We start from the raw sequence: 141,229 nt of genomic DNA, 5'->3' as shown, positions 1-141,229 counted from the left end.
GATTCTAACATGCAACCAAGGCTGGCTTCCTGGGTACCATGTTTTCTGGGTCATTGGCTATAAAAGTCACCTGCCTGACCCTCCCAGAACTAAGAAAGGGCAAGAGAAGTCCAGGTCAAGAGCCTAAGCTCAGAGTCAGGGCTGGCCCAGAGCCTAAATGGGCAATTGCTATGTTGCTGTTGCTAAGTCGCTTCAGTTGTGTCCGACTCTGTGCAACCCCATAGACGGCAGCCCACCAGGCTCCCCCGTCCCTGGGATTCTCCAGGCAAGAACACTGGAGTGGGTCAAGATGACAAGAACAACAGCAATGACTAGAACAAAATTTTGATAGTTTATTGTGCTGCTCCAGTCTCTCTACATGCTTTATCTCAGAGCAACGCTCCTCATAGAAATGACATAGTGCCATTTTACAGTCTCCATTCTATAAACAAGGATGCAAAAATCCCTGGCGGTCCAGTGGTTAGGACTCCATGCTCTCATTGCCAAGGACCTAGCCATCCTTGATCCAGGAACTAAAATCTCACAAGCCACGAAGGGCAGCCCCAAAATAAAATATATAACTAGATGAGGATGCTGAGACACAGACAGGCTGAGTCCAGGGTCATTCAGCTAATCTGGGTTGGGCTATTTGCTCCTGGCTTCTCTGTTTTTGTTGTTGTTCAGTCACTAAGTCATGTCTGACTCTTTGAGACCCCATGGATCATAGCACACCAGGCTCCCCTGAGGTGTCCCTGGTGGCTCAGATAGTAAACAATCTGCCTGTAATGCAGGAGACCTGGGTTCAATCCCTGGGTCGGGAAGATGCCCTGGAGAAGGGAATACTACCCACTCTAGTATTCTTGCCTGGAGAATTCCATGGACAGAGAAGCTTGGTGGGCTATAGTTCCATGGGGTTCAAAGAGTTGGACATGACTTAGTGACAGAACAACAGGCTCCTTTGTCCTTTACCATCTCCCAGAGTTTGCTTAGATTCATGTCCATTGAGTCCATGATGCTATCTAACTATCTTATGCTCTGCCGCCCCCTTCTCCTCCTGCCCTCAATCTTTCTCATCATCAAGGTCTTTTCCAATGTCAGCTCTTCACATCAGGTGGCCAAAGTATTGGAGCTTCAGCTTCAGCATCAGTCCTTCCAATGAATATTCAGGGTTGATTTTCTTTACGATTGACTGGTTTGATCGCCTTGCTATCCAATGGACTCTTAAGAGTCTTCTCCAGCACCACAGTTTGAAAGCGTCAATTCTTCAGCACTCAGCCTTCTTTATGGTCCAACCCTCACATCCATACACGACTACTGGAAAAACCATAGCTTTGACTATATGGACCTTTGCCGGGGACCAGCCCCGGCTGATCCAGGGTATTCGAAGGAGAGACGGCTAGGCGAGGGTCAGGGAACAACTGCTTAATTACACTTTAATTAAGGATACAAAGAGTAATAGAATAAGGATAGCTCAGTGAGGAAATTCAGTGGAGAAAAGCGGCTGAAATAAGGATAGCTCAGTAGGAAAATTCAGTGGAGAAAAGAAGCTGAGTGGCTTGGTTTACGCGGAAAATCAATATAACCCGTGACACCAGGTTAGCTCTGACCACGGAGGCCGCAGGCGCCCTCTCGAATAGCGGAAGGTGCCCCACCTTAGACACCTTCTCGAGTGGGTCTTAGAAGCCCAGGCAAATAAATGGTCGCAGAGGACATCCGCGCTCCAGATGGACACTCAGCTGGAATTTGGGAGAGAGAGTGACATGGGGAGACCAAGTTTCAGTGAACAAGGCCCGCAGTTTATTTTCCAAAGTAGTTTTTATACCTTAAGTTATGCATAGAGGATAATGGGGGAAGGGGTGGAGTCATGCAAGGACAGCAGTTCCTGGTTCTAATCTAAGCCAGGCTTTCAAACTTATCATCTGCAAAAGTTCAGGTGATTGACATCATCTTCTGGCCAGGAGGCCTGTTAACATTTTAAGAAACTTATTTTTCTCTAAAGGTGATTATTCCAAAGTCAGGCACCAGCCTTCCAAAAAGCACTGGACAAAGCTGCATTTTACATTTCTATACACCCATTATATCAATCAATACACTGCCAAAGACACAGTAGGTAAGGAGTATGGAGACTTAGCAGCAAACATTGGCCCAACAAGTGAAAAACCCTTCACCAATACATTTTCTAATCAATCTTTTAACTACTCAAAGGAATCTGTGTTTAGGCAGTTTAGAACATCTCCTGCCTCTCACAGTTGGGAGGCTCTGAACAATCACATGTGGCCGGAAAAACCTATTCAGGCAGGCTAGAGGATTTCCAAAGGAGTTTGTAGGTTAAACACTGTCACACCCAGGAATTATTAACTGGAGCTGTAAGCTAACTCTTTTTTCAGAGAGAGGTAGTGGGAGACAGCCCCCCGTAAAGTCAGAGGTGTAGGTGAAAGCACAAAGCAGAAAGTAGGCAGACTCTGGTTTTGGGGGTAGATGCTCGAGAATTTCCAGGGGGACTCCTGAGGCTCGATCCCGCCTTTGCGTATGCCGAGCCTCCTTCCTCATGACCTTTGTCATGGGCGGAGTTCCTCACGCTGGCTCCCGGCAGTGATAGAATTCCAGTTGAGCTATTACAGATCCTCACTCAATATGCAATATGCCGGCTCCCAGCAGACCTTTGTTGGCAAAGTGAAGTCTCTGCTTTTTAATATGCTGTCTAGGTTTGTCATAGCTTTTCTTCCAAAGAGCAAGCATCTTTTAATTTCATGGCTACAGTCACCATCAGCAGTGATTTTGGAGCCCAAGAAAAGAAAATCTGTCACTGCTTCCACTTTTTCCCCATCTATTTGCCATGAAGTGATGGGGCTGGATGCCAAGATCTTAGTCTTTTTAATGGTGAGTTTTAAGCCAGCTTTTTCACTTTCTTCTTTCACCCTTATCAAGAGGTTCTTTAGTTCCTCTTCACTTTATGCCTTTAGAGTGGTATCATCTGCATATCTGAGGTTATTGACATTTCTCTCAGCAATCTTGATTCCAGCTTGTGATTCATTTAGCCTGGCATATCACATGATGTGCTCTGAATAGAAGTTAAATAAGCAGGTGACAATATACAGGCTTGACATACTCCTTCCCCAATTTTGAACCAGTTGGTTTTTCCATGTCCAGTTCTAACTGTTGCTTCTTGACCTGCATACAGGTTTCTCAAGAGATAGATAAGGTGATCTGGTATTCCCATCTCTTTAAGAACTGTCCACAGTTTGTTAGGATCCACACTGCCAAAGCCTTTCTATACCACCCCTCCAATAAGGGCCCACCTCCAACTGTGAGTCCCCAGGCCCCCTCAGAACTCCCGCACCACCAACAGCTCTCTGGTGCCTGATGTGGTGGGGCTTGCTCTGCACTGGGGATGTGCAATAAAGTGCATAGGGGGGATCCTGTCCCCTACTCCCATCAGGTCTCAAAGTCTGGTAGGGGAGGTAAGCCAGAGCACCCAGGCTCTTAGAGCAGGTAGAGAGCAAGGGTCTTAGGTGGATAGGAGGGCACATGGACCCAGAGAATTTGTTGGGGTGGGGAGTTCTCCCCCTCAACCCCCAGATGATGGAGGGATTCTAATTCCTGGGTAGCAAGTATCCAAGGCCTCCTGAGCCCTCAAGGGGCTCCCTGGGCCCTGTTTCTGCACCTATATAGCTCTTAAATGGAGACAGTATAGTACTTAAGATTTGGGTTCAAGGCCAGACACTCCAGCTCTGTGAGCCTCACTTCCTTACCTGTAACAAGCCTTACTGGTAGGTTTGCCAGGAAGACTGAACCAGCCTGACACAGTCAGCTCCAGAGCTGGCCTGGTTCTGGGTAATGCCCCTCATCAGCAGCCACTTCCTGCCTTTCATCACCAGAGCCCAGCATGAGGCAGAGGGAGGTGAGAGAGGAGGGGTGATTGGAAGAACTGAGTGTTTTGCTTGGAAGGAAGACTTTTTTTTTTTTAATTGAAGCAAAATTGCTTTACAGAATTTTTTTGTTTTCTGTCAAACCTCAACATAATCATACCTAATATTAGGTATACATATATCCCCTCCCTCTCATCACCCTCCCCATCCCATCTCTCTAGATTGATACAGAGCCCTGTTTGAGTTTCCTGAGCCATACAGCAAATTCCCATTGGCTATCTATTTACATATGGTAATGTAAGCTTCCATGTTACTCTTCCATACATCTCACTCTCTCCTTCCCTCTCCCCATGTCTGTAAGTCTATTCTCTATGTCTGTTTCTCCATTGCTTCCCTGTAAATAAATTCTTCAGTACCATTTTTCTAGATTCCATATATATATGTTAGAATATGATATTTATCTTTCTCTTTCTGACTCACTGCACTCTGTGTTATAGGTTCTAGGTTCATCCACCTCATCAGAACTGACTCAAATGCATTCCTTTTTATGGCTGAGTAATATTCCACTGTGTATATGTACCACAACTTCTTAATCCATTCATCTGTCATTGGGCATCTAGGTTTCTTCCATGTTGTAGCTATTGTAGATGGTGCTGCAGTGAACAATCGGATACATGTGTCTTTTTCCATTTTGGTTTCCTCAGGGTATATGCCGAGGAGTGGGATTGCTGGATCATATGGTGGTTTTATTCCTAGTTTTTTAAGGAATCTCCATATCGTCTTCCACAGTGGCTATATCAATTTACATTCCCACCAACAGTGCAAGAGCACTCCCTTTCTCCACACCCTCTCCAGCATTTATTGCTTGTAGACCTTTTGATGCTGGCCATTCTGACCAGTGTGAGGTGATAGCTCATTGTGGTTTTGATTTGCATTTCTCTGATAATGAGCGATGTTGCACATCTTTTCGTGTGTTTGTTAGCCATATGTGTGTCTTCTTTGGAGAAATGTCTGTTTAGGTCTTTTCCCCACTTTTGGATTGGGTTGTTTGCTTTTCTGGCATTGAGTTGTATGAGCTGTTTGTATATTTTGGAAATTAATCTTTTGTCAGTTGTTTCATTTGCTATTATTTTCTCCCATTCTGAGGGTTGTCTTTTCACCTTGCTTATAGTTTCCTTTGCTGTGCAAAAGCTTTTAAGTTGAATTAGGTCCCACTTGTTTACTCTTGTTTTTATTTCCATTACTCTAGGAGGTGGGTCGTAGAGGATCTTGCTTTGATTTATGTCATCGAGTGTTCTGCCTATGTTTTCCTCTAAGAGTTTTATAGTTTCTGGTCTTACATTTAGGTCTTTAATCCATTTTGAGTTTATCTTTGTGTGTGGTGTTCTAATTTCATTCTTCTACATGGAGCTGTCCAGTTTTCCTAGCACCGTTTATTGAAGAGGCTGTCTTTGCCCCACTGTATATTCTTGCCTTCTTTGTCGAAAATAAGGTACCCATAGATGCATGGTTTATTTCTGGGCTTTGTATCTTGTTCCATTGGTCTATATTTCGGTTTTTGTGCCAGTACCATACTGTCTTGATGACTGCAGTTTTGTGGTATAATCTGAAGTCAGGAAGGTTGATTCCTCCAGCTCCATTTTTCTTTCTCAGGGCTGCTTTGGCTATTCAGGGTCTTTTGTGTTTCCCTATGAATTATGACATTTTTTGTTCTGTGAGAAATGCCACTGGTAATCTGATAGGCGCCACATTGAATCTGTAGATTGCATTTGGCACTATAGTCATTTTCACAATATTGATTCTTCCTACCCAGGAACTGGAATATCTCTCCATCTGTTTATGTTATCTTTGATTTCTTTCAGTAGTGTCTTATAATTTTCTGTGTACAGTTCTTTTGTCTCCTTAGAAAAGTTTATTCCTAGACATTTAATTCTTTTTGTTGCAATGGTGAATGGGATTCATTCCTTAATTTCTTTTTCTGATTTTTCATTGTTAACACATAGAAATGCAAGGGATTTCTGTGTATTGATTTTGTATCCTGACACTTTGCTAAATTCACTGATTAGCTCTAGTAATTTTCTGATACTATCTTTAGGGTTTTCTGTGTACAGTATCATGTTGTCTGTGAACAGTGAGAGCTTTACTTCTTCTTTTCTGATCTGGATTCCTTTTATTTCTTTTTCTTCTCTGATTGCTGTAGCTAGGACTTCCAGAACTATGTTGAATAATAGTGGTGAAAGTGGACACACTTGTCCTGTTCCTAATCTTAGGGGGAATGCTTTCAGGTTTTCACCATTGAGATTAATGTTTACTATAGGCTTAACATATATGGCCTTTACTATGCTGAGGTAGGTTCCTTCTATGCCCATTTTTTGAAGCATTTTAATCATAAATGGGTGCTGAATTTTGTCAAAGGCTTTTCCTGCATTTATTGAGATCATCATATGGTTTTTATCTTTCAATCTGTTAATGTGGTGTATCACATTGATTGATTTGCATATATTGAAGAATCCTTGCATTCCTGGGATAAACCCAACTTGATCATGGTTTATGAACTTTTAGATGTGTTGCTGAATTCTGTTTGCTAAAATTTTGTTGAAGATTTTGGCATCTATGTTCATCAGTAATATTGGTCTGTAGTTTTCTTTTTTTGTGTTGTCTTTGTCTGGTTTTGGTATCAGGGTGATGGTGGCCTCATAGAATGAGTTTGGAAGTGCTCTTTCCTCTGCAATTTTTTGGAAAGAGTTTTAGAAGGATAGGCATTAGCCTTTCTCTAAATGTTTGATAGAATTCTCCTGTGAAGCTATCTGGTCCTGGGCTTTTGTTTTTTGGGGAGAGATTTTGGATCACAGCTTCAATTTCAGTGCTTGTAATTGGGTTGCTCATAATTTCTATTTCCTCTTGGTTCAGTTTTGGACGATTGAACTTTTCTAAGAATCTGTCCATCCTTGCAGGTTATCTGTTTTATTGTCATATATTTGTTCATAATAGTCTCTCACAATCCTTTGTATTTCTGCATTGTCTGTTGTAACCTCTCTTTTTTCATTTCTAATTTTGTTCATTTGATTCTTCTCTCTTTTTTTCTTGATGAGTCCGGCTAAAGGTTTGTCAATTTTGTTTATCTTCTCAAAGAAACAGCTTTCAGTTTTACTAATCTTTACTATTGTTTCTTTAATTTCTTTTTCATTTATTTCCACTCAGATCTTTATGATTTCTTTCCTTCTACTAATTTTGGGGTTTTTTGTTCTTCTTTTTCCAGTTGTTTTAGGTGTGAAGTCAGGTTGTCTATTCAATGTTTTCTTGTTTCTTGAGGTAGGATTGTACTGCTGTAAACTTCCCTCTTAGAACTGCTTTTGCTGCATCCCATAGGTCTTGAGTTGTCGTGTTTTCACTGTCATTTGTTTCTATAAATGTTTTGATTTCCCTTCTGATTTCTTCAGTAACCTGTTTGTTATTTAGACACGTGTTGTTTAATCTCCGTGTGTTTGTGTTTCTTACAGTTTTTTTTTTTTTCTTGTAATTGATCTCTAGTCTCACAGCGTTGTGGTCAGAGAAGATGCTTGATACGATTTCAATTTTCTTAAATTTACTGAGGTTTGATTTGTGACCCAAGATGTGGTCTATCCTGGAGAGTATTCCATGTGCACTTGAGAAGAAGGTGTATTCTTCTGCATTTGGATGGAATGTCCTAAGCATATCAATGAGATCCATCTCATCTAATGTATCATTTAAGTCTTGTGCTTCCTTAATTTTCTGTTTGATGATCTGGCCATTGGTGTGAATGCGGTGTTAAAGTCTCTTACTATTATTGTGTTACTGTCCATTTCTCCTTTTATGTCTATTAATGTTTGTCTTATGTATTGAGGTGCTCCTATGTTGGGTCATAGGTATTTACAATTATTATGTCTTCCTCTTGGATTGATCCCTTGATCATTATGTAGTGTTCTTCCTTATCTCTTGTAATAGTCCTTATTTTAAGGTCTATTTTGTCTGGTATAAGGATTGCTACTTCAGCTTTCTTTTGCTTCCCGTTTGCATGGGATATATTTTTCCATCCTCTCACTTTCAGTCTATATGTGTCTTGAGGTCTGAAGTGGGCTTCTTGTAGATAGTATATATATATATATATCTTGTTTTTATATATATATATATGTCTTGTTTTTGTATCCATTCAACTACTCTGTGTCTTTGTTGAAGCATTTAATCCATTTACATTTAAAGTAATTATTGATATATATGTTCCTATTGCCATTTTCTTAATTGTTTGGGGTTGATTTTGTAGATCTTTTTTCTTCTCTTGTATTTCTTGACTATGTAAGTCCCTTTAACATTTGTTGTAAAGCTGGTTTGATGGTACTAAATTCTCTTAACTTTTGTTTGTCTGAAAAGTTTTTATTTCTCCACCAATTTTGAATGAGATCCTTGCCAGGTACAGTATTCTTGGTTGTAGATTTTTTTTTCAGTATTTTAAATATATCCTGCCATTCCCTTCTGGCCCACAGAGTTTCTGCTGAAAGATCAGCTGTTAAGCCTATGGGGTTTCCCTTGTATATCACTTGTTGTTTCTCCATTGCTGCTTTTAGTATTCTTTCTTTGTGTTTAGTCTTTGTTAGTTTGATTAGTACGTGTCTTTGGTGTGTTTCTCCTTGGGTTTATCCTATATGGGACTCTTTGCACCTCTTGGACTTGACTGACTATTTCCTTTTCTTGTTGGGGAAATTTTCAACTATAATCTCTTCAATTATTTTCTCATACCCTTTCTTTTTTTCTTCCTCTTCTGGGACCCCTATAATTTGAATGTTGGTGTGTTTGATATTGTCCCAGAGATCCTCTGGGACAATATCAAACACACCAACATTCAAATTTCCTGGCAGTCTACAGGGTCGCAAAGAGTCAGACAATACTGAAGCGACCCTGCATGCATAGATGCAAGACTATTTTTGCTTGTGGCAGCTCTGCTCCAGTGAGAGTTGAACATAAAGGTGGCTCAAGCTGCTTGGCTTGAGGGGACTCTGGTGGCGCCTGGTGTGCAGGGACACGGACTGCCTCCGCCGCAGGAGTTATGGCCCTATCAGAGTCTTTTTATGAGCCTCTTGTAGCTGGTGATCAGAAGGCCTCTTTGGCCAGCCTTTCTCCGTAGCTCTGCCCATTCAGGCAATTAGACGGCTCCCTGGCCTGGACGGAGAAGGCAATGGCACCCCACTCCAGTACTCTTGCCTGGAGAATCCCATGGACGGAGGAGCCTGGTGGGCTACAGTCCATGGGGTCGCGAAGAGTCGGACACGACTGAGCGACTTCACTTTGACTTTTCACTTTCATGCACTGGAGAAGGAAATGGCAACCCACTCCAGTGTTCTTGCCTGGAGAATCCCAGGGACGGGGGAGCCTGTTGGGCTGCCGTCTATGGGGTCGCACAGAGTCGGATACAACTGTTGCGACTTAGCAGCAGCAGCAGCTTGCCTGGAGTCCTTCTCTGTTGTTCCGCACATCAGGCACATAGAGGGGGCCCCCTGGCTGGGGTCCTACTCTGTAAATTGGCAGGTCAGGCACTTAAAGGGGCACCCTGGGTGGGGTCCTGCTCTGTAATTCAGTGCATCAGGTGTTTGATGGGCCTTCCTCTCTACTGTTCAGCTGCTGATGCTGGCAGTGATGGGAGAGAGAGACTATGGTGGTGGGTTCACCCCCAACACGTGACTCAGCTGTATCGCCTTGCTTCCATGGCTGCTGGACTTTTCTCCACAGATATTTCCCACCACCATCTCCTCCCTCACATCCCCTAGATCCGTCTCTCTGCAGTCAACAGCAGCCCTTGCCCTGGGATCGCTCCACAATTCCTAAACTCCAGCTCCCAGCCACTGAACCTTCCAGGGGACCAGCGTCCCTGTCTGGGGTATGTATGGCTGCGGCAAGGACTGTCTGATTCTCATTCCATTTAGGCTGCTACAGATCAACCATTTCACTCTCAGCCGTAAATGTTTCTCCTCTAACTCAGACAATTGCCCCCATGTGGGGATCGGACCCCTGCTTCAGTTCCTCCACCCTCTGAGGGCAGGTCCAGTCTTACTAACACTCCTGTTTTTCCCCCTAGTTCCTTCATCCTACCGAGTTTTGCATGGTTCTGTATGTGCTTTTCCACTAGTCAGATACTCCTGTCCGCTGTCAGCTAGTGTTCTGCATGCACTTCTGTGTCTGAAGGTGTATTTCTGATATATCGTGAAGAGAGATGTACTCCACGTCCACCTACTTCTCCGCTATCTTGTTATCCAAGCCTGTGGAGGAAGACTTTTAAAGTAGGGGAGGGGACTTCTCCGGTGGTCCAGAGGTTAGGACTCAGCGCTTTCACTACCATGGCCCTGGGTTTAGTCTCTGGTTGGGGATCTAAGATTCCACAAGCTGCATGGTGTGGCCTAAAATAAAATAAAGACAGTGAGCAGAAGCCTGAGGGAAAGAAGTGGGCCATGCGGATCCGGGGAAGGTGTGGAGGTTCTGCCAACAGAAGGAATTCGGCATGTCTGAGGCATAATGAGGAGGCCAGGATGGCTCCAGCGGAGGGAAGCAGAGTGTGGTAGCCCATGGGGGTGGAGAGATAGGCAGGGCTGCGTCACTGGGCATCTGGAGCCTGACCTTTTTCTGTGTGTCTGTCCAGAGGTTCTGGACAGAGGAGTGCCAAGAGCTGGCTTAGGTTTGCAAAGATAATTCTGGCTGCCATTTAGAGAACAGACGACTGGCAGGTACACCCTGCCAGGAGGCCACTGTTGCAGGTCAGGGATAGAGAGGTTAGAGTAGGGAATTCAATTAGGTCGTGCTAGTAAGAATGCATTGGAAAGTTGCTGATGTATTTTGAAAGTTGAGCTAACAGGATTTGATAGTAAAATGGAGGTGAGCAAGAACAAAGGGTCCCATCACTTCATGGCAAATAGATCGGGGAAAAATGGAAACAGTGACAGACTTTATATTCTTGGGCTCCAAAATCACTGAGGACAGTGACTGCAGCCATGAAATTAAGACACTTGCTCCTTGGAAGAACAGCTCTGACAAACCTAGACAGCGTATTAAAAAGCAGAGATATAACTTTGCCAACAAGGATCTGTCTAGTCAAAGCTATTGGAGAAGGAAATGGCAACCCACTCCAGTATTCTTGCCTGGAGAATCCTGTGGACAGTGGAGCCTGGTGGGCTGCTGTCCATAGGGTCACACAGAGTCGGACACGACTAAATCGACTTAGTATGCATGCATGGATTGGAGAAGGAAATGGCAACCCACTCCAGTATTCTTGCCTAGAGAATCTTAGGGACAGAGGAGCCTGGTGGGCTGCCGTCTATGGGTCGCACAGAGTTGGACACGACTTCATGGGAAATAGATGGGGAAACAGTGGAAACAGTGTCAGACTTTATTTTTTTGGGCTCCAAAATCACAGTAGATGGTAATTGCAGCCATGAAATTAAAGACGCTTACTCCTTGGAAGGAAAGTTATGACCAACCTAGATAGCATATTCAAAAGCAGAGACATTACTTTGCCAACAAAGGTCCGTCTAGTCAAGGCTATGGTTTTTCCAGTGGTCATGTATGGATGTGAGAGTTGGACTGTGAAGAAAGCTGAGCGCTGAAGAATTGATGCTTTTGAACTGTGGTGTTGGAGAAGACTCTTCAGTGTCCCTTGGAATGCAAAGAGATCCAACCAGTCCATTCTAAAGGAGATCAGTCCTGGGTGTTCTTTGGAAGGACTGATGCTAAAGCTGAAACTCCAATACTTTGGCCACCTAATGCGAACAGTTGACTCATTGGAAAAGACTCTGATGCTGGGAGGGATTGGGGGCAGGAGGAGAAGGGGTCGACAGAGGATGAGATGGCTGGATGGCATCACTGACCCGATGGACATGAGTTTGAGTGAACTCCGGGAGTTGATGATGGACAGGGAGGCCTGGCGTGCTGCGATTCATGGGGTCGCAAAGAGTCAGACATGACTGAGCAACTGAACTGAACTGAAGCGCCTTAGCAGCAGCAGCAGCAGCAGTCAAAGCTATGGGTTTTCCAGCAGTCATGTATGGATGTGAGAGCTGGACCATAAAGAAGGCTGAGTGCCAAAGAATAGACGCTTTCGAACTGTGGTGTTGGAGAAGACTCTTGAGAGTCCCTTGGACAACAAGAACATCAAACCAGTCAATCCTAAAGGAAATCAATCCTGAATATTCAATGGAAGGGCTGATACTGAAGCTGGACCTCCAATACCTTGGCCACCTGATGAGAAGAGCCGACTCATTGGAAAAGACCCAGATGCTGAGAAAGATTGAAGGCAAAAGAAGTCGGTGGTAGAGGATGAGAGAGTTGGATAGCATCACGGATACAATGGATACGAGTTTGAGCAAATTCCAGGAGAGAGTGAATGACAGGGAAGCTTGGCATGCTGCAGTTCATGGGGTTGCAAAGAGTCAGACACAACTAAGCTACTGAATGATAGCAAATGAACAAAGAGAAGGCAATGTGATTCCTAGGTCTGCCACGTGAGCTTTTAAGTCAATGGTGCAGGTGAGGGGAAGTTAAAAATTCTGTTTGGGGGGTTTCTGTGGCAGTCCGGAGGTTAAAACTTCACCTTTCAATGCAGGAGATCTGGGAGCTAAGATCCCACATGCCTCATGGCCAAAAAATCAAAAACAAAAAACAGAAGCAACAAATTCAATAAAGACTTTAAAAATGGTCCACATTAAAAAAAAAAATAATTAAAACAAAAAAGAACTCTGTTTGGCACACATGAAGTTTGAGGTGCCCATTAGCTAGCTACCCCAGTGGAGATGTCGAGTGGGCCATTGAAGATAAAAGGCTATGAGTCTGGACCAGGGGCGGGAGGTAAGGCTGGAGATAAATTTCATCAGCTGTAGATGGAACTGACAGCCATGGGAGAGGTGGGATCCTGGAGAAACTTAGAAGGGAGGGAAGGGGAGTGAGGACCAGGGCCCGGGCTTCTCATGGAGAGGTCTCTAGGAAGAGGAGGCTGAACCAGCCTGGGAGACTGTAAAAGAGGAGCCAGTGAGTAAAGGTGAAATCTGGTAAATGAGGTGTGCTGATGTGAGTAAGCTCAGACAGGCAGGAAAGAGGGAGGGCTTAACTGCGCCACAAACTGTGATGATTGGCCGGTAAGATAGGGACCAACCTAAAATTCTTAGATTGCTAAATTGCAGGTCACGGGCAACCTTGGCAAGAGAGCTGAGAGGAGTGATGGGGGCTTAGGCCTCACGAAAGTGAGCTGGGAAGGAGATGGAGGTGCAAGGGTAGGCCAATATACCTAGGGATTTTGCTGTAGAAGGGAATAGAGAAACAGGATGACAAACTAGCCCACTGGACCCGCAGGGAGAAGAATTGGAACGGTCACAGATGACCTTGCCGAGAGGTTTCAGCGCAGCAGAGGTGACAGATTGGGGACTGCTGTGTCAGGCAGGAGGCTGGCATGTCTTCCCTGAGATTGGAAGGAAAGGGTAAACACGTAGATAACCTGCAGGAGATGGAGGGCTTCTGCCAGCATTCTTTCTCTGTGGCCTTGACTTTCACCATCACTGTTTTCAGAAGCCTGACTTTAACAACCAAAGACAAAGATGTTACCTGAACAGCAGAGCCACGATGGCAGCAGGTTGAGGAAGGTCCGGAAAGAAAGGGTGAGCTCTAGTTACAGCCCCTCTTTCTAAGGCTGAATCTGTCTAGGTGGGTCAGTCAGAAAAGCCTGTTTGACCAGGACAGCAAGTGCAAGACAGCACATCTGAAAACAGTCCACAGCTTCAGGTCTCAGGACTTCACTCCTGGATGTTGCATTAATTTAGGAACCCTCCAGTCCTGACTGAGAAGCTTCAGAGGGGCTGAGGTGATTCAGAGGGGCTAATGGACCCTCAGCAGGAAAGAATTCTTCCTTCCATTTCATTGTTTCCAAAGTCAGACCTGTGAAATAATGAGGGTAATCTTTGAACCCAGAAAAAGGATGTACCAATTAAGAAGCCTCATGTCAATAAAATGGTGATGCTGTGCTACTCAAAGTGTGGTCCCTGAACCAGCAGCATCAGTATCAACTGGGATCTTGATAAAAATACAGAATCTCAAACCTATGGACTCAGTCTTACTTTAACAAAATTCCCAACTGATTCTGATGTGCTAATCTAACCACTAATGTTGAGAACCATTAACTTAAGCCAATTATATCAGGGAGGCTGTTGAATATACCCTAGATTTAACTAGATTTAATTGGAGAGTTAAATCTAGGGTATATTCAACAGCCTCCCTGATATAATTGAGGACCAACCATTATTAGAGTTTTTTTTTTTTAATTCTGATGCTATTTGCCTCATGGTTATAAAATGGCTGCCGCAGCTCCTAGAGTCTTATGCACCAACATGACAATATTCAACAACTGGGAATGGGGTTCAGGGCCAAGGTGATAAGAGCTTGTTTCGTGAACTCTCTCCTTTTGTCAAACAAGGGAAAAACTTTCCCAGATCCCTGCAGGAGATGTCTCTTTGGTTCTTACTGGGCAAAAATTTGTCACCTTATCCTGCTACGGAGTCTGGGATGTTTTAGCTTTTTCATTGTCCATAGTAGGAAGCAGAAAATAAGAAGGAGGTTGGAAAGAGCTACTGGGCAACCAGTCATCAGCGATGCCATAAAAGGCAAACATGAAACATAAATGCACATATGGCAAAGTTAACACATTAATTAAGTAATTAGTTAAGTAATGAGAGAAAACAAGGAAGATTAGGGCCTCCCATTAATTTTCTGTCTTTAATTTATCTGATCAATTAATAAATCCTTTTTTTCTGTTTAATTGATTTGCTTCATGTTTGTCCAGGTCAAAAACGAAAAGGTTTTCTTTAAAATATAAGTTCCTTTGAAGACAGAAATTCCCATCTGAATGTAAACTTTGTGTACTGTTCCTAGCTCACTGTCACTACATTCTGTAAAAATAGAGGTGAAGAGACCAAAAATAAGGCAGTCAACCACATTTATTAATGCTCTTCAACATATAAATGTACTGTCCACAGCAGTTGTGTATAAAAACTCTTAGAATTTTACATACCCTTTAACACAGAAATCCCACTTCTGGGAATTAGTCCTAAGGAAATAATCAAGGATGCATTTCAAAAACAGCCATTAACAAGCCTCCTATAAAAACAGGGGACAACCTAAATCTCCAATGACAGGGTGCTGGTTGATGATACAGTCATACAACGAGATACTAAATAGCTGTAAAAAAAAACAAACAAACAGTGTTGAGTAGTATTGGATGTCATGGGAAAATGTTCACAATATATTATTAAGTGAAAAAAGCAGTTTATAAGGCAGTAAGTATATAGCATAACCACATGTAAGTTTTTTAAAATATAATTATGCTAAAGAAAAAAAAAAACAAACACCGCACACTACAAAATATTGCCTTTCTGGATGGCCCAATTATGTGAGGTTTGATTTTTCTTTTGACTCCTCTATAGTAAATATGTTTTACTTTGCTGTGAGAAAAAAAGAGGGTTTGTGGTACTAGATTAAGACCTAGGCTTCCCTTTCTCACCTCTTCTCCCTACCTCCCTACCCCCAGGCTAAGCAAGACATTCCACCCCCCACCCCCAACTCAGAATGCTGTGGAGGCTTCTGGGGCTCCGTCCCACTTGGCCAACTTTCTGTTTTTGTGGAAACTCTTAATGTTTCCATTGTCTGATTTGAGAGTGTTCAAATTATTCATCTTAATTAAGTAGGACTAGGTGTTGTTTTGACAGAGACTCTCACCCTGCAGATTTTCTTTACAACTTGTTTGTTTTAGAAGCCAAGAATGAACAGGATTGAGAGGGAGGGCAGATGGCCCACCATGCACTATCTACATCTGAAAGGCAGCCTTTCTGATGCTGGAAGAAAGGACAGGATGGCCCCTGGCTGGTGCTTCCCACACTGCTAGTAACTTAAGAGTCTTGAAACCCCCTGCAAGGACTGTTTCTTTGCAGAAGTGGCTTGCTGGGTTCCAAAGTGAGTCAGGTAATACTCCCTACCTAAGTAGTCTGGTGGTGGCTTCATGACTGCACATTTCTCCTCTCAACTCAAAATGTACGTTCCTACTCTGTGCCACTTGATTCTGCGGAGTGATGGAGCCAGTCTAGAGAGTGACCACCAGCAACCTGTCAGAGGCGTTGACATAAGCGGAGACTTGAAGGGCTTCCAACCATGAGCAAGTCTGGAGGGACCGGCTTCCAGACAGAAAATAACAAGGGCAAGGACTTGTGTGGGAATGAGCTTGGCTGTTTCTAGGAAAGAAGGGCATCCTGAGAGGTCTTTTCCTGAGATAAGTGCCTACAGTGGGGTGATGGGACCAAAAGTTAGACATTTTTATGACTCTTGATATATATATATGGATTGTTTCCAGAATGAATGTAATTAAGATTTTGTGTCCAATTGTTGACAGCAGTTATCCTTGGAGAGTGGGATTCAGAGGTTGACAGGATGAGAAAAGAAACTTAAAAATTTCCATCTTCTGGGTGATTTAAATTTTGAGCCAAGAGTATGTCATTTTTATAGCTTGAAGCGACCTATTGTTTTAGAACACTGGACATAAGCAGGGTGGTAGATACAGTGTTTTATTATTCTAAATATCATATATGTGTATTTAAGCTCCATTATATGTATGAAGTATGTCATACTAAAAACCTGATTTTTATAAAATATATTAATTTATAGACTGCCAGCTAGCTCTAAATGTGATAGTTTCACCACCGTTGCACAAATATCAACCATTATTCCTCTTTAACATTTTTGCCTCTTTGAGTTCAGGCTCTGGCCTGCTCTGATGTTTTACAAGTCACTTCATCTTCTGTAGGTTTCAGTTTTTTGTCCAATGAGAAGGAAGATCTGACTAAGTTCTCAATTCCCTAATAGAATTGTTCAGGAAGTTAAATGAAATAGTACATGGAAAGGCACTTAGCAAATTTTGTAATGTAATAGACTAGTGAATTCCCTGGTGGTCCAGTGGTTAACACTTCATGGTTTCACTGCTGAAGGCCTGTGTTCGATCTCTGGTCCGGGAACCAAGATCCCACAAGCTGTGCAACTCGGCCAGAAAACAAAACAAACAAAAGTGAAATGGATTAGAACAAAGGAATGAGAACTAAAAGAAAGAATTTCCATCTGAAATGAATTCCCTCTTTATCCACATCTCAAACAAGCTACTGGCTTCTCAAGACAGATTTTCTAGACTCTCTCATTCACCCTGCTCTGCCTGTTATCTATATTTTGTCTCAAATGTTGCTCGCTTCGGCAGCACATATACTAAAATTGGAATAACATAGAGAAGATTAGCATGGCCCCTGGACAAGGGTAACGTGCAAGTCTGTCAAGCGTTCCATGATTTTAATGGGCATCAAGAGGGAAGAGGGGCCCTGTAAGCGAGACAGCAAAAGAGACACAGATATATAGAAGAGTCTTTTGGACCCTGTGGGAGAAGGCAAGGGTGGGATGATTTGAGAGAATAGCAGTGAAATATGTATATTATCATATGTGAAACAGATCGGCAGTCCAGGTTTGACGCATGAAACAGGGTGCTCAAGGCTGGGGCACTGGGATGACTCTGAGCGATGGGATGGGGATGGAGGTGGAAGGGGGGTTCAGGATGGGGAACACATGCACGCCCGTGGCGGATTCATGTCAATGTATGGCAAAAACCACTATAATATTGTAAAGTAATTAGCCTCCAATTTAAATAAATTAAATTTTGTTTTAAAAAGAGGGAAGAGGGGAGTGGGAGGAATTGGGCGATTGGGATTGACATACATACACTGTTGATACTATGTATAAAATAGATAATTAATGAGAACCCGCTGTATAGCACAGGGCACTCTACTTAATGCTCTGTAATGACCTAATGGGAAGGGAGTCCAAAAAAGAGGGGACATGTGTATACATACAGTTGATTCACCTTGCTGTACAGCAGAAACTAACACAACATTCTAAAGCAACTATACTCCAATGAAAATTGAAAAGTTAATTCTGTCTCAAATGCTCTTAACCCTAAGTCTGCACAGTGTGACACATTCATTGTCTCGCATGCATTAATGACGAAATCCCCCAGAGGAGGGTCCAGTGAGGGTGTGGTGTCCTGAGAGCGGCATTTTAGAGGAGAGGAGACAGTCTGGATGGAGAGGAGGCATCTTTCCAGACTGAGGTTACAGAGAGCAGGATGGGTTGGGAAGAGCTTCAAATGAGCTTGTATATAAGCTCTAGTCTGGGTTTTTCAATGACTAGCTCTGAGTATGTCCAGTTTCTTTCTGGTTTCAGTTTCTTGAGCAGTGGGGATACAAAATTTTCCCTTTTTGTTTGGTTATGTTGTTTTAAGGATTTGGTGAACCAACATACTTTAAGAAGGCTTGAAAACCAGGGAGGCTTTGTACAAATACAAGGACCTATTACTGCTATTTAAGGCTATGGTTTTTCCAGTAGTCATGTATGGATGTGAGAGTTGGACTGTGAAGAAAGCTGAGCACCGAAGAATTGATGCTTTTGAACTGTGGTGTTGGAGAAGACTCTTGAGAGTCCCTTGGACTGCAAGAAGATCCAACCAGTCCATTCTGAAGGAGATCAGTCCTGGGTGTTCTTTGGAAGGAGTGATGCTAAAACTGAAACTCCAGTACTTTGGCCACCTCATGTGAAGAGTTGACTCATTGGAAAAGACTGATGCTGGGAGGGATTGGGGGCAGGAGGAGAAGGGGACGACAGAGGATGAGATGGCTGGATGGCATCATTGACTCGATAGACGTGAGTTTGAGTGAACTCTGGGAGTTGGTGATGGACAGGCAGGCCTGGCGTGCTGCAATTCATGGGGTCACAGAGTTGGACACGACTGAGCAACTGAACTGAACTGAACTGAATAACTGCCTTTGGGCATCCCTTGTGGCTCAGCTGGTAAAGAATCTGCCTGCAATGCGGGAGACCTGGGTTTGATCCCTGAGTTGGGAAGAAAATCCCTGAGTTGGGAGAAGAAGGGAAAGGCTTCCACTCCAGTATTCTGGCCTGGAGAATTCCATGGCCTATACAGTCCATTGGGTCACAAAGAGCTGGACACAACTGAGTGACTTTCACTTTCACTTTTGTCCCCAGCAGGTTATGCAAGGGTGCTCACACAGGCCTGCTTGCTAACTGGGCCTGGAGGGAAGGAGTTCTCTTACTGGCTCCAAGTGTCATGGACAGAGTTTGAGCTCACTTGATACCTGAGTTCTGCCAGCTGCCACCCTGTGCTTGGTTGCTCAGTTGTGTCCAACTCTTTGTGACCCTTTTGACTGCAGCCACCAGGCTCTTCTGTTCATAGGATTTCCCAGGCAAGAATACTGGAGTGGGTTTGCCATTTCCTCCTCCAGGGGATCTTTCTGACCCAGGGATCAAACCTGCATCTCCTGTGTCTCCTGCATTGCAGGCAAATTCTTCATCTGTTGAGACATCAGGGAAGCCTCACTACTTCCTGCTAGGTATTAAACCTCTCTGTGGTTAGTATCGCCTACGCTCACCACTATCCTGTGCGCCTCCCCTTCTTGGCACATGGAAGACTCAGTAGGCGCATGGGGACAAGGTACTAGTTCTGGCAAATGAACTGACAGCAGAAGTTCACTTCTGGGCTGAAGGGGAAACTCATGCACAATCTTCCGGTCTCTCTCTTCCCCTGCCATGGCAATTGCAGTGGAGGCCTTGAGTTACATGGTGGGCCAAAAGATCAAAGCAGTCAGCGTTTTGGAGCAACTGCATGGAAGGCTTCTGTGAGTGGCAAATACACTCTAATTGCATAGAACACTGAGACTCTTGGATTGCTTGTTACTACTGCGCAGCCTCGCCTCTCCTGACCGACACGCAACGCGAGTCTCGGTTCCCCTCCCCTGTCTCACATGGCTGTGGCGAAGATTTAATAAGAGAACTTGTGTCAAGTCGTTAGCTCAATGTTGGCTCCTGGAAGGGACACTCTAAATGTTTGATTCTTGCCCACCCCTAGCAAGATGGTTATTCTTGGCAAAATCACACAAGGCTACCTGACTAGGCCTTCCCATGGACCTCTGGAGCATAGCCGTGATGTCAGTAGTTTCGCATGGAAGCACACAATCCTTATTAAGCAGCAGGTATTATGTATTTTGAGTTCTATCTCTCCGCACTTCCCAGTTCTTTCCATGGCAATCCTAGGGCGGTAACGTGGGTTTGTTGGGAGATACGGCACCGACAGCCCCTGGCATCCACCTTCCGCTTACAAGCTGTGAACTCCACTCTCCCTGAGCCATTGCCACCAGCAGCCCATCCACGGCAGAGAAGGGGAGAGCTGGGGCTTGGGGTGGGGGTGCTGGGAGGAAACTACCCTTGCCTCTCAGTGCCAAGCGGCACGAAAGAAACCTTTGGGAATATCAACATGCAGTAGCACCTCTGAACCTCACTTGGTCTGTGCTTTGACTCTAACACAGCAAAATAAGAAAACAGATTCCAAACAAAATTCTGAGCTGTGGGTGCCCCCCCCCCTTTTTTTTGAGTGAATTTTAAGGAAATGATGGTGGTTCTAGAAGCAAAACATGAATCTGAATGCTGAAGGAGGAGAAACAAAACACCTGTGGAAAATCACCTTTCCCTTCTCAGTGTTGGCTGGGTGTGTTTGGGGGGTGGTTCTGTGTGGGGGTTTCTGCAACTAGGCTGATACTTTTAGCTCCATCAGGAAAGCAGTTTCTTGAATCCCACGATGAGAGAGAAGAGCCTTTAGAAAGTTATATCCGGGCTCTGGTTGTATTTTCCAGAGCCAATGACTCAGGATTGCTCACCTGGACACCTTCCCCAGCAGTATTTCCCCTACACACATACTGTGTTTCACATATACACACACACGCACGCACGCACTCATCCAGTTATGAAGAAGAAGATGGGAGCATGCAACTTGGAAATGTTTTTAGCCTAACCTTGGAAAACACAAAAGATATGCAAGTCCATTTTCAAAATCTAGGCCTGGTTGTGGAGGGCCCTGGTCCTCCCTCCGCCCCTCTCTTGACCCACAGGAGCTGTGCAAGAAAGTTGAGGAAAATGGACTCTGCTTCACCACTTCATCTTATGAGAAACTAATGACTCCTTCCTCGGAAATGGTGAGTGCCTCCAGAAACCCATCCTTGTTCCTTCTTTGTTCCAAAGCAAACACTTGCCTTGGCTTCTGTTCTCGCGCTCAGACAAGATATACAGGAGTAGAGCTCCTGAGCCAAAGGCCTGGGACTTAAATGGAAATCAACACACTTTCTGGAAGCTGTGACCACAGAGAGGTGGGGCAGGTTTTCTAACAAACCTTCCAAGACTTACACATCCACGTAAGCCTGGTCCCCTTCAAAACAGTCAAAATGTAGGGATTTACTTCAAGGGTGATAATGATTAACAAGGTATCAATGTGTACGGAGCATTTGCCAAATGTCAGACTTTGTGCTAAGATCTGTGTAAGTATTTCCTGGTTGATCCTCCCAATTCCATTAATAGATGAGGAAACTGCGATGCAGGGAGGTCAAGTCAGGTCAGTATTGGGCGATGATGCTGGAGTCCAACCCAGGCCCAGAGCTCTCCAGTCCAGGCTTAGAACTACTTTCAGAACCAGGAATGAATGCCATTTTTCAGATCCTCACCGATGGCATGAGGATTCACCTTCATTTAGTTTCAATCAGCAGAATCTGGAGCATTCACATTCCTTTCTTATTTCACTGAAATCTCACCCAGGTGAGGCAAGTGGGTGAGCCTCCCAGTCCTCTTAGGGCGGGGAGCCCCGGACACTCGGAGTTAAGGAACTTGTGGGAAGTGACTCTGTGATCGCTCTTGGGGATGGGTTTGATTTTTTGGAAACAATCAAAAGCTATTTGGAGTAAAGTCTGCTAAGCTAGCTAATTTATCTCTGCAAAATCAGGCATGTTCAATATAAATTTACACACGGTGGATCATCTTATGTGGTTCATAGACTAATCATTATGAAGCCAATTCCAGAAAAGGCATTTCATGAATGGTCAGAAATTTCTTCTGAGTCTCATCCTAAATCTGCCTCCTTGTAATCTGCTCCTGTGACTCCAATCTGAATTCTGGAGCCACGTAAATCCGTCTCATCACTACCCATCTCCATGCCACTCCATCCTAGAAGCTTGGCAATCTGATTGCCAAACCAGTGGATTAGAAACTGGGAAAGAGAAAAGTTGGGCGTGCACATTAGAATCACCTGGAATGTTTCTAACTTACTGGTTCATGGGTTCTACCCCCAGGGAGTCTAATTTCATCCATCTGGCTTGGGGTCCAGGTGTGGTTGTCTTTTTGAAGTTCATCAAGTGAATTTAGCCAAGGATGAGAAGGGTTGTCTTCAGAATAGAGGATAAATTAGACCCTGAGAGGCTGGGGAACTAGCCCAGGGTGGCACAGGAACCATACTCTAGAGCTGAGCGTTAAGCCCCTGCCCACCTGCCCCTTGCTTCCTCTGGTCATGCTCACCCGACCTCACCCAGATGGCTTTCCTGAGCGTGGGGTCCCAGCAGGGACAGCAGGGGAATGACAGTGTTTGCCTTCCGCCCAGTTCTCGAGCGTTTTTGTTTTTTTGGCTGCACTGGGTCTTTGTTGCAGCATGCCGGGGCTTTTCTCTAGCTGAAGTGTACGGGAGCTTTTCTAGTTATGGTGCACAGGCTCACTTGCCCCGGGGCATGTGGGGTCCTAGTTTCTGATCAGGGATCCATCCTGTGTGCCCCCTGCAGCCCCCTGCACTGCAGGCGGATTCTTAACCACTGGACCACCAGGGAAGTCTCCACCCACAATAGTGTATGATTTCTTGTGACAAAGGAATGCTGGCAAGCCAGGCACAGGTGAAGCCTGGGAACTCCTGGGTGTTGACTCTGCTCAGCTCCACATGAGGATGTGGCCTTGGGGCTGTGGAGTCTGGTCCAGAACCAGGAGAGGCCCGTCCATGTTTGTGAATATTTCTCTTGACTTGCACTTACATTGTCAGAAGTACATGCTTCTGGAACCATGACCCCAGCCCTACTATAATGGAGTGAGAAATCCAACCTTATAGGGGATCCTGCCTCCCAGGGATTGAGGCAGGTGCCCTGTGCATCTCCTCCAGAATTTTGAGGAAGCTTGTAGAGTGAGGCTGCCTCTGTGGCTGGCTAGCTTCTGATAAGAAAGACTTTGTATCCTCATCTAATTTAATTTACTCTAAACTAAACTTATAATCTAATCTCACAGGGACTGTGTAAGTATGATGATGACGTTTTATGGAGAACGTGTGGAGGTTCCTTAAAATAACTGAAAATAGAGCTATCATATGACTCTGAAATCCCACTCCTGGATATATCCAGAGAAAAATATGGCCTGAAAAGATACATGCATCCCAGTATTCATTGCAATACCATTTACAATAGCCAAGACATGGAAGCAACCTAGATGTCCATTGACAGATGAATGGGTGAAGATGGGTGCATACATCACACATCTCCTTTACCCATTCACACACACACACACATATATATACACGCACACACACATATGAATATTACTCAGCCATTAAAAAGAATGTGATAAGGCCATTTGCAGCAATGTGGATGGACCTAGACAGTGTCATACTGAGCGAAATCAGTCAGAGGAGAAAGATCATATGACATCCCTTATATGTGGAATCTAAAAAGAAAAGATATAAATGAATTTGCAAAACAGAAAGAGACTCACAGACTTAGAAAATGAACTCATGGTTGCTGGGGGGCAGTGGTGGTGGGGAAGGGATAGTTAAGGACTTTGGGAACGTCATATACACGCTATATTTCAGTTCAGTTCAGTTCAGTCGCTCAGTCGTGTCCGACTCTTCGTGACCCCATGAATTGTAGCACACTATATTTAGTACATGCTATGTTTAAAAGGATAACCAACAAAAACCTATTGTATAGCACATGAAACTCTGCTCAATGTTATGTGCCAGCCTGAATTGGAGGGGGGTCTGGGGGAATAGACACATGTATATGCATGACTCAGCTCCTTCTCTGTTCACCTGAACTATCACTACATTGTTAATGGGCTATACCCCAATACAAAATGTTTTTGGTGTTAAAAAATTTTAAATTAAATATATATATATATATAAAACCTTATAGAACTGTGTGTGTATGATGCTGATGTTTTATATAATGTTAAAGGTACTGTGTACGTATGATGCTGATGTTTTATATAACCTTAGGGGGACTGTGTATATATGATACTGATGCTTTGTATAACCTATAGCTGGGGATATGAGCAGAGGTTGCCCTCCTGGCTGGCCCTGGCACGGAGACGGATAGAACAAGCAGGCCTCAAGGAACCAAGGCAGGGGTTGTCGCCACTGGGACTTCCTGGGGGAGAGTCCACCAACTTGCCAAGGCCTGATCTCAGTCCCCCTCCCTAGGAGCCCTGTATTTCAGCTTCTCTAGTTGTCTCTTTTTCTGTTTAAATATTTATTTGGTTGCACTGGGTCTTAGTTGCAGCATGTGGGATCTTTAGTTGCGGCACGCGAAATCTTAGTTGTGCCATGCGAGATCTAGTTCTTTGATCAGGGATTGAAACCCAGCCCCTTACATTGGGAGCACAGAGTGTTAGCCACTAGATCGCCAGGCAAGTCTCAAGTTGTCTCCCAGATGCTGTGGTCCCAGATCTGTTACCCTCTGCCACTAACAGAAACACTTCCCTGGTTGCTATTCCCCTTACCTTTCCCTTCCATGACTGTTTCCACCCACGTCCCTCAGTTCCAGGATGTACTTTACTTAGGAAACAACAGAGAATTTCAGGTCAAAGAACAAGGCACAGTTGTAGTGATTAACTCAATTGGGTACCATCTATGCACCTGAATACAAATATATTGATTCACAGATGCAAGTTCATTTGGTTCAGCCTCAAGGTAACCTTGTATGATGGTTAATTTTATGGGTTGACTTGAGTGGGCCACAAGTGCCCAGACATTTTGTCAAGAATTGTTCTGGAGATGTCCGTAAAAGTGTTTTTCAGATGAGATTAACATCTAAATGACTTGACGAAGTGAAGCAGCTTGCCCTCTTTAATGTGAGTAGGCCTCTTCCAGTCAATTGAAGGCCAAATAGAGTAGAAAAACCTGACCTCCTCTGCATGAGAATTCTTCCTTCCTGATGGCCTTCAAACAGCAATGTTGGCCCTCTTTTTCTGCCCTTAGACTCACGCCGAAGCATCGGCCCTTCCTGGATCTTCACCTGCTGGCCTTCAGACTGGAACTACACCATCATCTCTCCAGCTTGCCAACTCACTCTGTAGATCTTGGGACTTGCTCTCTTCCTTAATCACGTGAACCAATTCCTTGTAACAAGTCTCTTTCTCTCTATATATACATCTTACCGGTTCTGTTTCCCTGGAGAACCTTGACTCATCACCACCTTGCCTCAGAGATATTGCCAATATCCCCATTTTGCAGATGGAGAACGTGTGTGAGAGTCAGGGCCACCACCAGCCCTCTCTGAATCTTGATCATACTAGCTCTGCTCACCTCCTTTCTCCCTTTCTCCCCATGTCATGCTCTCTTCTGGCTCATTCTAGTTCTGCTCACTTCTTTTTCTCCCTTCCTCCCCGTGTCATTCTCCCTTCTGCAGCTTACCTTGTCCAGGTGGCAGCTCTGTCTTTAATCCCTTCCCCATCTGGGCCAGCAGGTACCTCAATCTCGGAGCTGTGATTCTTTTTCTGGTTCTTTCACAGGGAGTTGAGCAAATCGATATTTATGGGGGAGTTAAACACACATGCTGGTCTTCCCTGATTCTGCAGTCACTTCTTTTTTTAAACACTTGAAAATATCTCAGAACCCACATTATTCCATTTGGTTGTCAAGCCACACCATGGTTTTGTAGAGAAGGCTGTATTTCCTGGAGACTCTAATCTTCATTTCTTTTCCTACCACTTTGCCCTTTCCTTTCTCACTTCAGATAATATTCTCCTGCAGGTTTATTTTCAAGATAATTCAGGGAAAGGTGTTTGGCTCATGCATTTTGACCTGCTGTAGTTTCCAAAATATTTTGGAGAGATCTAGGGGGTAGGTCGGAGAAGGCAATGGCACCCCACTCCAGTACTCTTGCCTGGAAAATCCCATGGATGGAGGAGCCTGGTAGGCTGCTGTCCATGGGGTCATGAAGAGTCGGCCATGACTGAGCGACTTCACTTTCACTTTTCACTTTCATGCATTGGAGAAGGAAATGGCAACCCACTCCAGTGTTCTTGCCTGGAGAATCCCAGGGATGGGGGAGCCTGGTGGGCTGCTGTGTATGGGGTCGCACAGAGTCGGACATGACTGAAGCTACTTAGCAGCAGCAGCAGCAGCGGAGGGTAAGTTAACTTCTTTTTGGCCTAGTCTGAGTAGTTTTGATGTGACAGTGAATGTATTCTGACTTGCAGATGGTAGAAAGAAAGGAAGGAAGAATAAAAGAAATGAAAGAAAATAAAGATATCAATAGCAGTGCCCAACAGCTAAATTTATATGAATAATTCTCTAAGGATAACTTGTACTTTACCTTGGGCCCCTGATAGCTCAGTTGGTAAAGAATCCACATGCAATGAAGGAGACCCCAGTTTGATTCCTGGGTCAGGAAGATCCCCTGGAGAAGGGATGGGCTACCCACTCCAGTATTCTTGGGCTTCCCTTGTGGCTTAGCTGGTAAAGAATCCACCTGCAATGCAGGAGACCTGGGATCAATCCCTGGGTTGGGAAGATCCTCTAGAGAAGGGAAAGGCTACCCACTCCAGTATTCTGGCCTGGAGATTTCCATGGACTGTATGGTCCATGGGGTCTCAAATAGACATGTCTGAATGACTTTCACTTTCAGCCAGAAGCAGGGGGAACCAACAGCCACAGGGAGGAATATACTAGCTTCAAGATTACATTCACCCTAGGTTCTTTTTCCATCCTTCATTTGCCCCCCACCTACTCACCCTTGAGCGGCTTGTGGGATCGATCTTAGTTCCCCAACCAGGGATTGAACCTGTGCTTCCTGCAGAGGAAGTATGGAATCTTAACCATTGGACCACGTTGGAAGTCTCTATTTTTAGTTTGAAAACACTTCAACACATTCACTATTAATAATTCTTCTTTCTTCCGAGCATCTAGAGAAACAGGTCAGTAAGAGATTTATGTGGGATGATGAGGCAAATGGGAGCCCGGAAGATCTTTGAGTCCTGGATAGTGTCCTTGATGAGGCTTCTCCTCCAGACTGGAACCTGGGAACATGGTATTAAGCTAGAGCCAAAATAGAGTGAGAGGGAATGTGGAGAAGGGCTTCCCAGAAGACAGAATGTGGAAGAGAGACTTGAAGAAAAGGCTGGTGGGAAGGTGCCAGGAGGGCCATGAGGTCATGGTTTCAGAGTCCTCCAGCCCTCTGGCTAAAGAACCATTTCACTGTGAATTGTTATCCCTATTTGTTTGTGTCTTTAATAATAGCCATAACAATGGATGCCACAAAGGTCAACCCTGGGGCTCCTGCTGAGCTAATGCATTTAGTAAGGGTTGGAGACAGAGAAATAAATTGATGAAATTGTTGTTGATCCAAACACAGTTTGGCTGGCCAAGGCGGCGGAAGCCTGTGAGAAACTCCAGATGGACTTCATTTCCTCTGGGGTCCTAGGCAAGGACAAGAATGGCAGCTAGAATTTAACTTGAACACATTTAAGGTGAGGCATATGGGATGAAAGCTTACCTCAGCTTCTTATATGAGATGGAGGACTCTGAGTGGTGCCCTGAGAAGCTGGGCTGGCCCACAGGCGGTGGATACTCACTCAGTCCAGGGCAGAGGCCCACCTTGGTAGCCAGAGCAAGCATCATGCCAGTTGTAGAGGAGTCCTGGGCCCCACAGGAGTCTGGACTGCCCCTTGCTGTGTGGGGTCATCTCAAATCCCACCTGGCATGGCTTGCTGGGATCTTACCACTTTCCCTTCAAACGACATTAGGAAAGGAGGCCCCATGGGGTGGAAAGACCCACCCAAGGTCACTTGGTTGGATGGAAGCTGAGTCAGCACCAGAATCTGGCCCTTGGCTTCCTGTTGGAGTATATCCACTTTTCGTGTCTGTAAGCCCCCGACTCCTTCAACCCCAGCTCAACCAGAGGCAGGTAAACAGCAGCCTCCCAGGCCCTAGCTGGAGATGGTGGGGGATGGGGTGCCTGGGGGCTGGCCAGTTTTCAGTCATGCCCTCCGATGAATGCACACCAGAAGCTTTGCCTCATGCACTGTTATCTGTAAGGGCATGAATCCTAGAGTCAGACCTTGATCATTTAATTCCTCTGAGGCTTTCTTTCCTTATCTGGAAAATGGACAACATTAATAAGTGTGTCTAACACATAAAGTGAAATGCTCCATGAAGGATCACTGTACAAGATGAGGGACCCATGACCCCAAAGAAGTTCATGGTGTCTCAGGAGAGCCAGAGTCACCTATAACTGTACTCAGGGTATATGAACATGGTGGTTTAGGAGCAGGGGAAGGAATAACTAACTAACTAGAGTGTACCAGGAGAAGGCAATGGCAACTCATTCCAGTACTCTTGCCTGGAAAATCCCATGGACAGAGAAGCCTGGTAGGCTGCAGTCCATGGGATCGCTAAGAGTCGGACACTGAGCGACTTGACTTGCACTTTTCACTTTCATGCATTGGAGAAGGAAATGGCAACCAACTCCAGTGTCCTTGCCTGGAGAATCCCAGGGACGGGGGAGCCTGGTTGGCTGCCGTCTATGGGGTCGCACAGAGTCGGACACGACTGAAGCGACTTAGCAGCAGCAGCAGCAGCAGGGTGTACCAATGTCTGTCCTACTACTTATCAGCTAGATGACCATAAACACATTTCTCAACCTCTCTGGAGGTGACTGAACTTCTTATGCATAATACGGGAAGATTGAAACAGCACATACATTCAGGGTTATGGATTTAAGAACTGGATATAACAAATACGAAGCACCTGACACTTGCCTGGAGAACTCCATGGACAGAGGAATCTGGTGGGCTACAGTCCACGGGATCACAAAGAGTTGTAAATGACTGAGCGACTAACACTGACATCATTTAAGTAATACTATCCTTTTGGGGAATAAAGCCAAAGAAATCTTCACAGAGGAGGTGATGTTTGAGTTGGGTTTGAGAGATGAGCAGAGTTCTACAGGAAGAACTTAGAGCAGCATGGACAAGGGCATAGAGACATGGAAATATGGCTTATTCAAAAGAGAGCAAGCAGCCTGGAGATTCTGCGGCAGGGAGTTTGTGGGCGTGAGGACACAGGGACAGGTTTTTGTGGACTTTATGCCTGATGTAAAGAAATTTAGACTTTAGGACAATGAGGGCCTTTGGAGATTTTTGAGCCTAGGTAGGACAGGATCAAATTGGCATTTATAAAGATATGCTTAGCTGCCACTTTCTTAGATACTGGTTTCTTGTTCGTTTGTTTTGCCACAAGCCGTGTTACAACAGCAATAATACAATAGTGTTAAACTCCTGAATATCTATCAGAAGCCTATTGGTTGTAAGGGACAGAAAACCAAACTCAAACTAGGTGTGGTGGTTTTAAAATAGGTCCACAAATTCTTTGGTGGTCCTCCTCCCTTCCAAGAGGTAAAGACTGATACCCTCCCTTTGAGTGGGAGGGAATCAGTAACTTAGTAATGATTCTAACTGGACCGGACTTAGTAACTCACCGCTAACAAAGAGAATAAGTGGAAGTGACAATGTGCAGTTCAGAATTGAGGTAATAAAAAGCCCTTCTCACTTGCTCTTTTGAGTAACTCATTCTGGAGGAAGTCAGCTACCATGTTGTAAGGACAAGCAATCAGCCTATGGAGAGCTCAATGACAAGGAACTGAGGCCTCCTGCCAACAGCCACATGGGTGAAAGTCCAGTCAGGCCTTCAGTCTTTGCTAACATCCAGACTGAAATCCAGCGAGAGACCCTGAGCCAGAATCATTCAGCTTATACCACTCCCAACCCTCGACCTATAGAAACTGTGAGGCAGTTAATGTTTACTGTTTTCATCCAGTTTCGCAGTTCTTTATTATGCATCAATAAATAATCCGATAGGCCAACTCAAGCCAAAAAAAGGAAATTAATTAGTAAACACAACTGAGAAATCGGGAAGTAGTACAACTTCATACAGGGAATCAAGAGATGTCACCAGGACTCAGTTTTTCTTCACTCCTTAGAGCTGCCATCCTCTGCACTGGCTTTTTCGCTTAGGTTCCATGTAGCTCCCGAAAGCTCCAGGATGCAGTTATCCTCACTGCTGGGATCTCCAGGGGAAAAGACTGTGTGCCTCTCTCCCGGCAGTGCCAGCAACAGGCTCATTGACAGTCATGCATTCTGATTGGCTCTCATGTCCAGCCCAAACCAATCGTTGTGCTCTGATTGGCCCTTTGTTGCTCAGCCTTGGTGGTTAGGGGTGTGGTCAACTCTACCTGCAGAACAGGGCCTGCTGTAGAGGAGGTATCTCCCTAGAGGAAAGTCAAGGTACAGTTGCCAGGAGAGGAAATGGTTTCTGGGCAGTGAAATAATGAATATCTATTGTGCCCACACTTGCCCTGTACTTTTCCTCATGTGTCTCACACGCATTATTCCATGCCAGCCTCCTGGCTGTTCCTCAAATGCTTTCCCTTTTTCATGTTGTTTAGGTCTTAAATATTCCCTACTCAGTTTCCTTCCCCAAACACCCCATTTAAAAGAGTAACTGCCCTCTATGTCTCCCCTGTGATGTTGTGATTTATAATAAGAAATATATATTTGCTCTTTGTCCTGTTTTTGGCACAGAGCTCCTAAACCCCTCAAAATTTCCTAAGTGGTAAGAGCAATAAAGATGTCTTTATATTCATAACAAACCCCTTTCAACCACACTAGAGTTTATGTTAATTGTATGGCTTTTGGAAAGCACCTAAGGATGGGGGCTGGTTGCCAGGGGAACCAACTGTGTTATTGCAGGGTTGGAACTTTCAGCCCCATTCCCGTGACCTCCAGGGAAGTGGGAGCTGTTGGAGGTTGAATCAATCACCAGTGGCCAATGATCTAATCAATCATGTCTGTGTAATGAAGCCTCCACAAAATCCCAATAAGGACAGGGTGTCGGGGTGTGTTTCTGAATGGCTTCTGGGTTGGCGGACACATGGAGATTTGGGGAGAACGACGTGCCCCAAAGAGGACTTTAAAAACTCTGTACCCGTTCCTGCATACCTTGCCCTATGCACCTCTTCCATCTAGTTATTCCTGAATTATATCCATAGGGTCGCAGAGTCAGACATGACCTAGTGACTAAACAGCAAAACTGGTAATCTAGTAAGTAAAATGTTTTCTCTGAGCCACTCTAGCTCAGAGCGGGTTGTGACAATCTCAGAATTCATAGCCAGTGTGTCAGAAACACAGGTGGCAACCCAGACTTCTGTTTGGCATCCGAAGTCACGTAGGATTGAGCCTTGACCTGTGGGATACGATGCTGTTTCCAGGTAGGTAGTGTCAGAATTGAGGTAAATTATGTGGAGGACATCCAGCTGGTGTTGAAGAATTGTCTGGTAGTGTTGGAAAACCCATGTATCAGATCCCTACACTCTCTATTCCCCTTCCCTGCTTAATTTTTTTCCCCTGAATAATATCATATTATTTTCCTCATTTATCTTAGTATCTCCCTTTGGAATGTGAGTTTCATAGGGCAGAGATACTGTCCATTCTAGTTCCTGCTATATCCTCTGTGTCTAGAACAGTATCTGGCCCAGAGTGGGTACTCAGTACATAATGGTTGGATAAATGAATGAATGGGGTTCCCTGGTAGCTCAGCTGGTAAAGAATCCACCTGCAATGCAGGAGTGCAGGAGACCCAGGTTCGATTCCTGAGTTGAGAAGTTCCCCTGGAGCAGGGATTCTTGGGCTTCCCCTGTGGCTCAGATGGTAAAGAATTTGTCTGTAATGTGGGAGACCTGGGTTCGATCCCTGGGTTGGGAAGATCCCCTGGAGGAGGGCATGGTAACCTACTCCAGTATACTTGCCTGGAAAATCCCATGTCCAGAAGAGCCTGGTGGGCTACAGTCCATGGGGTCGCAAAGTCAGACATGACTGAGTGATTAAGCACAGCAAATGGATGTTCACAGCCATCCTGGGAAATAGGTGGGATGAAGGTGATTCTTCTTCTGTTAGAGGTAAGGACATTGAAACTCGAGAGATGGCTCCTGTTGGCAAAAAGATTAAAAAGAATTTTTTGGAAACGTTAATTGCAGAGTGCTAATGAGAAAACAGCAGAGGGGAACTTAGTGGATTACAGTGTGTTCCCACCAAATGAAGGTTAAATGATGCCCTGATCAGTGGTTCAAGTAGAGAAACTAGTAGAACTGAGTCATCCTCTGGCACTGTGGCGATACAGGCCTCCTGAAAGCAAAAGAAACACCTGCTCTATCACAGTCAGAACTTACATCATGCTGGGAGTCGCAGTTTAATTTCAGTAAATAGCAACAGTCACATTTAAATGAAAATGGTTCGTTTAAATCTTATTGGTTTTGCCATTTCCGTTAAACAGAATCTGTAACCTTGTTTTGATTTTATCTTGGTGGTAAACCTTAAGAAGATTGTGCCTAGTTTTATATTTGTGCACATTTAAGGACCATTAAAACAAAAATTAAGTAACTTTGTGAAAATTTGTATCCTTTATAAAGGGACTTACTTTGTATTTCAGATTGTGAAACACTGTTTCCCAAGGCTCAAACCCTCTTGTCATTGAAGATCTGAAGGAGGAGCCTAAGGATGTTCTTAGCACAGTTCTTAGCACTTCAAGACCATCTGGCAAAGTCCAGCTCTCTCAGTTTGCAGGCGAATAAACTGAGGAGCTTGGAGAAGGAAATAGCAACCCACTTCAGTGTTCTTGCCTGGAGAATCCCAGGGACGGAGGAGCCTGGTGGGCTGCCGTCTCTGGGGTCGCACAGAGTCGGAAACGACTGAAGTGACTTAGCAGCAGCAGCAAACTGAGGAGCTCAGGTCTTTTGACACCCCACCCCCACCCTTGGGGCTCTTCCTCTGATGTTATCCTGTGCTCAGTTAAGGACACCTGCTCCCCAAAAGCTATACCATTATTTCCACGGAGTGACCTGAGCAGGCCTCTAAGGATGAGCTTCTATGGAAGACCAGTGGGGTAAGCTGGGATTGATAAGACCCCTGAGGAATTCACTCCCCTAGCCTGGGGTCTGCCTGTCCCTCCCAAGGGGGTGGGGGTGGGAGGGTACTAGTCACCAGGAATTTCCCACTTGTGACTTGGGTGTTTCGCTCTGGTAGTTGCTGGGAACTAGAGGCAGCTGGGGAGAGACCCCCACCCTCCTCAGAGGGCTCAGGTTGGGGAACCCACCAGGCACAACTGTCCCCGGATTGGAGCTGACCTCAGGGTGATTCTCTGAGATTTCTGAGGTTTCTATTTGGATTGACCCCTGGACTTTGGGGTAGCTCCCATGTAGCTCAGTTGGTAAAGAATCCACCTGCAATGCAGGAGACCTGGGTTCGATTCCTGGGTCGGGAAGATTCCCTGGAGAAGGAAATGGCAACCCACTCTGGTATTCTTGCCTGGAGAATCCCATGGGTAGAGTAGAGGAGCCTGGTGGGCTATAGTCCATGGTATCGCAAGGGTCGGACATGACTTAGCAACTAAAACACCACCACCTGGACTTTGGGGGAGAGATATATGCAAAAAAAGGTGAAAACAAGGGCACCAAACCAGCTAGATGTTCCATCACCTAAGATCTAAAACCTGAGAGCTGGGCAGAGCATGAGAACCAAAGAAACATTTCTGCCTGCTCCAGGTCAGTCTTTTAGTAAAGATTCTGCAAGAGGGACCCTGCCCATCATCTTCTTTCCTCCCCTGATGAGCCTGTGGTGGGAGGGCCAGGAACTGGGTGCGGGTGGCTGAGGACTTGGGCCTGAGGGCTGAGAGCTGCCTGCAGGGATGAGAAGGATGATGACCTGGTCAGTTTCTCCAGCGCTGGTTTCTGGGGGAGGTCCAGGACTGACGAAATGCTTCTGTGGATGATGATGGCAAAGCCTCCCACAGGTTGAAGGGGGAAAGGGAGGCCCAGAGATGAAATTTGACTCAGGTCATTTTTCATTCAACAAAGACTGTGTTGGATCTTTTGTGTTCTAGGTGCTGTGGTAGGCTGGGGGTGGGGGCGGAGTAGAAGGGTAAGACTGTATAAGGGCTGTAGGAGATGAAATGTGGGCAAAGGACTACAATAAAGCAAAGCAAAGCAAAAAAGAAAAAAGGCTCTTTTCAGTTACAAATGATGTGCTGTAGAAGCTCAGGGGAGAGTGACTTAATGCATTCAATTGCTGATGAGTGATTTCCCCTCTCTAGCCTTCTACAAATACAATCATTCCTTATGAGAAGCCCATAAGGAACCTTAGTCTGTAAGTCAGAGGTTCAGGACACAGTGAAGGAAACCCCCAGATCTCTGGGATTGTGAAATCCGTGGTGCTTTTGGTTTCCAGAATCTTACAGATCCTACTTGCGTGTTTCCCCACAGGGCCTTGTGTGGTCATTTCCAGACTCAGGAGAAGATGGGCCTAAGGAGCACTGGAGTGGTTGTGGCAGCAGGACAGGCTCCCGGCTAGAACTCTGCATTCTTTACATTCCTGGCATATGTCAATCCAGTTCATTTTTATCCGAAGACTGTGTTATTGGTAACTATCTGTTGGATGGATGCATTTTAGGGGAGAAAGCCTATGGTTTGGTCCCAGCTAGACCAAGAGGCTTGGGAATGCCAGGACTCTTCTTGAGTCTCTTAGTGTGCTGCCTGGCACAAAGTGGGGGCTTGGTAAGTACTCCCAGAACTCATAGACATACCATTCCTCCCTCTTTCCAAAGGTTCTTTCAGCTACAAAGCACTTGTGGCTTTCTGGGTGACTCATCACTGGCTGGAGTGGGGCTGCCTGCAGCGCTGGTAATGGACTAAACTAGCCTCTCAGAGCTGGTACTGAGCCAGGAGTTCCATTCCTCGAGGAGCTGGGGAGAGAAAGCCCCAACTGGTGGAAAGGACCTGAGTGTTTTCCTGACCACTGACCTGAGACTCCTTCAGTCTCGATTCACACCCACTGGCCTATAGAATGGCAAGACCTCTGCCCACAAGCACAGTTCCTTTGTCATCGCATCCAGAGAAATCCAAAAGGACGGAAAAGGGGCTGGAAAGGCTGAGCCTCTGGGGAGAAAGGAATCAGTGCTGTTCCAGATGAACCCTCCCATTTTCCTTCATGATCTTCCCTTACTCTAACTGGGTTGCTGATGTGACCCCAGGGATTATTTCTTTTTCATTATTAAAAAAATATTTATTTATTTGGCTGTGCTAGGTCTTCTTTGATCTTTGTTGCAGCATGTGAATTTTTTTTTTTTTTTCAGTTGTGGCATGTGAATTCTTAATTGCAGCTTGTGGAATCTATTTCCTTGGCCAGGGATCAAATCTGGGTTCCCTGAATTGGGAACATGGAGTCTTATCTGCTGGACCAATGGGAAGTCCCTATTTCTTTTTAAAGGAGCTGCTTTTCTTAAACATTTTTATTGAAAAGTCATAATGGACCTGCTCCAATGCAAAACAAAACAGCTCCCACAAGGGGCCAAACAGTCTCCCCAAACAAGCATTTCTGGAATATTTGCTAAACATCTTATACTGCCTCTAAGAGAGGACCACATCTTTCTTCTTTGCTTTTATATCTTCATAGAGCAATTGCTTGATAAATATTTGTTGAATGAACTAATTAATTAAATTTGGGGAAATTAATAAAATATGCATGTCATCATCTGTTATCTCAAGCAGCTAAAAAATAAATTGCTGGGACTTCCCTGGCAGTCCAGTGGTTAAAACTTCACCTTCCAATGCAGGGGGTGTATGTTCGATTCAGGGCCAGGGAGCTAAGATCCCACATGCCTTGCAACCAAAAAACCAAAACATAAAACAGAAACAATATTGTAACATATTCCATAAAGCCTTTACAAATGATGCACATCAAAATCTTTAAAAAATATAAATAAATTGCTATTATCAATGGCAGTGGGAATGAGAGTTATTGATTCAAATGGTCAATAGGTATATGACAGATTAAACCCATAAAAACAGACCACTACTCACCAATCTTCATGACTAAAATTTAAAAAAATAACACTGAGTGGTGGGAGAACATGGAGCAACTGAAATTCTCACATTCTGCTGCTTGGAGAGTAAATTCTTAGTTTGTTTGAAAAATTAGCAATATCCACTAAAATGAAACATATCTCTACAATAGGATGACATAATTCTCTTCCTAGGTATATATGTATAATTTCTCTTGGATGTGATATATATGTAATATCTCCAAGAGAAATTATTTTTCCAAGAGAAATGTGTTCACCAAAAACACACATAAAAATATAAAACTGTTTATAGCAGTTTTATTCAAGTTTCAAACTGTAAACAATACAAATGACAGGAGAGTAGGTAAATTACTTAGCATGTACTTATACAATGGAATACTGCACAGGAAGAAAACAAACAAACAAAAATCAACTGCTGATACAAGCCACGACATAAACAAGTCTCACAGACATTAAACTTAGTGAAAAATCCAGAAACCAAAGTATGCATACTGCTTGATTTCAGAGACAACTTTTCAGGCCTTACTTTCCAGGCCTTTCGGCCACGTCTGATGTTGCTGATGCCCCTCACTTTGATGTTTCATTCTGGATTTTCAGGACGCCATGTTGTCCAGGCTCCCTGCGCTTCTTCGGACCATTTCCTCTCTGTCTCCCCCAGGGGTCCTTGTTCTTTACAGTTCCTTTCTGAGTCCTGCTCCTCTGGGCGCTCTTAGCTCCACCGAGGCATTCTCCCTGGAGTTCCTCATGGTGTCCATGCTATCCGTAGGCAGATGACTCTCAGATTCTGTTTCCCCTCAAGTCAGGGCTGTGCCATCACCTGCTTACTGGACAGCTGACTCTGGACAGAGCACTTCTGGTTCCAGCACTACCTGGATTATTCCAACTCCTTTTTTTTTTTTTTAATTTCATTTTATTTAATTTTTGGCCACACCACACAGCATGTGGGATCTTAGTTCCCTAAGGACTGAACCCACGTCCCCTGCATTGAAAGTGCAGAGTGTTAACCACTGGACCACCAGGGAAGTTCCCTCCAACTCCTTTGCAACTGGTTGTCACAGCTTCCAACCAGCCTTGCTCCCCTCAGAGAGGCATGTGGCAGAGAAGGCCTTCACTGCCTGGCTGCTGTCCACCTCTCCAGCCCTGTCTCTGGTCCCTCCTGGCCTTGAATTTCTAGTCTGGCCATGTTGAAAGCTAGCATTCCGTTTATACCATGCAGCTTCCTGCCCCCATGTATCAGCTCACACTGCTCCTTCTGCCTGGAATAATCTCCCACTCTCCTCTTTGTCTGGCTGGCTCTTGTTCTTTAAGGCTCACTTGAATTCCCCCTCCTCCAAAAAGTGATACCTGGAGCTTCCTTTCCTACACTGGGCTCAAAGTCCACCCTCTCTACCTACCCTGCTACAGTCCCCTGGCTGGGGAAGTATCTATCTCCTTGTAGTATATTTTTCTGTGTGTCTCTGCTGGACTGCCAGAGGCAAGGAGTGTCTATACATAACATCTAGCACATCCCCTGACACATGGATGCGGCTCCACAAATATTTATTGAGAGAATGAATGGCTGCCGCACCATCATTACCCTCGATATCAGGTTTAGAGCCAGAGTTTAGAAGCGGATATAAAATAGTCTATAAATCTGCTGTCTCCGTGGCTCAGAAGCAGTGCTTCCTCAGCCAGGGACTTGTAGAGGGCACACTGCTGACCAGTGACACTTGTATAAATGTGCGAGATGGACTAATGGTGCAGGCAGTGACACATCCCCCGTATCTGCTGACGACAGCAGCGGCTGGCTCTCCTGGGAGTCACAGGCACTTTTTTCAACTTTCCCATCTGTTGGCCTTTCAGGTAACCTAATTCATGGCCCTTTCTTACTCCTTCAGTCACCTCTGAACTGACGGTTGTTTTCACAGTAAACCCAGCCATCCTTCAGGAGCATACATGGATTAAGCACTACTCTGTGCAGACGCTACTGGAGGCCTCTGGCTCCCGTTCTTGAGTCCCCGAGCTCTAAGAGGAGCCCACCAGGGTGTGAGCCCACTGGGGCGATCCGCCACTTACTAGGACAGGCGTAGAGCAGGCAGGCTCCACGAACTTAAAGGTGTTTCTTCGCTCTTGCCCTCCTTCCTCCAATAACAATAAGGCTTTGTTTGTCAGGCATAGGGTTACCGGGTTGGCTTGTGGAGCTCTGAGAACCCGATAAATCCCCGTTTTAAGCTCATCTTTGGGAAATTCAGTTTCTCCGTCGGGTCAGGGGTGTGTATTGAGGGGGCGTGGAGTAGGTAGATCGCTCAGAGCTATTAGGTGCTGCCCAGGTGTGTATAAGGATAGTTCGGCCCTGCCAGCCCGCGGGAACCCGCAGCGGAACCCGGGAAGCTGGGCGACTTAGACCCTGAGCCCAAGGGAGGGCAGCAAAGGAGCCCGCGGCGAGGCGGGAAAGCTGTGTGGCTTCGGAGGCTGATGGCTGGTCAGAAACCTGGCTCCGGCAGGGCAGGGGTCCGCCGGGTCGCGCCGCGCGGGGCGGGGCCGGGGGCGGAATCAGGAAATTCCCAGGAAATTCCTTTCCATTCTGGCACTCCCCGCCCCCCTTCCCCGGGTGCCGATCTCTCCGGACCCTGGGAAACAGAAAATGAAATGCTTTTCGGGTTTCTTCGCGTCGGTCCTCCAGCCCCTGGCAGTTATGGGCTTTGGAGCGCGTGGGAGCGCAGGACGCCGCAGCAACGGAGTACTGGGCCTTCCTGCGGGATGGGAGCGTGTCCAATGCCCCGGCGGTTCCTCCTGGGGCTCCCGAGCGCGCGGCCGCTCGGTCCCCGAGCTCGGGGAGGCGTCCGCCGGCTTCGGTCCCGTTCAGCTTAAGCTGGTGTCACATGAGCCGCGCGGGGGAGTGGGAACCCGGGGAGTGGGCGGGGGCGTGCGCGCCGGGAGGGGGCCGCCCAGTCCACCTATATGCGCCGCGGCCCGGCTGACGGATGCCAGGAATTCCCAATGAGAGGCGAAGGGGGGAAGTTTGGGCAACTCGGCCTGGCCAATGGAGAGCCTCCGGAGGGCTCTGCCCCTGCCCCTCGCCCCCGCCCGCCTCTGCGCCCGCAGCGCGAGTGTGTCCGCCTCGCTCAGTGTGCGTGGAGATTAGGTCTGAGCGCCGGCGCTAGGTAGGCAGTCCGCGAGCTCCAGCCGCCGCCGCCGACGCCCCCAGCAGCCGCCTTCGCCAGCAGCGCCGCGGCGGAACCGGGCGCAGGGGAGCTAGCCCTGCCCCGCCAGCCCAGCCCAGCCCAGCCCAGCCCCAGCCCCAGCTCAGATCGTCCCGACTCCCTCCCCACGCCGGGGCAGCAAGCCGCAGCCGCCGCCGCCCGGAGAGAAGGTGGAGGAAGAAATCCAGCCCCTAGCACGCGCGCACCATCCATCATGGACCATTATGATTCCCAGCAAACCAATGACTACATGCAGCCCGAAGAGGACTGGGATCGAGACCTGCTCCTGGACCCAGCGTGGGAGAAGCAGCAGAGAAAGGTAAGCAACCTCCCCGGCCCGTCGCAGCCCCGCCCGGGGCAGCTCGGCTCGCGGGGCTCTGGGGTTCTGGGCTGCGAACCGGTTCCAGGCGCGCACGAGCGGGGGCGGGGGATGCGCGGCCGCAGCTAGGTGGGGTGTTGGGTTACAGGCGCGGGGCGGAAGGGGGAGAGCCCCGGCCCCAGAGCCCGCGAACGCCGAGGCTGAGCGCTGGGAGGTGGGGCCGCCCGCGGGCAGGTCGCCTTGGGGCGGGCTACCCAGGCCGCCCGGCTGTAGTCGCCGCGGCCCCGCGAGGGCAAGGCGCGGGGGCGGTGCTCCGGAGGCTGGGGCTGAGCCCCGGGCTCGGTGGCAGTTAGCTCCGGATCGATTTTCCCTTTCCTTCCCCGCCCCTTGACCGCCTTTCCATATGGCGTGCGGTGGCAGCGCGCTTCCTGGGTCGCCTTGGTACCTGAAGGGGACAAGCTGCATGGGTCCTCCCAGCCTCAGTCCGCCGGCCGAGGAGGCAGCGGGCGTGGCGGGATTGGCACCCACCTCCGGGTCTGTGTGGATGTGGACCTGCCGGAGTGGGGTTAGGGCCGAGAGAACCCGGGACCAAAGCGGGCTCCCCAACGGGCCCTGTGGAGGCGGGGTCAGGGCGGCAAACCGTTTTATTGCTTAACTCGGTGCTTGGTAGCTGCAAACCGAGATGAGCTTGCGTCTGCGTCCTGCCTCTCCGATCCCCGCTCATTCCTGGCAGATGGCGAATTTGGGCAACTTGATCTGAGTTGAGGGGCTCGGTAGGGCAAGGCATTGTCTCTGGGGATATTTGGGGTCAGTCCTTGGGGTTCCATGCTTAGCCACCGAGGCGCGTCCCAGTGCCGGGTGCGCGCTCTCCCACGGGCGCCGGGCTCAAAGCTGGCGAGGGGACCCGGGCACAGCGGCCGGTGGCAGGAAGAGGTCAGAAACCACTCTTGTTGGGGGGGGAGGGCGCCCCAACCGTGCCTTTGCTTCCTGCCTGCGCGGTAAGCTCTTGCCCCAGGCGGCCACGTACCCTGAACACCCTTTTCCCTCCTCCCCCGCGGCCCGCTCCCATCCGGTCCCTTCTTAACCCCCACCCCCACCTCCACCCCTCCGCTGATCTGGGAATGGGGTGGGGGGGACACACAGGATGGCGCGTCCCCCTGGATAGTGCGGTTAGGGCTGGGCTGGAGGGAGAACGCTTATGTCCAAAAATGGTAACATTCATTCCCTTTTTTAAACTTAAAAGGGGGGGGAGTTTAGGGAGCCGACTGAAGTTTTTTTTTCAGCCAAAGGCATCCTGTATTAGCTCACTCAGGAATCCTAAGCCCTGAAACTGGCGCCCTTTTACTCACTTCATCAGACAAGCAGAGGTAATTTAAAACAGCGCACAAAGGGCTTCCCAAAGCAGGGCGACCTGAGCCCCAGGGTCTTGGCTTCTGCTGGGCCCAGCCCTCTGCAGCCGCGCCAGAAGGTTGCCCTGCTTCTAGCCGACTTCTTTGCCTTGCGGCCGTTACTTAAACACCCCTCCCCCTCTACCTGTCGGGCCCCTCCGGGAGGGCTGGGGGAGAGGTGAGTCCCTCCCTCACCTGGTTTATCTCCTGGGTCAGTTGTACTGTTGGGGAGTTGAGAATGGAATAATCTGGAGATTCTCATGGGGGTAAAGGTTGGGGAGTTTCAAGGTGCACCTTCCTTGAGAATAGATTTTAAATTGGACAGGAGGAGTGGGATTAGTGTGTGGTGGATATTTGGGGGTCTTCTGTGGCGGGGTGGGTAGAAGAGTAGAAATTTCTGTTTGCCTAGCACCTACTGTGTGCCTGGTGGGGTGGAGTGACAGGACTGCCCAAGAATTAGGAATTAGGTCCTTTTAAGGACTGTGGGACTAAGCATTGGACCTGCACATGGTATTCAATATTATCAAATGAATGAATGAGTATATTAAAAGCAGTGGGGGAGAAAAATTAGTGTCTCTCTTTCCCTACACACACACTCAGAACTCTGACCTGGGTAGTAATGGGTGTGTACCAGGCTTTTGGGCAGCCAGGTGGGAACAGGGTCACCTGGGAAGGTTGGTTACCCAGGGACAAACCCCACAGTTCCAAGAGCTTGGGATTGGCTGATGTATGCTGGGCACTGTTCTAATCGTATATATTGTTTCAGTTGTTACTCCCAGCAGCTCTGGGAGCTGGGCAACAGGAGGATGAGGAAATGAGGGGCAGAGGTGGAAGTAACCAGCCTAGCGTCCAGACAGCTGCATGGTGGGGCTGGGTTGCAGCCGTGCTCCAGCAGACAGCTTCCCCTCACTTGTCCTTAGTTGGTGAAGGAGGCCGGAAAGCTGGGTCTGGCACCTAGAGCCTGCAAAGATCTTGGACCAAGGGGAGCCAACCCCTGCTTTGGTGGGGTTGATGGAGAAGACCCACAAGCTCTGGGCCTTGATTGAATCTGGTCCACAGCTTTTTTTTTTTTTCTGGGCCATTAAGTCTCTGTAACCTCAGTTTCTGCATATTTCCCCTGGTTCTCAGCAGGCTGGTGGGGATCTAAATTGGTATTATAACGGGAAGATCAGATTTAAAGTAACTTGGTGCTTTTGACAGTCTCCCTGCTGACCCTGGGAGGTGAGGGTTGAGTGGGACAGAGCCGACAGTTCCAGATGGAGGCTGAAGAGTGAGGGTGGGGTGAGGAGGGGCAGAAGGAGGTCACGGTGCTATGAGATACAAAGGCCACTGGGCAGGAGGCTGAAGACCCCCGTGTTCTGTCCTAGACTAGACAACCTGGACTGTGGGTGAGACTTCGGGCCAGTCATTTCGCTTCTCTGAGCTTTTATTAGTTAGTTCAGCAAGTACTTTTGGAGCCCCTACTCTGGGCCAGGCTGGGATCCTGGTGCAGAGGGTGGAGCGTGAACTAGGCAGGCCAGGTCTCTGTCCCCGAGGCCCTTCCATTCTGTTTCCTCCTCCGGCCTGCCCTGCCCACCCCTCAGGGCTCCTTACAAGCATCAGATTAAATGACTTCTTGGGTGAGGCCAAGGCTGATGCAGATGCTGGTAGAAGTCTGTGCAGGTAGCAGGCATGACTCAAGAGCCTGCCTTGGGTTGGCCACGGCTTGTCCCTTCAAAGAGTGCTTCAGTGCAGAGTTCATCATGCTGGGCGCCTTGCCTCAAGACACAAAATGCTGTGGCTTGGGGGAGTTTACTGGATTTCACAGTCTTTCCGATGTTGGAGGCTGAGAACTGAAGCTGTCTTTTCTAGGGGCCCCAGCTCTGAACGCCCATCTTTGGGGAATGGCCAGAGTCCTCAGTTTATTCCCTTACATGACTCTCACACACATCCTCGTGTGTGCTCATGTGTGCCTGGAGTCAGCTTGGCTAGATTTTGAGTAAAATCCTGGCTCTACACTTGTATGCTTGCAGCCCTGGGCAAGTTACTTATCCTTTCTCAGCCTCCAATTTCTTATTTATAAAAAGACGCTAATACACACTCCCCCCCTCCCCCCCCCGACCCTCTTTACCGCTGGGTCGACAGCAGAAGATATGTAAAAGGGCCTCTTCTGCTGTTCAGTTTTATTCTCTCTCTTCCCTCTAAATCTGGGAGGCTCTGGTGTACTGTGTATTCCCACAGGTGCCAGCCCTGCGTTTTTGTTCTGTTTTTCACATGAAGGACCTTAATTAATATTTGTTGAGCTGATGGATGTTCAAACAGAGAGACGGCCCTGGCAGGTGAAAGAAGGTAGTTGTAAATAAGCCCAGATCCTGATTCCATGTCTACGTCAAGCCAGGTTGTCAAGCTATGTGGCAGGAAGAGAGGCTGCTTTATTTACATTTGCTTCTGGACTTTGAGGGGCTTCCTGGTGGCTCAGCGGTAAAGTGTCTGCCTGCAATGCAGGAGCCACCGGAGACATGGGAGGAGAGCATGGCAACCCACTCCAATATTCTTGCCTGGAGAATCCCCATGGACAGAGGGAGCCTGGCAGGCCATGGTCCATGGGGTCACAAAGAGTCGGACTGAGCATGCATGCATCCATGTCCTGGACTGTGAGATCATCATCAGAGGAGCTACCAAGGTTACCCACCAAGGTGGAGGATTGCAAAAGGGGAGAGTCTGCCATAGGTGGGTTTATCTGGGGAGGATCAGGATGTCTGCCTACCTGAAGGCAGGAGGTTAGGAGTGAGTGATGCCTGGTAGCGATAAAGCCTGAGAGAGGAGAGAATTGGCCCTCATCACCATCCTCATACCTCTAGGGTTCTTCGCGATTCACTCCTTGTCAGTGTCCATGGGGGCAGGACCCAATCTGTCCTGTGCTCTGCAGAATCCCTAGTGCCTAGTACAGAGTCAGACCTGTTGCATGTGGTCCAGAAATGATGATGAAATAATTGGATAAACATCATGCATGGCTCCTAACTCCAAGCCAGGGCAGTAGAGATTGGGATGAAATGCTTTACATTCCAGATAAACCATCCCTTTCTGGGACTGGATTCTGGCTCCAGTCTCTGCAGGTGGACATGCTCTGGGGACCCTGGTTCAAGTCCTCACCCCTCCACTGGCTAGCAGTGTGATCCAGGGTGAGTCACTTACCTGCTCTGTGCCTGATGATGCCAAGAGGGAAATGGGGATAATAATTGTTCCTGCCTGAAATAGCTGAGTAGAAGCTTAAAAACCAAGTAAGGTATATAGGGAATTTAGCATAGCACATGGGGTATAGCGAGTGCTCAGTAAATGTTAACTATTTTGAGGAACCAGAGCTGCTATGGCCTTTTTAACAGGATGCTTTGAGATAAGATGCAGTATATAAATCTGCTTCCGAAGGAGGCCAGGAGTGTGTTGGAGTTGTGTTGTCCTTGACCTTTGACCCCAAATTCAGCGCTGGCTGATTGAGTGTATCCCAACCTTTCCGTTTGCTCAATCCCTTGACCTATAGAATGGTATAGAATCCTTTGCCTACCCTTTTCCTATTTCCTGGGAATCCACGATGAAGAGGTGAATGCCGAAGTGCTTAAAAACATTGTCGGCTGGTTGTAATACAGGTAAAATGACCTCAGTGTCTTTAGGCCCCTCTGATAATTAACTGATGAATGCCAAAGTGCTTAAAAACATTGTCGGCTGGTGGTAATACAGGTAAAATGACCTCGGAGTGTCTTCAGGCCCCTCTGATAATTAACTGAGCGCGTTCTGCAGGCCCTGCTCACACTCCCAGCAGCTCACCCAGCCCTGCTTGGCTCCAGATTGCAGCTGCCTCCTCTCTGAAACCCGGCCCACGTGGGTGCTCTGAGTGCAGGTGCTCCGCTAGTTGGTGAAGTGGTGGACAGAACCTGGAAGAGAGATGGGAGAGATGGACGGGCTGGGAGCCTCAGGGCTGCCCTGGAGAGATAGATATGAGAGGGCCTGGGGCACAGGGCGGGCCAGACTTTCCAGTTCTGAGCAATGATGAGACCTTGAGGGGCTGCTGAGATGGGCTTTAGGATTCAGCCTCTTCAAAAGGAGGAATCTCGCTTCCTGAAGTCTGACTTCTTGAGGACGGCTGCCAAGGCCTCCTTGCTCAGTGGGATGGGGCCTGGGAGAGGCCCTGACCCCTGGGACCGTCCCTGGGGACGGTGGGCGGTTCTGTGCGAGGAGGTCACACCAAATGGGCGTCCTGTCACCTGGGATTTGTGGTTGGGATTTGGGGCTCCTCTTTCCAGCTTCTCGAGGAAGGCCTGGGGCTGGGCGCCTGGCCAGTGGCCACAAACCATAAACTTGGCTTGAGGACTTGTCACATGAGACCTGGCGCCTCCTGCCCTGCCAGGGTGGGGCAGCCTGAGACGTGGCCCGGCCACAGACCTGCTACTGTGTGCCTGCTTCTCACCTTCTAGCCCCTGCACAGTGTGGGAGCAGCGGCAATGTCTGCTTGTGGAGGCAGCCTGAGCGCTGGTTGAACCCCCCGTTAGGTGGCAGATGCTCCATCCAGGTGGGGCTGTGACAATGACAGGTTAGATGCAGAAAGACAGAAAATCACCCCAGGCCATACCAGTCCCAGCCAGGGGCATGGCACTGGCCACTGCGGGGCAGGACGTGACAGGGAAGGTTCTGCTGGGAAGCCTTCCTTTCCCTGGCAAATATCAGGGGTGATGGTGGTGGGGTGTGTGTGTTTGTGTGTACAGGAGGGTAGGGCTTCCCCTACAGGAGGGGAAAGACTGGGAGGAGCAGGGGTGCCAGTGAGTCCACCTGCCATTGTTTCCCTCCTTGTCCTCCTTCCCCATTCCCTCTGCCCCTCCCAGAGCTGAGCTCTGACCTTGCTAAGAGGCCAGGCTGTTTGTACAGCTCATAGGTTGGACTCTGGAGCCCCACACCTCTGCACAGGTGTTGTCATGCAGGTGTTGGGACTGTCCAGCACCTGAGCTGCCGCCATGTGTGACCCACCCCCACTTTTCCTGGGGCCTGGTGTGCAGCTCAGGGTTGAAGTGTCAGGGCATGTTTCTGGGACCCTGCTTTTATCCCCTGAGTGTGGTCAAAGGGCCCATGTTGCTGCAGGATCTGGGGAGCCAGGCTGAGTTACTCACCTGGGGTACTGAAAGGGTCCCAGAGCCCACCAGCAGCTGGATATGGTTTGGACAGTCCAGTCAGCAGCTCCCCAGAGGGGTCACAGCTAAGAGGCGGCAGGCAGAAGGACCCTGTAACCTGGGTTCCGTAGTCCTGGTCACACTGGGTCACCCTGCTGGGACTGGGGATTTAGCCCAGGGTGTGCTGGCTCCTTTGGCGATGGCACAGTATCCTAAGTCCTGATTGCCCAATCTGAGGCAAGACACCTGGGGAGTGGCCAGGGCAGGGGGTCCAGCAAGGCAGGGCTCAGCCATCCTGGGAGCCCCTAACACAGGGCCAGGATTCCTGCTGGTTCTTGGGCTGAGCATCAGGTCGGGGAACCCTCCCTCCTCAGTGGGTAGAGGGTAACCTTGGGGAGAGGGCTAGTCCTTCGCTCTCCTGCTTGTCCCTCCTGGTCTTCCTTCACCCACATCACCCCCATCCTGGCTGGGGGTTACTGGCAGGATCTTGCCGTGCAAGGCACCTTGTGAGTCTGGAGTAGTCACACTTGGCTGCAAAGATACGTAGACGACAGTCACAACCTCACCCTGCCCCCTCCTCATGCTTGTTCGGCCACCCCAGGTGGTGCCATTGCTTGCAAAGGGGTTGGGTGGGTGTAGCAGGGCCTCCAACCCTTCCCAGACAGAAACTGGCTGTCCCAGCTGCCTGCTAGCAGAGCTAGGAATGGGACTGGATTTTTTTTTTTAAGTTGAAGAAATTCTTTTTCTTATGATAATCACAGTGGCTCACCCTTTCTGAGCATGTGCTCAGCATTCCGCCCTGTGCTAAGGACTCCACATGCATTAACACATCTAATCCTGCGAGAGGGATACTCTGACCCTGTTGCACAGAGGAGAGAACCGGCTCAGAGCAGTCACATAACTTATCCAAGAACCCACAGCCTGCAGAGGTGGAGCTGGGGTCTGAAGCCGTTGCCTCCTCAGATTTTGCTCTGCTGCTTATAAAGCAAATGCTTGCATTTCTAGCAACATTTAACCAAAGCCAAAACATATACAAAACAAAACCCGGTGATGAAAGCGTTCTGGAATTAGATAGCGGTGGCGGTTGCACAACCTTGTGAATATACTAAAAACCGCTGAACTGTAGGCTTTAAACTGGGTGACTGACAGTTTAAGAATTATATCTCAACTTTAAAAAACCCTCAGCTAATGCTAATTTAGGAAGAGAATGACAGTCGCCTGTCAGCCCACCTCCCAGAGGTGAGCTCTCTCCATCCTCGCCCCTCTTTCTCTCACTTGGGAGTCCACCTTTTCTCTCTCACTCACTGTTTATGAAAAGGTCAGGGATCCTGGTTCATTGCGAATGAATGGGAGAACAGAAGAGAAAAATAATCAAGAAGGATAACTTTCATAAAAAGCCTGATGTGGCCCTTTTCTTGGGAACTGCTTAAGACTAGAGCCCAGATAAGCACAGGCAAACAGAAGCCTGGGCTGGGGGTGGAGGTGTGTCCTTCCTCATTGATCAAAGGCTGAGCCAGTCCCATGGGACCTGCCTGCTTGGCCTGGGATTACTTCCCACCTTCTGCCATCCCATGGTTAACAGGGAGGGTCTAAGTGGGGCAAATTTCCCTAAGTCCTGAGGCATGAAGAGGGGAGGGTAAGGCCAGGGTCCTCCCCCAGGAGACAGCTGCCCATTCTCAGAGGTTGCCTAGCAATAGTGGGAACAGGTGACTTAGCCCACTACAGAGGTGGGAGGAGAATAAAAGGCAGCTGGGATGGAAATCGGGAGTAGATGCAGAGGATGCTGTTACCCTGGAAACCGCCTGCTTGGTCCTTGGCTGCAGTGGGCTACTTCTGGGCTGGGATCCATTCTTCATTGAGAGATTGCGGGGACCTCTCCAGGCCTGTCACGCACAGGGTTGGGGAGGGGGAAGGATATGTAGAGAAACCTCTTGCACATGGCCTCTGTGGGGGATATGTTCTCTGCAGCCTCGTTTAACATTCACAAGAGCCTTGTAAGGCATGTCGGATGATCGCACTTGATAGATGAAGATGCTGAGCTTAGAAATATAGAATAACAGGCTCACACCCAAAGGCTCACAGTGAGAAGGGGCTGGTACCCTTGGTCCTTAAAACAAACATTTCATTTTGGCTTAAAGCATTTCACGTGCCCAAGATCTGGGAAGGAATGTAAACACTATCCACCTTCAGGGAAGGGAAGAGAAGAAGATGAGAGAAGCGAAGGCTAGAAAGATGAGTTGTCTGTTTTATATCCAATGATCAACCAATAATATTTATTAAGATGTCTTGGTTCTCCAAATAAGTAAAAAAGACTGTAGTTTACACTGATTGAAGTTTGCATGGTTTAGATTATCTCAATCTTAAAAAAAACCCTTTGAGAAAGATACTGTTAACTTCCCTTGTTACTATAGATGGGGAGATTGAAGCTCAGGGGGTTTAGGTAGGTTTCCAAAGATTGACCAGCTAATAAACCAGTTTATGAATGAACCCAGGCAGACTGACCTTGAAATGCCATCCTTCACCAGAAGTACAGATGCACCCATTGCTATCTTGGAGTTTATGTTTTAATTGAGACAAGGCTTACATATATAAAATAATATGGAATAGCTTAAGATGGAATATAGTGATTCCCTAGTGGCTCAGACCATAAAGAGTCTGCCTGCAATGCGGGAAACCCAGGTTTGATCTCTGGGTTGGGAAGATCCCCTGGAGAAGGAAAGGGCAACCCACTCCAGTATTCTTGCCTGCAAAATCCCATGGATGGAGGAGCCTGGTGGGCTGCAGTCCATAGGGTTGCAAAGAGTTGGACATGACTGAGCGACTTCACTTTAAGATGGAATATAACCGAATACTCATTAGATGGTTCATGATTTTTAACATTTATGCTTTCACATGTGTCCTCTCCTTTCACTGTGATAAAAAGACTTGTGAGGTCTTATTCCCACTTTATAGACAGAGAATGTAAGGCTCAGAAAGGGGGAGTGGTTTAACCAGGGTCTCTTGAAGTCCAAATGGGGCAGAGTTGGTTTTGAATCCAGGTCTTTGACTAGAGGGTCTGTGACACTAAAGGGGGTGGGTGTAGGCCTTTCTGAAGTTCCTTTTCTGGGTTGAAAGGTCACGGAGGATTCTAGTTGTATTTCTCCCCACTTTTCAGTAGAAGGAGTAACTGCAGGGAATAGACTCCTGAGCCTGGTGGCCTCTCCTGGAGCTGACCCTAGCTGTGGGGGGCTGGCTTCCCTGCGATGAGAGTCATCCATGCCCCCTCCTTCTCTCCTCCTTGGGAGCCTTCAGCTTCAGCGGCTCCTGCGGGTCCCTCTGTTTGGTCTCCAGGGACACCTAGCACCTTTGAACCAGGTAGCTGATGCTCAGTGTTTATTTTGACTTTAGAAGCCTGTGCCTGTAAATACAAAGTTGCAGGTTCTGATTTGAGCCTTGAGGCTGTTAAGAAAGGGGGTGCGGGTGAGTCTGAGAGCTTAGGTTGGGGTGAGCTGTTTTGGTTTTCAGTGCTGCAGGCCCGGCCAGGGGACAGCATTGAGGGTGGGGGAAGACCCTGCCCTTTCTGTCCCATCCCATCACCTTGCAGCTGAGGCTCTAAATCAAAGGCCATGATGAGGGCCTAAATCAAAGCCATGATGGTGGAAAAGTGATGGGGGTGGGGAGGGTAAGGAGCCTGGTCTCTACCTTGTTTTTCCTGTTCTGTGGTGGTTGGTACTTGGGGGCTGCGGAGTGTGGTTGCAGGCCTGTGATTTGAGGCCAGGGCTTACAGGGGAGCATTTTTATGGGCCTGAAGATTTATTTTTTAAAAGTCATCTGCAAAGCTGATTATAACCAAGGGGAATAGAACAGAGTGGTGCCGGGCTCCGTTTTCAAATCGTCTGTAGGTGAAGTGACCAGAGGGGAGGGTGTGGCAACGTGGGTGGCCCCCTTCAGGCAGGTCTCCTAATGGAACTTGGCTTTCGATCTTGGAAGAGAGGCGGCAAGTCCTGCCTGTGGGTGGGAGGGGGCTTGTTACTGTCAGGCTCTGTCTTTCTCCTTATGTCCCATGTGGAAATGTGCACATGTCACAGCCTGTGGTTTGAGGATGGAGAGAGAAGTGGCACTTTTAATTCTTCTAAGTCCCCAAACCAGAAAATGGGATCCATGCCTCCCCAGTGTGGGGCTGTACTGGGGGCAGGGCCGGTAGCTCTGAGGTCCCGGGTCTGTTTTGACCTCCAGGTCTGTGAGCGAGGATGTGTGTGTTGGTGTGAATGGAGGTGTGTGTACGTGGGTGTGTGTGTATATATATATGTGTGTGTGTGTCTGTGTATGTTTGTGTATGTGTGTATGTGAGTGTGTGTATGTATACGTGTGAGTGGGTATGTGTATTTGTATGTCTGTGTATGTTTGTGTATATGTGTGTATAACAAGTGTGAGTGTGTGTATATATGTATATTTGTTCATGTGTGTACACATGTGTGTTTGTATGTGTGTATGTCTGTGTGTGTGTGTGTGTGTGTGTGTGTGTGTGTGTGTGTGTGTACATGTGTGTGGTGTGTGTCTGGCTCTGAGGAACCCCTCTGTTGTTTTTGGCCACTGCCTTGACTTCGGCAGGGGAGTGGCTCCCTTTCAAACACCACAGACATCCTCCAGATAATGTCTAATGGCACTTTCCAGTAGAGTTCCCGATATTCGGAAAGGCCTTTCCAGGAACCCAGAGTGCTTTTCCAGACTTGGCCCTGGGAGCTGGGAGCTGGAGGAGGTGGAGCAGGGGAAGCGGGGGTGGGGGTGGGGGCCCAGACCCCTGGTTTCCTGCCCTTCATCCTGGATGCTGTGCTAGCTGGGCTCTTTGGAGGTGTCTTTCATGAGTCCTGAGGACTCACTTTAGAAATCTGGATAATTTTCCAAACTCTAGCCACCTAGCTTTTCTTTTTTTTTTTTTTTTGATAAGTTAAGCAGTGGTAAACTTAGAGATTCATTGTATATAATCAGCTTTCAGCTTTTTTACAATGAAAGAATTCCACATTGGGATTTTAATTCCCTGGGCCTGTCTGGATAACTGCCACCCCCCCCCCCCCACACCTTTCCCTTTCCCTCTTAATGGTCTGCTTGGTGCAGGCAGCAAGGCCATATTGGGGCCCAGGGGTGTCCAGTTAGGGCACCTGCTCCCAGTCCCTTTCCATGGAAGCTGCTGGCTCAGGACAAGGCCAGCTTAGGTCCACCTTATGGCCCAGGGAGTGTGTTTGGAGTTACGGAGCTGAGCACCCACCCCCTCCCCTGAGCAGGAGCCAAGCCCGGGCTATGCTGTGGACCAGGCACATCTCTGAGTGTTTCACAGATATTAATTCATTTAATCCTCAGAACACCCGTGTGAAATGATTTGGCTGGGAGAGTAAGGAAATTTAGACCTGCAAAGGCTCAGGCGGTTACAGCTGTTATTTCTATATTTTCTGCTCTGAGGCCCGTTTGCAAAGAAGATGAACATAGCAGATTGGAGACCCTGGCCTTCTTCTCCCCAGTCCCGTTCCTGTCCCCCAGTGGAACTGATCACTATCGAGCTTGGTGGTTTTCATTCCTAAGCATCCATTTATACAGTTCCTACCTGTCTGGCTGTGTGCATGGCAGATGGTGTCACCCCCAGCGTATCACCGTGCACACCGCTGTTTCTGTGCTTGTCTGTCCCACACCCCACTTGGCAGGAGCTCTGACCCCATTCCATGGATGAGACGGCTGAGGCCTGGAGGGGCTGGAGGACTTGGGGGATGTTTACAGGTGGCAGGTGGGGCCAGAAGCCGGGCTTCCTGCCTTTGCGGGTGGCTCTTTGTGTTCACCTGCTGCTCCTGCCACATCGGAGTTCAAAGACTGACTGGTATTTGGTGAGGGAGGGCAGGGGCAGAGAGTCTGTTTTTTATTTTCTTTCCTCCCACGTGTGTTTTTGACACCTGGTTCTCATGCCCTGGGGCATGTGCTCCTTTGCCCGCTGCCCTGGACTCACAGTACTTTGCCATTTTTTTCTCTTCCCGGGAGGGAGCCCTTCTGCTTTTATTGTTCCTGGATGAAGTAAATATGCAATGACAGAAAAGCTACTGTGAATTAAGGCATGCTTCTAAATGAATTTGTATTGTATGTCTCACAGTGGCTTCTTGCAACATTTGGAAGTTAGTTGTTCTTTGCACATAGTTTTGGAAGAGGCGGGAGGTGGGAAGCCGTGGCTGGCTGAGTCCATCTTGGCTGGGTCCCAGGGGCAGCCAGTGGGATTCCAGTTATGTCTGTCTGTGCATGCTTGGTTTCCTGGCTCTGGCCCTTTCTTCCTTCTGCCCTGGCTCTGGGCCACTCAGCCCCTTGCCTTGCTCACTTAGCGCCTGGGTAGAAGATGGGTTGGAGAGAGCTGGAGAGGACAGACATGTTGGCAGCCTCTTGGCAGCCTTTGCCGCACTTGCTTAGGGCACTGTTGTGAGACTCTTAGCTCTGAAGACATTTGGAAGGTTCTCAGGGGGTGTCACTCATCTATGACTGAATGGGGACTCCTTGGATGAGTGAAGGTGAGTCTGTAGGGTCTCCTGGGGCTTCCTAGTAAGGAGTCCATTGCCTGGGGCTCCTGAAGCCTGCGGCACTGGCATCTGGACACTCATGCCACCTCATCCCAGAGCCTTGAAGCCTAGAAGGATAGGAGTGGTTTAACAGTGGTTCTCACTTAACGTGCATCAGAGTCACCTGGAGGATTTGTTAGCACTGGTTGCGGAGCCTCATCCTCAGGGTTGGTCATTCACTGGGTCTGGGGTGGGGCCTGAGAAATTGCATTTTTAGCAAATGAGATGACACTTTAAGATGACTTGCAGAGGGGGGTAGATGTAGGCAGGGGTGAGGAACTGGGGCTCCTTTTGCAGTCTGCTACGGAGATCTTGAACCAGACTGTGACTTTGCTGGTAATTTCTGCCTAGTACCTCCTGACTCTCCCCCAGAATAAAGACCACGTTCTTTCTCTCTTTGGGAGGTCCAAGTTTGGGGAGGGAGGTGTGCTCTTGCACCCCCAGAAAAGGGGACTCCTCAGGGAGCTCCGGTGGGCACGTGGTAGTCGGTGGTCACCAAATGTTGGACGGACAGTGACAGTGGATGCCTTTCGAGGGGGTGTGGGAGCCACAGTCCAGCAAGAGACGTCTGCAGATGAGAAGGTACTGGGGGTGATGACCCTTTGAGTCACCAAGGTTCACTCCAGTGATGGGGCTGAATCCGGGGCACAGAGCAGGGCTGGGGAGGCTCCTGGGATTCAGAGGGGTGCCCTGGGGTCAGAGGAGGCCAGAGGCTGGGGAAGCAGGCCTGTAGCTCGGGATGGGCTCTGAGCCTGCCACGCCGCCTGGCACCCTTCCCTGCATGTCCTGTTGCGGGCTGGTGGGAGCCAGCACAGGCCTCCAGCTCCCTATTAGGTAGTCCAGCTGCGTTTCTTCCTCTTTTGGCCAGCGGCCCACTTCACATTCCTCTCCCGAGGTGCTGGCCCAGCTGACACGTCTCTCCATTCCCTGCCCTATTGCATTTGGCGGAGGCCTCTACTTCAGAAATTCTTAGGGAGTTTCTGGTCCTCTTGTGAGGGTTTGGGACCTCAAAGGAAGTCAACTTGGCCCTCAGTTTTCCTTCTCTTTCCAGTCCCAGGGCCGAGGATTCTCTCAAGTATGGACATGGGTGGCCTGCTCGGCTGTCTTTAGGCTCAGCCTCCTGAGGGTGTGGAACCAGACAGAACCTGCGGCTCTGCATCTCACCAGGATGTGGGTCCAGTAGGACCTTGGTCTGCTTGCCTTCTCCTCCCTTTCAGCTTGGACCTTGGAGGGGTGTCATTTAGGAGAAGAATCGGTATGGAGATACTCTCCTTTTTTTGCATTGTTAAGCCAGAGAGCTGCTTTGGGAGACCCTGTCCTCTTTCCTCGGAGCAGAGAGAACAGTTGTGCGTTAGGTTCCGGGGCTGTGGGAGACCCGAGGTCTCTTAGAGCTTCCTGTGGCCACTGTGTGACACTGGACAAGTCACAGCGGATTGTTACCTATAAAATGAGTTGTGTTAGTCGCTCAGTTGTGTCCGACTCTTTGCAGCCCCATGAATTGTAGCCCACGAGGCTCCTCCGTCCATGGAATTTTCCAGGCAAGAATAGGAGTGGGTTGCCATTTCCTTCTCCAGGGGATCTTCCCGACCCAGGGATCATAAAATGAGGGGACTGGGTTATAGGGTGACAGTGGGGCTCTGTTGTAAGTGTCCTGCTTGGATTATCACATGGAGATGATCTTGAGGGTCTGGGTCAACGCCAGTATCCTGTGTTCTTGTCCTCTTTGTGGGGACGGGTTACTCTGCAGTCTAATACTTCTTGAGGTGACCTTGAGGTCGATCCCTGGGCTTGCAGTCTGGCCCTGAAATAACCTGCTAAAACACTGTCTCATATCTGTAGGAGTCTTCTGTGTCCTCACCCTTCAGGAATTTGTTCCCACCCTCTAGGGAGGGTATGGGTGGGGCCAGGTGAATGAACTTCCCTTAGGGACCCGCAGTGCTCTGTGTCTTGGGCCCTGCATGGAATCTCTTGCTCTGGAAATGCCTGCTTGGGGTGTGGCCGAGTGGGAAGCCCAGGTGTCTGGGGAGGGGAGAGTGGAGAGCCTTGTTTAGGGTGGAGATGGGTTTCTTAGCTTTGCCTAAGGATGCGCCAGGTGTGGTCGGGGGTGGGGGGGTGGTGGGGGTGGGAATGCTGGGGGTGGCTCTGGAGGGGTGGGAGGGCATCTGTGCCCTCTGCAAGGTGGGCCACTCATAATCATCCCTTTGTGTGGCTTGGCTGACCCACGGCCTGGTGGGAGGGAGGCGGCCTGCCCGTGGGTTCTGTGGGTAGAAGAAACTCCAAACTCCTGCCGGAGCCAGGGAACAAGGGTTTCAGCCTGGAATCTGCCCAAGGGACTGGTGTCAATGGGCAGCCTTGTGTTTCACTTTGTTTACTCCCAGAACCCAGCTCTATGCTTTCCCTTGTAGCAGTCTGAAGAAATCAAATCACAGGAGGCCCAACCAGAAGGGAACCCGTACTGTCACCTGACCTTCTGCACGTCAGATAAAGAGACTGAGGCCCATGGTGGTGATCTGTCTTGTCCAAGGACACACTGCTTTGAGTTCATTCCTTGTGGGGCTGGTTTAAGTAAAAAAATGATTCTGGGGACATAGAAATCAACAACTGAAGTCATCCTCGCCAGTGGGCTCCAGAACACCTGCCAACAGATAGGCGAGGTGAGCCTCTGTGCTCTGAAGGCAGGTGGGGCTGCTGGGGGTCTGTGTGGGTGGTCAAGTTCAGGTGGATTTCACACATGCTGCCAGCTGTGCTCTACTGGGTGGAGGTGGTGATGGACAGGCAGCTGGGCCCTTTGCATGGCTGCCCTTTCGCTCAGATGTTCCTGGCACCGGCTTCTGATTTTGCAGTTGAGGAGGGAGCCAGAAATGGTCAGAGGGACCAGTGCTGGTGATGCTAGTGGTCCTGATAGTAGCACTTAGCCCTGAATCGTCATAACCACCCGTAAAATCTAGGTGCTAATACATTTTCATCTCCACTTTACAGAAGCACTTAAGCATTATTGAGATTAAATAATTTGCCCAGGCCATAGACAGAGAGGGGCTTGGCGGGCTACAGTTCATGGGGTCGCAAAGAAGCACACATGACTGAGCACACAGCATGCACACCCAAGTTCTTGAGTGGCATTCTGGCCCGTGAAGCCACAGTTGCCCAGCCACAGCCTGCAGTCCTAACCACCACTTTGACCATCTCCTTTCCTCTCTGCCAGGGCACACTGCTTGGTGGCAAGTCGGCCTGATTGGAGAAGGGGAACCCCTCGCTAGAGAAGGAGCTGGGTCTCCACCCTCCCTAGGCCCCAAATACCTCTCTCCTGACACACACATTCCTGCGCATTCCTGAGGAGCCAGGAAGTGACTGTCTCTGGTCCCTGCAGGTCCCAGCGCTGAGGCAGCAGTGGAGGTGGGGCGGCTCAGCCCAGATGGGGGCTTTTTATGAACCCCTCCATGCTTCTCTCTGCCTCCCTCTTTTCTTCTCCTCGTCTGTTGTCTCTCCCTCCTGCCCCGCAGTGGCACCCCAGGCACTGGCCACTCCTGAGATTGGCCTTGGGAGGTAGGCTTTGCCAGAGGGATGGCTTTCTTTGCCTTTCTTGGGGTGCAAGGTGCTGGCTACCTTTGCGGGCTGCCCTGGAGCAGGGCTCTGTCAGGGTTGGGCTGCTCCTGTGTCTGCAGGGGGCTCCAGGCTCCCACCCTCTGAAACAGCCACGGTCGTGTTTCCCTGGCTCTGTTGCAGCTACCGTGCTGGCTGTTACACATCCTGAATCTTATGTCATCCCAACAACAAGGTAGGAGGTATCAGCCCTGTTTACAGGGGAGGGAATCAAAACCCTGCAAAGTCAGAGACTGCACTGAGGCTAGTTTATGGCAGATAGGGGTTAATGCCCAGGTCTGTGGACCCAAGTGCCCACGTCCACTGAAGCCCAGCATGAGCAGAGAGTGGCAGCAGAACAGAACCCCTGTCGGACAACAACAACAGTAAAAAGCTTCCCAGCCAGGCTAGAGTATCCTGGGTCCGGGTGGGCTGGGTGTCTCCCTCATGAAGGCGCCTTGCTGGTCTTCTCTGAGAGAAGAGGCCAGATGGAAAGCATTTACAGGCTCATGGGCACCTCTTACTCATGAGTCTGTGGCTGGGGCATTGCTCAGAAAAACTCAGGCAGGAGAACACGTGATGCACAGGCAGCCAGAAGCCGGTCGGAGCCTGTCCCTCGCATCTGGCCTGGCTCTGTGATTCCTTCTTTTCAGAGAGTTTCAGTGCCCATTGTCATTGGAACTTGTTAATAGCAGCTGTGGGAGCCTGGTGAATAATAATAATAATGATATGATAATACTGTGAGAGCTATATGCACTAACTCTTCTAATGCTCTGCCTCGCACTGTCCTTAGCTTTTTACTTGTAAGCACTGGAATAAGGACTTTCCATGTATTAACCCATATATTCCTCACAACAACTTTGTGAGGTGGGCACTAATACCCCCATTTTACAGATGGGAAAACGGAGGCTCAGTGAGGTTTAGTTGTTCATCCAGGGTCCTACAGCTAGCAAGGGGCAGAGCTGGGACTTCAATCCAAGGATTTCCAGTCAGTAAGACTATACATGATTCCCTTGAGGTCAGGGACCTTCCCATGGCTTTTATTTCTGTCCTTTGGCCTAGTACCTGATACCAAGTGGACTCTAGGAAAGAGTCGTAATGATAGAATGAAGGGTGTTGGCATCCTGCCCTTTGAGGGGAAGTTGCCTTTAAGTTGCAGGGATCCCGGCATGGCTGGCATGACTTTCTGTTGAGGAGTGAGACCCTGAGCCCCACCCTTGGTCTCCTGAAGCCACTTACTTAATGAGGGGAGCCCCTTGTATGGGGAAGACTTCAAGTGCAGATGGAGTTGGCAGGGCTGGGAAGATAAGCCCAGGAGACACAGGGCCCAGAAAGCCCCTCATTAGCTACTTGTTCCTGTGGGGAGGTCTCCCCTGTCTTCATGTTATAAGTGCCATTAGGCCTTTAACTACCAGGGAGGGATAGCAAATAATTTAGAATTTAATAAAGCTATCCTCAATTCATAGGGGCAGGGGTGGTTTCTTCTTTCTCTCTTTATCCATGTTTCCTGGCATGTGGTGGGCACTTAAGGAATGTTAGTTGTGTGAATGAATGAATTAAAATAGAATCTTCATATGGAAAATTCAAGCACAGGAGTAGAGAAGAGTATAATGAATCCCTGTGTACCCATTACCCAGCTTCAGCAATTAGCAGTGGAACCTGCTGGTCATATGTGGCCACCTGGGACACTTTACAGTGAGATTAGCACGCTAGGATGGACGGCTAAGAGCTTCTCGAGAGGAAAAGGACACACAGATGAGATGCTGCTATAGGACTAGTAAGAACTCGCTTTCATGTCACTGCCATGAGACATGTGCCAGGCACGCTGGAGGTGCTTATTTGAAGGTTTGACCTGACTGCACTGGACCATGTGGCATTGGGCTCCAGCCCCAGAGTGGGAAGAAAGTTCCTGAGGGATGAGTTCAGCAGATCCATGAGATGTTCAGACACATACGCTGTGGCTAAAGGCCGTGCAGCCAACAATAGTTCATCCACTCAGTTCATATTTATTATGAGGTCTCTCTTTTTTTAAATGGTGTTCAAATACTTTCAAAGTACAGAATAGTAAAACACATAGCCAGGTGCTTGCCACCTGGATTTAAGAGATATTAAGCACCCGCTCTTTTCAGATCACGGCCAGATGATGCAGGACGTGTGTCTCTGAAGAGGCCAGTTGAGTGAGAGACCCACCACCTAGCATTTCCCTGTCATGTTCAAGGATGTCACAGCCTCTACAGTGAAGGGCACGCAAGGAAGGCCCCAGGCTGCCTTTGAGGAAACCAGTAAGACCTCCCACAGGAGGTGATACTGTGAGCTAAAATTTAAATCTAGAATATATAAGAGTGAGTCAGGCGAGGGGCGTGGTGGCAGAGAATGGGGGAGGTGGACCAGGCAGAGTGTGACCAAAAACATGAGACAGTGAGTGTCAAGTTCTGGGAAGGGAAGGGCAGGGAATGAGTGTGAGGTGGGGCGGGGAGCAGCTGGAGGGGAAGAGGCCTGGGGGCAGGTGATGGTGAGCCCAGAGGGTCTGTGGGGGCAGTAGCGGGCTCCGGGCCTGTCTGAACTGGACAGTGTGTGCTGAGAGGGTTAGAGACCAGTGTAATCTCCAGTGGAGGTTTGGGAGGCAGGGGAGGTGGGGGAACCACGTCAGAGGAGTATTTGAAGGAAGCTGGCTGTTTAGAGCAGTCACCAGGCTGGAAGAGGCTCTGCTGGACTTGGCATGTTGAGTGGGCCCCAGGGCTTGGAGGAGCAGGACTTGGGAGAAGTTGAGTGGAAATGGAGTCAAGCTCAGAATTTCTAGTAGTCATACTTTCCAAAGAAGGAATGAACTGTTAGGTTGGGAGTTACCTGGTCTTAAATGTATTTAGGTCTGCTGAAATGGAATTCCCTGGTGGTCCAGTGATTAGGACTTCGTGCTTTCGCTGTTGAGGGCTGGGGTTCAGTCCCTGGTTGGGGAACGAATCCCACAAGCCATGTGGCATGGCCAAAAAACAATACAAAACAAAAACCTTCTAATTGAGGTATTCAACTAACTCTAAGAGAAATGAGATGGGAAGGACATGGAGGAAGGAGGGCACTGGCCCTTCAAGGTCTTTTCTTACTCTGTGTTCTAAGAATATAAGCTGGGAGAGAGTTGGTTAAGTGACCCGTGGGCACAGACAAGTGGTGCTCCAAGGAAGGCGGCTATGGAGGAGGTGCTGGCCTGTTGCCATGGGAACCATCTCTGCTGTGGGTTTCCAGTTCCAAGGATGCCCTGGAAGGAATGAGCTCACTCCACCTGCAAGGTGATGAGTCAGCCTGCTCCGAAGTCCTGCTTGCCATCCAGGGCTGAGCAGGACCCTGCTTCTGCCCTCATGGACCACTGATACTTCTCTGCCTGATGTGGGCCGTTGTCATTAGACAGGAGATGGAGGCAGAAGAGGCAGCCACATGCCATTCTGGTAGCCCTCGGGATCCTGACTTCAGTAGAGGCAGGAGAAAGCCTCTATTCCACTTGGCCAAACCATGGTGCTCAGCAGGGCTGAACTATCCTATCTGCAGGCTGCTCACCTCACATTGACAGGGCACCAGCTACACCTGGGACCTTGTAGTCCCAGCACGTAGGCTAGACGGATGCTGTGTGCTGAGGGCGTTGAGGAAGTTCAGGCTGTTCATGGATGTCTATTGGTCAGGTGTAGGGGTGGTTTCCGAGGGTGGATGAGGAAGCCTTCTGGGATTTGATTGCACACTGGAAGGATTAGGGGTCACTAGTTTGCCGATGGAGTCCTAGATATATTTTTGGAGGTCTGGGCTTGTGACTCATGGCCCTTGCCTCCCAACCACCCATGGGTGCAATTCGTTGTTCTTATGGGGGAGTGTGCAGAACTTGTCCACTGACTGCCAGGTGAGGACTAGCATCTCAAACAGCTGTGATTTCAGAGCACGAGGCATCTTCCTCAAGACCCTACTAAATGCAGACCATCATCTACTGGGTTCTAGTCCCTCAGAAACCAGATGGGCGCTGGAGCCTGTTCCCTCCCTCCTTGGGGCAGCCTGGGGATAACATTGAAAAGGCCAGGGGAGCTTGGCTTTTCTAGTTTCTCACTGCCTGCTTGCTTCACCTCCATGGACCTCTGTTTCCATCTGAGAAGATAAATGACTTTGGGGGAGTGGTGAATGACCACTTTAACCCTTTCACCCAAACACAACTACTTAAATTTCGAGAAGCCATTTTTGTTTTTATCCTCATGCTTAACGGTGGTCGCAGTGGATCCACCAGTGGATCTACTTTAGTTTACTTTTATATTTCCCCACTTGGCATTTTTATCAAAGATACCTTTTCTTATATAGCCACACAGCCTTTATCTTCCTTCCCTGGAGCAAGTGAGATCCGAGTATACAGACTGTTTCATGAATATGTATTTATTTGTACTTTCCTGCCTCTTTTTCCAAAAAGCATTTGAGGAAAGCATGAAAGTGAGGAAAGTACTCTGTGACATCCTAGAGGGGTAGGCGTGGAGTGGGAGATGGGAGGGAGGTTCAAGAGGGAGGGGATATATGTATGCCTGTGGCTGATCCATGAAGATGGATGGCAGAAACCAGCACAATATTGTAAAGTAATTCTCCTCCAATTAAAAAAAAACAAAACAACTTAATGCAAGTGTAGCGCAGGGAACTATACTCTGTATTCTGTAATGACCTATATGGGAAAAGAAGCTAAGAAAGAGTAGATATATGTGCATGTATAACTGATTCACTTTGCTGTATACCTGAAATTAACACAACATTTAAAATCAACCATACTGCAAAAAAAAAAAGAAAGATCCAGAGCTTTGTCAGGGTGGTGGTAGGTGGGTGAGGTAATTGAGAAAATAATGTTAAAAGAACTTAGTTTTTGTAAGCACTGACCCTAGTTTTGAGCTGCCCAGTAGCTAAAACAAAAGGAGAAATTGGAATTAGCATCTACTTCTTAATAAAGGGAAGTGCGCTGGTTCGTGAGAAAGAGACACCTTGTCTCTTAGCGTGAGCACCGAACACCAAGGGCTTTTCCATTTTAGGAGAGCAGTATGCTGATGATGCCGTCAGTGTTGGTTTCATGGAGCTCACAGAGACCTTTTTGTATATTGGTTCTTAAATCAACCTGTGGTAGAGTCAAAGGCATGGTGTTAAATCACACTGGTGTGAAGGCACTTCTGTGGGGAGCCAAGGAATGAAAGCTGGTTCCACTGTTTCTAGAGCTGCAGCCTGAGCGAGGCCCCGGTCCTTGGAGACGCTCGTCAGCGTTTCCTGGAAACTCACTTGCACTTGTCTGACAGGGGCTAGAGGGCGGTCAGTGTGGACTCCTGGGCTGTGTTCAGAGGTTTTCGGAGGTTTTTCTGAGATGAGAACTTGTGCTTGCAAGTGCTGGGCGTCTGAGGCCAAAACTGCTATTTCATCAGGAAAACAAAGAGTTTGGCTCACACCACCTCTTTAGAAGGAGAGCCATTGAGGCCAAAGCTGTCTTCTGGAAGCACTTGGTGGTCTGCTCAACAAGGTGTTCCTGGCCCCTGGCTCTTGGCTGCAGAGCGGGGATGAGGCTGTCCAGTCAGGCCTGGGCCTGGACCACCACTGGCTGCCCGACTGTTCCGCCAGGTGACAAACTGCTCCTCTTAATTCTCCCATCCCTGGGCATTTTCATAGTGTCCAGCTTTGAGCGCTCATAGATAATTCCTCTATAAATACTCCTTTCACCGTGGACCTTTTCCTGCATTTTAGGATAATATCTAGGAGCTGAGTAAATTGGTCAAAAGAGATGATCATTTCTATAAGTGCTTTTACATACTAATCAGTTGCCTTTAAAAGGCAGACTAATAAAAAATAAAATGGTGCTCGCTTTGGCAGCACATATACTAAAATTAGAATGATACAGAGTAGATTAGTGTGGCCCCTGTGCAAGGGTGACGTGCAGATTTGTGACGCAGTCTGTATTTCTGTGCTCTGACAAACTAGAGGGGTGGGATGGGGCGGGAGGTGGGAGGGAGGTTCAAGAAGGAGGAGATATATGTATACCTATGGCTAATTCATGTTGATGTTTGGCAGAAACCAACACGATATTGAAAAGCAATGATCCTTCAGTTAAAAATAAATAAAATTTAAAAAATAATAAGAGAAATAGAAAGGGCAGGCTAGCTTAATGTGCCATCCGTAATATACAAGCTATTTTTTGTTGAAGTACAGTTTCAGGTGTACAACAAAGTGGTTTAGTACTTTTATAGGTTATACTCAGCCTGTTTTTTTAAACTAATTGAGATGAAAAGTAGTATTTACTGCAGCAAATTTAAAAAATACAGCAAAATACAAAGAAGAAAATAAGGATCACCTAGAATTCCCTCCGGAGAAGGCAATGGCACCCCACTCCAGTACTCTTGCCTGGAAAATCCCATGGACAGAGGAGCCTGGTAGGCTGCAATCCATGGGGTTGCTAAGAGTCGGACACAACTGAGCGACTTCATTTTCACTTTTCACTTCCATGCATTGGAGAAGGAAATGGCAACGCACTCCAGTGTTCTTGCCTGGAGAATCCCAGGGACAGAGGAGCCTGGTGGGCTGCTATCTATGGGTCGCACAGAGTCGGACACGACTGAAGCAACTTAGCAGCAACAGCAGAATTCCCTCACCCAAGAGCATGGAGGTGTGTGGTTTGATGGGCTGCTGCAGTGAATCTGTTACCTCTTATCAGATCTTCGACAGTCCCTCCTTAATGGCCATCCTTAGGGGACCCCTACCTGGCAGAGGTGGGGGTGCCTGGTTTTCCTTGGACCCAAAGTATCTTCTCAGGCATTAGCCCGTCCCTGACTGTAGACTTACATTTCTAAGGTTCTCAAGGGCTCGCTAACAATTTTTTCTAGTGCTAGATACATAAGAAGGTGACTGGGAAACTCTCAGGATTTAAACATTTGAGAGGAACATGTGAAATATTATCGCCTATTGGCAACTTAGCAGTAGCTGCCCCTTGCCAGGTGAGACCTAAGGGCCAGGGGTATGGCTGCTGAATGCTGAGGGGACAAGCAATCAAGAAGTGGAATCTGTGTCTGTGAAGATTCTGCCCGGTCCTGGCTCCTGACCGCATTCCCCAAGTTCCTGTGAGGCTTGTCAGAAGAGCCAGGGTGTTTGGTGAAACTGAAGGGAAGTAGGACGAGTTGTAAATGAGAACCTGTGCCTGCCGTCTCCGTGCGGGTTCTCACTTCCCTGTTCGCTTCTCTGAACCGAGTATCCTGTGGTCCAGGTGACCCTCTCCTCTACAGCCCCTCCTTAGGAGGCGGCCTCCTGGCGGCAGGAGAGACCGCTTCCTGATCTGGACTGGCCCTTGTTGACCTCTTGGCTGGGGTGCCGGTGTTGGGCTGAGGGTGGCTGACACCTCCAACCCACAGTGAGATGTCTGTGACCCGAGCAGTTACGCGTCCGCTCTGAATACTGGGGTGGGAGGAAGAAGAAGGTCTGTCCATGGAATGACTTAACCTCAAATTGGGATGGAGGCCTCAGTCCCCAGGAATTCCAAGAACTAACAGTTTCTTATGCGAAGTCTCTTCAGTCGTGTCTGACTCTGTTCAGTGTCTTAGGTGGCTTCAGATGCCAAAATGGGTGAATATACTGGGAGCGCTTGGTACTGTGGCCACAGTAGGGCTCACCTGGATGGTTGTGTTATTTTCGGTATGGGGGAGGTGGTGCACAGAAGCTTCCTTTTTCCTGCAACTTTGGCCTTGCCTTTGAGTTGGGTGGGATTTGGGCAGGACCGTAGCTGCCCTTCTTATGGGAAGAAGAGGTGATGCTGAAATGATGGCTGCTTAGAGCTGCCCATCTGTGGAATTGTCAGGTCCTTGAGGAGGTGCACTTAGAGGAGGCTTGATGTTCCTAGTGCTGTTTTTCCTATGGTCAGCTCATCTGACACAGTTGGGGAGAGTTTTCCGATGTCTGGGGGCTGTGGATGATCAGAACTTTGGAACCATGAGATCCACCACAGAGAGTCTTGGTGTTGGGACATTTCCTTGGGGGCGCCCTGAAGGGGGACACCACCAGAATGTCTCAGCTGCTGTTCTAGTTGTTTGGGTAAAGAGCTCCCTGCTGGAGCCTTGTAAGGCTCTAGCTTGTGGCCACGTGGAGAGGCTGGGATTGATTTATTCTGTCTGGTTGGTTAGATACTCTACCCTCTGCTTCCCCCCACCCAGAAAACCACAGTGAACTGTCAAGGCTGGTCCAGTTACAATTCATGGTAATTGGGAGGGGGAGAGGGACTCCTGAGGAGACCATGGCTTGTGATTTGCTCTGTGAAGAGAGAGGATCTATGCTCTGAGGAGTGGAGGCAGGTAGCAATTAAGGGCCTCCTGCTGCTGCTGCTGCTAAGTCGCTTCAGTTGTGTCTGACTCTGTGCGACCCCAGAGATGGCAGCCCACCAGGCTCCCCTGTCCCTGGGATTCTCCAGGCAAGAACACTGGAGTGGGTTGCCATTTCCTTCTCCAATGCATGAAAGTGAAAAGTGAAAGTGAAGTCACTCAGTAGTGGCCGACTCCTAGCGACCCCGTGGACTGCAGCCCACCAGGCTCCTCTGTCCATGGGATTTTCCAGGCAAGAGTACTGGAGTGGGGTGCTATTGCCTTCTCCGAAGAGCCTACTACTTACACGTTATTAAATGATCATCTACTACTCCAGGTGGCCATGACTTCCCTGTAGAATTCTGGTTCCTGCAGGCACGTCCACCCTCTGCCATCCAAGTGGAGAGTTTCACGCCAAGGCTGTATTCCCTAAAGGGTGGTCTGTGGGCCACCTAGCATTCATATAAAAATTATAGCTTCCTGGGCCTTGCCTAGACTTGCTGAACCAAATACTCTAGGCTCAGAGCCGTGGAATCTGCATTTCTAGCAAGCTCCTGCCTCAAGTTTTAGACAACACTAGAACCCACTCCAGTACTCTTGCCTGGAAAATCCCATGGGCGGAGGAGCCTGGTAGGCTGCAGTCCATGGGGTCGCGAAGAGTCGGACACAACTGAGTGACTTCACTTTCACTTTTCACTTTCATGCATTGGAGAAGTAAATGGCAACCCACTCCAGTGTTCTTGCCTGGAGAATCCCAGGGATGGGGGAGCCTGGTGGGCTGCTGTGTATGGGGTCGCACAGAGTCTGACACGACTGAAGTGACTTAGCAGCAGCAGCAGAGACCTCTGTGAAGGATGACCTGGGAATGTTGTTGCTTCAGGCTGAACGATAGGTGTTCAGCTAAACGAGCTCAACTCTTTCACTTCCCCTGGGACATCTTGGTGATGCTTTGTCTCCTCATAGACTGCAAATTCACTAGCTGTGCCCTGCCCCCGCCGCAAATGTGAGTCGGGTATCTCTTCTGGACCCCAAGCCCAGAGGGGAAGTATTGATAGGGGACAGGAGGGAAGATCTCCTCGTGTTTCCTCTTGTGACGGTTTTGGCTTTGGAGCAGGTGGACTGGTGGGCTATCTGCAAGGCTGCGTGCAAGCACTGTTGGGGTGACCATGGTGGGTGGAAGCCGCTTTTCTCATCCTGGACTTGCAGAGGGGGTGTCTGTACCAGACAGGCGGCCCACCCTGTCCTGGCCACTAAGCACAAACATCTGTGTCCTGCAGTGACCTGCCAGCCCTGTTGTTTGGTTTCCTGCGGAGGGAGGGCTTTTCAGCGCTGTGTATCCTGCTCTGCCCGCCTCCCCTCCCTGTCCACCTTAGTGACCTCTGGTCCTCTACTCTCAGTTGAGCCAGATTCTGACTGTGGGCTGTTGTCTGGGTTCTAGCTTTCCTCCAGACAGCGTGACAGGAGGGGTTTGGGTTGGCCCTAGACCGTGTAAACGCCTCCTCATTGTTAGGGCCCTGGATCATTTCAGCCTGGGGGACTGCCAGCAGCAGTGTGTTTGCTGGCCCAGACTCAAACTGTCCCCTCGAGATAGGGGCCCAGGCAGCAGGAAGCTCGAAGGCCTGTAGGACTCAGCTTAACAGGCAATTCCCTAATGACTCCACACCTTTAGGGGGTCATCTTGGAGGCTCTAGGTCAAAAAACCCTCTGGCAGCCTTCTGCCTAGCAGAGGGGCTGAGAGTTTTGCAGGGGAGATGTGGCACTGTGGGGGCCACAGTGTAGAAGGGGATCAGGTAGGGAAAGCTTTAGGGGAGCTACAAGGTCTACTGATGTCAGAGTGGACTGGGGTTACAAGAAGGACGGGTATAGAGGAGGTGGGACTCAGAGGTCGGATTTAAGAAAAAGGATGTCCAGAGCACTGAGCCTGGAGGCCCAGAAAAGATGAACTCTTCCAGTCAGAACAACTCAACTTTAAAAAGTAAGAAGAGAATCTGATCAGGGCAGGCTTCTAGTCCAGTGCGTGCTTGTGGTCTTTTCTGAAGTCCTTGAGGATTGGTGCAGCCTGTGGGTTAGTATCTGGGGCTTGTTTACGTAGCAGAACTATGGAAATGTTCTTCCCCTTGGGCCGGGTAATTCCACCCCCAGGATTGTGTCCTGAGGAAAGCGTCCAACTAAAACAAAGAAAGGCTTCAGAATAGTCTCTGTGCTGTCCATAGGAGCAGAAGGGAAGGCTCCTGTGTCTCAGTCACGTCAGGGGAGGAATTTAACAAACCGTCCTGACACATGATCGTGGTGGAACATTTTTCCAGCCTTTAAGTGACATTTAGGATGATCACACAGGGATAAAATGCTCAACAGAATGTTGAAAGCAGGAGAACTTCATCTAGTATGTACATTGTAATCGGTTGCAACTGTAAAAATCTGTGTAAACAGGAAGATAGCATACAAAAGTGAAAATGACTGTGTTGAAGTTGTAGGATTAAATACGTAAAAAAAGATAGTACTCTTTTTTTTTGCAAGTCAGAGAATTGCTGTCTGCAGCAACATCTCTCTGCCCTTTTTCTTGAGGAATGGCAGCTCAGTGAGATTTAACTGTCTGTTCTGAGCACTTTGCTGAGTGCTGTGCACTGTTGGGTTCCATGAAGCACACAGAGTGGGTAAGACACGGCACCCTGAGCTTGAGAACAGGGTGTGTGTCCGCTTGCTGGGGAGACTGGATGTGCTGAGCAAGCTGATTAGTGCTGATTGCTGGGGCGTGGTCCTAGCATGGCCAGGGGTCATGGGGAGGAGAGGAGGCAGGTAGATGGACGGTCTGGGCCTTCAGCCAGAATTGGACATACATACAGGACCAGAGGACGAGCTGGTTGGATGGCATCACTGATTCAATGGATGTGATCTTGCAAACTCCAGGAGATGGTGAAGGACAGGGAAGCCTGGCGTGCTGCAATCCATGGGGTCGCAGAGTCGGACATGACTGAGCAACTGAGAAAGAACAACAAGTAGGACCAGGAGAACTTTCATGACCAGGGAGTCACCTGCCTGGCAGCTGGGAAGCCCGCAAAGCCCAGGAAGAGTCCAGTTCTCCTAAGATGGGGTTTATCCAAGTCATCACTGCTTTGAATGAGATCAGAGTTAAATAAATGCCTGTGATTCACTCCATTTTCTCGAGAGACTGGAAACTGAAGGCCAGGAAATGAACTCTTCCAGGAATCTCCAACATGCCCCCCGGGACCAGGCTGCTGCTCAGGCCTGCCCCTTTGGGATGGCTGTGCTCGTCTGCCAGCTCCGGCCGTGCCCTCCCCGGGGGCAAATCCCCTGTTCATGATCCCTGCCTGTGAGGCTGCACTTTGGTCCTGTTGGGCTAGTGGAGGTGGGTGGGGTGTCAGCGTTCCTTCCCCAGTGATCTCTCCTTTTAAATCTGTCCCTGGCCTGCAGGGCTGCTGGGCACTCCTGGGAGGCCGCCCATCCACACTTTCCATTTGGGGACCTTGACATTTTGTTTAAGAGAGGATGTGATTGAGAGTGTGTGAGAGTGAGAACCGGAGGTGCTGGCTCTTTAAGGCTTGGCCTTCAAGTGAATTTTGGCAGAGGGGACACTGAACGTTTAATTTGAGGGCCAGGAGAGGGTGGGGGAAAGTCCCTGCTGCATCTGGTTTGTGTTAAGTCCTTCCCTTCAGAAAAGGGCTGTGTTTGTGGTTCAAATCCGGCAGAGATGGGGCGAGCAGGGCTCCACTTCCCCGTGCTAGACAGTGGGGCACAGGGAATGCACAGAGCTTCCTTCTGGTCCTCTGACCCCATCCCAAGATAAAAGGTTCCAACGCCAAGACAACTTGGACATCCATTTTATCCCGGAGGTTGAAGCAGGCGTTTGCCTCCAGCAGCTGGGCTTTGCACGCCGAGCAGCGGAGCGCCCAGAGTTGGCCAGCTGTCAGCTCAGCTTGTCTGGATCTGAGGGTCCTGCAGGGGTCAGCAGTGCTCCTGGTTCCTGCAGGCATCCCGGCTGTGATCCCGGGTTTGAGGGCTTGTGTCCAGGAGGCCCAGGCTGTCAGAGCTGGAAGGTCCTGCACAGACCAGATCCGAGATTGGATCTGGTCTCATTCTTGACAGATGAGGAAACTGAGGCCCATAGGGCCAAAGAAGCTTGTCCAAGGTCACATAGTGAATCAGTGGCGGACTCAGGATTTGAACCAGACTTTCCTGACTCTCAAGTTTGGTTTGGTACTCTCTTGGGGGTGCCATCGGGTTTCCCTTTCTGCCTGCTGTTTGTGTGACTCTTCCAGGTTCTGCTTCCTCAAAGGGCTGGCCTTGGGGATATGGGTTGTGATGGCAAGTCTTGAAACTTGGTGGCAACATTCACGAGGCTGTGAGCACCTCCAAGGCTGGCTGACTCACTGCCGTTTTCCAGCACTGTCTCTGTCCCTGGCACAGGGTAAGAGCTCAGAAAAAATGAAATGAATGGATGAATGGGTGGCTTGGCCTGAGGGTGGAGATGCTGGTGTTCCAGTTAGAAGCATTGTGTTTCCTTCTGAGCATCTGCCCTGAAGCTGTCCTGTTCCAAGGCTGGATCTTGTCTTCCCAGCCCTTTCTTGGTTCTGGCCCATCACCCAGCTTCCAGGGAAGTCTAGGGTTTCAGAGCTAAAAGGAGCCTTTGATAGCAAAGGGTCCATCCCCTTCGAGTTACAGATAAGGACACGGAGGCAAGGCCAGTTGTCTGGGGTCTGCAGGTCCTGGATGGATCAGCAGGGACTAGTCAGTGGGAACACAGGACTGAAGGCAGAGCCTGGTGTGTTATGGAGGGAGCTGTGGGTTTTCTGTGCCTCCCTCATCCCATGTCTTCCTCAGTTGGGCAGATGAGCCATTTCCTCTGCCTCCCTCTTCAGCCTAGCTTCCTCCCCACTGTGGAGGAGGATGGTGGGGGGGTTTCACCAGTGCCATCTCGGGAGAGGCTAGGGCATGCAGGGATGGGCCAAGTCATTCCCTTGTGCCGTCCTAGAAGGGGAAAAGGGTGCCCGGGCTCGTTTCCTCCCGGGGAAACCATAACTGGAGTCATCCTGGAGTCAGAGCCCAGGGAGGGGCCCTCCAACCCCTCCATCACCTCTGGCTTGGGGGGGTACTTCCCTCCTGCTGGTTTCATGGGAGCAGAGGAGGGCCAGGGGACACATGTGGTACACCTGGCCAGCACCCAAAGCCTGACTTACTGCTTTTGGAGGGGTATTTCTCATGGTCCACTGCAGACCAGGCTGGTGGTGGTAGCCAGAGGAGTCAGGCAACATCATTGTGCCATTCTAAGAACTGGGAGCTCTTAAATCCCATCGTGGGTTGCAATTTGAAATGTGTTTGCCTTATAAGGCTAAATGTCTTTGTTGGTTTTATTATGAAAGTATGACATGCTCATGGTAAAAACAAAACAAAACAATAAACAATTCCCCACAGGTAACAGGTTATTTTTGTATGCCACACACAATATTTCATATTTAATTTATATATAGGTATATATATGCTGCTGCTGCTGCTAAGTTGCTTCAGTCGTGTCTGACTCTATGCGACCCCATAGACGGCAGCCGACCAGGCTCCCCCGTCCCTGGGATTCTCCAGGCAAGAACACTGGAGTGGGTTGCCATTTCCTTCTCCAGTGCATGAAAGTGAAAAGTGAAAGTGAAGTTGCTCAGTTGTCTCCGACTCTTAGCGACCCCATGGACTGTAGACCACCAGGCTCCTCCATCCATGGGATTTTCCAGGCAAGAGTACTGGAGTGGGGTGCCATAGCCTTCTCCGATATATATAATTTACTTAATTGTAAATGTACGTAACTTAAATTGACCATTTTGACCGTTTTTAAAGTGGGCGTTTCAGTGGCAACAGGTACCTTCACATTGTCGTGCTGACATCACCACCTTCTCATAAACCTGAAACTGCACCCACGGAACAGAGCTCCCTTTAGTCCTCCCCCAGCCCCTGGCCGCCACCATTCGCTCTTCTCTGTGAACTTGATGGCTTTAGGAACCTCATTAAAGTGGAGTCCAGCAGCATTCGTCCTTTCATGTCTGGCTCATTTCACTCTGCATAGTGTCCCTAATGTTCATCCCCGCTGTGGTGTGCCAACATCTCCTTCCTCTTTAAGGCTGGCTGATGTTCATTGCATGCGCACGCCGCGTTTTGTTTACCTGTGCATTTGTTGATGGATATTTGGGTCATGCCACCTTTTGACTGTTGTGAATAATGCTGCTAGGAATGTGGGTGTGCAAATACCTGTTCAAGTCCTTGCTTTCCGTTCTTTTCTGTCTATACCCAGAAATGGAATTGCAGAATTGACAGTTTACTATTTGCAACTCTCAGGCACTTTGAGCCTCCATGGCAGGGGTGTTAGGTCAGCACAGCGCCCTGGGCCCTCCCCCACATCCCCTTGCTCTCCCCCCAGGGCCGGGTCCCTGGCTGGCTGGGCCTGCCGTGGTAGCTGTCAGCCGAGGTGGGTGGGCTCGCCAGCTGGGTCTCCTTGGTGTTCTGTGTCCAGGGCCAGCTGCAGCACAGCTCTGGGGAGAGCTAGTGCGAAGCTCTGGATCTCCTGATGGAGGAGAGCCTTTGGTGGCCAGATCCCCATCCCTCTTCTCTGTAAATCTGGTGAAGCGGGGTGCAGTCTGCTGGGCACCCTGGAGTGGAACAGGGACCCCAGAGCCAACTGGCCCCATTTTCCCACACTGCCTTTTTTTCCCCCAGTTCTTCCTGCCCCAGGCTGTTTGTCTCCTAGAAGGATACTGTGTGATCCCTTGTCTTCCAGGGAGTTCCAGAGACTAATGGCACACTTCCTAAATTCCTGTGGAGAAAAGGTCTATTTCTTGCTAACAGAGCGAGCTCTCCCCTCTGGCTTCCTGCTCTACTCGCGGTCCACCCCTGTCTCGAGTCTGGCCCCCAAACATGCTCACCCTGCAGAGCGAACTGGTTTCTGCCTGCTGTCTGGAGTGGACCTCCACCATGTGCTGTGTACTGGCCCCTGGCCAGGATCTGTGTTATCATTTCCTGATGCTTAGTCCATATGTCACTGGTGGGGTGTCTCTCTCGTTGTAGCAGTCACTGGCCTAGGACCCTGTACTCAGAGATGCTCAGTGAGAGAAAAGAGAAAGTAAAAAGAGTTTGGGATCTGGTTGGGAAATGCCTGGTTTGGGGCCTGCTTTTTGCTAGCTGGGTTAATTAATCTTCCAGAGTCTCAGTTTTTCTATCTCTAAAACAGGGATCAAAATCTCCCTCTTAAAACTTGTTGTGAAGAGTGAATGTGATGATCAGGACAAAGTGCTTAGTGAGTGTCACTAAATGTCAGCCGTGTCATCATTGTGCCCTCCCTCTAAGTGGGAGAAAAGTCACCTGCTGCCAGGTCTGGGTGAGGAGCCTGGGGGAAGGCGAGGTTTTAGGAGGGCCATGATGCTTTCCTCTGCTTCTCAGTTGTCTGGTCCCTGGAGAGGCTGGGAGAGGAGCAAGAAGCTGTGTGATGCCGTCTAGCTGGGTGGCAGCAGTTTCCTCTGCAGGAGGAAATTACTTCCTCTCCAGGGAGTCCGGAGTTGTGTGAAACTCTCCGTGCAGCCGGTTGCTGCTTGCCGAGCAGTGATTGTGTGTTGGGGAAAAGAGGAGTCCAGGGTACCTTGGGCTTCATTCCAGATGTAATGTCTTCTGATCTTGGCACCCTATCCTGTTAGACCTTCTGGGAGCCCTTCTCTCCAGCACCAGGAGGTCTGGCTCAGAAGTGCCCCTGCCCTGGGCTGACTGGCCCCTGTCCTGACTGTTTCTTACGTGGGTCCTATCTACCTTTGTGGACTTCCGAGGTGGTGCTATTGGTAAAGAACACGCCTGCCAATGCAGGCGATGTAAGAGATGCAGGTTTGATCCCTGAGTTGGGAAGATCCCCTGGAGGAGGGCATGACAATCCACTCTAGTATTCTTACCTGGAGAATCCCATGGACACAGGAGCCTGGCAGGCTCTGTTCCATGGGGCCACAAAGAGTTGGACATGACTGAAGCCACCTACCTTTGTAGATTGCAGGCTCCAGGATCCTGTCTCCCTCACATGTGGGCATAGGAGGCAGCAGCCTCTGTCTCATGCAGTAGAGTGCGCCTTTCTCCTGCAGGATAGGATGCTTGGGACCACCTGTGCACAGGTCATGTCCAGGCTCTGGGGAGGGAACAGTAGAGCGAGTCCAGCTTGGGGCTGCTGGCTCCTTTCTGCCCCTCCCTGCAGGAGAGTCCATCCTGCAGAGGTTTCTGGGTACTGAGAACAGCCTTTGGAGCTGCCAGTTCTGGGCTGGAGGGGAGCTCTGCTGTCTTACTAGCCGTGTCCTACAACAGGTCCTCCTTCTGAGCCTCGGTTTCCTCATCTGTAGAAGGAAGGCGATCTCTCTTGCAGGATCACTGCCAGGACTGAACGAGATGATGGCGTCCTGTACCTAGTGGGCTCCCTAAGCTGGGGCTGTTATTTTGTAAGTGTGCCCGGAGCCAAGGAGCATTTACACAAACTCTTCTTTGCCTTCTCTGCCCAGAAGGCAAGGTCATAAAGACTTCCGGTGTGTTTTCAGAGCCCAGAGTTGCCCCAACACGTCTGATTCTAGGATTTGCCTGGAGTACTTGTTACTTGTTAAAATACCGATTCTTGCCGCAGAATTCCTCAACCAGAATGGCAGTTGTTGGGGTGGGGTCTGTATTTTCATCATGTTGTATGATTCGGCCAACTTGGGAAACCTCACCTCCCTCAGATTGCTTTCCCAGAGGCTGTATCCCTTGTTCTTCACAAGAGCCCTCTGGGGCAGGTCTGAGGCAGTGTGGCCCCACGTAAGGTGAGGGGGGCTTTACAGGTGAGACGGTGGAGTGGAAGGGTCAGAGGTGGTGGTGGTCTGAACAGACGGCTGGTTCCCCGGTGGTGGAACCAGAATTAGAACTCAGATCTCCCGGTGCTGTGTGTCCATTGTGCCTGCAAACATTCTAGTAAAGCATGGAAAAGGTGGGGGATGGAGAAAAATGGGGCGACTGGAAGGAGGTGAGTAACAAGGCCGCAGTGGTGGCAGGGGGAGACCCGTGACGCCCCTCTGACCCCCTTGCGGGAAGCCTGCAGAGGCCAGCACGGGAACAGGTGGCAGGCACGCTAGGACACTTCCCCAGGTGTGCCTTCTGAAAACCCGGGCTTAGGTGAGCTTGACGAGCAAGGGCTTTGTCCCAGGGCCGCTGGGAGTCAGCAGGTGTGAGGAGTTTAGGGTGGCTGGGGCCAGGTGGCCAGGGCCCGAATAAGACGCACATACACACACCCTGGATCGAATTGTTGTTGTTTACTTGCTCAGTCGTGTCTGACTCTTGCGACCCCGTGGACTGTAGCCCACCAGGCTCCCCTGTCCCATGGCATTTCCCAGGCCAGAATACTGGAGTGGGTTGTCATTTTCTTCTCCAGGAGTTCTTCTGGGCCCAGGGATCAAACTTGTGTCTCCTGCATTGCAGTTGGATTCTTTACTGCTGAGCCACCAGGGAGGTCCCTGGACTTAGGGGCCCATTTTAGCCTCATATCTTCCATAACTTTTTCTGTATGCACTGAAGTTCAGTTTGCAAATATATATTTATTTATATGAGTCTTTGATTAACATTTGTCATCCTTCTTAGACCAAAGTCTCCTTGATTTAGGGGCTATGTCTTTACTTGGCCCAAAGTGGGACCTTCCCAGGGCCATTGGCAGAGTCCTGGGCAGGTAGGTCTACTTCTCTCCCCCTTCCCCCTTTTTATGATTAGGTCTGGAAAGCCTTCTAGAAGCACAGGCAGGGCTGGCTCCCCTTCTCAGATGGAGAAGTCAGAGTGTGCAGGAGAGAGGAATGGACTTGGCCAAGGTCAACTGGCCATGGCAGATGCAGGGGCCCACGGCTTCCCTTCTTCCTTATTCCCGAGGTTGGCCTGGTGTCCATGAAAGGGAAACTGATTTAGGTCCTCTGTGTACCGGATCCCCTTCCAGTTTCCCCCAAGAGGCTCCTGATGATGATTTCAGGTTGATTTTTCTCCCTGTGTTGGTGGGGAGGTTTGGGGAAGGGGGGTGGCGGGAGGCATTGGAATTGCTCTTTGAAGGTGTTCCAGGGTGGGATGGGCCACCCTGACTGCACAGCAGGGTTACCTCTACATGGACAGGGGGCTTCAGGAACTGCCTCTGCCTGGACCCACCCCCAAGAGCAATCCGATTGGACTGCAGTGAGGTGGTCTGTGGGCAGTGAGAGAGGAGGAGCCCTGCCCGGGCTGGTGCCTGTGACCTGCTGCTGGGCTCGAGGGAGGAGCAGGAGGGAGGAGGGCCACGCTGAGCCAGTGTGGGTTAGAAGCATGAGCTCTGCACTCCTCCAACTGGCTGTTTGATGTGACTGTGTGAGCATCTCTGTCTCAGTTTTCTCCTCTGTAGAATGGATTGAATGACAGCACCAGCCTCATAGGGTAGCAGTATTGAGGGCTGGCTGTCTCAATAGTGACAGAGCACATGGGGCAGTGGGCTGCAGAGGCAGCCTGCTCTCTGAAGTCCTCTGTGCTGACTTCAGGTTAGATTGTCAGGCTGCAGATGGTGGGCCTTCTGTAACCGTGGTGAGTGCTGTGGATATCTAGCACCTTCCGCCTTCCTCTGTTGGCTTGGATCCACAACCTTGGTGTGACCTCTGAGCCCTCCTTCCCTCCCTCGCTCTCTCCCTGAGTATCTCTCACACCCACCCGCTTCTCTGTCCCTGCCACCACCACCCTGGTCTAAGGTCACCTTTGCCTCTTGCCTGGACCTCTCTTGCCATGGTCCCCTGACTGGTCTCCTGCCATTCTGGTCCTCCTCTGATCTGTTCTTCACACTGTGATTAGGTGTCTCTTTCTAAAATGTAAGTATGTATAAACTAGCACCTGATCCCTGCACACCCACCTTACCCTACCCTTCAACCCTTAGCTGAAATCAAATAAAACCTCTCCCTTGTTCTCAGGAGACACCATCCAGCGTCCTGGGGAGCTCCATGCTCCTGTGGTCTGCTGGCTCCTGGCTCCCTGCTCCTCTCTTCCTGCATCAGCCTGAGTGTCCATTTCCCAGTGGCTTCAGCAGCCTTCGTCCCTTCCCTCGGGGCCGCTTTTATTTTCTTTCCCCTGCTTGGGTGACACCACCTTCCTGGCCATCCCTGACCCCACACGTGCTCTGGGTGCCACGCATCTCGCTTTGCACCTGTTGCCCGGATGTAATTATTAACAGCCTCTCCCTTTGTTTTCAAGTGCCCTGGTTTTGCTGATAAACTTTATGGTCCCCCTCCACACTTACAGTCTCTTCGTCTAATTAAAATTCCTCAGCTCTAAAAATTCACTTACTTCCTCAGAGCAGTGGTCAGAGACACACAAACAAATAGACAGACAGACAGACACACACACCCTGGACCAGGTTGTTGTCGTTTAGTTGCTCAGTCGTGTCTGACTCTTGCAACCCCATGGACTGTAGCCTACCAGGCTCCCCTGTCCATGGCATTTCCCAGAATACTGGAGTGGGTTGCCATTTCCTCCTCCAGGAGATCTTCCTGACCCAGGGATCAAACCCATGTCTTCTGCATTGCAGGTGGATTCTTTATTGCTGAGCCAATGGGGAGCCCCTGGACTTAGGGGCTCATTTTAGCCTCATATCTTCCATAACTTTTTCTCTATGCATTGAAGCTCGGTTTGCAAATATATATTCATTTATATGAGTCTTTGATTAACATTTGTCATCCTTCTTAGACCAGAGTCTTCTTGATTTAGGGACTATGTCTTTACTCGGTCCATAGTGGGACCCCCAGTTCCTGATCGTGCTCAGTAAGAATTTATTGAATGAACGAGTGAATGGATGGATGATGAATGAACCTGGCTCCAGCTGACTGGCAGAGGGAGCCTGGGGCCTGGATGGTTCAGGAGCATCTGCAAGGGCCTGCCTTGAGGGAGGCTGCTGACATTGGGCCAATCCAAGCCTAAACAAGCCGGTTGTCCACACCCTGGCATACACATCCCCTGACTTGGCTGCCCCTATAATTATTCATGGCCTTTCTCAATGGGCTTTGTGTTCAGGAAGCCAAAAGAGACAAGAGTTCAAACCCTTTTCCCACCTCCCCAAAACTGAGACCTAGGAGAAAGAGCTGCCAGGCCCATTCTGCATCTCTAGGGAGCCACAAGATCCAGAACCTTCTCTCGTGGCTCGACGTGAGCTCTGGCGTGATTCTCATCCAGTGTCCTGGGCTGCCCTCCCCGGGACAGGCCCAGGGACTGCCTGGGGACAGCTGTATACATGCTCGTGTGGTTCTCGGCATTCCCGAGACTGGTGCTGGCCGAGTCCTCGTTGTTCTCCAGCCTGAGCGGAGAACCTGGAAGGGCCTCAGTCCCCCCGCAGAATGGAAAAGGCTCAGGCACTGGCATCCTATGGAGCCCAGTTCAGATCTCAGCTCTGCCTCTCACTAGCTGTGTGACAGGGAAGGTTGGGTTGTTGAATGCCACTGACCCTCGCTTTGCTCCCCTAGCACAGTGTTGTTGAGTAGGTTTACTGAGATAACGTGTGCCTCACTGAGTGGCAATAATAGTCCACATCTTTGAGCAACTCCGAAAGCTTATTCCGTCTCTCCTCCCCTCCTCTAGGGGCTCCCAGAGGTCCACTTTGCCTCCATTGTCCCCTCCTTAAATTTGAGGGCTTAGTGCTGTCCTTTCCTCTGGAACAAGGTTTGGGGGAGGCTGCCTCTCTCATGCCTTGCACACTTTCTGAGCTGAAGTCCGGAGCTGGGAGACAGTGGGTGTGGATCTCGCAGCTCCCTGGAGGCTATGCACACACTCACCCGCAGACCATAGCCCCGGTCCCGCCTCCTTCCAGCAGTCCGTTGGGTGGGCCTGGCCAGATCTGCCTACGGCTGCTCTTCCTCCCACCCTTCCAGAGATGTGGAAGTTTCCACAGACATTTAGGTTCCTCAGTCTCCCCTCCCCACTCCTGATCCCCCTGCTGCCCTGTCCCTTGAGCCAGGCTGGCCACACTGAGGTGTTGGCCGGCCACCTGGCCAGCAAGCCTGCTGTGCAGGGCTGCCCACGCGCTGGGTCACGGCTGGGAGGGTGGAGATGGCTTTGGGCTACGTCCACCTGGGCCTGGGTGGGGATTTTCATGGCCCAAAAGTTGCCCATGATTTCTTTTTTTTTTTTTCCCCATGATTTCTTAATAAAGGGGTTTGAGGGTTTCTGTGCTGCTTTATGGAGGGTCTTCCCAGGTGGTACTAGTGGTAAAGAGCTCTCTTGCCAATGCAAGAGACATAAGAGATACAACTTTGATTCCTGGGTCAGGAAGATCCCCCAGAGGAGGGCATGATAACCCACTCCAGTAATTTCTTGCCTGGAGAATCCCGTGGACAGAGGAGCCTGGTGGGCTATAGTCCATGGGGTTGCAAGGAGTCGGACACGACTGAAGTGACTTTGCACACACGCACTCGCGTGCTGCTTTATAATGTGCTGTGTCTGTATTTTGGGAGAAGAAACTTTATTTTCCTGGACATTGGGTGAAAAGATTGACTTCATTAGGCCCCTCGACTCATGGCCCACTTGCGGGTCCATCCATGCAAGGCCACTGCATAAAACATACCATGTTTTACCCTAAAATCTCCCTGTGATGGTCATGCCGTTGATCCCCCACCCCTCCCCTTCCAACACAGATGACAGAATGATGCATGTTCTCCCAAGGACCCCAGTGTTCACTGCGTGAGAATTTCTTTGAGAGGTTTCCTGGGTGGATTGTTGGGCAGGTACGTGTAGCAGTGACTTGCTCTCCAGTATGGCTGCACAGCCCACCCGTCAAGCCAGGCACGAGGGCTCCCGGATTCCTCAACCACAGTGGTATTTGGGGTAATCACCTCTAATTGTTTGCCGGTCTCTTGGGGGTTAAAGGCGAATTATTGTTTTATATGCAACTGAGGAGGAATTCTTAAAGTGCCAAGACTTCTGTTCCCTTCCTCCATTCAGTGTTCCTGAAACCAGAAACTTCCTCTTCGGTATGGAGTGATTGCAGAAAGCTCCGACTCCCCAGGGAGTGGCGGTTTATAGACGGTCTGTTAATGCTTCATCCTCCCCACCCCCACCCAGAGTGCACATCACTGGCGTGGTTCCTTGTGGCTTGCAATGCTTGTGCAGCTGCTGGGTTCTCAGCTTGTGCCCCCTGCCACCTGCTTTCTGCTTAGGGCATCTCTGGTACCCTGAAGACTCTGGGTTCCCTGGAGCTTTGAACTTTCTTTTGGGAGGCTGTGTTTCTACTTACATTCAGTGTGAGGGCATGTGGTAGTCCCTTGGGAGGGAGGTGTGGGCGGCATCATAGCATTGGTGTGGGTTTGTGGGCTGAGGTTGTCTTACTGATCGTATGTCCTTGATTGGGTCAGGGAGCCCAGGGCCAGGGATTACTGGGGCACAGTGCTGGCTGGTGCATGCTGGCCCAGACTCAGGCATACACCGGGCACCCGGGCAACCTCTGTAACCCTTGGATGGTCCAGGTGACCATCTAGAACACATAGGCAATTCCATGGACCCTGAGCATTTTCTATTATCTCACTCCTTTCTGTAAGTATCTGTATTTTAGTTCTTGTATTTAAATAGGGAACTCTAGATATTATTAACAACTTAGCATGTGCTAGGCTTTTTGCAAGGGCTTCCCAAGTGCACAGTGGTAAAGAACCTGCCTGCCAGTATAGAAGGCACAAGAGATACGGGTTCAGTCCCTGGGTTGGGAAGATCCCCTGGAGGGAGGGCCTGGCAACTCACTCCAGTATTCTTGCCTGGAGAATCCCATGGACAGAGGAGCCTGGTGGGCTACAGTCTATAGGGTCGCAAAGAGACAGACACGACTGAGTGACTGAGTGCACTCACACAAGCTTTTTGCAAATGTTAGCTCATGGAAACCCCTTAACAGCCCAGGGAGAAAGACTGAGGCTCAAAAAGGGCAAGAATTTGCTCAGGTCTCAGCGTTAGTAGGTGGCAGACCCAGATCAAATCCAAGTCTTCTGCCCCCAAACGCATCCTCGTAAGCATGAAGCCCATGGTCCCTAGTGTGGTCTCCAGGCCAGCAGCATCAGCCGCCAGGTGGATTGTTGTGGGAAATGCAGTTTCTCCACCTGTCCATTAACTATGGAAGCAGAAGTCTGGAGGGATGCGTACATCTGGTCTAGCGAGCCCTCCAGGTGATTCTAATGCATGTTCAAGTTTGAGAACCACTGCATGGAGCTACTCTGCTCCACGTTTTTCCTTTTATTTGTTTGCTGCCCTGCTCTTGTGTCATTGGGCCGATCAGTGTAAGCTCAGACTTTGGGCCTTGACCTCTCTTCGGGGTTTTCCTGCTCACTAGAAGAGGTTCAGTGGCTATCTCTACTGGGTCTGGGGTCTCTAGGAACCCCTCCCAAGTCCCTGAAAGCATTGGGCAGAGCTGATGCCCCTGCTGCCCCCAGCTCCAAGCCTCTGGAGGTCAGAGTTCCTGACCCTGTGCCAAAGGAGAGGGCACAGGGTCCCAGGGGTGAACTGTGGGACAGGCCAGAACAGAAGCTCCAGTCCAGCGGGTTATTCAGGGACACAGAGGAGAGACTTGGGAAATTTTTTGATCCAAGCAGTGTCTCTTTCTTTTCTGCAAATTTGTAATAAGTGGTTTGGCCTCTCCAGAGGCTCCCCCTTGAGGGGCTTGGTGCCCGGGCAGAATCTTTGTTCCCAGTCAGCAAAGCTAGCACACTCATTAGAGGTGACCCTGGCGAGAGAGGGGTCACTAACTGTACTGCATTTTACTTTTTGAGCCCCCACCCTCAGTCCAGTACTGTGCTCTTTAATTCTTATCACAACCCTAGGATGGGGTGGATTGATTATTCCCATTTCATGGATGCGACCATCAAGGCTTCAGGCTGTAAAGTTGAGAGTCACAGCTCAACCACACAGAGGAGTCAGGTTAGATGCTTGAGGTGGCCAGACCACAGATTCCCATATTTTATGAATACCAAGCAGAGCTTGAGCCTTGTCATGTGGGGAAGTTCTCTATGGAATTGAGTGGCCTGTGGCTCTCAGCCTCGTGCCAGGAAAACCAAATGACCTCACATGTGAATGGCTTTTCCTTCTTTGGGGAAGGAATGTGCAGGCCATTCCTGTGAGTTGCAGCCCACGTGGCCTGTGTGCTGTCAGACCCGCAAGGGCCAGACTCGGACTCCAGACGTGGGGGAGGTGTCACAGGCAGGCCCACCCTTGGCTTGGCAGTGGGGAGCAGGCTGTTCCCGACTTGGGCTCCCCAACTGGTGTGAAGTGTGCCCAGGAAGAGCCAACAGGCCTTTCATGGCTAAGCGGGTGTTCTGGAGCGTGACCTGCTCTTTGGAGTCACCACTCTCTGGGGAAGCAACAACAAGACCACTGGGGGCTAAAGCCCACAGCTCAGGCCTGGCCCAAGTGCTACACATGGGCCCAAGATGAGCCCAGGCCTCCCCCCTTGGGATCTTGGTCTCAGTTACTTCAGTGCCTAGAGAGGACGGGGGTCTGGGGCCTGCCTTTGAGACTGGTTCCTTGCCAATGGGCCAAATGGGTTTTTAAAAGACTTAGTGGGGTCTTGGAATATTTTCATTAAAAAAAAAAAAAAAGTTTTGTTGATATATATCATTCACATACCATACAATTCACCCATTTAAAATGTATAATTTAATTTTTTTAGCATATTCAGATATGTGCAACCATTATTGCAGTCAATTTTAGATCATTTTCATCACCTCCAAAAGAAACCCCACCCCCCTTAGCTATCACCGACCCCCAGCCCTAAGCTACCACTACTCTATGTCTGCCTCTTGTAGATACATTTTTGTTTTTTTAACATCCAGGGAGCACTTAGTCTGCGTCAGACACTGGGCTAAGCCTTCTGTGTTAGCTCACACAACCCTCTTTTAGAACAGCTGCATGGAATAAGCTTTTTTTTTTTTTGGTCTTTGTCTGAAATGGCAACCCACTCCAGTACTCTTGCCTTGAAAATCCCATGGACGGAGGAGGTTGGTGCAGGCTAATATCCATAGGGTCCCAAAGATTCGGACACAACTGAGTGACTTCACTTCACTTCTTCACTTCACTTACTGATGTGAAGACTGAGGCTCCGCGAGTCCAGGATCTCAGAGCCTGCTGATGGCTGGACCGTTGCTGAGGCTCTTTCTTCCTGGGAGAGGCCAGCTGTGGATGGTGGGGGCAGTTGACACTCGTTGGCCTGGAGCTGGGAGGGAAGCCCTTGTTGCTTCACTGGGATCACACGCCACCTGACTTAAAATGGTCCTGAAATCTCTCAGCAGCCCCAGGTTCACCTGGCACCTGCAGGAAGGCCCTGGGCTGTCTTCCAGGGGCCTCAGTGGGAAGAGGGGCCTGGAACACTTGGAGGGGCTGGGAGCTCTCCTCTCTCCAACCAGGACACGGTAATTAGGTCGCATCACCTCCTAGAATAAGCCATTTGGCCCCCTGTGCCATGGCCTTGTGGCCTTGGCCACCCTCCGGTCATCTGGTGATATCTCCCCGAGTGGGCTGGAGGTGGACATAAGTCAGAAACACGGGCCCCTGCTCCTCTGCCTCCTGTTCTCTTCACCCTGGCCAGAGGCTGGTCTTGGGGCTCCCTCATTAGCTGGAGAGATATTACAGACCTCTTTCTTCCTAACTTGTAGAGCTCTGTGAATGATTAACTTTGATCAAATAGAAAGGGAATGGGAAGCGAGAGCAGCAGGAAGCAGACACTGATGGGACTCCTGTCCCGTCCTCACGCCTGGCTGTTCTGCCTCCATGGCCCTCACCTGACAACAGCCCTGCACATCGTGATGTTCTGTATCCCCATTTGTCAGACAAAGCAACTGAGGCCACAGCCAGTTCATTAAAGCCACACAGCCACTGAGGGACAAAGGCCAGCTGGTTTAACATTGTTTAAAGCCTCTGTTGTGAACAGAGCACCAGACTGTCTTTAAGTACAGGAGATCTAATGTGGTCCTTTTTCATGCCATGCTAGGCTGTCATAGGTCTTGTTATCCCCATCTTACAGATGGGCATCCTGAGGCTGGGATTGAGAATTTTGTCTAGAGAGACACAGCTAATGAAAGATATAGGTGGAGACCCGGCTCAGTCCAGTTACAGAGTCCAGCTCCATTGGGAGCCTCCAGCCACCTGCCTCTGAATTTCTGGTTCCCCAGCATTTACCCGACTTGGGGGGAGAGCGGGTGGGGTGGTGCCCTCTCAGAGCAGAGGAAACCGCCCAGCGGTTCAGCACCACTCCCAGGTGGGTGGAGAGCAAACAAATCTGGGTGGAGATGTTCTTGGGGACTCTGCTTTTCATCGTGAGTGAAGCAGCTGACAGCTTGCTTTGAAAGGCTGGCGGCCAGCCCTTGATAAGTTAACCAGATACTCCTGTTTACTTTACCAGAACCCTGGGCATTGAGATCACTGCTGGCAGGCCTTTGCTTGGACAGCCCACCCAGTGCCCATGCCCTGGCCAGACTGGCCATGTGTGGGGGTCAGAAGGAGAGAGAACTCTCCCTGGCTGGTCCCCAGTGACCTCCCCTGGGGCCAGCAGATGTTGCAAAGACCTCGGCCCTGAGTTCTCAAGGTACCCTGGCCTGATGCTTGAACATGGGAGCCAGGAGTGGCAGAGGAGGTGGGCTCTGCCTGGCAGCCCTGGCAAGGCCCCCGCCCAGAGGGGTGCGGCGGGTTGGGAGGCTGCTGAACTGATATCTCAGGTGATGAGCCCTAGAGCCTAGACCAGGGTCCTGGTGCCCTCCTCCAGGGAGGAGAAAACTGTCTGATGAGAAGCCAGCTTGTATGGGAAGCCCTGCACCACCTTCAAGAGGCTTAGAAGCTTGTTTGGGCTTTTCTGGGCTGCTGGGCCAGGGGTTTCTCCTCTTAATTTCCTGACAGTTTGCTGTCTGACTATTGAGGTGGACATGTGGGTATGATTGCTGCTTTATCTTTATATCCTGGTCCCTAATTATGACTTTCCTTATAATATTTTACACTGATAAGGCAAGTTAGAGTTTTTCACAACCCTTTCTCCATATTTTATTCTTACTAATTCTTTTAATAGGTGGAATAATTTTTCCTTTATCAATTCTTTTTTTATTTGGAAGCATGTGTTTTCTCTCTGATCATTCAGGAGCACTGACCCCACCCCAGTGCCATTCCAAGTCCTCCTAGAGAAACTGGAAGTTCCCTCTGTCCAATCCCTGAGGTCCGACTTACCAGATAAATGTATACACTTCCAGACAGGATTTTCTTATATTTTCATAGTTTAAAAAAAACAGACAGATGACTGCACATGGTATAAAATTCAGAAGAAACAAAAGAGTATTCTGTGAAAAACAAACGCCACGCCCTCCCCTGTCAGGAGCCTCCTGCCTCCCCTCCCTGGAGGCAGCTGCTGGGGCAGGCCCTTGTGTGTCCTTCCAGGGATATTCTGGCACCAAGCTTTTAGGGACTATCCAGTGAAATAATAACAGGTGTCTTGTTGTGAGGGGTAGGCAATCTTGAGACCGAAACGCTGATCATGCATTGAGTCACTGAGATGAAACTGCCCCCGTGGACTTGACTGGTATTGGCCTCTCTGACAAGGAGCAGAGCCCATCCATTGTGATCAGCCTTACACGGGGACAGAAGACGTCTGATGTGCTGTCCTTGGTTGTGGTTTTTATGCTCGCGTGTTACGATGGGACAAGTTGCCGGGCTCCGACCTGCAGGGTCTGAGGGATGCTTTTGAGGTTACATAGGTGGAAAGGGTTGGGGTGGCTTATACCAGGATACACTCATGCCTGGCTGAACCAGGGCAGGGCGCAGGTTTCCTAACCCCTGTGCCTGGAACAGTAACTCCCCCGGAGTGAGCCGGGGGCTGGTGTTGAGTGTCGGGATCCCAGGGGAGCGGGAGGATATGCCTGGGAGAGATGTGGTCAGCACGTGAGTCTGGGGCCTGGCGGCTGGTGAGGTGGGTACTGCTGTCTCCCACTCGCTGAGCCAGTCTCGATTGGCTGCAGGGGGTGTATCTTGTTTACCCTGCTGCAGGACCAGTGGACAGGTCAGCCAGGAATGGACAGCCTGGACTAAGGGGAGTGAGTGCTGGCAGGCAGAAGGCCAGGGAGGAGATGGGGACCGTCAACCACATTTGCAGACAGATGGGCAAGGAGAAAGAAAAGGCACCAGCAATTCAGCTACAGGAACATGAGCTCTGCTGGCATTGGGATTTTGTTTCCATCATTTTCTCTCATTCATGTGATCGCACATAGTTTTAAGCCTGTGGTGCATACAGTCTTGTATCCTGCTTTTTTGTTAATTACATGTCAGCCTTTTCCCGTAATATATAGTTTCAGAACCCATCATTTTGGCCATCTAATGTTCCATTAAGTGGATGAACCATAATTTACTTAACTAATATTTTATTAATAGAATTTGGGGCTATTTCTGATTTTTTTCCTCTTAAGTAATGCTGGCAAGGATGTTTTTGTCCCCACGGCCCCCCTCTTTCTTGAGTGATACTTACCCAGGAAAGCGTCCCAGCTTTGGGCTCAGAGTCTTGCCCATTTTAGCTCCCCTTGGCAAGGTGCCTGCCACCAGAGATGTGCCCCGCATCAACCTGCCCAGTGTGACGTATTGTGGCTTTGCCACTGTACCTACCCTTTAATGGGAATTAGCAGAAAGTTCCTTTTGCAGATGTTTTAAATGAAGATTGGTACCTTGGTTTGGGTTCACACAGCATGGTAGTGTGTGTACATGAATGTGTGGGGCACACCTATTGTGGTCCCTGGTGACAGGTGTGGGTCCCTGATCAAACCCAAATGAGAAGAGCCCCTGTGGCCACTCACAGGATGGACCTTGAGTTTTTGATTGCAGATTCCCAGATGGCTGATGCCGGCAGTGGTCTGCGAGGAATGCTGACCCTGCTGGGCGCAGCTGTCTGCTGAGTGCGTGTGTTAACACACATGTTCCCGTGTGGTAACTTGGTTGTTAGGAGACCTAGAAAGGTTTCATGTTTTCCTACAGTGGAACCAGGGACCCTGTCAGTCTTCATTCAGATTTAGCCTGCCTGTATCTTTTGAGGGGGCTGTGGAATGTCTTACTTTTATATTGTCCAGATTTCTGGCTCCTCTTCATTCGAGGTCTGCCACCTGAGGACCCATGTTCCCTTGTGGAGCCAAGGAGAGAAGCCTCCTGTCTCCTTACCGCGCCTGCCCGGGTCCTGAAGCTGTGCTCTGATTGCCACTTACCAGCTTGCAACCAGGCCTTGGTGCCCATGCTGCTCTCCTGAGTAGAAACCCAACGGAGAGCCCAAGAGGGCCTTTGTTTCAAGACGAATCCTTGAGTACACATGGAGGAGGCGAGGTCTCACCAGTCCCACTTTTCTTACGCTTGCCCATTGTGCTTTTATTAAACCTCTTTGTGCCTTAGTCTCCTCATCTGTAAAATGGGGAGAGTAACAGCATCTGCCTCATAATGTTGTCATGAAGATAGAGTTAAAAGGGCTAAAGCATGCAGAAGGGGATCCAGCACAGAGCAAGTGCTCAACAGATGTTAGATGCTGCTGTTATTATTGTTATTAATGGCATATGTGTCTGTTTCCTCTAGACTAGATTCTCAGCCAAGGTGTGTTTTTTGGTTATCGCAACTTGAGGTGAGGGATGTTCCTGCATGTAGTGGGAAGGTCCAAGAATGCTGCTAAACATCTCATGATGTATGGGACAGGCCCCAAACCCTGAACAAAGGAGTAGCCGACCCAAAATATCAATGGTCTTGAGCTTGAGAAACTCCGCTCAGACATTGAAGCGTGTGGTCTTGGTCCAGTTGAACTCTTCAAACACATCCCTGAACCAACTTTTCAAGGGCTGCTTTATGAGGCAACATTATGCAGGCAGATGCTGTTACTCTCCCCATTTTACAGATGAGGAGACTAAGGCACAAAGAGGTTTAATAAAAGCACAATGGGTAAGCGTAAGAAAAGTGGGACTGGTAAGACCTCGCCTCCTCCATGTGTACTCAAGGATTCGTCTTGAAACAAAGGCCCTCTTGGGCTCTCTGTTGGGTTTCTACTCTTGAAGAATCAATATTATAAGGGACCTACTTAGCTCAGCCCTGAGGGGGTGCTTGGTTGAGTCCTCTCTCAGCACCTTCACCAAGCACATGCCTTTGTTGGGTAACACATCCAGCACTTGGTCTGTCCTTTATTACATTGAGCTCTGGTCTTCCTGTCCTTCATCCTCGTAACAATAGCTCCCATTTATCGAGCCTTATGTGTGGGTGATTGTGTTTAGCACTTGCTGCGTGTTGCTGCACTGATCTACAGCACCCTTCCAGGCGTATTCTATTATTATACCCATTTTACAGATGTGGAGGTTGAGAGCTGGAGAATTAAAGTCATTTGCCCAAGGTTACTCGGTCAGAGGTGGGATTAGAACTAGGTCAGTCTTGCTGTAGAACACACGTTCCTCACCATTGCTGCCTGCCTTGTTCTGCCCAGGGCTGCACCCAGCACTTTTATTTGCTTGTCCATAGGAGGGTCTTTCAAATATTTGGATGAGCCCCCGAGTCCACTCTTCTCTCTTCCTGGTCAGGGAGCCCCAGTTCCCAGAGTTCTCCTCAAAGACATGTTTCTGATCTGCTCACCATCCAGAATATTCTTCCATCTCTGGACAAGCAGCTGCCTGCCTCGGGACTCCCCTTTCCTCCCTCCATCATGCTACCCCCAGAGAGGCAGCCCGCCCCACGCCAGCCCTACTGATGGTCCATCAACTCAAGACGCTGTCTGCCAGCGCTGACCGGAGTCTCTCTGGGTGGTGTTTTCACTTCACAGTGATCAGTTTCCCATGACATGCCACAAGATTCGGTTCTGTCTGCCCTTGGTTCTGCTGTTCCCTTCCAGCACCCCACCCACACCTGCACCTGAAGTCCCCATGGTCCTGGTGGAGCAGAAAGCATGTGGGGCTGGGACTCAGGAGGCCAGGTTGTGAACATACCCCAGCTGTGTGGCTTAGGAAAAATCACTCACCCTATCTGGTCCACGTGCCCCAGTTGTAAAGTGAGGGTTTGGCTCTGATGTGCCAAGCATGTCTTCCAGCTCTAATGTTCTTTGATGACGTGTGTTGAATAGCATGAACTTGTAATAATTATCTCTAATTATTGTGGTAACAGTAATGAGAGGTAATTACGGAGCAGCCCCTGTGTTCCAGACCTTCTTTTCAGTGTTTCTCAGGAAATTCTCCACTAACCCCGTGCTGTCATTTCTCCATTTTACAGACAAGCGCCTTGAGGCAGAGCCACTTGAGTCACTTGCCTGAGGTTATCACGTGGCTAGAATGGATGAGCTGGGGTTTACCTTGTCGTCTTCAGAGTGATCGAATCCTTACTGTCTCTTGGATTCCTGCTCTGTGAAGTGATTTTTATTTTCAGTTAAAAAAAAAATTTTTTTTGGCCGCACTGTGTGGCTTATGGGATCTTAGTTTCCCAACCAGAGATTGATCCCATGCCCTCAGCAGTGAAAGCGCGGAGTCCCTCCAGGGATCCCCTCTGTGGAGCGATCTTAAGCAAGTCCTGTGACCTTCCTGTGCTTGGCCTCTTGTGTTTTGCTCCTTGTGTTTCCCTCCTCCCACCAAGGTCACGACCCTAAATACCGCTTGGCTTCTAAAGTTCAGCCCCTGACTCATGCTTACGGGGTAATCCTCTGTACTCCAGATCCCAGCTGGCTGTGATTATTCAGACACCTTTTAGAATCTAAAATTTAGTCAGTAATGATGGTAGTGACTACTACATCATACTTAATATATTTCAAACCACATTAGAATTAATATTATGTTATCATAATTAATAAAAATTAACAACTTAGTATGTTAATATTAGCTTTTCTTGATTTTTTTTTTTTTTGTGGTAAGATACACTGTATTGTTTAATCTTCATTGCAGTCCTGTCTGGTAGATGTTATTGTCCCCCATTTACAGATGTGAAAACTGAGGCTCAAAAAGGCCTGTGGGGCTAAAGTCACATGCTAGTGCATCTGCTGGGAGGGATTGGGGGCAGGAGGAAAAGGGGACGGCAGAGGATGGGATGGCTGGATGGCATCACCAACTCCATGAACATGAGTTTGAGTGAACTCTGGGAGTTGGTGATGGACAGGGAGGCCTGGTGTGCTGTGATTCATGGGGTTGCAAAGAGTCGGACACGACTGAGCGACTGAACTGAACTGAGCGCATCTGAGCTGGGAAGTAGGGAAAGCATGTTCTCGAAAGCCATTTGCCTTATTTTAAGGAAATGTAGGGAATGTCCTGGCAATCCAGTGGTTAGGACTCAGCGCTTTCATTGCCAGGGGCCTGGGTTTGATCCCTAATCGAGGAACTAAAATCCCACCAGCCACATGACTCGGCCCCACCCCATCACCTCAGCTGCAAAAAAAGGAGATATATGGACAGGATACTTGTTAAAGATGTAAGGGAAAGCCCCTAGAGGATCTCATGTGAAAGCAGGATTGTGAGACCCAGCAGAAAATGTAGACAGAGATGCTTCTCTCTCCATCATCTCCATGGACCTTGACCAGCTCCTGTGTCCCGTACTCCCCCACCCCCCATAGGAGCCGGGCCAGGACCATTTGCAGCCTTGAACTACAGTGCTGGATAGTTACCCTTTTTGTTTCCTAAAATCACCTTCATGCCAGATTACATGTGGGCAGATGCTTCCAGGTCAGTGAGAAGCTGAGCAGCAGTTGGGGTCCTCTGCCGGCCCCTCCCTCTCTGTCCAACGTCCTCCGAGGCTGTGCAGTGGGGCTGGAGGTGGGTGAAGGGTGAGAAGGGAGTGGGCCCCACTGTAGCTCTGGCTGCCCTTCCACCATGGAGCCCAGGCCCTTTCCCTAAGACCTGAGCTGTCTGCACACCCAAGCTCATTCTACAGCAAAGCAGGTCCCGGTAAAGTCTATCAGCTCCTATCTCCTTTGTCCGAGACAAAGCACGGACCCCCTGACAGACCTCTTGGAGCAAGGGGAAGCTCGGATGGGGCAGGGGCTGGTTGGGAGTGAGGCAGCAAGATGCCATCTGCCTTTATTTGAAGTCAGGATGGATTGTAACCCTACTAGGGCAGCCCTGCCTGCCACGCCGGGGCATCTGGGCTGGAGGCTGTGGGGCCAGGGTCTCTAGCATGGGCGTCTCCTGTGGCTGGTAGCTTTTCCTCCTGTCCAGGGGCGGGTGCCTCCCTCAGTCATAATTTGAGAGCTGGGGCTTCAGGACCAGGGCCTGCCCATGCCAGAGGAGGGTGTCTGTGCGGTGTGCAGGGAGGACCTCGCTCCTGACTCTGTTGTCTCCTCTCCCGGGGCCCTGTCAGCCTCCTCTGCTGGGGATCCATAAGGCCACGGTCAAAGTCATAGGCTTTCTGCCCCCACAGCGCGCTTTTAGCCCTCTTCCCATAACACATCGGGGCCAGTTCAATAAAAGTTCTCAGACACAAGGTGTCATCTTGGGGACACGGTGCATTGCTTGCGTGGATGGAACCCGAGCTGGGTGGCTGGAGGAGGGAGGAGGGGGTGGGCTGGGAGCACACAGGGCTGAGTCCTCCGAGGCCCGTCCCTGGGGAGGTTCTGGAAGAGCTAGTTTTCTCCTTCCTCTAATCATTTATTGAGCATGTTCTAAGTGGCAAGCACTTTGTAGATGTTTTCCAGTTAATCCGCCTGATATTTATAAAGTGCCGACGCTACCCCTATTTTGCAGCTAAGGGACCTGGACCTGAGGTTTGGGAGGCGAGCCTGCAGCTCACGCGGCTGGTGAAGAGTGGACCTGAGTGCTAAACCATATCTGGTTCCCCACAAGTGCATGTTTTTGATCACTGAGTTTCTGTTTCCTCTGTGGCCCGAGCTTCGAGCTGGGCGCTGCTTGTTGGGGAGGCACTCAGAGGCCCCTTCCTGGTACTAACCCTATTGGGGTCAGGACGGGGCCTTGGGGTCTTAGCCACGTGTGGCCCCCCGCGGCCTCAGAGGCAGGCCTTTGTGGGAGGGAGTCTGGGCAAACACAGGTGCATCTCAGCCTCCAGGGCTCTGGGACTGGCTTCTCCAGGAAATGGGGCTGGCTGCTTTCAACAGCACTTTTCCTCTTGCAAAAGCGGTATCTTTTTATCTCTTCTTCCTTCCTCTCAGCCCATCCCCTCTCCACGACTGGGTGGTAAACAGTGAGATTTCATGGTCCCCCTAACTGTGAGGGTGCTGGCGATTCCCACCAGGACCCCAGCACCACTGGACCTGAAACTCCGTCTGAGCTGCCGGGGTGATCCACTTCCTGCCAAGTTGGCAGAAAACCCCAGGCAGAAGCTGAAGGTGGGCTTGGGAGGGAGATAAGGGGAAGGTACTGTGGAAATGCAAGGTGGTGGTAAATGACTTGCCCTCGTCAACGTAGAGTGTGGTGACATCCTTTGTATATATGGACACATGGCATCTGGGAGAGAACAAGGAACCACAAACAAAATTATACTTATCGTAAAGATTTAAAAATTCTTTAATTTTTTTTGCATCAAAAAATTTACAGCAAAATGAAAAGAAAAACTAAATAGCCTCTCATCCCCAGCTAGGTTTGCAGTGTCAGCACGAGAGGAAGGGGACCCAGTGAATACTCTCTTTTTTTTCCCTTTATTAAAATTATTTATTTGGCTTTGCTAAGACTTAGTTGCAGGATCTTTGATCTTCATTGCAGCATGTGGGATCTAGTTCCCTGACCAGGGATTGAACCTGGGGCCCCCGCATCGGGAGTGTGGAATCTTAGCCGCTGGACCACCAGGAACGTCCTATAACCACTCTTTCCTGCCCTGCTGTATCTTCCTTCCTCTGGGCCAGAGGCTTCCTGGGGTCCCTGAGAGAGCTGTCAGTCCCTTGCTCTGATACCTTTCAGGTGCGGTTGCATCTTCCTGGATCCTCGCACTTTGTGTCGGTTCCTCACTTGCTCCTTCACTCACTCAGTTGTCTCATTTTTACATCCACTGAGTGTCTGTCGCACAGGGCAAGGATTTTTGTTATTTTGCTCAGTGCTGCATCTGTGACTCTGTGCGCTGAAACTCCAGGGTGAACACTTGAGTCCAGGTGTGAAGCTGACCAGCGGCCACCTTGCAGTGGGATTAGAGCAATGATGGAGGAGATGCAGGGTGTCAGGGCCTGACACATCACCCCATGTGGGGGTGGCTACTTGGAAGGCTTTCTGGAGGAGGTGATCTCTTAGCCCAGTCTTAGAAGAAGAGTGTAAGTTGGCCAAGCCTGATGTAGAGGACACTCCAGGCTGAGGAGCCAGTGTGCGTCTCTGGCCCACCTTCAGTCTATGTGTCGGGTTCCTCAAACTTTGGGACAGCCCACACATCCCTCTTGCCTATCATGGGAGTGGGCTTGCCTGTAGAGTGGAGATGTGTTTGCAGGGAGAGAAAAAGAGTATCCTGTGTTGCTAAGTGCCTAGTGAAATATGATTTAAGAATGAGGCCTGGACTTTCCTGGTGGTCCAGTGGATAAGAATCCACCTGCCAGTGCAGGAGACCTGGGTTCGATCCCTGGTCTCAGAAGATCTCACATGCCTCGAGACAACAAAGCCCATGTGCCACAGCTCCTGAGCCCACATGCTGCAACTACTGAAGCCTGTGTGCCCTAGAGCTGGCAGTGAGAAGCCCACACCCCTCAGCTAGGGAGTAGCCCCTGCTCATCACAACTAGAGAAAGCCCGTGCACAGCAGCGAAGACCTAGCAGAGCCATAAATAAATGTGGGGGAATGTTGTAACACAGCGTCCTCTCCCCTCCTTGTGTGACTGCTGTCTCTGCTTCTTGCTCCAGGCTCTTCAACTCTTGCTCATAAACCTGCTCAGGCATTTCTTCTCCCTAGTGCCCACTGGTGTGGCATCCTGCCCTCCTCCTGCCCATTTTTGCCACTTCACTTTGGAGTTCCCCAGGGCAAGAGGAAGTGGTGGTGGGGGTCATGAGTCTGGTGACCCTTCCAAAGAGGAGGAGGATTTCTAGCATGGATGCTGCTGTTTTGATGAATAGCTCACTCTCAGCATTGCCACTTGGCAGCGTGGGTGGGGAGAGACCTGGCTGGCCCTCCTGGGGGTGATTGGATGTTGGCTCTTGAGTCCCTATGTAATTGAGATTACCATTTGGTGCAGAGAAGTTTTGAGTCACCAAAGAGTAGTTTGGATCTAAAGCAGGAAAGCTCTTCTCTCTGTTTGTGAGCTGGGGAGAGGCACTTGCCCAGGTTTTGTTTGGATGGGCGAGTGAAATTGAAGCGCACACTTTTCATTTCTCATATTTGTTGAGCCACCCTCTTCCTTGAGTGAGCCACCAGGAGGTGCTTTTGGCCTGGGACAGCTTGGTTGGTGACCTGCCTGGTCATCTGCTTAAGACAGAATACAGAAGCTTCAAGGTTGCTGTTCTCTCCCCACAGATTGGAAAATTACAGTGATGATGGTCTTTCATTTCGTCTCCTTACAGTCCCTTTTTAAAATTCTTGCTCATACTTTTGCAGTTTAAGGTGCCTCCACCTCCCACCCCCAGGATACACACACACACCGTGGGGTACTTACCTTTTTCTCTCCTTATCCAGACACTATTCCTCTGGACTCTGTCCCCAGTAAACCTGATTAATGCTCTCCATTAGCAAGCTGCCAAGTGGGCAAGGATTTAATAAATTTATTTACCCTAAGGTGTTAATGAGGCTTAATATTTTACCTCTGGGATACTCCACCTTGTAACTGTGAAGATCGATACTAAGCTTTAAAATCTAAGAGGTAAACTGGTAAGAACAGAATCATACCACTTCTAAATGTAGGTGGGGATAATGGTTTTGGAAGAAGGTTGGGAGGGTGGACTTTAAAAGGAGGGTGCTCCTTTGTCCATCCCATGTGCCCACCTGTGCTGCTGGCCCTGCAGGGCGACCCCTCAGCTATTGCCCTGCGATGAGGTGAAGGAGATTGTGTGGGGAAATGATGCTGAGAGGTTTTATGGGCTCCACTGAGGGCTCTTTCTTGCCCTCTTTGACCCCGCCAGATGTCTTAACCAACAAGTATGAAAACACCAGCCCACTTGGCACCTTGCATAAAACAGCCGGAAAAACGACATGAGGCAGCCGGGTCCTGGGGACACAGGCCCTTGTGAGAGCCTCAGAGACCTTGCGGCTTGTGGGAGAGCCTGACCACCTGCTCGTCTTTCCTTCCTGCAGACGTTTACAGCATGGTGCAACTCCCACCTCCGGAAGGCAGGAACACAGATCGAGAACATCGAGGAGGACTTCCGGGACGGCCTGAAGCTGATGCTGCTGCTGGAGGTCATCTCAGGTGAGCTGGACCATAGTCTTGGGAGTGCCAGGGCAAAGGTGATGCCAGACGGGCAGGGTCACCAGGGCCTAGGATCAGACACTGCCCACTGGGCTCTGCCCCTTTGGAAATGCTGCCCCGACACCTCTGCTTCTGCTCCATCTTTGGTTGGGGCTAGCTTTGGAGCTTTTGAAAAAGTGGGAGATAGCGTGTGATTTCAGACCCCGAGACTAAGTTTGGGCTTGGCTCTGCTGCTGACCCTCTGTGTGTCCTTGGACAAGTCACTGCCTTTTTGCCTCAGCATCCTCATTTGCATACAGAGCGGTCTGAAGGTTGGTCTCTTGGGTCTCTTCTCCTCCAAGGCTAAAATTCTTTGGTCAGGAAAGCAACCGCATCTGACCGTCTCCAAATGCTGGCTCCTCTGCTGCCTGTCCACCTATATCAGGGTGATCCTAGTTCCTTATCCAGCCCCCAGTTTGGGATTTGCATGTCCAGATATCTGGAGGGACAGCTCCTCTCTCCAATGCCTGTCTCCACTTTCTTATAAATACCTTTCCTCCACCATCCCTTAAGGGTTGAAGGTCCTTGAGATTCTAGCCTTGGCTTACACACTGGGCAATCTTAGCTGCTTTCTTCACTTTATCTTCCATCTTGATACCAGTGAGTCCTAGACTAGGGTCAGTCCAGCCTTCTCCTTGGAGGCTCCAATTCAGGCTTAAATCCTGAATTGCACTGGGCATCTCCACCCATTTGTGCCCCAGGCTTCATTACTGTGTACCACACCTGGCCCTTGCAAACCTCTTTTTCCTCCTGCAGTCTTCATCTTGTTCTTCTAAGCCTCATTCAGGAATCTTAGACAGCTCTTCTTTGGCATTTAAGTTTCATTCATTCTGTTTTCTTCTTCTGTTCTTCTTCTTTGACCTCTGCTACGCAGATATTGTGCCTGCATCAGCTTTCACCTAGATGATGTCCAGAGGCCTTTGACCCCTCCTCCCAGCTCCCCCTTTCTCACTGGCCTCCATCACCCACACGTAGCCAGAGGGTCCACCTAATAGTCCAAATGTGGTTGCGCTGTTCCCTGCTTGAAACTTTTCAGTGCCTCCCTGGGGCTTTGTACCTGCAGCTCACATTCCTTAACATAGCTAGCAGAATCCTTCATGAGCTGGCACCTGCTTTGTTTTTGACTAACTGTTCCCCAAAAGGTGTCAGACTTCAGACTCTCTGCCACAGGAAGACATGCAGCCCTCCCCACGTGTGTGTCCCCCTGCTCTTTGTTTTCGGTGCTTTTGCACAAACTCTGGCTGGCTTCTCTGCCCCTCAGTGCTTTAAAATATTTCCACCGCAGGTGGGGTAGGGGGTGTGTGTGTGTTCAAATATACGTAACTTAAAATCTACCGTTTGGGCCTTTTTAAACGTGCACAGAGGCACTGAGTACATTCACATTGTTGGGCTACCGTCATCAGCAGTACTCATCTCCAGACTTTTTCATCATTCCCCACCGAGATGCCATGCCATCATTAAATGCCAACTTGCCATCTCCTTCTCCCCCCAGCCCCTGCCCACCACCATTCTACATTCTATCTCTGTGAACTTGGCTGTTCTAGGCTTCTCATATTAGTGCAATCCTGTAGTATTTGTCCTTTTGTGACTGGCTTCTTTCATTTAGCATAAGGTGCTCATGGTCCCTCCATAAAGTAGCGTGTACCAGAATCTCCTTCCTTTTTAAGACCAGACAATATTCCATTGTATACATATGTTCCACATTTGTTTATTCAGTCATCTGTCATTCACACTTGAGTCGTTTCCACATTGTGGGTATTGTGAGTAATACTGCGAAGAACATGGATATACAGATACTGCGTAAGTCTCTGCTTCCACTTCTCTTGGGTATGTACCCAGAAGTGGAATTGTTGGATCCTAGGGTAATTCCGTGTTGAATTTTTTCAGGAACTGCCATATGTTTTCCTCTAACTGCCTTTTATTTATTTTTTTAAGTTTTAAATGTATTTTTTTAATTGAAGGATAATTGCTTTACAGAATTGAGTTGGTTCCTGCCAAGCGTCAACATGAATCAGCCATAGGTACACATCTGTCCCCTCCCTCTTGAACCTTCCTCCCATCTCCTTCCCCATCCCACTCCTCTAGGTTGTTAGAGAACTCTAAATGCCTTTCAGAGTGTCCTTCTTACCTCTTCCTCCAATATTGCTTAGTTCAAGCAAATCTGGCATTGTTCTTTTTCATTTTTTTTTTCTTTTTCTTTTTCATTTTTAAAAACTCAGTTTAGGCATCTCCTCCAGGAAGGCTTCGCTGACCACCACCCCTTCTGTTCCTGCTTTGAGTGCCTGCCTTCCTCTGGGCTCCTGGAACACACTGTTGATCCCTCTAGCACGTCATTTGCCACACAGCAGGATCGTTTTTGGCTCGTGTGTTTTCTCCCCACTGCACACCTGGCCCTGGAAGGCAGGGACAAACTCGTCCATGTCCCAGGTGCTCAGATCTGTATACTGGGCAGGTAGGGGATGCTCAGCAAATACTAGAGTGACTGAACGCCCAGCTGGGCTTTCTGAATACCCACCAGGTGCTTGCGCTGAACAGGCCTGTGCATGTCTGTGAGGCGGCTCTTCTGTTCCCTGGGGTGGGGAGAGACTGAGTCATTGAGACGATGCCTTTTCCTCCCTGAGTGTCTCTGGAGATGGTTAGGATGACAGGAAAAGGAAAGGGGGGGGTCCCTCCTCTGCAAGGGGACCTCTGGCGCCTGTAGAGGTCCTCCGAGTGTGGTCCCTGGACCACCCAGCAGAATCAGCAGGACTACTTAGCCACATGTGGGTTCCCAGACCTCCAAAGTCAGAAACTCAGGAGGAAGGGGAAGGGGGCCAGATGCCTACAGTCAGCAGGTTCTCCAGGTGATTTTGTATGGACCAAAGTCCCAGGACTTTGCTACCTCCCTTGTTTTGGAGGAGCCCTGTTCCAGCCAGTGAATGTAGCTGGCAGTCAGGCTGGCAAGCTCAGGCTTAGCAGGACCTAAAGGCTGGGGCTCTAGTGGGAGCAGCCCTCGTTGGGGGTGAGGGGGCCACAAGGTACTGGTCCATCCCACCTATTGGAAGGGAGCCCTGGGGCATCTCATCTGCCCAGGGGGGCAGTAGGGTACCTTCCTAGAGAGGGTGGGCTGTGGCCACAGCCTTGGGAAAGCCACACATGGGAAGTCTTGATTTAATAATAAAAACCCAGCTGGGCTTCCCTGGATGCTTCCAGGCCAAGTGACATCTGTAGCAGGAAGTCTGTTCTGTGGAAGTCGGGTGGGGGGGCCCTGGGGAGGGGGCTCCCTGGAGAAGTGCTGCTCTTGACAGGATGAGCATGGCCCAGCATCAGGGCCACCATGCCCCTTGGGATCTCTCAGCCAGGCTGTTGATGTGCTTGGAAGTGGGGTGGAGAGGGTTCCGCTGGGCTGGGCTGGAGACTGTGGTGGGTGTGACGTCCTGAGTTCGAGGATGGTGGTTCTCAGACCTCTCGGAGACTGAAAGCTGTGCGCCCCTTCCCCAGGTCTGGGCACATGTTGCACGTATACATTTTTCAAATGGCTTCAGGGGATCCCTGGACACCTCCTTCCTGTGCTCTGAGCAGGGTATTTGGAGAACCAGCTCATCACCCCCTGCTTCCCTGAAGCTCCTGACCGTAAACACTGAACAGCAGAAGCTCTGTGTGGGAAGCAGGGGTCAGGGAAATGGCCGCTGAGTGAGGCTGGAGGGTTGACTTGGAGCTGAGCTGAGAGTGCCCCTGGGCAGCAGTAAATGGACAAGAGCTGTGGTTCTCAAATGAGAGAGGGGCTCTGTGGGCAACACACAGGGAGCTTTCCCAAAATACCCTAGCGTGACCCGCACCCTCTCCCGGATCAGCCTTTGCAGATGCTGTTCCTTCTGCCTTGATCACTGTTCCCTGCAGTCTGGGTCTGCCAGCCTCCTACTAAGAGGCCTCCCCTGCCCACCTCACAACTCTTTCACCCTCCTACCTGCCCTCCTCCTCTGCAGTCTCTTTTAAAGCATTTGTTTTAAGCATTTCTCCTTTTTGGCTTTTTGTTCATTTGTGTATGTTGAAGGTCTGTCTCTCCTCCCGGACCGTAAGTCCATGAAGGCAGCAAGCTGTTTTGTTCACCCCTGTATTCCTAGCACACAGCCAAGTCCTTTGACATATACTCAGGGCTTAATACAGACTTGTTGAGTGGCTGCAAGCAGTCTAGAGCTGAGAAGTAGGAGAACAGTGTTTCACTTCCCATTCCTCCCTCTCCGTCTGTTCAGGTGAACGTTTGGCCAAGCCCGAGAGAGGCAAAATGAGGGTGCACAAGATCTCCAATGTCAACAAGGCCTTGGACTTCATAGCCAGCAAGGGGGTGAAGCTGGTGTCCATAGGAGCTGAAGGTGAGTAGGGCCTGCCCCCTGGCTGCCCCCCACCCCCATCCCACCCCTCTGCATCCAGCCGGATTTTCTGCCCCCACCTCTTGGTTCTCTTGGCCTTTTCTAGCCTGACTCCTAGACCCACACATCCATGGGCACATTTGGAAGTAGGGCTCCCAGCACCTGGCTAGCCAGTGGATCCTTCATGTAAAAACATCACTTTCCGTCTAGTCTCTGTACCTTGGTGACCGTGACCCCAACCCCCCCACCCCCTCTCACCTCCCACCCCCTGCTGAATCCTAGCACTGTGGGATCCGTGGGATCCACATGAGTGGAATGCCACCTCCCCCTTCTGCAGGCCTGGCTGAGCTCCCCTGTCCCAAGCACAGAGTTCTGCGGTTTGGGGAGAATGTGTGGACATTGGTGCGTACAGGGAGCCCCTGCAGGATGGCTGTCCACAAGGCTTTAGGAACTTTTTTTTTGGCCACACTGCGAGACATGAGGGATCTTAGTTCCCGGACCAGGGATCGAACCCGTGTCCCCTGCATTGGAAGCATAGAGTCTTAACTGCTGGACTGCCAGGGAAGTCCCAGGAATATTCTTAATAACATTTCCCTGCAGAGAGGCTTCTTGAATTTTTTCCCTTTTACTTAAGAAAAAAAATTTGTTTATACACCTGAAACTAACACCAGCTTGTCAATCAGCTATACTTCAATCTTTAAAAATTGTTTAAAGTTCAGTTTAAACCATCATTAGCATGTTCTTAATGGTTAGAAGGAGGTGGCACAGTTTCTTGTGTGTGGTTCTGAAGGACTTGGAGAGGGTCAAGATGATTAGAATAAAGTACCATAACCAGGCCCCATGAGGACTGTGTCCCATGGATTCATCAGTGGATTGGGCACCTCTGTGGTGCCAGAGATTAAAAGGTGAGTAGTACAGTCTCCATTCATTCATTCATTGTAGATATAACCTGGACTGTGATTACTGATCACTTGCTCTGCAGCAGGCACTGTGCTAAAGCCGTTTGTACCAGGAATCTCATTTCATCCTTGCCATAGCCCTGTGAGATGGCTCGAATTGTTATCCCCATTTTACAAAAAGAAAACATGTGCCTAATGAAGATTAACTTGTCCAAAGTCCCGTCTTCAGCAAGTGGTAAAGCCGGAACTCAAATCCAGGTCAGAGTGACACTAGAGAAATGCTCCAGAGGGTGGCCTTTCCTTACAGAGGGTGCGGGGTGTTGTTCCAGTAAATCCATAGCAGCTGATTTTTTTCTCTGGTTGATGATCTGAAAGTCCTCCTTTTTTCTGAAAATTGAGGGATTTGATATAGCAAAATCAAACTGAGAAACTTGAGCACAGGAGCTGGCAAACTACAGTCCATGGGGTCAAACCTGGCTGACCCGGGCTTTTGTAAATATTGGAACACGGCCACACCCATTTGTTTACATATTATTGGCTGCTTTCCTGCTGCAGGCAGAATTGAATAACTGTGTCAGAGACCATATCCCCACAAAGCTGAAAATATTTCCTATCAGGCCCTTTACGGGAAACGCTTGCTGACCCTTGCCTTATCAGGGACTCAGGCTGGTCCTTGAGGTCGTCGTGGGCGGTGCCTTTTGTGTCCCACCCCCTGAGCCGTGAGACGGAGATCATGTCTCCTATGTGCTTGTGGCCGCAGCTCCCAGCGGCATGCTGTCCACGGTCAGTGCTCAGTGAATGTTTGAAGGGCTTGTGTACAGCAAGGTACCGAAGAAGAAAAGAATTGTTTGTTCTCTTAGGGAGGGATCAAGACTGGGCAGAAAAAGTTTCAGCTAAGCAGGGATGGGAAGCCAAAGAAATTACCACTCTGGTAGTCTGCTACAAGCTCAGATGCTCTCTGGGGCAGGGAAGTGGAGGATGTGTGAGGTGGGCCAGAGACAGTAGGGATGAGTGGGGAGTGGGGAGAAGTGGGAAAAACATGTTCTTCTAAGCAGGGCAGCTGCTGTGTAGATCTAACCAATTGTTGCTGAGTGGGAATAAATATCCAGTGTTGCCAGATGTTCTGAATTTTTCAAAAGAAGCCAGAAATCCAGACTTTTAGAAAGGAGAATGTAACAACTACCATAATATATATATATATATAGAGAGAGAGAGAGAGAGTCCCTGGTGGTGTTAGTGGTAAAGAACCCGCCTGCCAATGCAGGAGACATAAGAGACTGGATTTGATCCCTGGGTCTGGAAGATCCTCTGGAGAAGGGAATGGCTTCCCACTCCAGTATTCTTGCCTGGAGAATCCCATGGACAGAGGAGCCCGGTGGGCTACAGTCCATGGGGTCATAAAGAGTCAGACACAACTGAAGTGACTTAGCGTGTGTGCATGCACACACACACACGTATATATGGTAGTAGTGGTAGTTGCTGCATTGCAGGCAGATTCTTTACCATCTGAACCACCAGGGAAGCCCGTGTGTGTGTGTGTGTGTGTGTGTGTGTGTGTCACTGAATACCAAAGGGAAGGAAGAAAGGAGAAGATGGGCAAGAATAGCACTTGCTGAGGTCCAGATCTGTGGCTGGCCAGACAGGACAGAATGCTTTGACGGGCTTGTAGTATCACCAGCCATATTTTACAGTCTAGGAAACGAAGGCTCAGAGATGCTGCTCGAATGGAAGTGTGCAGTGTGGTGACCACAGGCTCTGGGCCAGGTGGCTTCCATTTGGCAGAACGCAGATTCAACCCTGGGGGTTGGACTCCAGAGCTGAAGTCTAAACCTCTCCAATCACCAGGGCACTGCTGCCTCTCTGCAGGGGTCCAGGACAGAACCTTCACGTCTGATTTTCCTCAGCTGTGAAGTGGCGGGTCACACTAGCTGTGTGGTCTCAACAGAGGGGTAAGGAGCACAGCCAGACAGGGGCATAAACTCTAACCACCACCTCTGTTCTCCCAGGAGGTCACTTAACCTAGCTGGCTGGAGTTTTCTAGTTCCCTTAACACAGACCTTGCTTCTTGAAAGATTTCTAAAGCTGCTTTTAAAATGAGACATTCCAAGCCTTCCTGCTACCTTTAGGCCAAGGCTTCCCTCTTTGAAATCCTCTCTCCCATTTTAAGCCAATGCGTTAATAGTAACCTATATGGGAAAAGAATCTGGAAGAGAATGAATGTCTATATGTATAACTGAATCGCTTTGCTGTATACCTGAAATTAACACATTGTAAATCAACTATACTGCAACTTAAAAGAAAGAGGTCGAGCACCAAGATCATGCCAGGACAGCCCGCTGCTGAGCCAGGAAACCGGATGAGGCCCAGAAAGGGTTTTGTTTATTTTAATGAAATGAAGTTTGCTGCTGTAGACTATCAAAGACAGTGGAATGGATCACCCAGAAGGAGCTCTCCTGGGGTTGGGGTGGGAGGAGATGTTGCCATTTATCCTGGCAGGGGAGCCTTGGGGACCAGATTGGGGCCCCAGTGAAAGACCCCAGACCTTTGAAGGATGATCACGTGGGACAAGGTCTTGACTCCGGCTGACCCTGGTGGGAAGCACCAGGCCTGGAAGGGAGATCCTGTGGGTAGGCCGACTGTGGAAAACATACAGAACCTTAGGGGACGGAGTGGGTGCTCTGGGAAAAGCATCAGATGTTCAAAGTGAACACCCAAAGATGTTCAGGTGGAGGTTGGAGGCAAGGAGCATCCATGCCACAGGAGAGGTTAGAATAGATCCATTTCTTGTGTGATACTTGATTCTAGAATGTCTAGACTTCATGGGATTGAGACTTGACCTGGGTGAGTGGTTGGAATTTAACCAGATGAGAGCACCTGAGAAGGAATTTTCATTTTAAAATCTAGAGGCAGGGAAAGCCTGATAGCTTTGGGTGCCAGAGCCTGGGAGTGGGCTTGATGATTTAGCATCTGGTCTTAGGTTGGATGGTGGCCACTGGTCTGGGCAGTGGTGACCGCCCAGGGTGGAGGGTCTAGTTTTCTACCACATGGAGTTTCTTCAGCATCATTGATTCCACTGTCTGAATACTGCCTGCCTGGAGTGGGGCCAAGAGAGAGGCAGGTTCTGAGTAAAAGCAGGATATGAACAGCTTCATAGGTAGCTGTGGTCTAGGAATGGCATCTTCCCACACCCACAGCAGACATTTGTTAATCTGTCATCATGGTTTTCCCTCAGGGGCCCAGTTACAGCCATGGCACCCTCCTTTTGGACTCAGTGTATCAGGCCATAAAGATACCTGTGAGATGGACAAACTTACTCCAAACGTAGAGCTGCCTAGTGAAAGGATCCATTCTGGGGAGGGTTTTTGAGGGTGAGGGGGGCTCAGGTGGACACGGGGATGAAAACAAATCGCTCTCTTTGCCTGTCCTCGGCTCCTTTGTTTTCTGACATGCAACTGCTTCCTTGGTAGGCATTGAAAATTCCGTAAGCAAACTCCCCAGGGGTTGGGTATTTCTGGAAGAGAAAAGAAGTAAGTTGGAAAGACCCAGAGAGAGGAAGCTGTCTTGTCTTCCTTGGTATTGGGAGGACCCTGAGCTCAGGGCCAACAGGAGGCTGGGTTATTTAGCCTTTATGCTGGCAAAGACTGAAGGCAGGAGGAGAAGGGGGATGACAGAGGACGAGATGGTTGGATGGCATCACTGACTCAATGGACATGAGTTTGAGTAAGCTCCAGGAGATGGTGAAGGACAGGGAAGCCTGGCTAGCTGCAGTCCATGGGGTCACAAAGAGTCAGACACAACTGAGCGACTGAACAACAGATGGGGGTGTTCACACACCCCTCCACCCCCCAGCTCAAGAGGAAGTGGCATTTCAGCCTCGACTCATAGAAAGGCATTACCACCTGGAGTTTTTTCTTGATGTTTAAAAAAATTTGTCCGTGATTTGAGATGGTGTCCATACAATTTAATACCTGATTTTTGTCTTCTGTAATTACAAAGATTTCTTCCAAATCATCAAAAAATTGTAATTATGATTTTTAATGGCTGTGCTAATTATCTGTTTGTTGAGCACAAGTGTGCTCTGTTCCAGATCTACATCCAGTCCTCGAGGAGCCTGAATGCTGTTGTGTTCTCTGCCCATTCAGGCGCCTGTGGTTAGTGTCCTCCATTCATTCATTCGTTTAGCAGACGTTGATGGAGGGCTGTTTCTGTGCCAGGCACAGTGCTGGGCTCCAAGCAGTGCTGGAAAACAGAAAACATCTTTGTCCTCAGGGAGCTTATGTTCTGGAAGAGCGAGAAAGAAAATACATGTATCAGTTGCAGGAGAGTAAAGAGGGAGATCCAGGAAGGGCTTAGTGAGAAGATGAAGGGTGAGTGGAGGCAGGAGGAAGGTGAGGGATATCCCGGGAGAGGGGAGCAACAGGGAGGCTGTGGGACTTCAGGGGGAGGGGGACATGGGTCTCGGAGGCCCCAGCAGCTGCTGCTCTGAGTGGGGTGGGAAGCCCTGGACGTTTTGAGCAAAGGGAGTGACAGGGTCTGGGCTGTACTTGGTCACACCTTGTATTTTGTACCTTCACAGGGTTTCCAGGGTGCGGTCATGATAAGTAACCTGGCAGCAGATGCCTTTATACGTCAGCCTTAATCTACATTTCACACCACTGGCTGACTGGGGCTGGAGAGAGAATTGTACTCTCAAAAATTTGAGCAACTTCAAGATGACTTGCTCCCTGTTGACAAATTATTTCCCCAAAAGGTGTTTCTTTAAAACGAATTTATACTTCTAGCCACAGGGTGAGAGCCACACGGCTGTCTATCGTTAGATTGATAGATCTGTCAATCTAACGATAGATCATTACCATCATTATGTGTATTTGCTTGTTTTTAACTTTGTTCATTTAATAGCTGGGAAAATCGTATATCTCTAATTACAAGTGGGTTTGACATTCTTGTAAGTTGGTGGTTTGTATTTTGTGATTTGTGAAGTGTCTATTCATGTTTTTTGCTGACTCCTGTATTATGAATTTAGACTTTTTTATCTTATCAATTTATGTAAGCACTTTGAATGTTACAGATGCAATACTGTTGGGAGTCACAAGTGAAAGAGCATTTTAAGCATAGCAAACCTTTAGGAGGGGCTTTCCCAGCGGTCCCGTGGTTAAGACCCCATGCTTCCACCGCAGGGAGCCCTGACCGGGGAACTAAGATCCTGCATTCCATGCTGCTGCTGCTAAGTCGCTTCAGTCGTGTCCGACTCTGTGCAACCCCATAGACGGCAGCCCACCAGGCTCCCCCATCCCTGGGATTCTCCAGCCAAGAACACTGGAGTGGGTTGCCATGTCCTTTTCCAATGCATGAAAGTGAAAAGTGAAAGTGAAGTCGCTCAGTCGTGTCCGACCCTTAGCGACCCCATGGACTGCAGCCTAGCAGGCTTCTCTCATCCATGGGATTTTCTAGGCAAGAGTACTGGAGTGGGGTGCCATCGCCTTCTCCGTTTATTCCATGATATGTGGCCAAAAAATAAAATAAAAAATATTAAACTTTTAGGAACTGATTCTTGACTGACTGACTCCACTTCCCCCTCTGCATGCTCTGCAGAGTGTGTGCAGCTGGCTCAGTTGTTGAGGAGGATGGTTGTATGCTGCTGCAGCTCCCTGTCTCTCTAACCGAGTTTCTCAGACTTGGGTCATTGCTCTGCTGATGCCTAGAGTTCTGGGAGGGACATTTCAGCCCCCCTCTTAGCAGGAAGAATCACATCCTGTCCCATGCCCAAAGTGGCCACTGTTCTTCCTTTGCTGAGAACCCTGGTGCAGGCTCAGCAACTTTACCCCCACACTGCCCCCTGAAGCAGCTGTGGGCCAGGCCTCACTGCCCAGTGCCTGCACCTTGCCAGTCACAGAGCAGCACGCAGTTTTGCCCTCTCTTTTGTGGAAGGGGATGAGGTATTAGAGTTAATTTCCTTACAGGAATCCACTCTTTGTTTAAAAGGTTTGTGGGAAGCAAACCCAAGTAGACGTTGGCTCAGGGGATCAGGGGTCCTTGGACGTTGTCTCTTCTCATGGTCTTGTTGGGTGTCCCCCAAATCTACTGTTGTCAGGAGGGAAAAATGAGATATTCTTTCGATGCGAGAGTCTTAACTGAGAGTAGCTCACCACGGGGCCAGGTTACTGTCTCCTGGCCTGGGAGCAGGAAAGGTAAGGATCTGCTCAGTCTCCAAGCCTGTAAATGACTACATCTTTTAGGATCCTTAAAGACAGGGCTTATTTATCTTTGTATGTCCTGCCTCTAAGCCTGGGACAAAAAAATCTTCATAGAATTTATAGCATTTAAAAAAAAACCTAGAAGGTGCTGCTTAGATTGAATTTAGTGGGGTATCTCTTAATTTTGATTTTGAAGCTGCTGTTTGTTTTTTTTTTATGAAAAAATACCCAAGTTATGGCATCATGAACTTGATTTGAGAGTTAGTGGATCCTTCTAGTAGCAGTTTATAAACCTTTGTCAGGTTGGGTAATTTCTGTTGCCTGCACTGGCTTCCCAGGTGGGTGGGCGGCTGTTCTGAGAGCTGTGCTTGCCCAGAGGCCCTCCGCTCTGGAGGTGCCAGGACATTTGCGATGGCGTAGCAGTCCTTTTCCTCTTCTCTGTTAGGCTTGTGGACACTGCCCAGGTTCAAGATGCCCCCTTCTGTGTTGCCTTTCCTGTTGTACCCAGTTGAACTGACCACACTCTCCTGGTCCCCCAAGACACCCCCAAATAGACTTCCCTCCTGGCACCTGCGACATATAATTGTGCTGACTTTTTGACTTCCCTCTAGAAGTGGAGTGTATGGCCTTTGACTTCCTACACAGAGTGACGTGAGCACTCAGGAAATGTGACCTTTGTCCCTGCTGAGACCCATCCTAACGTGTCCTGCTGCTGTTTCTGTAGAAATTGTGGATGGGAATGTGAAAATGACCCTGGGCATGATCTGGACCATCATCCTCCGCTTTGCCATCCAGGACATCTCCGTGGAAGGTAGGTCTTCTGCTCTGCTCCATGCTGTCCCCAGGCTTCCACCTCTCCCATGCCTTCACCATCACATCTTCCTCCCTGATCCATGGGGCAAGAGGTCCTTCATCACAAGCTGCATCCTGGGCCGCTTATCCATCGATGGCATCCTTGCTCTCTCCTAGTCTACAGACAAGTAAAAACTGGAGTGCTGGCCCCTATGGTTGCGTTGGCCCCCTCACTTTGAGAAAGCCTGAGACGGCTGTGGGGAAGTGTATTGGAACCACTGCTCTGGGGTTGTCAAATCCCAGAGTAGGGGAATAGCAGTCAGGAGAGAGCCATGCGAGAGATAGGGCCTCCACTTTGCTCCCATAGCACCCTCTGGTGGCCACCTTGCACGTCTGCAAGGGGCCGCCATGGTCTGGGGCCGTGGTCTCTCTAAACTTTTGGTTTCACACTCCCGCAGTTTTTGACCTTTATGTCTGATAGGTGTGTATTTATTTTTCAGTAAATTATATTCATGCATTTCTATATCCTGGAGAAGGAAATAGCAACCCAATCTGGTATTCTTGCCTGGGTAAATTCTCGAGTACAGCGGAGCCTGCAGTGCCTAAACCACCATCAGCACCACCGCTATATCAAACACATCAAACCAAATTTTTAAAAGATGAGATGGAGGTGTTTTTCAAGTATTTTTTAAAATTCATTTTAACGGCCTAGAAATTAATTTTTAATGAGGACAGTGTGGATTAAATTGCTTTGTTATGGGAATCTTGGCTTGACACTTAGTGATACAGCAATGTGAAGGTCTTAAGTTTGGTTTATAGATACCTGGTATTTAGGGCTGAAGTGACTAAATGGATACCCACAGTAGTTGCTTAGGGTTCTTGTTAGTGATAATAGATACAAATCTGGTTTTCAAATAGCTTTCTTGATGAGTTTATTCTTTTGGGTAGACTTCTTGTCAGCTCTGAGTAAATAGTTGTTTTTATCTTGTAACTGAAAAGAGCTTGGACTAAAAGCGGAAGCATTAGCTTTGAAGATTTTTATCATTTTCTTGTGCTTGAATTACTATATTATCTTTGCAGGAATTGTTGAGCGTCATTTTAAAGTCCATTTTGTGAACGGAAACCCACTTCACTGAGTACCACGAGCTGCTATTCACAGATGTGAACACATGGGGGCAGTGTGGTTTGCGGCCCTCCTGGGCCGGAAGCTTCTGGGGCCCCCTCAGCTACTTGCCTTACTTACTGACACCTGTCTGCTTTACACACAGCAGCAATGTCGATCCATGCATTAAATATGAGGAGACCTTGTTTTTTCTTTTTAGATGAACAGTAAATGTGACTAGGAGTCCTAACGCTTTCTTCTTAAATGACTATGTGCAATCCACAGGGCACACGGGCCCTCCCTGTCTGAAGAGCCCTGGATTTCAGATTTCACAGACCAATCAACCCTTCCTTCCCAAAGTGGCTGCCCGACAGAGGTTGCCGACTTAATTTTGTGTTGTTGCTATTTATTTGCATAAAAGGGAGTGAGGGGGAGAGAGTCTAAAAGTTTGAAAGGCCATTTTCTCATTATTTTAATGTATCAGGTGGCCAGTTCTGAAATGATACCTGCTTACTTCTGTGTCTCAAATAACGTCTCAAACTTTGTCCAGGAAATAGATTTAATGGCCTAGAAGCAGCAGGGTTGAAATCTAGGAGTCTCTGTGTGGACCCCCGTATGAAGGACCCTATGGTCACAGGGGTCCTTCAGGAGCCCACACCTTCCTTCCACCAAGCCAGCCTCTGACCTCTCTGCCCGTCATCCCCTTCCCCACAGAGACTTCAGCGAAGGAAGGGCTTCTCTTGTGGTGTCAGAGAAAGACAGCCCCTTACAAGAATGTCAACATCCAGAACTTCCACATAAGGTGCGTGGCAGGGGGCTGAGGGGCTCTTGCAGAAGCCAGGCTGCTTCCCCCCAAGGACCCCTGGGGCTCCTGGGCTGGGTCAGTCTCTGTGCTCTGGAACAGAACACAGAGCCTTGGGGAAGGAGTCGCTTTTCTGGAAAGGGAGCGTCGCCCTTCGAGGCCCGCTCTGTCCTGGCTGCTGCATGATACCTCTTGGGTTGATGCTCTTGGAGCCCCCTCAGGAGAGTGTCCGGAGAGTTCCAGCCTGGGGCTCTGAAACAGAGCAGACAAGGAGGGCCCCAGACCTTGGTGGGGGCTTGGGTGGGACGTGACAACTCGCCAAACCCCATGGAGCCTTAACCCGGTACCTGGGATTGTGGCAGCAAGCAGGCTCCTTCCCACTCTGTTCTCCCAACTCCTGCTCCGAGGGGTTGTGGGTTCATCTCTGGAAAAAAGGAGACCCCTGCTTAGCACTTTGCCCTGAGTGCTTGGCTCCACTCACCCTCTGGCCACCCCCCACCACCTCTCCCCCGGGCAGCTGGAAGGACGGCCTCGGCTTCTGTGCCTTGATCCACCGACACCGGCCCGAGCTGATCGACTATGGGAAGCTGCGGAAGGTTTGTGTGCTCGCCTGACCCTCCCACCCATCCCCGCCAGCTCCCACCCGTCCCCGCCAGTTCCCACCCAGCTGGTCTCCCTGGGGTGGGTGGGGGAAGGGCAGGACTGGGCCCCCTGCTCTGAGAGCCCACCACCCAGTGTGAGAGCGTGTCAGTCTTAGACTAGCCGAGGAGACGGCCCCTCTGGAAGTTAGAGGAAAACACCTTCCATCAGGGCTACTTGAGTCTGTATATGCTTGCCAACATGCCCAACCTGCCAGGAAAGGCATCAAAAGCGCCACAGAAATTCTGTTAGGATGCGGAGATCCTCAGTGGCATTTCCCTGTTCTGAGATCCTCAGTGGCATTTCTCCGTTCTGGTTTTCTGGCTTTCCCAAGGTGCGTGCATTACTTTCATAATTTTAGATTCTGCTTGTCCTTAGAGATGTGTATCCCAGCCTTGTCGGAGACGTGCTGCGCAGTCCTGGGCAGGTCCCCGCCAGGGATCTGCTTTCCCTCCTGGCCGAAAGTTGGAGGGGATTTTGTTGCCGCTTGATTTCATTTGCGCTTTTGGCGTGAAGCTGCTGGGGGATTTTCTTGAGCGTCTGTGTTGAGGAGCAGACCGGGAGGTGGGAGCTGTGTGTCTAGCTTCATGGTGGTTCTTAGTGTCTGGGCTGGTTAAAGGACACTGGCCTGACCTTGGAGAGGGCCATCTGGGACACTGTGACTGGACTCACCACCCCCCACTCAGCCCATCCCGGCACAAGAGGCCTTGTGGAGCTGGCATCCTGGGAGAGACCACCGTTGGTGCCTCCCCACCCCACCCCAGTAGACGGTCTGGAGCTCGGGTTGCAATATCCCCTGTCGGTGCTTGGATCTCTTGACAAAAAAGGCTTCTAGGAATGACTCTTCTGGTTTTTGTCTCCTTGACCTCAGTACTTGGAGATCTTGGTGTTCAGCCAAGTCCCCCACCTTGCCTGTGCCCACCATGGCCATGCCAGGCTTGATGTTGCAGGTAGAGGAGCTGCTCTGTGGCATCAGACCCTTGTTTGGGGGGATGTGTGTGTGGGAGGGGGCTGCTGAAAAGGATTTGTGAGGGGAGAAGAGTCAGGTGGAGTTTCCCACACTCTCCAGAAATCCTAAGTTGGGCCTGAAGCTTGAGGCTGGGCCCCTGCCTGCCTGGAGGGGCCCACCACCTGCCGAAGGAGGGGAGCCCGCTCACTGGCCCTGTGATAGCTGTGTCCAGGTATATGTGGACGGGGGCCGGCTTACCTCTCGGGGGATGGGGAATCCCAGCCCTCTAATTCAGCCACTTTGCAAAGAAAAAAAGCAATTTGAGAACCCACCACCACCACCCCACTCCCTACCGCCCCAGCTGAAAAGTGTGCGGCCAAACCAAACAGGGGCCGACATGGGGGAATCCTGGAGATGGAGACTTTTTTAAAGGCATCATCGTCACAGTCCTCCCAGCCGGTCAGCGGATGCACCGTGGTGACGGGAGCGTGTGTGCCTGGGTCCCTGCGTGGGGGGCTAGGGAGGCAGCACCCAGCTGATGCACAGCTGTGCCCAGCTCTGTGCAAGGCGGGGCTTGCCTGACTGTGGCTCTTCAGTCTCAGCCCACACACCCCCGCCCTGACTCCAGGAGCCTCAGCCATTCGGGGAGGGAGAGTCCAGGGGCCTTTGTCTCATCCCCGGCCAGCTCTCTCCCCACCCTCTTCCCTCTCCGCATCTTTTCATTTCTCCCAGCTCATTTCTCTGTGTTTCTCTGTGTCTGTCTCTTCTCTTCAATACAGTAGCAACAGTGATACTAGAATCCTAGCACAGACCTGTTCCCACTGAACCGTGGGCTCTTTCCAGAAAGCCCAGAGGTTGCCAGAGCCTCTGGAGCTTGGGAACAGCGGGGAGCCAAGGCCTCTGACCAGGGAGCACTTCCTTTGGTGGCCGTGGGGGCCTGGTGGTCCCTGGGAATCTGGCAGGGCAGGGGCGTGCGCACCCGGGGCCTGAGGATGGCCTAAGGCCTTGGATGGACATGACCGCTGCCTCTTGGCAGTGGTTTTTATCATTCTGGAAACTGTCAGAAGCTTTCCCAGAAGGACTCCACCTTCTCTATTTTGAGCAATTTCTTCCTGAAAGTGTCCCAAATGAATGGATGTATCCTTTCGTCCCCTTTGATTCTCACCTTAGCAGATGCAGAAGCTGAGTTGCAGGCTGACAAAGCCAGTTTGCTTTAGGTTAGGCTCAGGAACCAAGAAGAGAGTGGGAGGTCCAGCCAGGAACTCTCTCTACTAAGTTGTGGCTCTTTTTCCACATTAAAATTTTTTTTTCAATTTGGTCAAATATACATAATATGAAAAGTACCACTTTTAGAAGGGTGGGAGGGAGGCGATATTTGTATACATACAGCTGATTCACTTTGTTGTACAGCAGAAACTAATACAACATTGTAAAGCAATTATACTCCACAATTTTTTAAAGTACCACTTGAAGCATTTTTAAGTGTACAGTTCAGTAATATTAAGTATATTCACACCACCACCGTCCATCTCCAGAGCGCTTCATCTTGCAAAATTGAAATTCTGAAGCCATCACACCATCACTCTCCGCTCCTGCTTCTGCCAGCCCCTGGCAGACCACCGTTCTGCTTTCTGTATCTAGGAATTTAGGATTAGGTACCTGTATAAGTGGCATCGTATAATATTTGTTCTTTGAGTCTGGCTTATTTCCCTTTGCTTAATGTTTTCAAGGTTCATCTATGTTGTAGCACGTTTCAGGATCTCTTCTCTTTTTTCCGCAGAATAGTATCCCGTGTCTATCTGTCCATGAACGTTTGTGTTATTTCCACCTTTTGGCTATCATGTATAACGCTGTTATGAACGTGGATATACAATTATTTGAGTCCCTGTTTTCAGTTCTTTGGGATATAGACCCAGAAATGGAATTGTTATGTCTTATAGTTCCATGTTTAACTTTTTCAGAAACTTCCATACTGTTTTTCCATAGCAGCTGTACCATTTTACAATCCCACCAAACAGTGCACAAGGGTTCTGATTTTTCCACCTCCTCACCAGTCCCCAATAAGTTTTCTTGAGAAGGTAGCAGAAGCCAGAATGTAGTCAGAAGACTGTGGCTATTTGAAGGAGTCCCCAAATTTCATGGAATGTGAGCACCAAAGGGGCTTGAGAGCTCCTAGTCCAACTTCTGAGTAACAGACGGGGAGACTGAGGTTAGGTTGTTTGCCAGTCCAGCTGGCTGGTGGCAGAGGTGAAACCAGAAGTCAAGACTGATGGTTCCCAGGCCAGTGCCCCGTCTCAGCTTGCATTTCTTAGCAATTCTTTCTTGGGCTGCAGGCTAGTATTCTTCACTCTATTTCTTTGACAAAGAAACTGCAACTTGAAGAGGAAAGATGACATTTTAAGTCCCCCAGCTAGCAGATCCTGGCCATGAGGCCAGACTTCTATACCCAGAGCTGGCCCCTGAGGACTGAACCAGGGAGGGGCCACAGCAGTACCCGCTTGCCCCCCAGTCTTGATGATCATGCAGGTGGGGTCATCCAGAGACTTCTTGTGCTTCTCACCCACCTCTTCTTCTTCTCCCCTAGGATGACCCACTGACAAACTTGAACACAGCTTTCGATGTAGCGGAGAAGTACCTGGACATTCCCAAGATGTTGGATGCGGAAGGTGAGAGGCCCTTCCCTCTGAGCCTTCGGTTTTTCTCCCAGCTGCGTGCAGTGGCCAAGGGGCTGGGCCTTGGCACTCTGAGGCCAGACGGGAGAAGGCCTGGTTCCTGGGATCTCTTCTGGAGAGCCTGGGGATCACTAGTCTCTCAGGGATTCCACAGATAGACAGATACCTTGAGATTTGGAGGGGGAGGTGGTAGCTGGTGCTGAAAAGGGCTGCCCGAGGGTGATGCTTATCTTGGTCTTGGAGTTGGGGTGGTGGGTGTTGGGGTGGAGCACAGTGGTCCTTTGTTGTTTAGGGGAGAGAAAAAAGTTTATTTACATGTGCTTCATATACATACATGGGAGCTTGCAGTGATGGGTAATTCAAAGAGATGATTTGAGTTTGAGGTCTATATGCATATCTAACTTCACAGGGGAAAGGGAGGGAGAGAAAGAACACTTATGGGCATTTTAATGACTTTTTGGAAAGATGAATGGACCCTTAGGAGAAGAGATGGAAGATACAGTTTGTGACAATGTCTGTCAAGTTGTGGGGACATTTTCCAATGTGCAAAAGAAGGGAAAATAATATAAGGAACTTCCATATACCCACCGTCCAGATAGAACAATTATTGAGATTTTGTCACCTTTTTTTTTTCTTTTTGTCTTTGTTGAAGTATTTTAAAACAAATCCCATACACATCATAGCATCTCACTGCTACATACTTCAGAATATAGACCTTAAAAATAGAAATATTTTCATTCTATTTTTCAATCATAAAATAATTTTCACACCAAGCAAATGGACAGTAATTCTTGGATACATCTGCCACTTGGTTCAAAATCAAAATCTCCCCATTATTTCTCTTTAGCTGGTTTGACCAGAGTGTGCACGTGGCATCTCATTGTTCTAGTTCTTGTATCTTTTCTAATCTGTAGCATTTCCCTCTTCCCTCCAACGCCTTTGGTTCCTGGCATTGAACTTGTAGCCTGACGACCAGCTGTTCTGAGCACCCGTTTCTCTGGTTTGTCTTGTTTCCTTCCTCAGGTACCATTTCACTCCTTCCTCTACCTCTTGTGTTCCTGTGAGTGGAAGTTGATGCCAGATGCTGGTTAGATCCAGGCTCAGCGTCTTGGCAAGAAGACTTACGGTTCTGAGAGCTGCTTTTCCCATCACATTAGGGAGTGTATCATGTGTTCACCAGCTGGCTTTAACTCCAGATTTTTCTTGACAGACATCGTCGGAACCGCCCGCCCAGACGAGAAAGCCATCATGACTTACGTGTCCAGCTTCTACCACGCCTTCTCTGGAGCCCAGAAGGTACCTGGGGCCCCTTGCTCCTTCCTTGCCCAGCGCACCTCATGCCTGAGCCCGATCCATGCCCTCCCAACCCCTCCTCTCCCCGGCGACAGGGTCTGGACAGTCTGTCTCTTCAGTAGCGTCAGTCCCTGGTGCCAACGTGGCGTGTCATATTCTTGCTCAGCTCCTCTCCTACCCACCCCCCACCCCACCCCAGCCTCTCTGCTTTCGCTCATCTTCCTCTGTCTGCTGTCTCAGAGAACACTGGGAAAGAGCTCACCTTCTGGGACCCAGATGGCAGACTTCAGCAGGAAGGGGCGGCATGGGTGAAATTAACCAGGAGGCGCCTGGAAGGCACCGTGGGCAGTAGCCCTCCTTGCCCACCTCTGCTGAAGCTATGGCTTTAGCAGAGCAGCAGGGTGGCCCTTAGGGAGGAAATCTGACAGGGGCACCTCCTGTGTTCACTGACCTGTCCTGCAGCAGTGTCACGAAGCCCCTCCCTTTCTCCCGCTCACAGCTGTGGTTTAACCAATCTGTCCACAGCCCCCTTGGTCCTTGATACCTTCTATATCTTGCCCAGGGCCCCCAGGAGGGGTCAGTACACAAGGGAGGGAGGGAGGGAAAGGGGGAGCAGCTGTGAGCCCTGCCAGTGTCCTGACCCAGTATTGCTCAGGGAGGTCTGAGGTTCTAGTCCAGTGGTGCAGGCTCCGCACTCAAATCATTGACACTGAAGATTTGAGTATTTCTGTTAGCTGGCAGCTGACGCCCCTCCCCTAGACCTCCCTCACAGGCAGGACCCCAGAAGCACAGCATCCAGGTTGCTGTGACCACAAGCAGCAGGCTTGGCCTTATCAGCTCTGGGCCTTGGACTTGCCTCACACTCAGGCAGATTTCCCGCCCTCTGCATGGAGTTTGAGTGGCCTGTTTTGAAATGCATGATGGGGTGATGCCCCTTCCCCAGCCCATACCTTTGCTCTTTCAGCCTGGACTCTCTCACACCCCGTCCCATTTGTCCTGCCAGCGTCTCATTTTCTCTTTCTGTCCATTCCCTCAGTGTCTGTCTGTCTGTGCTCTCTGTCCACCGTGGCTGTTGGGTTGATTCTGTGCTGTGCCGCCTCCTTCTCCTCTCAACCTCTTCTCCTTCTCTGTGCAGATGTGTAGGCACGCTAAGGCCGGATGGGAAGGCCACGTGACCTAATGTTTCATGTCACGGCCACGCCTTCTCGGTGCGCAGAAGGTGAGCTCTCCCTCGGCCTCGCCCACTCTCCCAGCGCCCTTCTGCCCACCTCTTCCATCCTCTCTGAATACTCCAGCAGCAGCCCCTTGGAACTGCAGCCCTGGAATGAAAGGAGGGATTAGAAAAGACCCCCCCGACACACACAACCCCGACCTCCTGCAGGAGGGCAGGATGCTCTCTGAACTTTGGCCAGGACACTTAAAGATGCCGGAGAACGCCCGCTTCTGGATGGCCTTGGGCATCTCTGTCCCCACACACTGGGCATAATGGGTGCCACAAACAGGAAAGAAGTCTCAGCTCTTTCCCTGGACTGAGTTGAAAGCCCTTATCCCAAGCAGTGCAGTTTGGGGCTCTGCTTGTTCTCATAAATATTGAGGACCCTATCACTTCTCTCTCCCTCCTTCTACTTGAGTAAGACCACCCTCTAAAATTACCCAGCAGTCAGGGCAGGGAGAATTCTTTTACCTTTCTCCTGGTGTCCAGGCCCTGGGCTTAGAGTCCTGCCTGATCCTTCCCACCCATGTCTGCCAGGGACAGTGGTGCCGGTTGCACACTATACAAGGGTGCCACGGGTACATCACAGACCATGAAGATTTGAATATTTTTTACTAAAACAATCCTGGAAATGGCCCTAAAAATGTCTTCTAACAGAATGAGTATGACAGTTTTCTGATAGAAGTGCCTTGGGGGAAAAGGTGCCTTTAAAAAAAAATAATAATACATAAAAGCATGAGGTGAGCTAGCAGCAGGCCCATCCCCCTGCCTGGATGGGCACCCGTGACCTTCACTTTCCTTCCAGGTCTCATGGGCACTGCTTGGCAAGAAATAGCCCTGCCTGGAGGCTCCCTATTCTGGGTGTCCCTGCCCCCCCCCAGGAGGCCCAGACCCTTCCAGCCTCTTCTCTGGTCTGCATCTTGCTTCTTCTTCTTTCTCTTTGTCCCATCTCTGCTGCTGCTCTTTCTTGTCAACTTCTTCTGGCCCCTCTTACACCCCACCTTTTAGGCAGGATGTGAGCACCGTCTATCTACTTGTCTCGGGGGACCTCCAGCCCCAAGAACCGCATGGAGTCCTGCCTGCGGCCAGAGCTAGGCTGAGCTGCCTGCCATGGTCTTTCCAACTCTCCTTCCGCCAACTCCTCCTCCTCTCCTGCTCTTGCAGGATTCTGTCCTGGGCTTCATGCCTGTTAACACTGGCCTTCCCTGTCTCTGGAGCCTTCCCTGTGTCCTGGCTGATGATGCTCGGGAGGGAGCTTGTGCCTGTGTGGGTGTCCGCGCGCACGCGCGTGTGCGTGTGTGTGTGTGTGTGCACGTGTGTAGCAGCCTGCTATTCTCCTTCCCAAATCTCATACCACCTCCTCCCCATGCCCTCTTCCCTCTCACTCATCCTTGTTGCAGTCATTTCATGCTACTTTGGTCCGTATCTGAGGACAGCGTCATCAGCTTGGGGGGTATGGGGCTGGGGGTGTGGGTGGTGTTCCTTTCATGTACTGGGTTGGGGGCCTCACCCAGAGTTGCCCCTCCCAACCCACTTCGAAGGATTCAGGCAACTGCTTAGAGCTGAGCAGGCCGGTGGGCGGGGACTCTTTCCCCTCTCCCCTGGAAGAAGGAGGAGTCTTTCCTACCCTCTTCCTGTCTTGACTGTCTTGTGTCTGAAGCCAATGTGGGAGAGTCTCCTGAAACCCGTGTCTGGTGCCCTGCGTCCTCTCCACTGTCTTTCTCTTGTCAAGCCTTGGGCAGTGGAACTAGAAAGGCAGCTGAGTCTGGAGGACGTGTGCACGCCTGTGTATATGTGTTTGTGTGCCTGTGTGGATACGAGTGTGTGTGTGAGATTGACGTTCCTAGTCAGATGAGACCAGCTTCTGTCTGATGCACTGGTTTAGGTTCTAATTCTTTCTCAGCCTCTCCTCTCTCTTCCTCTTCTCTGTAGGGATTTAGAAGGTGTTGTGAGCAACCAGATTTTGTTTTGTTTGTTGCTTTAATGTTCATGGCCTGTGAACTGTTTCTGAGAAAACAGCCCTTTAGGGTGTGAACTGGATCTGCTGTGGGGTTCTGGATGCTCTTAGAAGTAGATGATGCTGTTTGCACCGTTCCATTTGTCATCTGTCGGTTGTGAATCTTCTAAGGCAAAGAAATCCTGTACCTGCCCTCGGGGGATTCATGGTCCATCTGGGAAAACTTTTAATAAAAGAAGCTCACGATGCTATGGTCTAATCTCTGCTGTGCTTCAGACCTGAGCAGGGGAGGGGGTGCTGCAGGGCTGTAGGACATGGAGACTTTCTTTCTTGCTTTCTTTTATTTTTAGTTTTGGCTGTGCTGGCTCTTCATTGCTGCTTAGGCTTTTTTCCAGTTGCAGCAAGCGGGGGCTACATTCTAGTTGCAGTGAGGGCTTCTCATTGCGGTGGCTTCTCTTGCTGCAGAGCACGGGCTCTAGGTGCTAGGGCTTCAGTAGCTGCAGCTCAAGGATCAATAGTTGTGGCTCCCAGGCTCTAGAACGTAGTCTTAGTAGTTATGGCATACCAACTTAGTTGCCCTGTGCCATGTGGGATCTGACCAGAACAGGGATGGAACCCATGTCTTCTGCATTGGCAGGCAGATTCTTTACCACTGAGCCACTAGGGAAAGCCCCATGGAGGCTTTCTTGAGTAGGAGACACTTGAGCCTGAGGGTCTTAAGGGTTGAGTGGTGGGGGAGTTCTGCAAATGAATGGCTCGGGGAGGTTGAGGAAGGCGGTCACGGTTTGTGGGTAGCTTCGTGGTGTGACCATGCAGCCTCAAAGGGAGAGCAAGTTAGCACTGGTCTGGGTCTCATCCTGCAAGCTGGAGCAGGGAGTAGGGGTGAAGCCAGAGTTGGTGACTGGCGTCTGGGGGTGCTGCTGGCAGGAACACCAGGGCAGGGAACTCACTTGGAACATGAAGGAAGGCTGAGCCGAAGGAAGCTGTGGGAGGAAGGAAATGGGCAATTCTAGCTAGATTTGGGAATTTTTTGACTAAAAGTGTCACAGATGAGATCTTCATGGCATTCGCATGACTCTGTGGGTGGCAGAGCCGTGGGGTGTCATTTGGCCACATTTGGCTGTTTGATGTCACCATCATTGAAGCTGCTTCCTTTCAGTTTGACCTGGGATAGCAAGGGTTTCATTTGGGGGTAGCTAAGTGCTCTGGGAATAATAATCCATAACTTAAAAATCCAGATCTCCAATATTGCAGGCAGAATTCTTTACCGTCTGAGCCACCAGGGAAGCCCCAAGAATACTGGGGTGGGTAGCCAGTCCCTTCTCCAGGGGATCTTCCTGACCCAGGGATCGAACCCAGGCCTCCCGCGTTGCAGGCAGATTCTTTACCTGAGCCACAAGGGAAGCCCTAACTTGGAAACAACTAATGTAAAACTAAGCACATTGTTTTGTATGACACTGTTTAGTAATACAAATAGTGGGTCATAAAAAAAACATAAAAATACTTTCCATGGAAGGGTCAGAAATTTTTTCCTTTGGTACTTGGAAGTCACCCTTTTGCCTGTTTCCATAAAATATTTTCTCAGCCCATCGATGATCTTTGTAAAAAGTCCCCAGAAGGCCCACCCGGAAACTCCCCAGACTTTATCCAAGAGGAGCCCCCTTTGACCCTGGATCAGTCAGCCGGCTCTGAGGGGCGGGTGAGACTTTTGAGGCCCAGAAGGCACGTCTTCCAGAATCCCATGAGCATGCAGGCCTCATTCAGTCCATCAAGTCTGCAAATTGACCCACAAATCAAAGTTTATGTCTTCCAAGCTCAGGATCTCAAGATGAGTCAGAGGATAACAAGGTGAAGGCGGGCTTGATCCATTAACCGTCACAGCGATGTTGACTCTTGCCTGCGATTCTTACCTGCTCGGTCAGCACTTTGGGCCGGGGACTTTGCAGCCATGTCAGCACACAGGAGAGCGCTGGCCTCTCCCAGGGTCCCCCTCCCCAGCCTTTGGGAAACAACTCTGGTGACTTTGGGCAGATTCATGGGGTACGTCAGCCAGTGCCCAGGACCCTACTTGTTCTTTGGCCTCGCATCTTCTGAGACAGGTCCAGGGAGGCATTTCCCTCCTCGTCACCTCTTGGGATTCCCCATGGTTGCCTGTTGGTTCTTAAGAGGAAGGATGATCAATCGGGGGTTCCTGATTGTCCTGTTGAGAAGTGGCTTTAGCATTTCCAGGACAGAGTTAGGTGGCGGGGCCGGGGGTGAGGGTCTAAGGATGTGATGGCTTGTCTCCGTTTCTTGAGACCTGGGACTCCCAGCTCCTTGCTCCGCGGTCAAGCCACAGCTGCCCTGCTGGATGCCCACCCACCCTGACACCCCGCCGTGGAGGGTCAGTGTCTTCACTTTGAGCTTAAAAGGTCCTTTATGGTGATCTCATCCTGCCCTCGTGCACATACCTCCCGGCACAGTCACCCACGCATCACGTGATCTGGTGGGTGTGTGTCCTATTTGAAGAATTCCACAAGGAAAAAAACATTTACATCTTCTCAGTCATTCCTTCCCAAATGAAAGCACCCTCTTTCTCTGGAACTTCTTCCTGATGCCTAAACCCAGTTTATCTTGCCACAGTTTGAAACCCATTGTTCATCAAGTGGGTTCAAGGTCCCATCTTTCTCCCTCTTCAACCTTTGCCATCTGCAGGGTCACCCTTCTCCTGGGCCCTAGGATGTGTATCTGTCTACTCATCACGATTGCCTGCTGCCACTCTCAGGCCATCTTCCTTCCTATCCCAGGGCCCCAGATGGCTTCAAGTTCCCCTCCCCTTGGAGCTGAGTTAGGACTATGAACAGGAATTGTATTTAGAGATCACCTGAGCAAAGTCCCTGCTGGCATCAGGTGCAGAGGGCCCTCTGAGCCAGAGAAGCCGTGTTCCCTGGGTTTCTGGGCCTTTGCATCTGATTGCCATTTAGTCTTCTTTTATTCTTCTTGCCACCTGGCCCACCTCGGGTGTCTGCTGGCCCAGCACTCGCTGTGGGATGTGTGTTTACCTTTCCCAGAGGCGCCCAGGGTGGCTTTCTGGGCATCCTGTCTATGTTGGTTTGATCCTTAATTCCTGCATCGTCTCTAAAGTTCTTTGGGCCAGGAGCCTTGAGAGATTCTGCAAGGATCCTGAGAGGCCCCACTCCCTCTCACCACCTTATTCTAGGATGCCCAGATTTAAATTCCTGCATCTCCAAAATCCTGGTAGAACCAGTCTGAGAGCCTGAACCTTGGGAATCCCAGGGTCTCTACTTGGAATTCCAGGATGGGCATAGATTTTCTCACTTTCCACCTGAGCTCAGCATCTCAATTATATCAACCATTGACTTAGTTTCTTTCCAACATACATGTTGGATCTCAAACTTCTAGTCTTTTCTCCAGGGGCCCCCAGTTCGGCCACTTAGGTCTTTGTGTGTGCTCACTTGCTCTGTGGGACTCAGCCTGGGCTGGTAAAGAGGGTGATGAGGAGCCTGTGAATTCAAAGTCTTGGGAGCTGCCTTCCAGCCATGTGATGCTGCAGGGGTGGGAAGAGACTTTATTGGCGCAGGCGTGTGCCAGGCTCCCTCGCTGTTGCGAGGCTGACCACCACCCTCTCTGTCTTGTCAGGCCGAGACAGCAGCCAATCGCATCTGCAAGGTGCTGGCCGTCAACCAGGAGAACGAGCAGCTCATGGAGGACTACGAGAAGCTGGCCAGCGACGTGGGTACCCCTGGGTTCTCCTGGTCTGGCCCTGGCAAGGCCTTGCCACCCTGTCCTGAGAGACCAGGGAGCCCGCAGAACCCATCCATTCCTCCAAATCCATCTCCGGGCACAGTCCCAGGCTGGGCATTGCCCCTCATCACAGCAGCTGACCGAGGGCAGCTTGGGCTCCCCCAGAGATCGGGGGTGGGGGTGGGTCAGGGGCCAGTTGGGACTTTGAAGAGCTGAGTTCCACGCTTTTTCTATCACCTCTCTGCTCTTGATTTTTTTTCACTTGACAATGAAAGCTGTGGCAAGAGACCTCAGAGGCCTTTTGGGCCCAGTGTGCTGTTACTCTGGGAGTGAACCAGGGATAAATGAGGCTGGCTCAGGCTAGCTTAGCGGCTGGGCCCACCCAGGGGACGGGGGGGACAGGATGGGTTTGCTGTTCTGCCACTGACTGCATTTGGGTTAGAGCACCACTTGCTCCTTCCTTAATTCAGCCCCTGAACAGCTTAGCCCAGCCTCTTGGTGGACTTACTGTCCCCCAGCATAGTAAGAGCCCAGGTTCTGGGGTCCCAGTGCCTGGATTTAATCTCTGCCTTACATCAGTCACCTTGGCAAGTCACAGAAGCTCACCGTGCTTTGGTTATGTCCTCCGCCACCGGCGGGGAGGGTCACAGCACTTAATTCCGTGATGACTTAGCTCGTCGTCATTATTCAGATGAGTTAGTCTGGGCCACGTGATCCAGTTGCAGGGGATCACGAGTTTCCTCTCATCATTTCCACTCCTCCACCCCCCTGTCACCTCATTGAAGAAACAAAATTCAGGCTGTCCTCTGCAACCTTTTCTCTTTTGAGTCAAGGACCCACATTCTAGAATCCTCAAAGGTCAGATGGCAGGGGCTCTGGCCAGCAACCATTCACCCCTCCATGGTAAGATAGGGAAATTGAGGCCCAGCCAGGTAGTAGATGAAGAACTAGAGCTCGGGTCTCCTGCTGAGTTGAGCCATCTTGCCCCCAGGTTTCCCCTTGGGGAGCAGGGAGGTTGAGTGATGCTGGCTGTGAGTTGATATATCCTAGTGGCCAGGCGTCATGGAGCCTTTGATTCTCAGAGGCAGCCTGGCCCTGTGGCCTGGAAATGGCCTGGGGTGATGGTTGGGAAAGAGTGTGCCCTCAGGAGAGATGCGGCCCCCCTCCCAGCGTCCTCCCCTGCTCCCTCCACAGCTGCTGGAATGGATCCGCCGCACCATCCCATGGCTGGAGAACCGGGCACCCGAGAACACCATGCACGCCATGCAGCAGAAGCTGGAGGACTTCCGGGACTACCGGCGCCTGCACAAGCCGCCCAAGGTGCAGGAGAAGTGCCAGCTGGAGATCAACTTCAACACGCTGCAGACCAAGCTGCGCCTCAGCAACCGGCCCGCCTTCATGCCCTCAGAGGGCAGGATGGTCTCGGTGAGCACCCGGACTGCCCCGACCCGGAGCCGCTCCCAGGCGCCAGCAAATGATGCACTGTGGGCGGGGCGGGGGCGGGGCGTGTGCTCATCACCTGCCCACACTGCTCCAGGGATCGGTTCTCTCTCCCAGGTGACCACCTGGACTCCAGCCCACACTCGGCCAGGTGGGGCTCCCCCTCGCCCCAGAGAGAGAGCCCCCTTTCTCCTCCCCACGCCAGGTCATACTTGCCCTTTCCAGACACCTGCTCATCTGCTTGGATCTGCCCCGGCACTTTCCTCCCCACCCCTCAAAGGGTCATCTCTGCCAACAAAATCCCACTTGACATGTTGACCCAAACAGGGCATAATTCAGGAGCTAAAAGGATAATTTTCACTTCCATGGAATCTTTTTAAGCACTTAAAAACTTTTTTTTTTAATACCTTAATAGATTTTTTTTTTTTTGTAGGACATTTTCAAATATGTAAATAAGTAAAATATAGAAAATAGAAATTCTTCATAATCTTCCTACCCAGGATCAACTTAAAAGATTTTGGGGAAAAGAGATTCTTTTAGACTCTGTAAATGTGATTTTAAAGGGAATCCGAAAGCATCCTTTATTTAATAAGCTGCTTAGAAAAAAGAACTTACAGGGACTTCCCTGGTGGTTAGGAATCCACGCTTCCAGTGCAGGGGGAACAGGCTCAGTCCCTGGTGGAGGAACTAAAATCCCCCATGCTACATGGCATGACCAAAAAAAAAAGAAAGAAAGAACTAATTATATCGTGACCAGCTTTCCATGTCATAACTTTTTTTCATTTTTGTCACTTTTTTGTTATTCCTCCCTGTTTACCCTTTCCCCAGGACTTGAGATATGAGCCAAAGAAACATGCAAACAAAAATTTTAAAATAAAAAATTGACCAGGATAGAGCTTTTGTACTTTGCAGAGGAGAGTTGACAAGGAGACACAGGCACATAAGGGAGGTGTGGAAGGGGCTGGGAGAAACTTGTAAACAGCAGTGGAAGGAGGGAGGACCCTGGGGGAGTAGAGAAAGGCCTGACGTTGTGCATGCGGTTTGGAAAACTGTGGTCCTTTTACAGATTCCAGGCCAAGTCAACAGCTTTTATATGGCTGGAGCTGCTGCTTGACGGGGGCTGGGGGGGTGCTCTATGCTTTAATGTGCCCCTCCTGTGGCAGATGCAGTGTGGCCCCTGGCACATGGCGAGGACCTGGGTGGCACACGAGTCCGGTCAGCCTGTCACTGCCCGGGGGGTGTCCTTGTGCTAACTGTAGAGGGCAGCTCCCTGTCTGAACGCCTGTGGGTTTGTGCTCATTACCTGTCACCATCTCTGGGATGGCTACTGCCCAGAGCCCGCAAGTACACCCAGAAATGTGAGGAGGCTGGCCTGCCTTGTTCAGTTTGTTGCTCTGTCTCCCTGGCTGCCCCTGTGACCTCTGTGGTTGCTCAGAATCCTGGCAGAAGCCAGTCTTGGTGCCCAGAGGGCCTTGGGCTCTCTCCCCACTGGGATGTACTGCTAACGCCCCATAGCAGCATGGACCCACTTCCCTACCCAGGAGGCCTGGTGCCTAGGAACCCCAGGTCATACCAGGGGGACTGGGTGGGGAGGAGGCTCCTCCTGGAATGTATGGAGGAGCCGTGGGGGTTCAGGGGCCAGGTGGGCTGACCCTGTGCCTCCCATCCCTGCAGGACATCAACAACGCCTGGGGCTGCCTGGAGCAGGCGGAGAAGGGCTATGAGGAGTGGCTGCTGAATGAGATCCGGAGGCTGGAGCGGCTCGACCACCTGGCAGAGAAGTTCCGACAGAAGGCCTCCATCCACGAGGCCTGGACGGACGGTAAGAACAGCTTAGCCCCTGCCCCCACCCCAAGCTTGGGTCGAGCTTTCGTGCTAAACCACCAGCCATAACTCCTTTCTCTCTCGTGTTTTATTTGTTTTGTCTCTTACTTGTCCCTTAACATTAATTAGGCGAGTTCATGACCCACCCCACTCCCTTTTTTATTGGCCACACCCCATGGCACATGGGGTCTTGGTTCCCTGACCAGGGATCAAACCTGCCTCCTCTGCATTGGAAGTACAGAGTCTTAACCACTGGACCATCAAGGAAGTCCCTCATTAGTATTTTGGTTACTTCAGTTTTGTCCTCTGCTAAGTGGGGACAATAATAGTATCAACTTAATATGTTTATGAGGATTAAGTGGCATAATACATCAGAAGCAATGAGAAGAGTTCCTGGCATACCATGTGCTATATGTGTGTTAATTATTCTCGTCACTGTAGTGGCTTCTCTTCCCTGAGTCGGGTTGGGACTCACATGCTGATTCTCCCACCTAGAGGCGGCGTATCTTGGACCAGTGGTCTTGTGTCCTTGTCTGTTACATGCAGGTGATGATGTGCCCTCCTGTATTACTTTCTTAGGGCTGCAAATTGCCATAAACTGGGCGGTTTTACATGACACAAGGACATTCTTGTTCAGGAGACTAGAAGTCCTAAATTAAGGTGCCATCAGCACTGGCTCCTTCTAGAGCCTCTGAGGGGGAGGCGTCCCCTGCTTCTTCCTAGTGTCAGGTGGTTTCACTGGCGCTTCTTGGTGTTCCTTGGCTTGTAGCAGCATCACTCTAATCTCTGCCTTCCATCATCACCGGCTGCTTCTCTCTGGGTCTCAGTGACCAAATCTGCCTCTCAGTTTTTTACTGAAAATACCAGTCATTGGATTTAGGGCCCACTCTAATCCAGTGGGATTTCCCAGGTGGGACAGTGGTAAAAAATCTGCCTGCCAGCGCAGGAGGTGCAAGAGATACGGGTTCAATCCCTGAGTCTGGACGATCCCCTGGAGAAGGAAATGACAACCTGCTCCAGTATTCTTTCCTGGGAAATCCCATGGACAGAGGAGCCTGGTGGACTACAGTCCACAGGGTTGCAAAGAGACAGACACATCTTCGTGACTAAACAACAGCTAATCCAGTATGACCTCATCTTAGCTAATTATATTGGCAGAGACCCTATTTCCAAATAAGGTCAGACTCTGAGGTTCTGGGTTGCCATGAGCTTTAGAGGGACACTATTAACTCAGCATACCTCCTCATGCGGTTGTTTGCATTTTATGCGTAGTTGAGCGCCTGGCACGTGTAACACACTCGGTAAATGGGAGCCTTTGGTATCTTCCCTCCTCTGCCTTCTCTGCCATTGTAGTAACCTGTAGCTCTGGCCTTAGCACCTGTGTGTCTCCATCACTCTGACCTGGAGCACTTGGCCATGTCTGGTGTCTGCTTGTTGGCAGATAATCTCCAAAGAGAAGATCACACCCAGAATGGTCTTTTCCTTAGAACCTGGGCTGGGGCTGGAGAGTGAGCCATGCTACCCATCTCCTAGGGCCCCGCGGTCATTTCAGCTGAAGCCCCTGGAACAGACCCATTGGCCGGTAGAGCTCAGTACCCTGAGATGCCCCCATTCAGCTCTGTGGTGGTCCTCAGACAGTAGGCTAGAGATGAGTAGGGACGGCCACACCCTGGGGCCATTAGGGAGTGGCTTGGAGCAGGAGGGGATAGGTGTGTGCTTGACTCAGCAGAGGGGTTTACTGGGCTTCATATATGATGATATGAGGTCACTGCCGCACCTTCCACTATGCCTGTATGAGCTATCTATCAAGGCACGGATGGATGGAGGAGAAGGGGGGTGGTGGAGTTTGCACCGATTCACGCACATGCTTCTATTGTGTTCTCTCTGGTGCCAAGGAACAGCTCACAAAAAGGTACAGAGCAAAGATTGGCCCCGCCAGCCACCAGCAACGGCATGAGAAGTGCTGGCGTGCCTGCAACAGATGCCAACATAGCAGTCTGGCTATAAGTACTCACAGCTGACAATGCTGTTGCCCACTTACCTAAGAACTGCATTTCTTGAGGCTGTCTAAAACCCCTAAATGTGGCTGAAATCACGTGTCTGGGATGTTTGCCATGCGTCCGTCTACAGTACTGCCAGATGAGGGGCCCACATGCTCCATGGTAGTGCAGTATGGTTATGCCACTGGGGGTTCAGCCGCACGACAGAATGTTACGGGGCCATCGGAGTGACTCGTGTGATGGCCGTGGTGGCAGTGTAGAAACTGGTGGTGCACTGCTGAGTATTTTAAAAGCAGGATATGTAATTTACATACACCCAATGGTTTTAACCCAACATCCATACATGGCAAGACTGAAAAGGAGCAGATAAATAGGCTCATCGGTGATTTTTTTTACCCTCTAAACTCATCATATTAATATTCTGACAAAAAGGAATAGAGAGAAGGAAAGAAGCCATCACCTCTTTGGCCCAGCTCTCATTTCCTGAGAGTTGCTGAGCCTCCCTGACAGGGCAAGCACCGGAGGTGGGCGTGCAGGAAGGCCAGGTCAGCCTCTGTCCCGCAGCAGCTGCGTCACAGGGTAGCTGGGGACCGTCATCTAACAGCGATCTGAGAGCTCGATTCTCATCCTCTTCCCTTTGGAAACAAAAATCCAAGAAATGCAAGCCTTGCCTCTCCCCTTAAAAGAGAGGGCAGTGCGCCTGATGCTTGGAGAGGGTGCTGGCTGCTGATGGCCTCTGTGCAGAGTGCACTGGACAGGCTGCCCACACTGGGTGTAACTGAGGGGCAGGGTCCCTGCAGGGCTGCTGGGTGCAGCAACTGTAAGTGGAGAAGACTCTAAAGATGGGGCACCCCTGAGGAACTTGTTTTCCCCAGGTTATACCGCAGGCGTAGATCGTTGTTTCCTGCTGTTTATAAAGTTTGTGTTATATCCTGACTGTCCACTTAGCCTCATCGTCTGTACATCACCAGTCTTGGTGGCCCTGGCACGCTCCATGAAAAGGAGTGACTTTCTCGCCCTCTGCCCCATCGCGCATGTTCCGGCTGCATATCTATTTTCTCGAACTGCAGATAATTGATCATTGTATGGGGCACATCTGTCTCCTTGAGATATACCAGAAGTGGAGTTCCCGGGCCCTGAGGTGGGGGTGGTTGTGATCAAGAAGGTGGGCCTCCCGGCTCCTGCTCAGCCTTGTGCCCGACCTCTGACCCCCAGGCAAAGAGGCCATGCTGCGGCAGAAGGATTACGAGACGGCTACCCTCTCAGAGATCAAGGCCCTGCTCAAGAAGCACGAGGCCTTTGAGAGTGACCTGGCTGCCCACCAGGACCGCGTGGAGCAGATTGCCGCCATTGCCCAGGAGCTCAAGTAAGCCCGGCGGGCACTGCAGCGCTGTGGGAGGTGGGCTGTGGCCTGAAAAGTGAGCCGGGTCCTGGGGCAGGAAGGTCATTGATACAGAAGACTAAGAACATCCTCACAGGTGGGGAATAGCCTGCGACCATTCTGTCACAGGCCTTCGGTCCTTACCTACAGCTAGTGTGGGACCAGAGGGTGACTGAGTATGGCTCTGAGATCTTGCCTGGTCTTAGTGGCTTCCTGTCACTGGGCATTGCAGTCAAGGCTGGTGTGGCTTCCAGGCGAGGCTGGGGCGGGGGCCCTTGCGGAGGAGATCTGTTCTCCTCCCAGCAGTCTCCTGAAAGCCCAGAGGTTGAGGGTGGGAGTATGGGTCCTGGAAGGTCTTGAAGAAGTGTGCAGGAGAGCAGGCCACAGAGGTAACCTGGGTCACCTGTCTCTTCCTCTCTCCTCCCCTGCAGTGAGCTGGACTATTACGACTCACCCAGTGTCAACGCCCGGTGCCAAAAGATCTGTGACCAGTGGGACAATCTAGGAGCCCTAACCCAGAAGCGAAGGGAAGCTCTGGAGGTGAGAGCCCCTGAGGAGACAGAGACTTGCCTCCAGCAGCCCTGTGTGGCCTGTCTGCTTCACGACTCCCTTTGCTTTGGGCTAAGAAGCTCTACTGGGTTCCTCAGACCTTCCCCAGTCCTGGTCTGACCATGGAAAGCTCACATTGGCACTGGGCTTGACCTTTGCCCTGATGGAGATGCCCTGATCATACCTTCTCCTCCTCCTGATTTAGTGTACTTGGACCAAGCCCCACCTGTTTGAGAGCCTTCCTGTTCTCTAAACCAGACTCTCTGGGGCCTAGGCGGGTGACTCCAGTATGGGGTGGTCCATACACCCCATATTAAGAACCAGCACTCTGGAGAGTCTGTTCTGAGTTATCTGGTCCTTCCAGACCTGAAACTCTCGGGCTAGCCAGAAGGATCTTGAAGTCTACTGGGTTGGGTGGGGGGTTGGTGATTCTGGACATGACATTACTAAGCACCTTCCCATCCCCATGCCATTTGGCACTCCCAGCGCACGGAGAAACTGCTGGAGACCATTGACCAACTGTACTTGGAGTACGCTAAGCGGGCCGCACCCTTCAACAACTGGATGGAGGGGGCCATGGAGGACCTGCAGGACACCTTCATCGTGCACACCATCGAGGAGATCCAGGTGTGCTGCCGACCCCCTCGTCTATGGAGGCTGGCCTTGCACGGCCCACACACTGCCCTTGTAGGGAGAGGGCTGAGGGTAGCCTCCCCAAGGATGTTCTAGATTTGAAAGCTTTGTTTTATTTATTTTGACTCCATAATATATGCATATGGTATCAAATCTACAAGCTAAAGAGACTGTGCAATGAGTTTTGTCCCCCAGCCCCCAGTGCCCCTCCCCAGAGGAGAGCAGGACACGGTCTCTGCATAGGCGAGCACATTTGTTTATTAATATGTTCTTCCCCCACTTTTTACGTAAAAAGTAGCTTCTATTATATACTGTATCCTGAACCTTTATTTCTAACCTCATAATTATCTTGGAGCTCATTTCACTGCAATAAGCCATTCTTTTGTACAGCTGCAGGGTGTTAGATGAAAAAGGTTTTGCAGAACAATGAGAAAGTGTGTTAGGAGAGGTCCCTTGAGCAGACCCAGGGCACACCTTGTCCCCAACCTAACTATGGGGTGGTGAGCACCCCAGGGAGATTGCTGCTGGATTCACCAGGCCTGAGCATGAAGCTGTGGCACCTTCCTGTGGCCAGCCCAGCCATCCTGGTTCTTAGCTGAAATAGTCCTGGGTTGATGCCTCCAGGCTGCCCAGCTGGTGTGGGGCCGGCCTCCGGTGGCCCCTTCACCCACTTCTGCCCTGGGACCTGCAGGTCTCCCTTGGCTTATCTTGCCCATGGGAGGCATCGGTCCCTCCCAGTCATTGTGCTTCTTCTGCACGCCCGTCTCTCTCCAGGGACTGACCACAGCCCATGAGCAGTTCAAAGCCACCCTCCCCGATGCCGACAAGGAGCGCCTGGCTATCCTGGGCATCCACAACGAGGTGTCCAAGATTGTCCAGACCTACCACGTCAACATGGCAGGCACCAACCCCTACACAACCATCACGCCTCAGGAGATCAATGGCAAATGGGACCATGTGAGTCCAAGGGCTGGGTGGGGCGCTGGCGGAGCCATTGTAAGTTTCAGAAGGGCAGGGATTTTTGTCTGTCTGTATTCTGATTTTCATTGATTTCAGTGTCGTTCAGTAAGTACTCATTGTCTAGCAAATGAATGAATTTCTAGAACAGGTCAATGTGTTCACTTCAATTACTGCCTGGCCTCTTCCCTTCATGGCTCCTCCACTTCCTCTGACATGGAGGCAGATGGCCGGCCCATCCCAATGTCCCCTGACTGTTCCTGCCCCAGGTGCGGCAGCTGGTGCCACGGAGGGACCAGGCCCTAACGGAGGAGCACGCCCGCCAGCAGCACAACGAAAGGCTACGCAAGCAGTTTGGGGCCCAGGCCAATGTCATTGGGCCCTGGATCCAGACCAAGATGGAGGTGGGTCCCAGCACCGAAGGCCCGGCAGGGGCTTCCATCCTTCCCTGCACCATCCCAGACAGTCAGGCTTGCCCTGTCTCCTCCTGGACGGGACCTGTGGGCACTGTGGGTCCTGAACCCACAGCTGGCCTGCTGCCCCGTGGAGGGTGTGGGACCCGTGACCATACAGGGACATCACATGAGACAGTCCCACGGAAGGATCAGTGCCTAGGTGACTGATTCGGCTTGCCCTGTGGCATATGTGGTTGAGCTGGTCTCTCTTCCTCCTGAGTCATGAGCTTGGCCAGAAGGAGGTGATCTCCCCAGAGAGAGAACTGTGCTTTGGGCAAGCGTGAAATTCTTTGCTGTATTGTTGGACCAGGTATCAGGGTGATGTAGGTAAGGAAGGAACACTGCTTGGGTTAGAGCGTGGTGTCCCTCTGAATTCCTTGAGGGCAGAGACCATGTCAAGTTCCTCTGTGCTTTTCTGGACCCTATCTCTACCTGCTTAGCACATTATGCATGGTAGTGGGTGCTCCAGAAATGCTTGCCAAGTTGAACTGAGTTCCCAGAAAGTGCTTTCATAAGCAAGGTGTGTTTATATGGATGAGAGACAGAGATGGGGATTAGGCCTGGACCATGGAGACAGGTGGGATTGAGGTGGGCAAGGCAGGCCTTCGAGGAACCAGAACAGCAGGATCGTGTTCATTGAGAAGGTGAGCCAGGTGCCCTGAGGCTGTGAGGAACCCAGCTTAGTGGGAAAACTTCCCTGAGATGGGTGGTAGTCTGGAATGGGCCTGGGATGGGAGTTTGAATGGCAGGTAGAGGAGTGAACCTTTAAGTTAGCAACTGACCTTGCACTCCCTTCCTGAGGCTGAGGGGTACCCGGGAGATGGGAGGTATTCATCTGGTGATAACAGTCAGTGCTGGTCAGATTCCTTTATGATGCTATTTCCATGCCAAGAATCATCAGAGGGGTTAGCCCCAGTCTCCACCCTGGGGGCCCAGAGTGCATAGGTCTCACAAGAGCCTCCTTTCTGGGTGAGCAGGAGATTGGAAGGATCTCCATTGAGATGCACGGGACCCTGGAGGACCAGCTCAACCACCTGCGGCAATACGAGAAGAGCATCGTCAACTACAAGCCCAAGATCGACCAGCTGGAGGGCGACCACCAGCTGATCCAGGAGGCGCTCATCTTTGACAACAAGCACACCAACTACACCATGGAGGTGGGCACCACCAGCCTTGCTCCCCTGGAGAGGGAGCCCTGGATCCCCCTTCTGCTTCCCTCGGCTGGGGAAGTGGTGGTGGGGGGTCACCCATCATTCCAAGAAGACTGGTCGCGTAGTAGGATAAACCCTAGCTTTTAAGTGAGAGGATACTCAACTTCTCCTCCCTCCTGGAGCTCTGAGTCTCAGTGCTTTTTGAATTTCCCCAGGAGCTTGCTGAGAATGCAGATTTCCAGGCGCCGTCCCAGAATTTGATTCACTAGGTCTGGGATGGGACTTGGGTATCTAAATTTTTTAACAAGTACCCAGTGATTCTGAGACTGGTGGTCATCAGACACTGGTTTGGCCTCTGCTTTTTAAATGACCTACTTGTTTTGACCATGAAGGCATGGGTGTGAGGTTATAGAGTTGGATGTTCAGGGAATTACCTACTTTTTTGTCCTTTGATCTTTCCCACTGTCAACTTTGCCCTTTTTCCTGACCTGACTGCACTGGTCATTCTGGTTTCTGCTGTTCCGGGCAGAAACCATCACCCTTCTGTGCTTCCCCCTTCATCATCTGGGTCCTCTGTCCTGGTTTGCTGTCCTTGTCCTGGTTGCCCAGCGCCTGGTGACTCTGTTAATCTGGGCAGAAGGCCTGGTTTGATTGCATTGGCCATTTTGATGATCAGGGGAGGGAGTAGGGAGGGGTGACCCGGGCCCAGGCCTGGAACCCCTTTGCTGACGGGCCTTGCCTGCCTGCAGCACATCCGTGTGGGCTGGGAGCAGCTACTAACCACCATCGCCAGGACCATCAATGAGGTGGAGAACCAGATCCTGACCAGGGATGCCAAGGGCATCAGCCAGGAGCAGATGAATGAGTTCCGGGCCTCCTTCAACCACTTTGACCGGGTGAGCTCCACCCCTGCACTCGCTGAGGGCAGCCCCAGCCCCAGGGCCCTGGAGGGCACTGCCCAGGGCATGGGCCCACTTCCTGGGCAAGTGAGGAGGAGAGGGTCGGGAGGGAGGAGCTGCAGTCAGCCTGCTCTGACTCTCCACCACCCAGGCTGGCCTTAGAAGCTGTCCAGGTGTCCCACGAGCATCCCTGCTTTCCTGGAGAGTGCTCGTGTTGTGGGTGAGGAGAAACCCTCAGACCCCTGACTCTTGCTCTCCTACCATGAGGAGTCACCCCTTGGGGGCAAGGCTGCCATAGCCTCAAGGGAGGGCCTGCTGTCCCTGGCTATGGGGACCATTCCCTGCCTGTGCCTGGGGACAGAGCAGAGCCTCCCTCCTCCCCGAGCCCCAGGGGTAGCCTTTCAGACCCCTGGTAGAGGTGTCAGAGTTATCAGTCCTCCTGGATTCTCATCCAGTTTTGCGTGGGCTGCCCCTCCCAGTGCCTTGGGGCTTTGTGGTGGCCACAGGGGGTGGGAGCATGGGCTTGGGTGCTGCCCACCACCCCTGCCTGCTTCATTGCCCTCCAGGCACCTGGGTGGGCGACGTCCTCCTGGAAAACCCCGCTCAGGGCATCGGGGCCAGAGGTGGGCTGGGCACTCTTCTGGGGGAGCTTCTTTCCCCCATGGCTCACCATGCTTCCCTCCAGCCTGCTCCCCCGGGGCAGGACAGCTGCGTGTACCGAGGAGAGGGTCCCCCTCTGGACCACGTCCGTGTGTCTAACCTTGTGCACTTTTATTTCCCTCCTCCCCCCTGCCCCTCCACCCTCCACCTTCCCCATCCGCATGCCTTCGTCCCTGTCTCTCCCCACACACGCTACCCTCCACTGGGGCATGGCCCACCCCTTCCCCTCACGGCCTCCACCTCCCTGGCACCGCATGGCTCGCTGGCTGGCGCACGGCGGCCCCAGGATCACTCCGGCACGCTGGGTCCCGAGGAGTTCAAAGCCTGCCTCATCAGCTTGGGTTATGATATTGGCAACGACCCCCAGGTACTCGCCTCCTGCATGGAGCACGCTCAGGGGTGGCGTCCGGGGCGAGAAATAACGCGTTTCTCCTTTTTTCTTTTCTCTCTCTCTCTCTTTCTGGATCTCCTTGCCTCCCCTTTCCTGTGGGCCGCGGGGCTCGTCTTCTGCTGTCCCTGCCTGGCCCCCGGCGGGCTCCTCCTCCCACTACTCCGACCTCTGACCTCTGCCCTCGGTTATCTTTCATGGGAACCTACGCGGTGCCCACCTTCTTCTCTCCTCATCGCTCTCCATCCCATGGACGGATTTTTGCATCTCCCTGCTCTGTCTTCCTCCTTCTGTGGATATCTTCCCCGGATGTGTATTTGCATCTCTTCCTCCTATGTTCCTTTCCCCTTCCTGACCGCCACCGCCCCCCCCCCGCCCCCTAAAACCGTACACCTCGACCTCCCCTCTGGCCATCTGTGCCCTGTCTTCCTGGCCCCGGGCCGGCCCTTTCTCCTCCTTGTGTCTTGGTGCCCCTTGCCCCACAGAAGAAGACAGGCATGATGGACACGGATGATTTCCGCGCCTGCCTTATCTCCATGGGTTACAACATGGTAATGTAAACCCCACCCTCTGCCCTGACGAGGGGCAGCCAGCCAGCTGACCGGAGAGGCTGAGTCCTGGCCATGGTGGGCTGGATGCCCTCAGGCTCAGGGGCCCCCCTTCCTGGAGGGGCCTCAAGATTCTGGTCCATGGGGAAGATAGTGTCCTGAAAGGCCGGGCCCCAGCTGTGGGGCCTGTGTATGTCCGGGAGACCTGGCCTTCTTGCCTTTCTTTGCCAGTTTCTCTCTTGATATTTACAATTGAAGTGGGCTTTTTGTTTTTTGGTTCCCATCGTGGATGGTGGGGCTGACCCTGAGGTTGCCGGGCAGGACTGTGGTGGGCGCTCTGGGTGGGGGTTGGTTCAGCTCCATCTCACGTGAGGCCTGGAGAGTTCCACCTCTGTCCTGGTGATGGCTTCAGCCAGGCATGCCGCCCCTTTGCTTGTTGCTCCAAGCCCCTTCCCAACCTTCTCAGCTGCCTTGCCCTCATGCAGGCCTTCTGAGCAGGGCAGGGGCCTCAGCTGGGCAGCCAGGCAACTCCTGGCCTACCTTGCAAAGCCCAGAGCCCTTGGGCTGCCCAGCGCAGGAGCACGGGCATGGGCTTTAGAAGCAAGGAACCTGGGGATAAATCTCAGTTCTGTCATCCCCTGCTTGGGGGCCCAGATAAGGTGAGGGGAGCGCTGTCGGACCATTGTAATGGTTAAATGAAACAACTCAACGTGAGTGCTGTGCTGTGTCTGACACACAGAATGTACAGTGTGGTAGAGGCCCAAGTTCATGTCTCAGCTCTACTACCCCCTGGCTGTGTAACCTTTGGCAAGTCACTAAGCCTGTCTGGGCCTTAGGTTTCTCCTCTGGAGATGTGATGAAAATAATAAAATAAATAGCTACTTCATGGTTGTGAGGAGGGTTAAATGAATTTTACACAGCACTTCAAATAGGGCCTGGTGTATAGTGTATGCTGTCTGTTAGCCAGAGCTGGCATTAGTTATCATCAGCATTATCATTTTTGTTCCAAGAGGAGCACGTGCATCCGTAGAGGGTGGGAAACTGAGACATCTCAGGTTAGGTCAGGGGCCTTCTCTGACAGCCTCAAGCACTCTGAGCCCCCAGAGGCTTCAGGTCCATAGAGAGAGGGGACTGTGGCTGACAGGCCTGGGATTGGCTTTTCCCTCCAGGGAGAGGCAGAGTTTGCCCGCATCATGAGCATCGTGGACCCCAACCGCCTGGGGGTGGTGACGTTCCAGGCCTTCATCGACTTTATGTCTCGCGAGACAGCTGATACAGATACAGCAGACCAAGTCATGGCTTCCTTCAAGATCCTGGCCGGGGATAAGGTGGGTGTGCTGTGGCGTGGGCGCCGTGCGGAGGTGGGCTGAGCTGGAGGGGAGGTCATGAGCAGCTCCGCTGTTCCTTCTCCCACCCCGAGCCTCACTGCTGTCCACCTGTACCCGTTTCTGTAGCATTTGGGCATCAGCTAAGAGGTTAGGACACTGCATTAGCTTAAGGGAGTCCCCTGCCACGGACATTGCATGTCATACTTATGATGAGATACTGGTGATGAAATGACTGGTGGTGGAGGGCAGTCCAGTCAGATGGAGTATGTGAGTGGGTGATGAAGGGTCAATCTGGGAACTTAAGACTCAGCCCTGCATCATTCTGGGCACAAGCCATGGCATGTAGACGGGAAGCAGGAAAGAAGCATGTTTCTCATTGTCTACCCTAAGCAGCAGTCAGCTTCAGTTCTCCAAATCTCCCAAGTTCCCTGCACTGCCAGGCCGGACAGTGGGAAAGTAGGCGCATCCCGGGAGATTTAGGGGCAGAGGGGTCTAGAGGTCAGATTCCCTTCCTGTAAAATTCATCGGATAATCCTTAGGCCATCCTTCCTTAGCCAGTAGGGAGAATAGTTTCTGAAATGTCTCAGTCTACATTGAAGTAAAGACTGAACCAACAAAGAGGTTCCTAAAGCTCTTATTTACATTCAAAGACACCTTATTAGAGTCATAGCACTTTGGAGCTGGAAGGACCCTCAGAAACCACCTCCTTCAAGTGACTCATTTGGTCGAGGAAGTCTCTGGGGCCCAGAAAGGGACCTGATCTCTTGACTCTTGAAGTGACTTGAGGGCCAACCCCTGTCTCCTTCAGACTGGCTCCTTAGGAGACTCTGGCAGAAGTAGGGCAAGTCCCTGAACACTTGTGAAGCCGCTAGCTCCCCAAAGATGCAGGTTCCAAGTAGACTTTGATGGGCAAGCCCAAGACAGGGAGGAAGCAGACATCCCAGACTGGGAACCAGATGGGCTGGGGGAAGGTTAAGATGTCTATTAGTGGCAGTGATGCCCCAGACTGGAGGCTCCTGTGATTTATGAGAATTGTGTGACCTCCTCAGTGCCCAGCTGAGTTGGGCGTGGGAGTCCTACTCTGTTTCACCAAATACGGTATTGCTAATACCAGCCTGTGGTTGGCGCACACGAGAGAGACACACAAAAAGACTGCAGGTGCAGTTAGCTCTTGGAATTACTTGGGAACAGGCTAAAGCAGTTACTTAAGTGAAAAACAAGGGGATTGAAATATATGTTATTTAAATATATATATACATATATAGATAACATTTATACATATGTGTCTGTATCATGTAACTTATCATATAATTCATTTATTTACATATATGCCTGATACAGGTATGTGTAATGTACATGTTGGAATGGGGCGGGACAGGGTACCTCACCTCCTGAGTGAGGTTCCCGACCTCCGGGCTTTGCGGCCGCCCTGAGCTCATTGTTTCCGCAGAACTACATCACGGTGGACGAGCTGCGCAGAGAGCTGCCTCCTGACCAGGCTGAGTACTGCATCGCGCGAATGGCCCCCTACACCGGCCCCGACGCCGTGCCCGGTGCTCTGGACTACATGTCCTTCTCCACGGCGCTGTACGGCGAGAGTGACCTCTAACCCGCCCCGGCCGGTCCACACCCTCGCCCCCCGCCCCGTCCGCTGTGCGAGCCCCACCCTGCACCTCCGCTGTCCCCTCCTCTCCCGCCCGGGTTTGGTTTCACGCTCTGCCTCCAGTGGGCGAGCTGGGACCCGTGTGGCATCCAGCCTCCCTGCCCGTGAAATGACAGTTTACAAAATTATTTTCTGCAAAAAAGAAAAAAAAGTTACGTTAAAAAAAAAAGTAAAAAATACCAAAAAAAACACATATTTTATTATACAAAAAGTATTTTTTTCTCCACCAGACTTAAATGGAAAAGAGGAAGAATTAACTATTTGCACCGAAATGTTTTGTTTTGTTGTGACATAGGAAAATAACCAAGCACAATGTTATATCCATCCTTTTTATCGATTTTTTTTTTTCCTTTCTATCTGTACCATCTGCTGTATTCATTTCTCCAATCTCTTGTCCACCTTGATGTGGGAGTGGGAGGTGAGGGCAGGGGAAAATCTTGTCAAAAGGCACATTGGTGCATGTGTGTTTGCTAGCTCACTTGTCCATGAAAATATTTTATGATATTAAAGAAAATCTTTTGAAATGGCTGTTTTCTTAAGGAAGAGAATTTATGTGGCTTGTTTTCTCATTTTTGAAGTCCAGAGGTGTGTGTAATTACCCTCTTCATCAGCACACACTTTTTGCCCCCAAATACTGCCTATTAAAAAGGGTCAGGACAAAACTGACAAGTGTGGACAGCTTTGGTCCTATTGGGCACACAATAGCAACCCACTCCAGTACTCTTGCCTGGAAGGTCCCATGGACAGAGGAGCCGGGAGGCTGCAGTCCATGGGGTCGCTAAGAGTCGGACACGACTGAGCGACTTCCCTTTCACTTTTCACTTTCATGCATTGGAGAAGGAAATGGCAACCCACTCCAGTGTTCTTGCCTGGAGAATCCTAGGGATGGGGGAGCCTGGTGGGCTGCCATCTCTGGGGTCGCACAGAGTCGGACAGGACTGAAGCGACTTAGCAGCAGCAGCAGTGTTAAAGCAGCAACACTCCCATGTCAGTTCTTTGCTCCTTGCTTACTGTTTTCCAAAAGAGTGCATGGGATCAAGGATGGTGTGGGGTACCTGTACCACCCCTAATATGCTTTTGACCTTGGCATGTTCAACCTTATACTTGTTTCGTTTTCCAGAGGAGAACGTGGTTTCCTCACAAGGCTCCTATGTGTTGAAAATAAACCCCACCTTTGTTTCTCACATCATCAAACAGCTCTGTGACATCTACATGCCCCGGTTCCTTGCATTTTTGCTGCAGGAGACACTCAGGAAGTCATCTCATCCCCTACTCTTCAGACTGTCCCGTAGACAGCAGCTGTCCAGCCTCACCTGGGAGGCTATTGGAAATGCAGGCTCTCAGGTCTACCCCAGACCCTCTCATTAGAATCTGCCTTTAAACAAGGTCCCCGGGGGATCTCTGTTTCTTTTGATTTTTCCTCCTTGCCTTTTTCCTCCTCGAGGCTTCTACTCACAGGACAGACAGCGAGGACTGTCAGTAACGGTATCAGTAACAGTGCAGTGATTTATCAACATAATTTAGCAATGGGAGCTGCAGGTCTGTGTTCCAGTTCTGTGTCGAGGGGTAAAGCAATCTCATGCAGCAGTAACAGGGAGTTGAGTCTGTGGAGTCTGACAGCCAGAGTTCAAACCTACCACGGCCATTTCTAAAATGGATAAACTGGGCACTTCAGTTCTCTCATCCACTAACAGGGAATAATAGTGCTGCTGGGAGGTTGATGCTCTAATATATAGAACTCCTAAAGTATTAGTGCATATAAATGTTGTGGTCAATCCTACTTTAAGTTTTAAGGGATTCGCTTGAAGGATCTCTTTAAAAGAGAACCCTTAACATGATAGAAGTCCCCTCATATAAGAAGACTAAGACCAGATTGGAATTTATTGAACTGGGGCCAGAGATGACAGTTTTCCAGTGTAAGCCCCGTTTGTTTAGGGATTAGTTCCATGAGTTTCTGGAACACCCACTGCCCTGGGAAAGAGGCAAGGCTATTCAGGAGAATGGACATGGGGAGAGGTTGGCTTTTGCTTTGGGAACCATGATTGCAGGTTTTCCCACTGGCTGGCAGAAAGCCAAAGCTGCTCAAGGTAGGTCTGCTGTGATGGCAGCTTGGTGGGGAAGACTGTGGTTTAAGAGTTGAGGAGAAGGAAATTGTTCCAACTGGAAAGTTTCCTAAACTGAGGGTGTGTGCATTAATAAGCCTCAATTTTCAGGGACTTCCCTGGTGGGCTAGTAGTTAAGACTCCAAGCTTCTACTGCAGGGGATGTGGGTTCGACCCTTGGTCAGGGAACTAAGATCCCACATGCTGTGCATCATGGCCACAATATTAAACAAAATGCCACAAAATCCCCCTCAATTTCCAGAGGTATGATCAATCTTTAAAAGAATGTGTAAGAGTCATTTGAACAAGGTGTGTTTATAGAGTTATTCCACAGTCTTCAAGGGTTTGAGTTTCTCAACATTCAAGGGTGCTTATATTTGTGCAAATGACTATATGTGTGCAAATGACTATAATTTTCAATCCATTAGAGGTAAAATCTTAAAATTTCATTTCTTAAGCTTTTAAGCACATCATGGACATTTTATTTTATTGATAATGTAATTTTCCTGTAAAAATAACATTCTTCCGTGTCTTAATCATTCATATATTTAAACAGATTTAATCCTCCAGAACAACCCCGTTTGCAAACTTTGTTAAATCCCTTTAAATATTTTAAACGTGTTAGCAAGTTTTAATCACTCTTCAAGACATCAGACTCCCAACCCAGGCAGATTCAAATCCAAGCTGCAGAGTTTCACTCAGCACAAAGCAATTGAAATATTATAAATGCAGTAAATCAGGTTCCCTGGAGCAGTTCAAAGCTGTTTACTAACAATTCTCTTAGACCTCCAAAACTGAAATTACACGTCTCATTTCAGTTGCACATCGCAGATGAAAAATCACAAAGCTATTATATGCTGGGTTCTTTTATGTGTTCAGTCACCTTAACCCACTTGTTGTCATGATGCATACAAAACTGCTGAACACCACCAAAGTATTAGTACCAAGAGTTTGATTTATGAATACTTCATCTGTTTAGTTATTTCTAAAGAGGCGATTTCAAGTCCTTTAGCTACTCATTGCTGGCTTTTGGGGTCAGAGGTTCAAGAGATACATATATATATATTTAGGAAAATACCACTGAGGAGTCCTCTTTGAGCGTTTGAGCTCTGTGATAGGCTGAATAATGGTCCTCACGAGATGTCCGTGTCCTAATCCCTTGGATCCTGTGACTCTGTTACTTTACATGGCAAACTGGACTTTGCAGGTGTAACTGAGTTAAAGTCCTCAATGGAGACATTATTCTGGATTGTCTGGGTGGGCTTTGATGAAGAGGGAGGCAGCAGTATCAGAGATGTGACGACGGAGGTAGATGTTGGAATGACATGAGGCCACAAGCCAAGGAATGCACTGTCTTCTAGAAGCTGGAACAAGCAAGGAGATGGAAGCCCCACTTAGAGCCTCAGTGGGAATGCCGCCCTGCTGACCCATTTTAGGTTTCTGAACTGAGAAGATAATAAATACGTATTTTAAGGCACTACATGTGCTTTGTTACTGGGGCAACTGGAAGCTAACGCTTGCTTCGTCATCCAGGCCTCTGGACAGGCTGGCTGCCCTGCATTCCTCCCCCCCCCCCCCCCCCCCCCCCCCCCCCCGGTATCAGTGACTTGTGTTGTAGGCTTGAGGCTTTGGCTCCACCACCCCAGCTTCAGAGGCCTAAACTTGCAAAATGTCAGCTCTGGGGAGGCTGCCACAGGTGCTGACCAGAACCCCTAACCCTAAAATTGCCAGTCTGCAGAGGAGGGAGATGGAGGTTTCAGATGAAACCTCCAAAGGGCCAGAATGACTATGCCCAGTGGGGGGCGGTTGGGGGGTGGTTGCTGGTTAGTGGCACTGGCTGAGGGGCTGAAGGCTGTGGGCTTATCCCCTAATGGGGTAGGTGACCTCACATGGACGAGAGTCCCCCAACAGGCTGTTCCCTCACCCCCAGTCCAGGCCAAACTTAGGGGACAGAAGAGAGGTAACTAAGCGGCACTGCCAACAGAACCACTGAAGGGCCTCGTCCACGTGCGCCGCCCTGCAGGGTGGCGCTGGAGAGGGCCCCTTTCCACACCCGACGCTGGGGAAGCCTGGATATGGGAGCTGGGAGCCCACATCGAGGCCGAGAGGGCCCGGGGTTTACGGGACACTCAGACGTGGTGGGATGGAGTCCTTCAGCTAAATGAAAGCTCTAGGGGCCACATTGCGACCATCGAGACTTTCGAAACTCCAAGAGAGGTAGGGGAATCCCCGTCTGAGCAAGCACAGCTCAGGTGCTGCTGTGGGACCTTTGGCTAGTTATTGGACACCTTGCCAGCTTAGAGATGAAGGGGAGATGAGACTTCAGGGTGTCTCCCGAACCCAGAACCTAGGTGGCAGCCCAGCCTCAGGTTGGGACCTGCCACAGGCCCTAGGAAGTCCTGGATAAGCAGTGAGCCTGCCCTCTGTCTATCTCAGCCCCTCTGTGTGGGGGCTTCACTCCTCTCTTGGGCCTAGCTTTCTCTGGTCATGACCCCCATGGTGGGAAAGGCCGACTTCACATGCCCTCGTGTTTTCCTCTAACAGGAGGCCAGTCCCTGTTTCTCGTTTGCAGGACCTGCTTGGCCCAGCCTGGCCTGGTCTGATGCGGTGATGCCTACCAGTCCGTGGATGAGGCTTGCGGCATTGGTCAGGCTGGGTGGGGCAGATAACCCAAAAAGTGGCCTTATGAGGGCTACCTCAGTTCATCATCATTTTATCTCTGAGATTTGGATTCAGCTTACAACCGATCTCACTTTGGAATTAATAGTGTCCTAGCTACTGTTGGCCAGGTGGCAGTCATGACCTCCAGTCATGGCCTGCTCTTTAGAAGTAGGAAAGTGAGTCCTGGTTTTGTCTCAGACTTCCATTGA

The 141,229-nt window shown here is 50.0% G+C and overlaps 1 protein-coding gene, 2 long non-coding RNA genes and 3 other non-coding genes across 10 annotated transcripts; 4 read left to right on the top strand and 2 right to left on the bottom strand.

The window, feature by feature from the left end:
- The first annotated feature begins 17,108 nt into the window (after nucleotides 1-17,108).
- Nucleotides 17,109-17,215, top strand: LOC129622150 (U6 spliceosomal RNA). Its single transcript, XR_008699829.1, has one exon. It is a non-coding gene; the product is annotated as a U6 spliceosomal RNA (small nuclear RNA).
- Nucleotides 17,216-20,447: 3,232 nt separating this feature from the next.
- Nucleotides 20,448-35,884, top strand: LOC129621717 (uncharacterized). Of its 3 annotated transcripts, none has more exons than XR_008699644.1 (5): nucleotides 20,448-20,956; nucleotides 25,033-26,186; nucleotides 32,539-32,991; nucleotides 34,367-34,523; nucleotides 34,708-35,884. It is a non-coding gene; the product is annotated as an uncharacterized LOC129621717 (long non-coding RNA). The 3 variants fall into 3 exon arrangements; XR_008699643.1 differs by lacking the exon at nucleotides 20,448-20,956 and adding an exon at nucleotides 24,122-24,905; XR_008699642.1 differs by lacking the exon at nucleotides 20,448-20,956 and having other exon boundaries at nucleotides 24,924-26,186.
- On the bottom strand, nucleotides 29,877-40,031 carry LOC129621719 (uncharacterized). The gene is made up of 3 exons (XR_008699646.1): nucleotides 39,911-40,031; nucleotides 31,855-32,038; nucleotides 29,877-30,318 (listed from the first exon to the last, which is right to left on the bottom strand). It is a non-coding gene; the product is annotated as an uncharacterized LOC129621719 (long non-coding RNA).
- On the top strand, nucleotides 39,042-136,785 carry ACTN1 (actinin alpha 1). 3 transcript variants are annotated; one of them, XM_055538429.1, is made up of 22 exons: nucleotides 39,043-39,465; nucleotides 93,623-93,737; nucleotides 98,009-98,128; nucleotides 105,943-106,029; nucleotides 107,827-107,914; nucleotides 108,432-108,510; nucleotides 112,087-112,168; nucleotides 113,385-113,470; nucleotides 120,277-120,369; nucleotides 121,576-121,806; nucleotides 123,496-123,643; nucleotides 126,861-127,011; nucleotides 127,458-127,566; nucleotides 128,062-128,202; nucleotides 128,983-129,165; nucleotides 129,435-129,569; nucleotides 130,598-130,777; nucleotides 131,521-131,667; nucleotides 132,617-132,697; nucleotides 133,204-133,269; nucleotides 134,436-134,594; nucleotides 136,045-136,785. In XM_055538429.1, the coding sequence occupies exons 1-22, from the start codon at nucleotides 39,361-39,363 to the stop codon at nucleotides 136,201-136,203; spliced, it is 2,745 nt and encodes a 914-aa protein (XP_055394404.1). In that variant the 5' UTR covers nucleotides 39,043-39,360; the 3' UTR covers nucleotides 136,204-136,785. The 3 variants fall into 3 exon arrangements, with proteins under 3 accessions (XP_055394403.1, XP_055394404.1, XP_055394402.1); XM_055538428.1 differs by lacking the exon at nucleotides 132,617-132,697 and having other exon boundaries at nucleotides 39,042-39,465; XM_055538427.1 differs by lacking the exon at nucleotides 133,204-133,269 and having other exon boundaries at nucleotides 39,044-39,465.
- On the top strand, nucleotides 61,977-62,083 carry LOC129622149 (U6 spliceosomal RNA). Its single transcript, XR_008699828.1, has one exon. It is a non-coding gene; the product is annotated as a U6 spliceosomal RNA (small nuclear RNA).
- Nucleotides 123,840-123,912, bottom strand: TRNAG-UCC (transfer RNA glycine (anticodon UCC)). The gene has a single exon. It is a non-coding gene; the product is annotated as a tRNA-Gly (tRNA).
- Nucleotides 136,786-141,229: the final 4,444 nt, after the last annotated feature.

This window comes from Bubalus kerabau, chromosome 10 (genome assembly GCF_029407905.1).
Source record: "Bubalus kerabau isolate K-KA32 ecotype Philippines breed swamp buffalo chromosome 10, PCC_UOA_SB_1v2, whole genome shotgun sequence".
In the NCBI taxonomy this organism is placed as follows: Eukaryota; Metazoa; Chordata; class Mammalia; order Artiodactyla; family Bovidae; genus Bubalus; species Bubalus kerabau.
This window is presented reverse-complemented; position numbering and strand designations above follow the sequence as displayed.

Bases quoted from the DNA above. Each gene is read 5' to 3' on its own strand.
- ACTN1 (XM_055538429.1), top strand. From the start codon at position 39,361: ATGGACCATTATGATTCCCAGCAAACCAATGACTACATGCAGCCCGAA. The intron at 106,030-107,826 runs GTAGGTCTTCTG...CCTTCCCCACAG, and splicing joins CCAGGACATCTCCGTGGAAG to AGACTTCAGCGAAGGAAGGG. The intron at 108,511-112,086 runs GTTTGTGTGCTC...CTTCTCCCCTAG, and splicing joins ACTATGGGAAGCTGCGGAAG to GATGACCCACTGACAAACTT.